Source organism: Mus musculus, chromosome 6, assembly GCF_000001635.26.
Source record: "Mus musculus strain C57BL/6J chromosome 6, GRCm38.p6 C57BL/6J".
In the NCBI taxonomy this organism is placed as follows: domain Eukaryota; kingdom Metazoa; phylum Chordata; class Mammalia; order Rodentia; family Muridae; genus Mus; species Mus musculus.
In genome coordinates, this window is record NC_000072.6 from 148981715 (window position 1) to 149125893 (window position 144179).

The 144179-nt window shown below is 40.1% G+C and overlaps 1 protein-coding gene, 2 non-coding genes and 3 pseudogenes across 8 annotated transcripts; 3 read left to right on the forward strand and 3 right to left on the reverse strand.

Annotated features, from left to right (window-relative positions):
• Positions 1-6354: 6354 nt before the first annotated feature.
• Dennd5b (DENN/MADD domain containing 5B) lies at positions 6355-119966 on the reverse strand. 6 transcript variants are annotated; one of them, XM_006507062.4, is made up of 23 exons: positions 119469-119618; positions 103157-103222; positions 101941-101958; positions 99092-99201; positions 86336-87002; positions 73186-73373; positions 62769-63305; positions 59802-60033; positions 54672-54822; positions 51552-51645; positions 47396-47527; positions 45569-45721; positions 38831-38909; positions 37627-37708; positions 35268-35396; positions 32402-32523; positions 28041-28186; positions 25012-25130; positions 23452-23639; positions 18885-18967; positions 18207-18333; positions 16543-16717; positions 6357-12175 (listed from the first exon to the last, which is right to left on the reverse strand). In XM_006507062.4, exons 1-23 carry the CDS (start codon positions 119593-119595, stop codon positions 11992-11994), a joined length of 3909 nt encoding a protein of 1302 aa, XP_006507125.1. In that variant the 5' UTR covers positions 119596-119618; the 3' UTR covers positions 6357-11991. The 6 variants fall into 6 exon arrangements, with proteins under 6 accessions (NP_796166.2, XP_006507125.1, XP_017177132.1 ...); XM_017321643.1 differs by lacking the exon at positions 119469-119618 and having other exon boundaries at positions 8637-12175; positions 101941-101983; XM_006507063.4 differs by lacking the exon at positions 101941-101958 and having other exon boundaries at positions 8817-12175; positions 119469-119846.
• Gm15779 lies at positions 22183-22648 on the forward strand (annotated as a pseudogene).
• Gm15781 lies at positions 59266-59636 on the forward strand (annotated as a pseudogene).
• LOC115489348 lies at positions 70803-70909 on the reverse strand. Its single transcript, XR_003956664.1, has one exon. It is a non-coding gene; the product is annotated as a U6 spliceosomal RNA (small nuclear RNA).
• On the forward strand, positions 90993-91923 carry Gm15780 (predicted gene 15780; annotated as a pseudogene).
• Gm23462 lies at positions 92289-92392 on the reverse strand. The gene has a single exon (XR_003956665.1). It is a non-coding gene; the product is annotated as a U6 spliceosomal RNA (small nuclear RNA).
• Positions 119967-144179: the final 24213 nt, after the last annotated feature.

Consider the following 144179-nt stretch of genomic DNA (forward strand, 5'->3'; position numbering starts at 1 on the left):
ACAAATCCAAAAACCAAATGCTAGTCATTATTTAACATTTTAGTTATGTGGCATGTATGATATAGGTGACTTATAGCATTTTCATTCCAAGTATGATGCTTTTTTTTTTTTTTTGGTTTGGTGTTTCGAGACAGGGTTTCTCTGTATAGCCTTGGCTGTCCTGGAACTCACTTTGTAGACCAGGCTGCCTCGAACTCAGAAATCCACCTGCCTCTGCCTCCCAAGTGCTGGGATTAAAGGCGTGTGCCACCATGCCCGGCTTAGTATGATGCTTTTATTGCTATCATTTTTTCTGTGTGTATGAAATGTTTATATCCATGTTCACATGTGTGGGGATGCATATGGAGGCCAGAGGCTGATAGGAGTCTTCCTCAATCACAATGTACCTTCTATACTGAGAGAGAACCTTGCTGGCCAGCTTGCTCAGGGATTCTCCTGTCTCTGCTGAGGAAGGCTACCATGCCTACCCAACATAAGCACTAGGGATCTGAATTCTCATCCATTGGCCTGTGCAGCAACTGCTTTATCCTCTGAACCATCGTCCCAGTCCATTTCCTTTTCTCCCCATGGGTAAACAACTATGAGTCTGGCTATATATCCTTGGATGGAATTCACTATGTAGTCCAGGTTAGCCTCGATATCCCAGCAATCCGCATGTGTGATGGAATTACAGGTCTGAACCACCATTTCCATGTTCCTGTTCCTTTTTACATTTATTAATGTGTATGGATGTAGATGTGCTTGAGTTCAGTGACGACAGAGGACACATGAGGGTGTTAGATTCTCTGGAGCTGGAGTTACAGGCCATTGTTAGCCACCAACTGTAGGTTCTTCTAAGAAGTGAACTCTGGACTCCAGGAGGAGCCACAAGTACTCTTAATTGTCATTGCCAGTCCCTTGTTTCTATTCTTCTAATGGCAAAACAAAAGCATGAGGCGTTCCAGGCTTTCAGGGGAGTGACAGCCGGTGGGAGCTCTTCACCACTGGCTGGTCTCTTCCCAAAGGCAACACAAAGGAGCACCCTGCTTACCCCTCTTCCCTACTGCATAGCAGGAAAGGAACAGCATCATTCTGGCAGCGGATTACCAGCTAGGAAGTGAGAAAAGTCAGTTCTCAGACAGTGGATTAGAAGGGTGTGTTTATATAAAGGAAACCCAAACTACTCCAGTTCTCTGCTTGCTTTTGAAAAGCAAAGAACTCCTGCGAGTCCCGGTCCTCCACAGTGCCTGGCTCCTGTGGGGGTGTGGGGTGGGCTCTATAAACAGAGTAATAATAACCCATATGCTCCCCTAGGCAGAAGTACAGTTTGCATCTCAGAAGAGCTCAGACTCCGGGGCTCAGTTTAGCAACCTTTTTTTGTTTTGTTTTGTTTTTCGAGACAGGGTTTCTCTATATAGTTGTCCTGGAACTCACTCTGTAGACCAGGCTGGCCTCGAACTCAGAAATCCGCCTGTGTCTGCCTCCTAAGTGCTGGGATTAAAGGCGTGCGCCACCACTGCCCGGCTTGGGGCTCAGTCTAGACTCAGAGCCTGGCAGTGAGAAGCTTCATGACCTGCTTGCTGTTTTTGCTACTCTGAAGCAATAGACTTTGAGGTTAGTGTTTTTCAAACTTCGGAATATAAAAGGGTCCTTGAGCCAGGTGCAGTGCACACGCTTGTAGCCCTAGCCATCAGGGAAGATGAAGCAGGGTGATTGCTTGTAATGTGGACTAGCTTGGGGCACAGAGCAAGACACGAATCTTGCTGTTATCAGTCTAAAATTCTTAAATTTCAAACCCAGGACAAGCAGCTGAGGTGCCTATTTAACATAGCAAAGTAGACCTGGCCTCCAGGTTCTCCCAGCATCCCTCAGTTCCCACCTGGTAAGGGGTATGGCAGGGATACTTCCAGCCCAAGAGCTGGGCTTCCCTTCCCCCAGAGTCTCTTCCTTACATAATCCAGCCATTTTAGTTACCAGGTCCTTTTTTTTTTACCTCTGGCCTCCTGTACCCTCTGGTCTGCTGTGCCCTCTCCTCTCTCCCTTCTCCTTCCCCTCCCCCTCTACCTGTTGGCATTTCTTCTAGGCTCTGCCCCATAGTTACCTAGCAACAGCTAAGTATGCCTGACTCAGTATAAAAGGGGCTGCTCACCCCTCCTCTCTCTCTTGCTCTTCTTCCTCTCTTCCCTTTCTGTCCCTTCTCTTCCCATTCCCTCCCCACTTTCTCCATGTGCTCATGGCTGGCCTCCTCTCTCTCTCTCTCTCTCTCTCTCTCTCTCTCTCTCTCTCTCTCTCTCCTCTCCCCCCTTTCTCTGTCTCTACTACTCCTCAACTCCCCTCCCCCATGCCCTAAGTAAACTCTATTCTATGCTATTTCTATACTATACCTTCCTATGGCTGGTACCTCAAGGAGCAGGGATGCCTCAGCATGGGCCTGCAGAAGCACTCCCTTCCCCCACACCTTACCACACACCCACCAAACATATCTCTGGCTTTGTTTTCTTTTTTTATAAAACACAACACTACCCACATGTCCCAGCTTAGTCCGATCATGTCCACTCTGGACTCCCTCAGATGTCTCTGCCTCTGGCTATGCTCTCCTTTTTATCTACAATAAACTTTCTCTTCCATCATACCAAGGAGCAGTCGTGTCATGTCCTTTCCTTTCCTTTTTATTTTTATTTTTCCATTCACAAACAAAGTATTAAGGGTCAACAAGAAGATTCTGAGTAAGACCAGGCATGGTAGCATATTCTTTAAGTTCCAGCATTCAGGAGGCAGAGGCAGCGGGATCTCTGTGCCAGCCTAGTTTTACACAATGAGTTCCAGGACAAAGCCAGAGCTACATAGTGAGACCTTGTCTCAAAACAAAAACAAAAAACAACACAGCACAACACAGACTTTGTGGTAAAAGACACTTGCTACCAAGTCTAATAACTTGAGTTTGATACTCAGAAACCACATGGTGGAAGGAGAGAACCAACTTCCCACAGCTGTACTCTATCCTACACAAGTGTGTGCATACACACATACACACACAAGATAAATAAATGTTAAAAAATTGTAAGATTAATTAATAGGGGGTGAGGAGGTAAATCCCTGTAGAATATGTGCCCAATATTCAGGGAGAACCTCAGCCCCAATCAGTCCACCAAGGTACTACTACTTTCTCCTCTTTTTTCTTCTTCTTTCTTTCTCCTTTCTTCTTCTTCCTCCTCCTCTTCTTCTTACTCTTCTTCTTCTTCTTCTTTTCTTCTCCTCCTCCTCCTCTTCCTCCTCGTCTTCTCTTTCTTCTCTTTCTTTGTCTCCTTCTTCCTTCCTTTCTTTCTTTCTTTTTTTTTTTTTTTTGGTTTTTTGAGACAGGGTTTCTCTGTGTAGCCCTGGCTGTCCTGGAACTCACTCTGTAGACCAGGTTGACCTTGAACTTGGAAATCCACCTGCCTCTGCCCACCCCGCCCCCCCCCCCCAAGTGAAAAGAAAATAAAACTTTTTAATTGGTGTGCATACAATAAGAAGACTGATTTCAGAGAGCGATAAATGATGGACTTTAGGTCCTTGGCTGATGTAAGTGGCAGAGTTTGAATCTCAGTCAGAACAGCTCTGGAAGTTAATCTTTCAGCCATGACAGATAAAGCAAAAGGATGCATAATGAATCTAAGCATCTGGGGGAAGGGAAGAAGACTGTACAGATGCTTCAAGGTTAGGAGCACTTGCTGCTTCTGCAGAAGAACTCAGTTTAGGTTCCCTGTACCCACATAGCAGCTCACATCCATCTGTACTGGGAACTCTGTGTCCAGGGGATCTAATGTCCTCTTTGACCTCTTCAGACACTAGGTATGTGCTTAGAACATACATGTACAGACAGGCAAAATACTCACACATATAAAATATAATAATGCACCGGGCAGTAGTGGCGCACACCTTTAATCCTAGCACTCGAGAGGCAGAGGCAGGTGGATTTCTGAGTTCGAGGCCAGCCTGGTCTACAGAGACAGCCAGGGCTACACAGAGAAACCCTGTCTCGATAAACCAATTTAAAAAAAGAAAAAGAAAGAAAGAAAGAAAGAAAGAAAGAAAGAAAGAAAGAAAGAAAGAAAGAAAGGGACTGAACTAGGTGTGATCTTTAATGCCAGAACTTGGAGGCAGAGGCTACCAGATGTTTGTGAATTCCAGACCAGTCTGGTTACATAGTGAGTTCCAGGCTAGCCAGGGCTACATAGAAGGAAGATCTTGTCTCAAAAAACTAAACAAAATAAACAACCCAAAAAACATATTTATGGGGGGGGGGGTGTGCATAGAGAAATGGCCGAGTAGGTAGAGCCATAACAAGTAGGACAAGCAGGATTTGAATCTCGAGAACCTATGTATATTAGAGTCAAGATTCTCTAGAGGAACCATGTGGGTGGAATGAATACACAGTAAAAGTGCTCAGTGAGCTAGGTCAGTTGGTACAGACATTTGCATACATATAGGGGAAGTGAAAGTCAATCTTGTGAAGGACAAAGTAGGATGGAGAGTGAGGTAGCATAGGCTCCTGCAACTCCTCAAAGAGTCCTGAGCTGCCATATGGGGCATTAAATCTAAGATGGCTTCTGAGAACACCTAAGGCCAGGGCAGAGGCTGCTCCCCCCAAACCCTCCGTCTAGCAGGACGATGCTCCTCCCACTCCTGAATAACCTCATCAGGCAGGGCTTTCTTTGGCGCACAGTGAAAGTATGTTGAGATATGACTGACCAAGGATTTAGGGGTTTAGAATTGGCACAAACACTGTATATAAGCTTATGCACTGTGTAATAAACTCAGATCTGCACTCAGATGTTGGTCTCTTGAGTCTGGTTTCCCCAGGATTTATCATGTGACTCTGTTGCCTTCCCCCACCCCACCTCCCAATCCTCTGTCCCAGTCCTATACATACAGGCCTGAAAACCTAAGGTCAATTCCAAGATCCCCAAGGTGGCAGGAGAGAACACTAATTGTACAAATGCACAGTTGTACCTGGTTTAGAGATTTTTTTTTTTTTTTTTTTTTGGTTTTTCGAGACAGGGTTTCTCTGTATAGCCCTGGCTGTCCTGGAACTCACTTTGTAGACCAGGCTGGCCTCGAACTCAGAAATCTGCTTGCCTCTGCCTCCCGAGTGCTGGGATTAAAGGTGTGTGCCACCACACCTGGCTTTAGAGATTTTTATTACTCAGAACATTCTCTATTATGTTTTCTTGTTTATAGTAGTTAATCTTATGCATCAACTTAAATGGGTCAGGCTGCCCAGATTTTGACTAAACATTATTCTAGATGTTTTGGAGAAAGTTTTTTTTTTTTTTTTTTTTTTTGAGACAGATTCTTGCTTCATAGTCCTGACTGGCCTAGAATTCACTATGTAGACTATGCTGGTCTCAAACTCAGATTTGATTCCCAAGTGTTGAGATTAAGGGTATACCACCATTCACCACCACCACCACCCCTTTAAAAATAAGGTGAGCATTTAATGAGTGAAGGTATAACTCAGTGGTAGGATGGCGACCTAGCATGTGCAAGACCTTGCATTTGATCTCCAGCATCCGGATGCCCCTCAAATTGGAATTCTGCTGAGCAGAGCAGAATGTCCCCACAACATGAATAGAACTCATTAAGTTGAGGCCCTTAATAGAGCAATTGTATAAAGAATTGGTTTTTCTACATAGGGTAAGGTTGAGCTCACTTCCCCCCCCACCCTTACTGGATAATCATGTTCAGCAGATTTTTCTTTCCTTCCTCTTCTGTAATGATTTTGGTTTATCTCTGTTTTTTTTTATTTTGGTTTTTCGAGACAGGGTTTCTCTGTATAGCCCTGGCTGTCCTGGAACTCACTCTGTAGACCAGTCTGGCCTTGAACTCAGAAATCTGCCTGCCTCTGCCTCCTAAGTGCTGGGACTAAAGGTGTGCGCCACCACCGCCCGGCTTGTTTGGTTTTTTGTATTTGTTAGATTTATGTATTTATTTTATGTATGTGAGTACGCTGTCACTGTCTTTAGACACTCCAGAAGAAGGTATCAAATCCCATTACACATGGTTGTGAGCCACCATGTGGTTGCTGGGAATTGAATTCAGGACCTCTGGATGAGCAGTCAGTGCTCTTAACCTCTGAGCCATCTCTCCAGGCCCCTTATCTCTGTTTTTTTTTTTTTTTTTTTTTTGAGACAGGGTTTCTCTGTATAGCCCTGGCTGTCCTGGAACTCACTTTGTAGACCAGGCTGGCCTTGAACTCAGAAATCCACCTGCCTCTGCCTCCCGAGTGCTGGGATTAAATGTGTGCGCCACCATGCCCCGGCTATCTCTGGTTTTTAAGTCTCTTGTTTTATGAAATTTTTAGTAAGAGCCACCAATAGTGAAACAAAACAACAAAGTATCAACCCCACAGTTTTATTGTAAAGAACAAAGCATGAAAAGTCATATTTAAATGTACTCCAAAACCTGAAAACCCATGTCAGTTTGTCTGATATGTTAAAGTGCTTGTCACAATACTTTTCAGATTTTATATTATGTTCAGATGGGGGAGGGGAGAAAACTCCAGTTCTGACATACATTGTTAATAATACAAAGGAAAACAGTGTATAATTTAAATGCAGAAATAGTAATTAAAAACAAAACCAACAACAACAACAACAAAACACAGGCTATCTTTATATGAGGCTCAAGTGTAGCATAAGATTTTTTTTTCTATGTTTTATATCCTCATTTGACTGACAACAGAAACTCCTTACTATCTATGCCAATATTTGTTTAAAATACATCTTGGATCCAACACACAAGTAATTGGACCAAGCAAGCATGGCTACTTCCTAAATCACTAAGGACATGACAGAACCCTTCCAAGAGGGGGAAGTTTATTTGATGAACTTTTCTTCAGTCTGATATAAATATGAACACCTCAATGTGTCTTTCTGAAATCAATTTTGATCTTATCCTTGAGAGAGGGAGAGAGACATCAGACTTGGGGGGGAGGGCGGCTATAATCATCCTTGAGTTTATTTTCTTTTGCTGGAGTGCTGCTCAGGGCCTTGTGTAAGTATGTTAAGCACATCTAACACTGAACTCACTCCAGCCCCTCCTTGGATGCCTTTTATCATACCGCAAAAGCAAACTTCTTTACAAAGCTCAACGGTCCATTGGATTGAGCAAAATTGTACATGTATTTTTTTAAAAAAGGGACATAAGTTAAAAGAGACAGAAAGTCTCCCAGTTATTCTAAATGATATTGAAAAAAAAATAGCTACATAAGAAACAAAGATTTCAGGCTGGAGAGATGGCTCAGCGGTTAAGAGCACTGACTGACTGCTCATCCAGAGGTCCTGAGTTCAATTCCCAGCAACCACATGGCGGCTCACAACCATCTGTAATGAGATATGTAATAACATCTCTAATAAGCTTCTGCTCTGCAGGCATACATGCAGCCAGAATGATGTACACATAAAAAATAAATAAATCTTTAAAAGAGGAGAGAGAAAGAAACAAAGATTTCTAAAGACACTGATGCTTGCCAGGTGTGGTGGTGTATGCCTTTGATTCCAGCACTTGGGAGGCAAAGGCAGGTGGATGTCTGTGAGTTCAAGGCCAGCATGGTTGGTCTATAGAGTGAATTCTAGGACAGCCAAGGCCTCTTTGAGGACTCTTAAAAAAAAAAAAAAAAAAAAAAGCAAAACTAAACCAAACAAAAGACACAGAGGCTTAGAGATACCATTTACTCTATCAAAGCAGTAGAGTACTCTGTTGTCAATCAATAAAGATGTGCTAATACTGAAATATATAAGTTTAGAACACCCTTTCAACACCATGAAAAGGGTAGACTAGCTTCTGTAAACTTCAGAGAAAAAACAATTTCCTAAATGAATACTCTATTGAAAAGCCATTATTCTTAGAAGATATTTCACATTGTAAAGAACTCTCTTCCCAATACTGTCAAATATTTCCCTGGCCTTGTCTACTACTTCCTATTTTAGAGATATTGACACATGTCAGACACAAAGTCCTATGTATAGCCTTAATCTGTTTTTCATTACACTTATACATGTGCTTACTGTCAGAAAAGGAAGTAGAAACAAATGTTTATTACTCATACAGTGCTATAGAAGTTCATTAAAATAAAAATTTTAAAAGTCATGTTAAATAAATCCTACAGAGCTAGAAAAGGTACAATAAATATGAACATTTAAAATGAATTTTAGATGAAATTCAACAGTTGCAAATTTTAGGTTTCCTCCATCAGATTTTCATTCCCAGGGGAAACAGGGTCAAGTCAGGGGTCTTCACTTGTTCCTGGCAGCCTGCTTTCTGACTCACAACCCTACCTCACATGGAGAAGCTCAGTCATTGTGAAGTACTAAAGTACTTCCTTCTTTTTTTTTTTTTTTTTTTTTTTTTTTTAAAGATTTATTTATTTATTATATGTAAGTACATTGTAGCTGTCTTCAGACATTCCAGAAGAGGGAGTCAGATCTCGTTACGGATGGTTGTGAGCCACCATGTGGTTGCTGGGATTTGAACTTTGGACCTTTGGAAGAGCAGTCGGGTGCTCTTACCCACTGAGCCATCTCACCAGCCCAAAGTACTTCCTTCTTAAAGCATTGAGAGCTTTTCACATATAATATGCAAGCCACTGTAAGGCCACCAGAAATGTGACATGAAGGTTAAGATTAGAGATTTTATTACTCAAAACAAAGACTTGGAGAACAAGCTTTTGAAGAAGTTAAAAATTTGGCAATTTTATTTGTGCTGAGGACAGAACCCAAGGTTTTGTATTTACTACACAGGCATTCTACCACTGAGCTACATCCCCAGCCACTGCACATTTAATAAGATATTTAAAAAAAGATTTGTTTTATTTCATGAGAGTTTTGCCTACACGAATGTATGTTCACTATGCTGGGTGCCCAAGGTGGTTAGAAGAGTTCATCCGATCCTCTGGAACTGTAGTAATAGGTGGGTGTGAGGTACCATGTGGGTGCTGGCAATGAACCTGGGTCTTCTGCAAGAGCAGCCAGTGCTCTTAACTGCTTAGCTACCTCTCCTTGCCAATTTAACTTTAGTTACTACGTAGGATATTAATCTTGGTCCCAGGTATTTGCTTTAAATTTATTTGCACACACGCAAATAAAGTTTTGATTTTCATTTTCTATGCGGTGATTCTAAAGCTTTGTACTAAGTTTTTTGTCTGTTTGTTTTTAAATAGCACAGCACGAAGGATGCCTGTTGTATGGTCCTTACAGAAGTCAGCTTGTACGATTATATGCATCTGTTTTGAGCAATGTTACCATTGTGATGCATTTCCCATATTGATTCAGTTTGTTATAGGTCACATAAGAAGCCTTACTTCTTTATCATTTGCAATGGGTAACCCCAAATTCAGTGGAAACATTTTTCTTTTTTATCACACCCTAAGGTCTTTACAGTGTTTCTACATATTAAATTTATCCTGTACGGCTAAGATCTATCGCCAGTGGGAAATTCAAAGGAATGGGCTATGGGTCAGTTAAGCAGCTCCCACGAGGCCCAGCTGTCTGAGCAAGGCATAAGGCTAGCCATTAGCTCATCCAAAGGACATCATGTGGAACAAAAAACTTTATAGGTAATTTTTTGTTTTTTTGGTACTACTTTAAGTAACAGTTTTAAACTTAAGCTGGAATGCAACTCTGCTCCCATTTTTTAACCACAGATGTAATGCCTAAGAGATTAAGAACAGTTTGGTAGGCAGGGCTCTCACATGAATCCCTCACTTAGGAGGTAGATCTCTCCAGGTGAGCCTGGTCTACAAATGAAGTTCCAGGGCCAGCCAGGGATATACAGTGAGATCCTGTTTCACAAACAACAACAAAACAATCTAACGCGGCAAGGCAAGCTTCAGTCCTTATTATTCTGCATCACAGAAACATAGCTTCCTATCTGTACAGTTGACTGAAGATTCAACAGAAGAAATGATCCTGAGTAAGAATGTCTCCGAGGTTGGTTTCATGCTCTCGGGTGTGGTAAAAAGCATAAATTCTAACCCTTGTGTTGTCAAGGGGGAGAGGGCAAGAATACAAAGTCTTTGATTTGAAGTGTCCTATTTTCACCTATAAAATGAAGAGGCTGTACTTGCTGTTGGGACTCAACTGTGGAACACTGACTTAAAAGTCCACCAAGCGCTCAGCATCAGGATGGCCCCATGGGAAAAGACAGCAATAAAACCCTGGGATGGACTGTATCTTAATTTGTGGATGTTTCCTATAGTAAGTAGATTGGTCTCTAGAATACTCTCATTCTACTATAAACACCCTTATTCTAAGTAAACAAACCACTGGGTTACACAGGTCATCTAGAGACATGTTCTAAGCCCTTTCTTTCCATGGGTGTGTAAATGTATCCTCAGCAACCCTTTTCTTCAGAGTTTCTGATAAAGGGCATGAGGTACTTGATCTATTAGTCCCTTCCTCCAGTAAACAGGAAAACAGCACTGCTGGCAAGAGCCCAGGGCCCTGAGATTGCACACGGATCCTGAGAGGCCATGGCTTGGGTTTTCAGCTACAACAGGGAATAAAACCTGGAGCTCTGCCGAGGCAATTTTGCTACTAACAAGGTATCGGTGCCTAATTAGAGTTCCGAAACTTACTCACCAAAAGATAAAGATTTATGTAGTTGCTAACATTTGCTTAACAAAAAAATAAATAAGCTATCAAACTAGAAAGGTTTCAGGAGTTCCTAAATTGTCTCTTGAGTCAAATTCACTCCTCAGTCTGCCACAGTGGCTTTTAACTTCTCTGGGACAATTGCTTTACATTTCCCTGAAACACCCAGAAAGGCTTCATTCTTTCTCTCAGCTTCTGTTATTTGCATTATCATGGTCAACAAATACCTTCACAAAAGCATTCCAAATCACACTGAGACCTCCTCCTTCTCCCACATTCCTTTTATTTCCTGAGAGGGGGGATGGGGCGGACAGAGGGAGTGGCTGGAACCTAACAAAGACTGGGCTGGTAGTTTAGCTCCACTTAAAGAGTTTAGATGGCCAAGTTAAAAGTCACACTGTTTCTTACAGTTATGGCTATATGATTGATACTAAAATTCATTATCTCAAAAGCCCTATCAAAGAACAGTAATAAAAATTCCAAGAACGAAGCCTCCAGGCTAATCTTTCAAAAGTAAAGAAGTTAAAGTCCCATGCTTCTCAGGGCTTCTTGTGTTTGCTTTCCAATTAGCCAAGCTCTTGGGATCTGGTATTTGCGCTCTCTCTCTCTCTCTCTCTCTCTCTCTCTCTCTCTCTCTCTCTCTCTGTTGAGATAGGGTCTTGCTATGTAGCTCTGTCTGGTCTGCAACTCAGATGCACCTGCCCCTGCCTCCCTAGTGCTGGGAGTGCGCCACTATGCCTTGCTGGGGTCTGATATTTAAAATACTTTAATTATCTTTTCCTTATGCCAATGAAAAACGTTCCCAAAAACTAAAAAAATTACTCATAATTCAAATGTATTAAATGGTTTATAACTTAAAAGGTACAATGAGGACTGCTGTACACTATGTAAAGCTGTATACATTCACCACACACAGGATGGGACTCCAGGAGGGATGGCTGCTTCAGGACAAAGCATTCTGGTTCCTTTGTGAGACCTGGAGGGAAAAAGAAGCCTTCCTGGGTTGCACTATGTACACATTTACTGGCTTCTTCCTGACTAGCACCGCTTTCCCCACCCCCAACATTTTTAAACTACTTATTTTAAGTCACAGGGATATTCAATCTAAGAAAAGTATCTTATTAGAGTAATATAATTTCTTAAAGATAGCATATTTACACACTTCTAACACATGAAAATACTCTATTTTATACTAAATTTCAGGTTCAAATGAACTACAATACAGCACTTTGCCTTGTCTGCAGAGTGGAGACTGTTCAAACTGGGGCTTCCAGTGCACTGCCCCGGCAGTGCTCACTATGGTCAGACCGGTCCAGATAGGTCCCCATAGTTACGGAAGCTTCAGGAGCCAGGGGTAGATGAAGAGTTTCTGCCGGCTGCTTTACACATCCACTCCTTTGATTAGTGATCCTTCCAAGACTATGGTGAAATCCTGAATGGTCTGAAGAATTCGGATAAGGGAGTTGACAGTCATGTGGTCTCGAAGCAGTGCATTCTCTTCATACATTCGGGTGATGGCAGGACATTCTGCTAGCAATGGAATCCACTGTGGAAGCAGGTGATCCCTACAGACCAAACAGACACAGGACTTGAGCTCTAACAGATACAGTGTAACTGGCTCCCCCTTGTGTCTTTCCCTTTAATTATCAGCCTGTTGAAACAATACAATTCAATCCTGTTCCTCAAAACCCTAGGATGATTGGGTGTATATATTTCTCTCTCTCTTCCCAATATGGGCACATGGAATAAATCTCTCTTCTGCTTCTCACTATGCATTTTATTTTTCTTAAAGATTTATTTTATTTATATGAGTACACTGTAGCTGTCTTCAGACATACCAGAAGAGGGAATCAGATCTCATTATAGATGGTTGTGAGCCACCATATGGTTGCAGGGAACTGAACTCAGGACCTTTGGAAGAGCAGTCAGTGCTCTTAACCACTGAGCCATCTCACCAGCCCCTCGTCATTATGCTTTTTAAACTTAAGAGCAGTGAATGCTCTTAACTGCTGAGCCATCTCTCCAGCTCTTGCTTTCACTATTAATTAGGCTCTTTTACTTGGCTTAACCAGGACAGGTAGCTGAACCTGGCTTGTTCTGGCACAAGGTATGATCCACAGGTTAGGCAAAAACAGTACACAGCGTACACACACTAGTATTTTCAATTGGGAGGGTAGGATGGTGCACAGTCCAGCCTCGTTCTGTGTTAATGTTAGCACAGTCAGTGAGTGTGTGTAAAAGGGAGCACTGACAACGTATTTGGTACTCCACCATCCTGCCTGCCTGGGAATCAGAGAGCCTAGCTGCAGGCTTGTGACGTACAAACTTCCTCATTCTCAGAAAGGTATAACAATAGGACACACTTGTATCATGTAGGGTCTGATTCTTCTCTTCAGAGACCCTGATGCAAGAGCCTGAACTCTCCTTGCCCACCCTTTCTCCATGTTGTTGCCTCTTTTGTCCACTAGGTAAGTTATGTCTCATTCAGGACCTGTGGCTCCTCCCAGTACTTCTAACCTTGCCCCGACCCTAACCCTCTCCCTCCCAGGGGTAGGCTTCCCTTCCCTTGGCCTGATTACTTATAACTCATCCATTTTGACTAGGCAGGTCTTTTGGCTCAGGCTGCCTCTCTTGGTCAGTGTCTCTGCTCTGTTCTTCTTCTCACTTCTCTCCTCTCCTGCACCATGTCCTTCCCTCTGCCTGCTTTCTTCCTTGTCTCTACAATAAGAATCATCTCCATACTTTAGGAGAGTGATGTCCGCCTCCTCTTATTTCTTTTTCTTTTTCTTTTTCTTTTTCTTTTTTCATTCAGTTAACTACTTGGCTAGTGAACTCAGTACCCATCAACTCCTCCTGATTAAGTGCTGGCTAGGCAAGCATTTTCTGTTGAGCAATTCATCCCTCTGCCTCTTCAGTTTGTTTAGGTTTTTTTGGTTTTTGAAATCAGGTCTCCTTATTTAGCTCATTCTGGCTTCAAGTTTGCCCAGAGTAATGAGGGTGGTGAGTGAATGAGTTAAAGGCAGACATTCATGACTTCAAAGTTAAATAGCAGTTTATTTCCTTTAATTTTTTTATATTACTATTATTATAATAAATATTTTTGGTGGTGCTAGGGGTAGAACCTCATGGTCTTTTGCACTCTGGGCAAGTACTCTACCACTGATTTACATTCCAAGTTTCTTAACTTAAAAACAAAACAAAGCAAACGAAGGCTGGCAAGATGGGTCAGTTGGGTAAAGGTGCTTGCTGTCAAGTCTGATGACTTGAATTTGAACCCTGGTTCCCACATAGATTCTTTTTGCTTTTTCTTTTTTTCTTTTTTTTTTAAGATTTATTTTTATTTTATGTATGTTAGTACACTATAGCTGTTGCTGTCTTCAGACACCAGAAGAGGGCATGGGATCCCTTTACAGATGGTTGTGAGCCACCATGTGGTTGCTGGAAATTGAACTCAGGACCTCTGGAAGAGCAGCCAGTGCTCTTAATCACTGAGCCATCTCTCCAGCCCCCCCCCCCCAACTCCCCCCCCCCGATTCTTAAAAAATCTCCTCTGCACTTGGGAGGCAGAGGCCGGTGGATTTCTAAGTTCGAGGCCAGCCTGGTCTACAGAGTGAGTTTTAGGACAGCCAGAGCTACACAGAGAAACCCTGTCTTGAAAAACAAAAACAAAACAAAAAAAGGTTTCCTCTGACAACCATATAGATGTCCTGGCATGCCACCAACCTCCTTTCCCCTAAACACACACTAAATCAATAAATGCAATTAATAACATTTGAAAAATCAGACATAGCCAAGTGGTAGTAGTAATACATACTTTTACTCCCAGCACTCAGGAGGCAGAGGCAGGAGGATCTCTGAGTTGGAGGCCAGCCTGATATATACAAAGGGAATTCTAGAACAGCCAAGGATAGACAGAGAAACCCTGTCTTGAAAAAACAAAAACAAAACAAAACAGACACTATGGTGGGCCACATCTTTAATACCAGCACCTGGAGGCAGAAATGTCCAAATTCAGCTTGGTCTATATAGCAAGTAACAGGATAGCAGGACTACATAGACACTGTTTCCAATTAACCAATTAACCAATCAGTCAATCAGACAGACAGCAAAACAAGGTGAAGAAGTGAGGCAGGATAGAAAGATAGTAAAAATTATAGGGACCTGAGAAGGGAGAAGAACCTGGCCACAGAGAAACAAGACAATTAACAACCAGTTAGAACCTTTCTCCTTTCCCAGATAAAAACCTACAACTTCCCCATACCTCCCTTCTCTCCCTGCTCTTTCTCCAGGTGCTGTGGACTGAGTCTAGGTCCTTGTGTGCACTGGTTAAGGGCTCTAGACTAAGCCATATCCCCAGTCCTTTTTTCAGTATTTTGAGACAATGTCTCACCAATTTCCCTAGTCTGGTCTTAAACTTGCTCTGTAGCCAAAGGAAGCCCTAACAGAACTTGTCTGTCTTTGCCTCCTAAAGAGCTGGGATTACAGACCATAAGGAATGGTTGTTTTCTTACTGTATGACTGTGGGATCGTTTGCTGATGATTTAGGACTCATCTATTTCCTATTTTCTCACTTATAAAATAGGTACATGAGGGCTGGAGAGATGGATCAGTGTTTAATAGCACTTGCTACTTTTGCAGATCTGGGTTCATTTTTCCAGGACCCACTCTCTTCTGGTCTCTGCAGGCACCAGGCACTTAGCACATACACACATCCATGGAAAAACATTTATTTATTTATTTATTTATTTACTCGTTCGTTCGTTTGTTTGTTCGTTTGTTTTTGGCTTTGAGAGACAGGTTTTTCTCTGTAGCCATGGCTGTCCTGGAACTCAATTTGAAGACCAGGTTAGCCTTGAACTGATGATCTGCATTTCTCTGCTTCCTTACTGCTGGGATTAATGGTGTGAGCCACCACTCCTGGCAAGGTGAAACATTATACACAAAATAAAAACACAGAAATCGCCAGGCAGTGATGGCACATGCCTTTAATCCCAGCACTTGGGAGGCAGAGGCAGGCAAATTTCTGAGTTTGAGATCAGTCTGGTCTACAGAGTGAGTTCCAAGACATCCAGGGCTACACAGAGAAACCCTGTCTAGAAAAACCAACCAACTGGGGGTTGGTGAGATGGTTCAGTGGGTAAGAGCACTGACTGTTCTCTGGAAGGTCCTGAATTCAAATCCCAGACAACCACATGTGGCTCACAACCACCTATAATGAGATCTGACGCCCTCTTCTGGTGCATCTGAAGACAGCTACAGTATAATTATGTATAATAATAAATCTTTTTTTAAAAAGATTTATTTTATATATGTGAATACACTGCAGCTGTCTTCAGACACACCAAAAGAGGGCATCAGACCCCATTACAGATGGTTGTGAGCCACCATGTGGTTGCTGGGAATTGAACTCAGGACCTCTGGAAGAGCAGTCAGTGCTCTTAACCACTGAGCCATCTCTCCAGCTCCTATAATCATAAATCTTTAGGAAAAAAAAAGAAAGAAAAACCAACCAACCAACCAAACAACCAAACAAAAAACACCACAGAAATCTATTTTAAACACGGGTAAATCAGGAAGGGGCTGGAGAGATGGCTCAGTGGTTAAGAGCATTGACTGTTTTTCCAGAGGTCCCGAGTTCAATTTTCCCAGCAACCACACCATGGCTCAAAACCATCTGTACTGGGGCCTGATATGAGTGAAGACAGTATGTGTGAAGACAGCTACAGTGTACTCATGTACATAAAATAAATCGTTTTTAAAAAATGGGTAAATCAGTTGCTATTGTAACAGAAAGGTACCAAGAAAACAGCAGTCTCATAATAAAAGTTGGAATGAAGAAAGCCAAGAGAAAAGGGCATAACCTGGTCTAACCTTTTCTAGACTCATGTTACCCATGTAACAAAATAAGGAAAACATAACTTTGACTCTGTACCTTGTTCCCAGGCAAACTAGAATCTGGAATTTGCCGTCCTTCCCAATGTTCCTGGGTGCAGTGTTAATAGCATTCACGTAGTGGCAGAAGGTTTTGCTTGATGGTTTCTGAATGAGCACATCACCTTCATTGTCTAAAATCTGGTCAGTGGTTTCAAAATAAGCCACTGCTTTCTCTGAGGAAGAAAAGCAGAATCACATTACAGTACAACAGTTATTTATAGAAATGTCAAAATTTGGTATGTAGTAAAAATCATCTAATTTATTCTGGAAACTCTACTGAGGCGTGGCATCATAGCCAGTCCTCTGACCCAAACCATTACTTTTTTACTTATTTCAGAATGAATTACCAAGATTTGAACAGTATGCTCCCTGGTGTGGTATAAGGACTAAAGGCAGGTGCCACCACAGCCTGGGAGGAATTTATATTCTAATCAAGACCATATCACAGAAGTTTGTTCTTTTCAAATACTTTCATGAAATAGACATTGACATGAAAAAGCAAAAGAATTAAAAAAAAAAAAAAAAAGAAAAGAAAAAAAAAAGAGGAATGAAAAGGAAGAAAGGAAGGAAAGGAGAATTATCTCCTAAGAGTCAATCCTCTTAGGGAATAAGAGGAATAAGAACACCATGGCCATCTGACAATTAAGGCTGCCTTAATTAAGATTATTAAATAAACATAAATGGACATTATGGAGTAAATCTGAGGAGAGACATAGTATGTAGACATCAGTGTCAGGAGCAGTAAAATTCTAAGGTCTTTAGAAAAGGGGCAAATCACTCTTAGGCACACTGGCAACTTTCCTTTCTTTGCTAGAAAACTCTGATCTGATTCATGTTGGCCTAATTTACAAACACAAAATGATGTACTGGACCTTTAAACAAACTGGGAGTTCTAGAATTCTATATACCTAAAGACAAACAAAACAAAACAACCCAATCAAACCAAAAACAAAAACAAAAAAAACAAAAAACCAAAACAACCAACAAAAATCACAACACTTAGCATGCTTTTAAAGACTTATTTTGACCAAAATAATATCTTTATTTTCTGTGTATGGCAGTTTTGCCGTCTTGCATGTCTGTCTGTGTACTACGGGAGTGTCGTGCCTTCAGATACAGCACAGCACATCAGATCCTCGAGGACTTAGAGAGCGGTAGCCATCATGTGGATGCTGGGAATTGAATGCAGGTCTTCTGGAAAAGACGCCTGTAGACACCTGTGCTCTTAACTAATGTGCCATCACTCCAAACTCCTATTTTATTTTATTAAATACTTATTTTGTGTGTGTATGTGTAGGGGTAACTTGTGGGAGTCAGTACTCTCCTTCCAACTTGTAGGTCCCTGGGATCAAACTCAGTATTTTTTGAGCCTTCAGCTGCCCAAAACATACTAGTTTATTATTAACTTTCTTTTCTTTTTTTCTTTTTAAAGATATGGTTTCTCTGTGTAGCTCTGGCTATCCTGGAACTCTGTAGACCAAGCTGGCTTCAAATTCAGAGATCCACCTGCTTCTGTCTCCTGAGTGCTGGGATTAAAGCTGTGTGCTACCACCACCACCTAGCTTATTATCATTTTTTCTTCATTTTTCAAAATTTTGGCTTCCTGAGTTTTTAAAGAAATAGTTCAGTGGCTTTACAGTAACATGCATCTACTTAATTTACCTACGAAGTCCCAGATGAAGACATTCTTGTGAAAGATGCGGGCAGATTTGAACCCATGATGGAAAACTTGTTCAAGTGCAGCAACCAGGCCATTTTCTCCGCACAGCAGCACTGTGAGGCTTCCTCTCTGTAAAGCATAATGTTAACACAGTGACAAGGGATTCTGTTGTTTCTATGCTTAAAAAAACACTAGATGGGCTGGAGAGATGACAGTGGTAAAGAGCATTGGCTGTTCCTACAGAGGATCTGTTTCTGTTCCCGGTACCCACACTATGGCTCACAAACCTTAGACGTAGTTCCAGGGGATCTAATGCCCTCTTCTACCTTTCCAGGCACCAGGCACAGATGTGGTACACAGACATACAAGCAAGGGAAACACTCAAACATATAAAATAAAGTAATCTTACCCCCCCACCCCCCACCAAATAACAACCACACTAGAGAATTAAAGAGCTGAGGGTAGCTGAACAGATGATATTTTTGTAGCCAATAGGAAGCTTACAAATGAGCCCAGTAGTGGTGGTGCACACCCTTAATCCCAGCACTCAGAGGCAGAGGCAGGTAGATCTCTTGAGTTTGAGGCTAGGCTGGTCAACACAGTAAGTTCCAGGTTACATAGAAATACCCTAATAAGGGGAAATAAAAAGTCCCACCATATAGTTTTATTGCCCAAAATACCTCTTTCTCAGGTTTGTGAAAATGCTTCACAATATTGTTCACAGCTTCTCCAATTCCTTCTTGGATCTGTCCAGCATTGGGTTCTGCAAAAATAATTAATAGTGTCTACATCCTGGTGAAACATAAATCAAAATACTATGGGATGTTCAACTGTAAGTCTGCAGGAAACACTTCAAGCAAGCTACCTTTTTCAGAGATTTCATGGAGTTTGCCACTGGACAAACTGGCCAAGCCCAAGGCTTGTGATACACTGGAAAAGAATTCAAGAGATCCTGAGACTCAACTCCCAGCGAACTACACTGCACTATCTGCAAACTACAACCCAAGCCAAGTGTCTAATTTTCTCTGTTTTTTCTCAACTGAAATAGAAAAACAAAACAAAACAAAACAAAACAAAAACAAAAACAAAGAAAAAAAACACTCTTCACTGGGACAACAGAACAAGTTATCTGGTGCAATGATATGGCAGGTTCCTATCATGAAGTGCCAGTACTCTGGATTTGAGGGGTGAAATGGGAAGACTCTCTTTATCATTATTTGGAGGTTCCCTGCAAGGAAAGAAGCCAGCCAGAAACCATATGGTGCCCTGGACAGAAGACAGGTTTCCTTCCCTTCCTGGCTGGTCACTCTCCTTGCTCCATTCCTGCAGTGACCACTTGTTCATCATTGCCTCTTTCTAGATAGCTTGGTGGGCTGCCTGAATGGGACCTGAACTACGGTGGTGATTTGATGAGAACCACCCCCTCACAGGCTCATAGACTTGAATGCTTGGTCCCAGTTGGTAGAACTGTTTGGGAAGGACTTGGAGGTGTAGCCTTGTTGAAGCAGGTATATCACTGGGAGGGACTTGAGGTATCAAAAGCCTACACCATTCCTAGTTACAGCCCCCACCACCTCTGCCTCAAGATTGTGGTTCAAGGTGTAAACTTTCATCTATTGCTTCAGTGTCATGCCTGCCCGCCTGCTGCCATGCTTCCTGCCAGATGGTCATGACCTTAACCACTCTGAAACTATCAATCCCAAATTAAATGCTTTTTTAAGAACTGCTCTTGGCCATGGTGTTTTAATTACAGCAACAGAAAAGCAACTTAAGACAAAGCCACCTTGTCTACCACATATTACGACTAGTAATTTATTTTTAGGGTCTTATGTAGTCTCAGTTGGCATCAAACTCACTATGAATTTGAGGATGGCTTTGTACTCTGATCCTATTTTGACACCTTAAACAGGAGAATTATGAACAGGAGCCACCATGCCTGGATTATATGGTGCTGACAGCTGAACTGAGAACTTCTGTTTTGCCAAACTACAACAGAGGTACTACTTCCATGTGATGGTTTGGATTAGGATGGCCTCCATAGGCTCATATACTGGAATGTCTTGTTCCCATAGGGGTAGACTGTTTATGAAGGACTAGGAGGTGCAGTGTTGGAGAAGGAAGGTATGCCACTGATGATGGGCTTTGAGGTTTCAAAGATGTATGTATGTATGTATGTATGTATGTATGTATGTATGTATGTATGTGTTTTGTCTGCATGTCCATCTGTAATCTGAAGAGGGCATCAGATCCCATGGGACTACAGTTATAGATGGTTGTGAGCCACCATGTAGGTGCAAGGAATTGAACTCAGGACCTCTAGTAGAATAGCCAGTGCTCTTAACTACTGAACCATCTATCCAGCCCCGTGGGTTTCAAAACCCCACGTGAGGCCCAGTTTCTTTCTTTCTTTGTGGATCAGATATGAACTCTCAGTTGCTACTCCAGTGCCATGTCTGTCACTATGATGATCATGAACTAACCCTCTCAAACTGTTAGCAAGGCCCCAATTAAATGCTTTTTCTTTTTTGTTTTTCCCATAGGGTTTCTCTGTGTAGTCTTAGCGGTCCTGGAACTTGCTCTGTAGACTAGGTTGTCTTCATGTTCAGAGACTCTCTTGCCTCTGCCTCCTGAGTGCTGGGATTAAATGTGTAAGCCACTACTGCCTGGCTTAAATGCTTTTTCTATAAATTGCTTAGGTCATGGTGTTTTGTCATGGTAATAGAGCAAGCAGTAACTAAGTCACCCTCTACCCCCAACCCCAAGATTAGTTTTAAAATAAGAAAGGTAAGCAAATTTTACCTAGAGTCAGAAGTAGAAATAGGTAATAAGAAAATGGAGGTGTGTGGGCTGGGTGTGGTAGTGCACAACTTGGAAGGCAGAGGCAAATGTAGACAGATCTTTGTGAGTTCAAGGACAGCCTGGTCCTTGAGCCTATGTATAGTGAGTACTAGGCCACTGGGGTACAGAATGAGACCCTGGCACAAAGCAAAGTGAAGCTGAGCAAAGCAAAGCAAAACACAACCAAAACAAAATGGCATGTGTATGTACACCTTGTAACTACCTGTGACTCCAGTTCCAGGGGATTCAATACTCTCTTCTGGCCTCCAAGGATAACCCCACATACATAGACATCAAATCAAATCAAACCAAATCAAATATTAAAAAGGAAAAGGAAATTGTTTAGTAGAATACAAGCTTAGCACATATAGCTTTCCTTTCACAGAGATTATCATAGTGATATGATAGGCCAGGCAAGGTAGCTCACATCTTTAATCCTAGTATTTCAGAGTCAGAAGCAGATGGATATCTGTAAGTTCAAGGCCAGCCTGGTCTACACAGTAAATGCCAGGCCAGCCAGCGATAGTGAGACACAGTCTCAAAAGGTGGAATGAGAGAATGTATGTGTGTGTGCGTGTGTGTGTGTGTGTGTGTGTGTGTGTGTGTGTGCTCTCACGTACATCATGCAGATGAGAAGGTATTGGTTTTTTTGAGACAGAGTCTCTTACTGATCTCAGAGCTCACCTATTGGCTAGGCTGGGTAGTGAACTTTAAGAAATCCTCTGACTGAAGGTAGGCTTGTACATAGGTGCTAGAGATCTAACCTTAAGTCCTTAGGTTTGTGTAGCAAGCACCTTACCTACTGAGTCATCTTCCTAATTTTATCTATCTTCTTTCTTTCTGTTTCTTTCTTATTGATCTTTCTTTCCAAACAACCCCTTGAATCTTGTTTTTTATTTTATTATTATTGTTAGTGTTATTATTATTGTAAAAGATGTATTTTTATGAGTACACTATAGTTGTCTTCAGACACACCCAAGAGGGCATCAGATTTCATAACAGATGGTTGTGAGCCACCATGTGGTTGCTGGGAATTGAATTCGGGACCTCTGGAAGAACAGTCAGTACTCTTAACTGCTGAGCCATCTCTACAGGCCGAATCTTTTTTTTTTTTTTTTTTAAAGCCTTTCTGCTGGGTGCCAGCTGCTTGCTGTAAAAATGGGCAAGTTCTTGAAACCCAGGAAAGTGGTGCTGGTCCTGGCCAGACGCTACTCCAGACGCAAAGCCATCATCGTGAAGAACACTGACAAATGGCACCTCAGACCGCCCTTACAGCTGTGCCCTGGTGGCTGGAATTGACCGCTATCCCCGAAAAGTGATAGCTGTCATGGGCAAGAAGAAAACTGCCAAGCGATCCAAGATCAAGTCCTTTGTGAAAGTTTATAACTACAACCACCTCATGCCCACAAGGTACTCTGTGGATATCCCCTTGGACAGGACTGTTGTCAACAAGGATATGTTCAGGGACCCAGCTTTGAAACGCAAGGCCAGGCGGAAGGTCAAGGTCAAGTTTGAGGAGAGATACAAGACAGGGAAGAACAAATGGTTTTTCCAGAAGCTTCGCTTTTAGGTATATTTTTGTTTTCGTCATTAAAAATTAAAAAAAGGGCTGGTGAGATGGCTCAGTGGGTAAGAGCATCCTACTGTTCTTCCTAAGGTCTAGAGTTTAAATCCCAGCAACCACATGGTGGCTCACAACCATCCATAACGAGATCTGACTCCCTCTTCTGGAGTATCTGAAGACAGCTACCGTGTACTTACATATAATAAATAAATAAATCTTAAAAAAAATTAAAAAAATATACACATACACACACATACATATACATACACACACATATATAAAAAGATATGTGTGTGTGCATATATGTGCGTGCGTGTGCATGTGTGTGTGTGTATGTGTGTGTGTGTGTGTGTGTGTGTATTTGGAAAGTCAGGTATTTACATATGAGTACATTTTGCCTGCAGAGGCCAGAGGTGTGATCTGTCTAGGCTGGAGTTACAGATGGTTATGAACTGCCTGATGTAGGTGCTAGAAATGAAATTCAGGTTCTCTGGAAGAGCAATATATGCTCTTTACTGCTGAGCCATCTCTCTAGCTTGGGCCTCTTACCGAACCTGGTGCTTGCTCTGTATTAATGTGGCTAGGCTGGCTGGTCCATGAGTTCTATACACTCCTGCCCCCTATTCCTCCCAGCACTGGCTTGCAGATGCGGTGCCTGAGCCTTTCCCATGGTTTCTGGGAATCAACCTCAGAGCCTTCTGCTTGGGAAGAAAAGCACTTTACCTCCTGAGTCACTTCTCCTGCCCCTTCTTTTTAATCTCTTCATCATAACTCATTAACCCAACTGTTTTCTGGAAAATGGGCCACGGAGCCTGCACATCTGAGGCACACTGCAAACAACTCACTGGCAGGCTTTCCCGTTAGTGAGGTAATACTCAGTCTCCTGGTTGTCGTGGGAGATTTCTGCTGTGGTGGAGTCCGACACTGCTTTCCCAGGTCTTCATCTGAAGCTGATGTCATCAATTCTCCAATAAGAATTCTCTCCAGGCTGCCGTCATCCACGCCTTTCCCCAGCCACCGCCCACAAGGGAATCTGGTAGGGTAGGAAGAAAATAATTTGATCTAAAAATCTTTCTAATCTACTTTTGTTATTATTGTGAACTTATCCTTTGGTCTCCAGAGATCCCATGAATCTATATTCCTTAAAAACTAAATTTTTGTTTTGTTTTCAGTTTGAGACAGGGTCTTACTCTATTGCTAAGGGTGTTCTAGAATTTATTATGTGGAGGGCGTCAGGCTGGTCTCTAACTCCAGGTAATCTTCTGCCTCAGTTTATGGAGTTATTGGGGTTACTGGTGTAAGTGCATTATGCCTGGCTTCCAATACTTTTAAGTAAAAGTTTAAAATTGGTATTATGGGTGAAGTCCATGGTGCCAATGCCTGAGGATTGTTTATTTAGTCACACAAAAAAATCTCAAAAATATAAAAAAGTAGAGAGCATCTAGGTGTGGCAATATGTGCCTTTAATTCTAGCCCTTGGGAGGCAGAGGAAGGTAGAACTCTGTGAATTCCAAGCCAGCTTGGTCTACACCAGTGCTACATAGACATCATACTTAGACATATTCTTAAACTAAACAATTTTTTTTTTGTTTTTGTTTTTCGAGACAGGGTTTCTCTGTGTAGCCCTGGCTGTCCTGGAACTCTGTAGTCCAGCCTGGCTTTGAACTCAGAAATCCGCCTGCCTCTGCCTCCCAAGTGTTGGGATTAAAGGCGTGCGCCACCACCGCCCAGCAAACTAAACAATTATTATCTTGTGTATATGAGTGTTTGTTTACATGAATGTCTGTGTGCCATGTGTATGCCTGTGCCTATAGAGAACACAGAATCTCTGGAACTTATGTACTGCTATATGGGTGCTGGGAACCAAAAACATCAAGTTCCCTTAGCCACTGAGCCATTTCTCCAGCTTCTACAATCTGTTTTTACCAAAGGTTAAGTATCTTTTCTTATTCGGACATGTGTGCATACGCATGCAGATATATGTGAGTACCCTTGGAGGTCATTAAAAGGCACTGCATCCTCTAGAGCTGGAGTCACAAGGAGTTTTGAGCTACCTGAGGTGGACACTGAGATTTGAACCTAGATCACCGAACATTTTTGCCAACATTATTATTATTATTCTGTCTGTGTAGCTCTGCTGTTCTGGTACTTGCCTTGTAGACCAGGCTGGCCTCAAAGTCACAGAGATCTGCCTCTCTCTGCCTCCTGAGTGCTGGGATTTAAGGTGTGTACCCAACCACACCTGGCTAACTTTATGTCCTATAAATAGAATAAAATACCCTCCCCCCCAAAAAAAAACCCCTCATTCAAGAGGCAGTGGGAAAAAAGACTTAGGAAGAAAGTTAAAATGTTCTGTTATCTAAAAAGCTTTGAAACAAAGAGTTCTGCTAAGTCCGTTTACTCACCTGTATGTATGTCCTGTGATTTCATTTCTGACCATGACACAATCCACTAGCCATTTAGCTAACAGTCCGGAGTTATCATGGCCAATCTGAACTGTAGTCAGCTTTCCCAGGTTCTGGCACTGTGTGAGACAGGACCACAAATTATTCTGTACTCAATTCTTTTCTATTCCCTTCTCACTTTAGTCGTGGACTTGGCTCCATCTAAAACTTACAGACCTTCCCTATATAATATGCTGAGTTTAATACCATAGACAATCTCCATGTAGTCTTTGCTCTCAGGGGACCTTCATACAATGAGACAGGAGACGGACACTGACTATCAAATGAGGTGGAGTGTATGAGAAATGTAAGCAAGTATTTGAAGAATTCTGGAGAACATTTACTTCTACTTGGGGAATCCAGTAACAGGAGCACTGACAGTATTGTGCTTTAGTTGAAGGGTGAAAAGGATTTCAGTAAGTATGAAAGGGTCTTATTTAGATGGATTTATAGCACATACGCAGATTTTAAAAAACCCACTAACTGATAGTTTTTATATTTTTTAGCAAGTGACTTAGGGTTACAGCTCAGTGGTACTGTGCTTGTTAAGCTTGCTCAAGGTCCTGAACTACTAAAGAAGTTAAAAAAGTTATTTGTAAAACTCATCTTGACTGCAAGGGATATATTCTAAGACTCCCAGTATGTGCATGAAACTACCCTAATACTAAACCTACACATACTGTCTTTTTCCTATATGCTTTGCAATGTTGCCACATGCCAGAATTCTGCCATGTTTTATGGTCTGGATCCTTCTCTGTAACACTACTCTTGTGCCGTGGGGTCACTCATAAGTAAAATAAAGATTACCTAAACATAAGCAACTGCTACACCTAAACAGTTAATCTGATAACCTAAATGTTTACTAAGTACCTAATGGGAGGGTAGCCCATACAGTGCAGACATGCTAGATGGAGACAGAATTCATGGCTGACCCAGGAACAACAGAGATTTCATCCTGCTATTCATAATGGTGCACAATTAAAAAACAAAACAAGCGTTTAAGTTGTGGACTGAGGGTGTAGCTCAATGACAGAATGCTTGCTGATCATGGGTAAGACCCTGGATTTGTTCCTTGGTATAACAAAAACTAAGACTGTGTAAACAACTCCCACCTTCAAATATTTTAATTTCTGTTTAGTTTTTGAGACAGTTTCATTATGTAGACCAGGATGGCTTTGAACTTGCAGCAATTCTTCAATTTCTATTTTAAGACTACAGGCATGTGCCTGGAAATTTGATTTTGTTGTTGTTGTTGTTTTTGAGACATGAACTCATGTAACCTTGGCTGGACTCTAACTTGTTATATAGCTGAGGGTGATTTTGAACTTCAAATCCTCCTGTCTTTGCTTCTCAAATGCTAAGGTTATAGGAATACACCACCATCCTTACCTTCTATGAATATTTTTTAAAAGAATTCTCCACTTAATACTTTTGGATCATAATTAACACCAGGTACTAAAACTGTAAAAAGTGAAATTATGAATAAACTACGGTTATCAGTGTCCTTGCTGGTTTGTGGAAAAGTACAAGACAAAGCAACGGTGATAGGAACTACAAAAATGGATGATAACTAAATCCTGACTTAAAAAATATCCGATTAGGGGCTGGTGAGATGGCTCAGTGGGTTAGAGCACCCGACTGCTCTTCCGAAGGTCCAGAGTTCAAATCCCAGCAACCACATGGTGGCTCACAACCATCCGTAACAAGATCTGACTCCCTCTTCTGGAGTGTCTGAAGACAGCTACAGTGTACTTACATATAATAAATAAATAAATCTTTAAAAAAAAAAAATATCCGATTAGATGATCAGACACACTATATGATGGACTGAAATATCAAAGTTGCAAGTTTTAAAAGCATTTGCCTTCTTTGTATATCAGTGAAAGGCATCATGTGACCTAGCTGAGGGAAGATGCCAGAGAGAGAGAGAGAGAGAGACAGACAGACAGACAGAGAGGAGGTGGGAGGGAGAAGATGGGATTAACAATGTAGTTTTTGTTCCATAACTGGTGGGCCAAGAAAAACCAAGGCTTTAACTTCTTTTTTTAAAATTTTTAAAAATCTATTTATTATTATATCTAAGTACACTGTAGCTGACTTCAGACACACCAGAAGAGGGCGTCAGATCTCATTACAGATGGTTGTGAGCCACCATGTGGTTACTGGGACTTGAACTCAGGACTTTCAGAAGAGCAGTTAGTGCTCTTAACCACTGTGCCATCTCTCCAGCCCGGCTTTAACTTTTATATACAGATAGATGTGAGTGTGCCACAAACAGAAAGCCAGATGGACCACTGTGGGAGCCCTGTGATTCCAAGTGAAATGACTGATCTTTGACCCTAGGGAATATAAATGGGAACAGAACACCCTACTACCGTTTCTCTCTTATCTGTTTTACTCCTGGCATGTCAGGACCAACCTGAATATGGGTTCAAACATATGGGATTACTCTACTAGATGAGACCCCAAAACTGACAATATAAAAAGCAGTATTTACAAGAGCCAGGCATGGTGGCACACACCTTTAATCCCAGCACTCGGGAGGCAGAAGTGGGCCGATCTCTGAGTTAAAGGCCAGCCTGGTCTATACAGTCCAGGAGAGCCAGGGCTACACAGAGAAACCCTGTCTTGAAAAACAAAAACATTCTATAATGCCACTATGTGCTTCAGGAGCCATATGCAAGGATGTCAGGTCTCTGGTCCTAAGGACCACGTTAGGGAAAAAGCATTTATTTAACATTTTCTGTTTGTCATGTTCTGTGTTAGGCACTGGGAATCAAGGAATAGGACCTGGTGAAGCCTACTACAAGTAGAAAAATAGGAAAATAGGGCTTAACAATAAAAATATAAAGCAACTCGTTTAACATGCTTTAGACACTGTAAGCATATGATAACAAAATGATCTTGTATGTTTGCATGTTCCTTTCATTTGTTTAAAGGGAAATGAAAAGGCAAAACCAGAGATCTTCTGTAGAGCTAAGAGATGTTACCTCAAAAGTCATCTCAAGCAAGTTCTTTGGAATCTGCATTACTCCGGTGTCTCCCAGCTCTCCTGAAACACAGATCCACGGGTTCGAGGTAATGATTGCATTGCTCAGCTTTTTAATTGGAATGATCACTGATCTATAAGGAATCACTGAAAGAAAACACAGAAGTGAATTAAAACATCACAGGATCTAGAACTCGATGCTTTTAAGATCTATGTTGCTTTTTATTTATTTATTTTTTTATGTGCATGAATGTTTTCCTGTATGTATGTATGTACACCATATCTGTTTCTAGTGACCTCAGAGGTCAAAGAGTAGAGTCAGATCCCCTGGAACTGGAATTATAGAACTGGAGTTATGAGCTACAATATGGGTACTGGGGACTGAACCCAGGTCCTCAGCAAGAACAAGTGTTCTTAGTTACTGAGCCATCTCTCTCTAGCCCCTAATATTTGGCTTTTTATGATCATTTTGCTTTTGTTTTTTTGTTTTTGTTTTTGTTTTTTTGGTGTTTTGGTTTTTTGAGACAGGGTTTCTCTGTATAGCCCTGGCTGCCTTGGAACTCACTTTGTAGACCAGGCTGGCCTCGAACTTAGAAATCTGCCTGCCTCTGCCTCTGCCTCTCAAGTGCTGGGATGCACCACCACCACCTGGCTTTTATGATCATTTAAAAAAAGATTTACTTATTTTATATATTTGAGTACACCATCGCTATATTCAGACACACCAGAAGAGGGCTTTGGATCCCATTACAGATGGTTGTAAGCCACCATGTGGTTGCTGGGAGTTGAACTTAGGACCTTTGGAAGAACAGTCAGTGCTCTTAACTGCTGAGCCATCTCTTCAGCCCCTTGTTTGACAAACAAGTCTTTAAGACAGGGTTTTCCTGTGTATCCCTGAGTGGCCTGAACTTGCTCTGTAGACCAGGCTGGTCTCGAACTCACAGAGATCTGCCTGCCTTTGCTGAAATTAAAGGCATGTGCCACCACCATGACTGCCTAGCCAGTTTTTAAGATATACTCATGAGGGCTAGTGAGGTGGCTCAGTGGTTAAAGGTACTTGTCACCATGGCTGACAACCAGATTCAATCCCCAGAACCCATGTGGTGGAAGGGGAGAGAACCAACAGAATGCTAGGATTAAGTTACTGAGGTAACTTATATGCATAAGGAATCAGGGACAGCCAGATGTGCAGAGGCCTATATAAAGCCTTTTCAAAAGACTCACCACTAGATGTCAGCATCCTGTCATGGATTTTGGCTCAAATGTGAAAGCACAAGAAAATTAGGAATTTACAGCAGAAACCATGTAAGAACACTGCTGATTGTTGGCTCACTCACAGGTTGTTACTTAGCTAGCTTTCTTGTACAGGCAGGACCACCTGTGTAGGGAATGGTGCTGCCAACAGTGGGCTGGACAGTCCTAAATCAATTAACAATCAAGAAAAAAAAATAAATTAAATAAATAAAGAGAGAAAGAAAGAGAGGGGGGAGGGGGAAGGGAGGGAGGGAGGGAAGGGAGGGAGGGAGAGAGGGAAGGAAGGAAGGAAGGAAGGAAGGAAGGAAGGAAGGAAGGACGAACGAACGAACGAACAAGATAGACCTTATAGACATGCCTACAGGCTTATATGATCTGGGTAATTCCTCAACTGAGACTCCCCTCTCTCTCTCTCTCTCTCTTTTTTTTTTTTTTTTTTTTTTTTGGTTTTTTGAGACAGGGTTTCTCTGTATAGCCCTGGCTGTTCTGGAACTCACTTTGTAGACCAGGCTGGCTCCGAACTCAGAAATCCACCTGCCTCTGCCTCCCAAGTACTGGGATTAAAGGCGTGTGCCACCACTGCCCAGCGAGACTCCCCTCTTAAGCTCTGTAAAGTTGCCAGTTAAAGTTAACTAGGGTACTCAGCTCTTGGTGACAAGCCCAGTTCAGCATTCCTCCAAGGTTTCTGCTTCAAGCATTTACTTGTGTGAGTTTCCACCCTGACCTCTAAGCTGGAACAAACCCTGTCCTCTAGCTGCTTTTGGTCACGGTGTCTGTCAGAGCAGCAGAGAGGAAACTAGGACACCAGGATATTTCGCTATACATTTCAATGGCTCAAATTGAAAGTTTCTCAGAAAAAAAGAAACCTAAAGGTACAAGAATATTTTTGGAGATTCTTAGGCATCTTAATTATTACTGTGTATGTGATTTGCCCTTTTATGCTGAGACATCTTGCTAGTCCTTTTTGGTCTGCGTTTGTTTTGAGACTTGATTCATATGTCCCATGCTGGCCTTGAAAATAGCTGAAGATGACCATGTTGTTAGCCATCTAAGTGACCTTTCTTTTCTTTTAAAACCTTTAAAAGACATTTATTTGTGTGTGCGTGTGTATGTGTGTACCCACGTATGTGTCTTGGTGCATATGTAGAGCTCAGAGGACAATCTTTGGGAATCTGTTCTTTTTCTACCTAGGGAGCTGAACTCTGTCAGGCTTTGGAACAAGTGCCCTTACTCATTGACCTATCATGCGTGACCTCCTATTCTTTCTTTTGAGATAGAACTTTCCTACATAGCGTATTCCAATCTTTTTTTTATTTTTGGCTTTCGAGACAGGGTTTCTCTGTCATGGAACTCACTCTGTAGACCAGGCTGGCCTCGAACTCAGAAATCTGCCTGCCTCTGCCTCCCAAGTGCTGGGATTAAAGGCGTGCACCACCATCGCCAGGCTGCCAGTCTTAACTTTTTGATCCTCTTGCCTCAACAGGGATTACAGGAGCTACATGCCCAGTCTTTAGATAATTAAAAACAAACAAACAAAACAAACAAACAAAAACAGTGCTGGGATTGAACCCACTGTTTCACACATGGTAAGCAAGTGCACTCCAAGTGAGCAATAGTTTTACTCTAACAACTTAGATTCTTATACATGTAGTAATTGAATGAACTAGAGATTATTAGGTTATTACTTGTAGATATCATTAGTATTTGATAAGATATCTAATAAACTCATTACACAATTATAGGTATCTAATAAGATATCTAATAATCTTATTAGATATTACCTAGTTAGATATTGATATTTTATTAGATATCTAATAATACCTTATTAGATGTTGGCCAATTTATGTTGGCCCTATTAATTCCAACTCTTTTTTCCTTATCTGTTTCTCCAGAGACCAGCAATCTGTGCCTTCACAGTTCTGGCCAGTGAAATGACAATGATGCTTACTGAGATTAGGAGAAAATTATGCTTAAAACAACAACAACAGGGGCTGGAGAGATGGCTCAGCAGTTAAGAGCACTGACTGCTCTTCCAGAGGTCTTGAGTTCAAATCCCTGCAACCACATGATGGCTCAAAACCATCTGTAATGAGATCTGATGCCCTCTTCTGGTGTGTCTGAAGATAGCTACAGTGTACTTACATATTAAATAAATAAATCTTAAAACAACAACAACAACAGCAACAACCCACTGACTGCAGCTCTGTGCATTTCACACTTGTCCTAGGTAACACTTTACATCACAGTCTGGGTTTTCTGGAAAGCAGATGCTGAGCCAGAAATGGGCACAGATGATGCTTGTTCCTAGGATCAACCTGTGAAGAGGAAATCAAGTCTGGGAGAGAAAATGTTGAGTGAAAGGCGCAACAAAGCCTTCCACTGGCACAGAGAGCAGTGGGACAGTCCTTTGATTAGTGCAGGCTGGTCCTGGCAGGAAGTATCAGCCTAGGGCAATTTTTTTTTAGTGAGGTACTTGCATAGTCTGGCAGCTGAGGGCTGTCTGTGTTCAGTAGTACTTCCAATAGTTAGGCAGTCTCCTACATTCATGAATGGATATCAGTGACCTCCATGTACTCTGAGATATCTCACTTTTGAAGATATGAATTCTTGGGCTGGAAAGATGGCTCAGTGGTTAAGAGCACTGACTGCTTTTCCAGAGGTCCTGAGTTCAAATCCCAGAAACCACATGGTGGCTCACAACCATTCATAATGAGATCTGACGCCCTCTTCTGGTGTGTCTGAAGACAGCTACAGTGTATTTACATACATAACAAATAAATCTTTGGGCTGGAGTGAACAGAGGTCCTGAGTTCAATTCCCTGCCATCTGTATAACTACAGTGTACTCATATACATAAAAGAATAAATAAAATCTTTTTTAAAAAGGAACATATGAATTCTTTTATTCCAAGAGTGAGGAGAATCCCCTGACTCCTAAGTCAGGTTTTTGTTGTCGTTGTTGTTTTTTGTTTTTTTGTTTTAAAAAAACCATTTGGTTTTGAACAGGCAATTTTCTTCTTTAGTCTTTGAGTGTTGAGATTAGAAGTATTTGCCACTGTGCCTGCTCATCTGAAAACTGTTTACTTAAAAGTCAGTTCTCCAGACTTACTGATAGTGGTGAACACACTGGTAAAGCAGAAGTAGTCCACAGCGTTGAGGGAAAGCAGATGGTAAAGAAACTGTTCTCTTTCTTCTTCACAACGGAGAAAAGCATAGCGCTTATAAAGCTTCCTGAAAAGGGTTAATGTAAGCACAAATATCAGTTACAATTTTCACTCTTTGATTTAAAAAAAATTTTTTTTTTTTTTTGGTTTGGAGTTGAGGACCAAACCCAGTGCCTTGTGTTTGCTAGTCAATCACTCTACCCTGAGCTAAATTCCCAACCTCATGATTTTCACTCTTGAAAATAATGATTAAGGAGCTGGAGAGATGGCTCAGTGGTTAAGAGCACTGACTGCTCTTCCAGAGGTCTTGAGTTCAATTCCCAGCAACCACATGGTGGCTCACAACGATCTGTAATGAGATCTGATGCCCTCTTCTGGTATCACTGAAGACAGCTATAGTGTACTCATATAAATAAAAGTAAATCTTTTTTTAAAAAGTGATTAAAAGTTAATACCTCTTGAACTAGTGAGTTGGTTCAGTGGATAACCCTCATTGAGCAAAATACACAACCAAAAACCAATCAATCATCAATCAATCAATCAAAACCCCTCGAACCTGGAGCTGGAGACGCACTGGCTACTTTTCTAGATGGATTTGATTCCTAGCACAAACATGGCAGTTCGTAACTGTAACTCCAGTCTCAGGATCTTGGGTACTCTCTCATGGCCTGTTGGGGCACTGCACACATGTGGTACACAGACATACACACAGGTAAAACATTGATTCACTTAGAATGATTGGTTATTGAGCTCCAGGGATCCATCTGTTGTGTACCATGCTCTCCACCCAAAGAGCAGCACACACTAAGGGGATTATAGGCTTATGCTACACATCTGGTTTTTGTCTCTGTAGGTTCATGGGGTCTGAACTTTGTCCTCATGCTTACCCAACAGACACGTTACTAACCAAGCCATCTCCTCAGCTTCCATTTTTATTTTAAGTTATGTAACCCAGGCTGGCCTCAAACTTGCTATATATATAGCTGTTGTTTTTAACAAAATCTCAATTGGTTGATTTCACCAATGAAGAGTCAGGAACCAGATACTGGGGCTGAAAGCCTGCTAGCTCAGAGAGGCAGAGAAAGCATCTAGCTAACCAGCCAGTATCCCTGAAGCAATCTTTCTTTTATGTTTTCTTAAAAAACCTCCTTCAAACTGAATGTCCCTCTCTTCTACTTCCTGTGAGTCTTTCTATCCGTCCTCCTGACTTTCTCTTACTCTCTGTTTTTTTCTTATGTTTACTTCTTGTCAACGGATTGCTTGCTCTGACTCTTGACCCTTGACCTACAGTTGACTTTATTTAATCCTGTTTACAATAAACAGAAAGCTCTTAGACTAAAAGTGTGTGCTAGGATTGAGCCATACCACAACTAAAAATAGGTTTTTCCAGTAAGTAACAAAATCTTGGGGTTCCCAGTGTGACCAAATATCCTGCAACACATAGCCAAGTTCATAACTTGAACTTTTGGTCCTCCTGTCTACAACTTTAGAGTGCTGGGGTTATAAGTATGTACCATTATACCCCATTTAATTGGTACTGGGGACCAAACAAATGACATCAAGTGTAGCAGGCAAGCCGTCTACCAGGTGCATTACAGCTTAAACCCTTACATTTTTTTAAATCAATCTACTCTTTGAAAATTAATACTCAATCTAAGCTTGGTGTGGTAGCACATGCCTTTAGTTCCAGCACTCAGGAGGCTGAGGTAGACAGATCTCTGTGAGTTTGAGGCCTGCCCAATCTAAGTGAGTTCCAAGGACAGCTAAGGGTACATAGCAAGACTCTTTATCTCAAACAACCCAAATCAAATTAAAAAAGAAGACTCATTCTACAATGCTCCAGGATGATCTATGCAAATGTAAGAGTACAGGCAGTGCTGGTTACCATGACAGGTCCAATAGAAAGCCATGTCTAAGGTTTAAATCAAGTTCTTTGCAAATCTTTGTTCTTGAAAACAACTTTTTAGCTTTCAAATAAATTCTACTATTCCTATCATTTTAAAGAATTTCTTGTGAGGCATGATGGCTCATGCCTTTAATCCCAGCACTCAGGAGGCAGAAGCAGGTAGATCTGTGAGTTCGAGGCCAGCCTGGTCTACACAGTAAGTTCCAGGACAGATAGAACTACACAGAGAAACTCTGTCTCAAAAGACAAAACAAAATGTTTGTTTGTTTGTTTATGGTTTTCTAGAGACAGAGTCTCGCATGCTTGTGTCACTGCTGCCCAGGGTTTTTTGGTTGGTATTTTGAGACAGGGTTTCTCTGTATACAGCCCTGGATGTTACATTACTTGTTCTGTAGACCAGGCTGGCCTTGAATTTATAGAGATCCAACTGCTTTTGCCTTCTGAGTGTTGGGATTAAAGGTGCTTGTGCCACCAATGACTGGCTGGATTTTTTATTTTTGATAAGGACAGAAACTATAAAGCTGGTTAACAGTTATCTGACTTGTAAGTGACTAGTTTCCTGAATCTAAAAGATTAAAAGTATCTATTAGACTCTCTTTTTCTATTCCATTTCTTACTATAAGTTTTATACCGTGAAGTTAATGTAAGTTCAACCTTCTAGATAGCATTTATTCTTCTGATTACGGCATAGTAATCGGGTCTTTGGCTGTTAAGTCTGGTGTGCCCTCCCAGAAATGATCAAATATTCTATAAAGGTATTTTCTGAAGCATATACCTGTATTACAACAGCAATGCAAGTGTTCATAAGTCAGAATTCATACTGAAAATGAGAGTTTGTCAGCTTACTCAATTTCCTTTGTATGCACAAGTCACAGAAACGCATGTCTTGAAAGGCAGGGTCTTACTTGGTCAGTGGCTGGTTAGAGAGCAGCTGCTTGAGGTGCTGCGACAAGAGCTTCTTTTCCAGGGACAACCTTATCCACGCCCGCGCCCGTCCAACGTCAGTCTTGATCTCAGTCATGTTCTGAATATGCCTAAAAAAATCACAGCCAACAAGCAAGACATTGTTTTTGCATTTAAATAATCTTGTTTTTATACAACTTATATGAAATACTTTTTCTTAAAACAATGCATCCACTTCAAATAAATCATAGTTAAAATAAAAACTCAAGATGACACGAGTCCCATGTGTCTTATGTCTTTCTGTTGCATGGATGACAAGCAGCATCCAGTTACATTGATGGGTGAAAGACCCAAAATAATTATACAATTTTAACATTTTCCCATTTTTAAACTGTCCTTAAAGAAAGTCATATGTAGAGAACTACACTATCTTTACAGTAGTCTAGGAGAGCAATCATGCCATCTGAGATAGACTCATGTTTTACAAAAAAAAAAAAAAAAAATCTGTTAATTACTGAAATTAGCAAGGATTTGCTTAACTTGCTCCATAGTCCCACATGACCCAGAAACAAGAATACACATGGACATACACAAACATGCATACACGAACATGAGTATACACATGAACACACATGCACACACACGTGCACACATACAAATTATACCAACAAAGTATAACTTTAAGAGAACTCAGTGACTTTTTGTTTGTTTTGAGACATGTTTAGCTCTGGCTCTTTTGAACATCATTATGTAGACTAGGCTGGTCATAATAAACTCAGAGATCTGCTTGCTTCTGCCTCCAAGAGTTGGGATTAAAGACATGTGTCACCATAAAAGGTACAAAAAGTCAGAAGTGTTACAATTATTTTCTAAATCACATATTTTTCAAGGCAGGGCTTCTCTGTGTTCTGGAATTTGCTCTGTAGACTAGGCTGGCCTTAAACTTGAGAGATCTACCTGCCCCTGCCTTCTAAGTGCTGGAACTAAAGGCATGGCCCTCCACTGCTGGTAGAAAATGCTAAATTTTAATACTTGTATTTTTTTAAGCTACAATTTGCCAGGCAGTGGTGGCTTGAGGCAGAAACAGGACAATCTTTTGAGCTCTGAGGCTAACTTGGTTTACAGAGTGAGTTCCAGGACAGACAGGGCTACACAGAGAAGCCCTTTCTTGAAAAACAAACAAACAAACAAACAATCATACATACATACAAAAATCTGTATCTTTCTGAGACCAATTTTCTGCTAAGTATCTGTTGCTATTTACAGGGTTTTTTGGTCTATATATGTATAGATAACAGGCATTTTAGAGACTTTTCAAAAATCCAAACAGGAGACATTGTAGTTTAGAAAACTCTTCTGCTCCACCTTCCCTTTTTATTTAATGTCAGAAAGAACAAAACAAAACAGCACAACAGTAAAACAGTAAGACTGGGGCTGGAGAGACTGGGGCTGGAGAGGTGGCTCCCTGGCTAAGGGTGTTTGCTGCTTTTGCAGAAGACTCAGTTGGTTCTCAGTGCCTACTAACAAGAGCTAACTACTAAGTCAGCTAACAACCATCTCTAGTTCTGGTTCTAGGAGATCCAGCTTCTGCGTCGTCTGAACTCTAGGGGTCACCAGGCGTGCATATGGTTTTGTTGCAGGATTTTCCTTGTCCAATTACATTAGGGCAGCAGGAGGCCTGTGATTGGACAGGGAAAAGGGAGGCGGAGCTAAGAGTTGCAGGGAAAGAGAGCATGGGGTGGGGGTGAGAGAAAGAGAGAGAAGGAAGGAAAAATGGAGGCAGATGTGAACCAGCGTGCCTTTAACCAGCCATAGGTAGTTATGAATATTAGAATATTTGGGATAAAGCTTTTATCGTTATCAATTGGTTCTGAAATTATTGTATTGGCATCTTGTAAACTGAGAATTTATTGATACATAAATCTGATTGGTTAATTATAAGGCTCAAGAATTTTGCTTTACTTGGTTACTGGAATGTGGTACCACCAAAAGTAGAGAGAACTAGTAGCTCCAGGGACAAGCGAGCCAGACGCTATGGGGGCTGGCTGGAGAGACGCTATGGGGGCTGGCTGGAGAGACGCTATGGGGGCTGGCTGGAGAGAGCTGCTCCCGGAGAGTTGGCGGGTTGAGAGAAGCAGGAGCAGGAGAGTTGGCGGGTTCATTTTTAATATTTCCCGCAACATGGTTTATGTATGTGTCCTTCCACAGGTCAACACTAATACTCATAAGATAAATATAAAATAAATAAATAAAAATATTATATTATGATGATACTTTCTTCAGAATATATAATCAAAAGGTATAGTTATTACTTGAGCAATATAGGTGAAAGCTACATTTATTACCATGTGTAACAAATACCTCATGTCTTGAATAAGAGAGACTCTGAGTGTTGGTAACATAACTCCTGAGTCAGATTTTCTTCTTTCTGGTCCAAGGGCAACTATGTAGAAAAATATTAGCAAAGTATTAGGACAATAACAGTAAGAATTTATACTTTAGTTGTTTTTTTTTTTCAAGACAGAATCCTTTTGTGTAACTCTGGCTGGCCTTGAACTCACATAGATCCACATGCTTCTGCCTCCCAAGTGCTGGTTCTGATGGGGTATAGCACCATGAGATTATAATATAAATACATCATGTCAGCCTTCCCTTTCCTCACTCTAAACCCTCCCATGTGCCTTCCACTCCCCACAATTTTGCTCTTTCAGAATCATGGACTCTTTTTTTTCATTAGATGTGTGTGTATTTTAAGATTTTATTTATTATTATATCTAAGTACACTGTAGCTATCTTCAGACACACCAGAAGAGGGCATTGGATCTCATTAAGGATGGTTGTGAGCCACTATGTGGTTGCTGGGATTTGAACTCATGACCTTCGGAAGAGCAGTCATTGCTTTTAACTGCTGAACCATCTCTTCAGTCCGTATATGTATTTCTAAATACATAAATACAACCTACTCAGTCTGTATGATGTTACTTGTTTGTGTATGTTTTCAGGGCTGACCATTTAGTATTGATACTTTATTAACACAGTAAACTAGCTGTGGCCACAGTTGGAAACAAGCTATGTGAAAGAATATGACTCTTAAAGAGTCTTGGAGATAAACACACATTTTTTTCCTGGAATTTAATTTAACAACACAATAGCATAATTGATCCTGACAAAATAAAAAAAGAAAGGTTATTGAGATAGAGCAGTGGATAAAGGTACCTGCCACCAAACCCAACAACCAAATTAAATTTCCAGGTCTCATGTGGTGGAAGAAGAGAATCGACTCCTCCAAGTTGTCACCTGACCTCCACATACAAATGCCCACATAAAAAATAATCAAATGAAGTGTAACAAGAGACATTAAGGTTATTAACGGCGGTCACGGAACTTTTCTTTAATAAATCAGTATCTACCATATCATACTCAAACACACCTTCACAATTGTTTTTTTCCTTTTATATCAACATGATCATTTGGAATTGGTACTATTTTCTCTGTCTTATAATGAGGAAGTAGAGCTCTAATTGATGAGACTTGAAGCAATCTACCTTATCCAACACCTTCTTACCTGGCGAGTCTGTGAGGTGCTCTTGTTTCTCTTCTCTATCCTGAAACTGGAGCAAATGTGACCACAAGGCAGACTTCCCCTGAAAGGATAACATTTTCACTTTTTAAAAGGCTCTCTTGAGTGAAGGTAGTATAATTTGGACTCCAAACTTAAATGATTTCAGGTTCTTTGACTACAAATTCTTAAAATAGTCTTACTTTATCCAGGAACTAAACCAAGTCAGCTTTGTGTCTCCACTGCTAAGTAGATTGCTTCCTGATCTTCCCTCTGTGGTCGAATCCTGCATGAAGTCTGCTTGTGAACCAGTTATCTTCAGGAGACCCTGGATTTTGTCTTCTCTCTTCACATATTTAAACATAATTCCCTAGTTTGTGTAAGCTCACAGCTCCTCTCTAACCCCCTTCCATGCCAACTGCTGAACCCACTCATATATTTATCCCTCTTTGTTTTGTTTTTTTCCTGGATCCTGAAGACTTCCATACTTTCAAGATTACGTGATAAAACGGGCGTGGGTGGCGCACGCCTTTAATCCCAGCACTCAGGAGGCAGAGGCAGGCGGATTTCTGAGTTTGAGGCCAACCTGGTCTACAAAGTGAGTTCCAGGAGAGCCAAAGCTATAAAGAGAAACCCTGTCTTGAAAAACCAAAAAAAAAAAAAAAAAAGAAACAATTCATCAAAAGATAATTTCTCATTTTATAGTAATACTGCAATACTGAGCCACATCCTCAATCTTGTGTACCATTTTGAGCATCTCATTTTGGGTATTATAAAAGTCTTTCTTTACTTTTCTGGGAATCCTGGTAAGAGCCAAAGGGAAGTAGCTAAGAAGGCCAGGGCAGTCTTAAAGAGTTCTGAACTTGGCTCATTTGTTGCTTAGTTATATATGATTAGGCCACAGTAATAACCTTGGAATTTAAAAAATAGCTGCATTTATATAATTGATATATAACATCTTTAGATTTATGGAACAGGAATGAGGAAAGAAAATTAGAAAGGAAAAGAGAAAGGGGGAGCCTTTTAGGAAGAGTAACCTGAAACAAAAGCAAAGAGGACCATTTGATTTTTTTTCTACCTTGAATTACTAAATAACTTAAAATAATAAAGAACTATTAATTTTGTCCAATACTGACAAAAAAAAAAGACTTTAACAACTTTTGCTAGGTCCTTTTTAAAGTATTAATAATAGCTACTAAAAAGATTTCCTTTGCTCAAGTTGGCTCCAGATAATAGATCTTTTGTATAAACTGAAAACGACTGTCAGCTTTTCTGACAAGACACAGTTAGACTTACAGATACCAAGCAAAATTTTGGTGTTTTACCCTCTGCCAGAAGAAACCACACCCCTAGGACTGGCCTAACACCAAGTGTTATAATTGTTTAACTAACCAGTTTAGCTACCTCTAACCAGATTAAACAATACCCAATGACCCAGGAAACAAAAAAGAAAACTGCAGTCATTTCACTTGGCTTGAGGAGACAGGCATCCTGGTGCCCTGTCAATCACTATGGAATATGCCTCACCTGCCTGTGAAGAAACCTGGGACCTCTGATTCTCATGAGTCTGATTCCTCTAGAGAAACTGGTGTACACTGTCTTGGACTTGAAAGGTGCACTCTTCAGCCTCCCATTGGAAGAAGTAAGTCAACCCATCTTTGCTTTTAAGTGGGCAGACCCAGTAGGAGGTTACAGTGGGCAACATATCTGGTTGCCCCAGAATTTTTTTTTTTTTTAAATTAGGTATTTTCCTCATTTACATTTCCAATGCTATCCCAAAAGTCCCCCAGCCCCAGAATTTAAAGACACAAAATGCAGACTTCTGGCCCTTCCATCAAAGGTTTTCTGGGAAAATAGATTACAGAAGGGCCATTGAAGGACTGCTGCAAGAGTCACAGACCTTGTGTTATAGAATGTCGGCTAAGAAAGCCCAAATTGTAGAAAGCTACTGATCTTGGCTACCAGCTGAAGGAAGGCAAAAGGAGCATGTAAGAAAGCAGGCTGAGCAAGCCATAGGAAGCAAGCCAGGAGGCAGCACCCCTCCATGGCCTCTGCATCAGCTCCTGCCTCTAGGTTCCTGCCCTGCTTGAGTTCCTGTCCTGATATCTTTTGGTGGTGTGTAGCAATGTAGAAATGTAAGCTGAATAAACCCTTTCCTCCTCAACTTGGTTTTTGGTCAAGGTGTTTTGCTGCACCAAAAGAAACACTAGCTAAGACAGAGTATGTCTCAGAGTAGGATTCTGCCATATTTCAATTACCAACTCCAAAGACTGAGACAGGTTCAAAAGTTCTCAGGTGCAGCTGAATGTTGCTGCCTCTGGATACAAGAGTTTGTGGAAATAGCAAGGTCTCCAGACACTAGGACAGGGGGAGGGGGCACTAAGCCCCTAATCTCGCCTAAGACTAAACAGAAGGCATTTGAGTCGTTTAAAAACAGTTCTGCCCTAGAATTTCCAGATGTTCCAAAATCTTTTCATCTGTTTGTCCAGGAAACAAAAGACAGAAGGGGTTTTTAATGCAAACTTTGGGACCATGGATATGCCCTATAACATACTCATCTAAACAACGGGGAACCTTTAGTCACAGGATGTGGCCTTAGACACCTGTCTTAAGAGCTGTGTCAGCTACTGCTAGTTTTTGTTTGTTTGTTTTTTGTTTTTTAAAAAGCAAACAAGTTGACAGGTGGTGGTGGCACACGCCTTTAATCCCAGCACTTGGGAGGCAGAGGTAGGCGGATTTCTGAGTTTGAGGCCAGCCTGGTCTACAAAGTGAGTTCCAGGACAGCCAAGGCTACACAGAGAAACCCTGTCTCAAAAACAAAACCAACCAACCAACCAAACAAACAAAAAACCTCCAAAAAGAAAAAGCAAACAAGTTAACTCTTGGGTCAAGGTTTTACACTGACAGCACCTCACAACATGGTTGTGGCTCACCTGTGAGGAGTGTCAGAATGCTGGCTGTCTAATGACTGTGACCCAGTACCAGACCCTACTCCTGGCCCACCACTGATACTCATTTGAGAAACCCACAGCTATCAATTCAGTCACCCTTTTGCCTGATAGCACAGGTGTTCATCCATGACTGTTAGATGACAGAAGAAAACAGGTACGTGGGAGCTGGAATAGTTACTTTATCCAAAACAATTTATACAAGTGACCTAAACAAGAACCACACACACACATTAAAAAAAAAAATGTTTAGCAGCAGCCCAAAAATTACCCCCAAAAAACAAAAAAACAAAAAACAAAAAACAAAACAAAGAAAACCAGGAAGGTAGTGGCAAATACCTGGACTATCCAAGAGACCAAGCCACTCTCTGAGTCCACTACCAGTTTTTCCCATTCCAGTCCAGTGGTACATCTGGGTTAGGCAGATAGGCAAAGGGACGCTGAAACCAAGGTGGACCGGACTCTGCATGGTGATTTTCTCCACTGCTATTGCAGTGAAGGTACTTGGTGTTATCCCATGGATCTACCAGATCCAGGTCAAGAAAATGGAAGCCATGGATGCTGTCAAATGAACAGTCTCTGGACTACAGGTCCACTGAAATTAAGGTTTCATCGAGTCTGCAGGCCCTTTCACTTCATGGCCCTCTGCTTCCTCCTGAGTCTTGTGTTTTACAAGGGGTATGAAATAGAGGGTCATGGTCCAGCCCTCACTGCCCTCAGGCCTGGACTGGAAACCGAGGAAGACAGATACAAGGAAGATGTTAGCTGGTTTGACTATAGACCAGCAACCAATATTCCATCCTGATCTTACTTGCCGATGCCTACTTTAAAGTGTCTGGTTGTATAGAGAAATGAAAAGAAAATTTATCATCTTTTGAGATAAAATATAGAGTTTAAAATTCTTTGCATGTCCTACAGCTAGGCTCCTAATTGCATGAAGCAAGGGAGTTCCCATTGCAAATATTAGAGTTATAAAACTGAGACTTCCTGAAAAATTCCTTTTAATAGATTCTACCCTTTGGAAAACAGAAAAAATCTGAGGAAACAGACTCTATTCCACAGGAAGGGACTCTGGGGCTAGTGTATCAGCCAGGATTGCTGGTTATGCTTAGACACCTAGCCCCTATACTGCATGGGGATAGGAACTAACCAGACTGTCAGTAACTGACTGACAAAACTCACTGACTTAGAGACAGCCCAAATTAATGTTAGAGGACTTATAAGGGGCTAAAACTTGTCTAATATCCAAAACTTTTAAATTAACCTATGCACTTTCCCTTATTCTGATTCCTGCTATTCTGCCTTATGGGTTAACTCATATGGAAACAACAATATTACTGGGGCATGGGCATGTACTAATGGTTTGACTAATGGGACTGTGGTTTTTTGTTTTTTTGTTTGTTTTTTGTTTTCTCTATGTAGTTTTGGCTGTCCTGGAACTCACTCTGTAGACTGGCTGGTTTTGGACTTAAAGAGAGCTGCCTGACTCTGCCTCTCAAGTGCTGGGGTTAAAGGTAGGTACCACCTCTGCCTGGAAAATGTGCCTCTTCTTAGGCCTTCTAACGAAGTAGACACGTTAATCTGGATGTAGAGGTACTGAAAGTTTATGTTTCTGAACGAAAACAAGAGTTAGAGTCCCTTGTAGAAATGGTCCTACAAAACTAGAGATGCTTGGACTTCTCATGAGATAAAACTATGTACAGCTTTGGAATAAACGTGTTATTTCTATAATTTATCAGGAGTTGTCAGAGAAAGTCTTTCAATGGTTAGGAAAATAATTGGTACCAGTCTCTTCAGTCTCTTTTCTTGGTCCCCCTGGCTAACTACTCTGCAATCAGCACTGGTTGGGCCTTTAATTCTCATTCTAAGTGGATTAACAGTGGGGATCTGCACCTTAAACTAAAACAGAATGAGTCCATGATTTGACTCATTCACTAAGATTAGGGGGAAACGTAATGTAATAGGCCCCAGACCTTAGCACAACCGACTCCATGATGAAAGTACCATTCAGGCTATAAAACTCAGGGTTAGTTTAGTTTTGACCTGCCAAAACGAAAACAAAGACCTAATCCATCAAAGTCTTTGAATGAACTAATACTGCTTTTTGTTTTCTGTAGTTCTGCTTTTGTCTAACTGCTCTTGTTAACTGAAATAATGTCATCCCAGGACATGGTTTTTGTGCTTAACAGCCTGCCCTGAAGCCAGGCGGGGATAATGTAAGCCTTTACTCCCATCACTCTGGAGGTAGAGGTAGGTGGATCTGAGTTCAAAGCCAGCCTGTTCTACAAAGTGAGTTCCAGGGCAGCCAGGCCTACACAGAGAAACCCTGTCTGACCTTCCTCCGCCACTGGAAAAAAGCTCACTGAGAAAGGCTCAGGCCTACACTGGGATCCTGATCACTCGCCGTAGTCACCAGCTGGCTAACAAAGACTTTCTGTTGGTTTAAACCATGTCCGAGCAGTCATATCTGAATATCTCACAATGGTGGACTAAAGACACCACACACACCCAGCTTGGTTAGCACATTTTTAAATCTGGACAAAAGAAGATATTTACTGTAATCAACAGAAGATACAGTTTTTGTAATTGCTGGTGTTCAGGGATCACCACTCAAACCAAATACTGATCTCAGTTAAATAAGAATAGTTTACTGAACACTCTCCATAATACTAGGCATCCAGGAATGCAAATAAGGACTGTGTAACGTGAACAAATTTATGCTTTTCTGTTTGTTAAGAAAGGTCCTCCTGATCACAAATTTTCTTTCTTTTTCTTCCTTCCCTTCTCTTCTCTTCCCTCTCTCCCTCCCTTCTTTTCTGTTTTTTTTTAAAGATTTATTTATTTATTATATGTAAGTACACTGTAGCTGTCCAGAAGAAGGAGTCAGATCTTGTTACAGATGATTGTGAGCTACCATGTGGTTGCTGGGATTTGAACTCTGGACCTTCGGAAGAGCAGTCGGGTGCTCTTACCCACTGAGCCATCTCACCAGCCCCTTCTTTTCTGTTTTGAAACAGAGTCTAACTGTGTAGGCTTAGTTGTCCTGGAACTTACTTTGTAGAACAGCCTACCCCTAACTGTCTCTGCCTCCCAAGTGCTGAGATTAAAGGCTCACACCACCGTGTCTGGCCTAGATTATGTATCTGTTGCTGGGACTGAATGGCCTATGACATATATCTAATCATCTTGTGGGATCTTTTTCATGTCACATTTCTCACTCATGTGTGGATATTAGAGGAAAGCTTTCAGGAGTCACTTTTCTCCTTCTACTGTGGGTTACAGGTGGCAAGCACCATTACTTGCTGAGCATCTTGCCAGTCTCATCCTTGTCTCCTTCCTTCCTTCCTTTTTTTTTGGGGGGGGGGTGTTTCGAGACAGGGTTTCTCTGTTTAGCTCTGGCTGTCCTGGAACTCACTCTGTACTCAGAAATCCACCTGCCTCTGCCTCTGCCTCTGCCTCCCAAGTGCTGGGACTTTTTTTTTTTTTTTTTTTTTAATTTGAGACAAGGTTTCTGTGTAACCTGGTTGTCCCGATAGACCAGGCTAACCTCAAACTCAGAGATCTGCCCGCCGCTGCCTCCCAGATTAAAACCATGCACCACCACTGCTTGGGCTTCTTTCCTTTTCTAGGACAGGGTCTCACTATGTAGACCAGGTTAGCCTCAAACTCACAGAGATCTACCTGCTTCTGCTTCCTCAGTGCTGGGATTAAAGGTGTGTTATTCCTTGAACAGCTCCCTGACATGAATAAGACCCTTAAAAGTGGCAATACCAGCAGCACCCCTAGAGTTAGTCACCTGCTTGACCAGTAAGCCGTGGCTCCATATCCTCTCCAGTAGGTCACACAGGCTGGCGATCAAGGTGTTTTCTTCCAAGCCAGTAATGTTTGCTTCTCCATGGCCCAGTTCTACTGCTTCATGTCCCATCTTCTCTACCAACATGCGTTTTGTCTAAAAACATTACATATGCTTATAAATTGCTATAGCACTGAAACTCAAAACCAAGATCTACTATCTTTCCCTCATTGCAATTCTAATTACAGATTTTCTAGTCACAACATCTTAATCTGGTGGTTGGTGGTCAGCTGGCTGGAGAAATTTTATATTTCACTATTCTATAGTTTACTATTATGTCAGAGAAATGGAAGGGCACTAATGAAACAATAAAATGATATTTGTAAGGCATTCTCATGTTGAAAAAAACACATATAATTTATTAACTTCTGCAACAGTACAGGTATCTTGAACTTCTCAAATTGCCTTGAAATTAGAAAATGTACTACCTGACACCAGAATCTCATTCTGTCACCATAGCTTGCCCTTTGCTGACTCTAGCATTTGACAAATTAAAACTATCTATACTTAAGCCAAAACTACAACAGAAGTGAGCGGTTCTACACTCTTTCCCACCCTCCCTCCCTCCCTCCCTCTCTCACTCCCTCCTCGCCTTCGTTTTTCTTTTTTGAGAACTTCTTAGTTTTTATGTCAACTAAGACCACTGCCTCCCCCTTTCTCTCTTTTTTTGCTCACGTACTAAAAACTGAAACAAGTTTCAGGTAGATGGTTTTCAACCTAAGCTTGTCACACACATAAAGTGAGAAAGCATATGGTTCCTCTAGGTGGGACCTTTTCTAATTTACTAGAATACCCTGATATTGAAAATATAATCACAAGCTACCCTGTATAAATGAAGTTTTGTGAGAAAATTATATGTAATATTCACTGACATATAACATAGTTAAGATCTTTTCCCTTAAGCACATACCACATGTATGAGCATAAGCAAGGCTTTATACGGGTATATACATAGGCACAAAGACATGTTGCTTTTCACATAAGAGTAACATTTTTCATATAACTTATGCTTAACATCATGCTGAAGAGGGAAGACAGTAGCTAAGGGCTGGAGAGATGGTTTGAGAGTAGAAGTGCTTGCTACACATGCCTGACCACCTGAGTTCAGATCCTGGGGACCCATGTAAAAGTTGGCACACACCTGCAATCTCCGTGCTCCTATGTAAAATTTGGGATGAAGCTCACAGCCTGCTATTTTGAAACAGTTAAAGCAGTGGCAAAAAACAAGAAAGAGGCTGCCTCAAAATGAGGTACAAACTGATTCCATTGTTGCCCTCTGATTTCCACATGTACACACACACACACACACACACACACACACACACACACACATCCCAAAGCTCCCATGTCACTTATGCTATGGGCCTTGGAAACTTCATGAAGGTTCACGACTTCAGTGAAGAGCATACTAAGTCTATGCCACAAAAAAGTTTTTTCGGGGGAGGGCTTAGAGACATGGCTCAGTGGTTAGGAGCACTGGCTGTCTTTGCAGAGGACCTGGATTTGATTCCCAGTACCACATAGTAGCTCACAAGCATCTGTAACTCCAGTCCTATAGGATATGCTGTCCTCTTTTGGTCTTTACTGGTACTGCCCATATGTAGTACACAGACATACATACAGGTAAAACACCCATACTCATACAAAAATAAAATATTGAACTTTTTTTTTTTAGAGAAGTTATAGGCACAAATGGGGTTGGCTCATCCCATCTTAGATCCACAGATAGTATAAATATGAATGTACACTGTCTGGCAGCAGTATACATACCTTCATTCTGCATTCTTTTAATAAACCTTCTACAAATTTCCAGTTGGTTTGTGCAATCACAGCAGGTGAAAGATCTGACAGTTTTGGTTGCCTCAGGTTTTTTCCTAAACTTCGTGCCTCTTGCATATATTTCTAAAAATCAGAAATATTTTAATGTGTTAACATCATATATTCTTTTCTACTTATAGCGTATACATACAAATACAACAAGCAAGATGTAAAAGAAAGCCATAAGTATATGTGTATAACAGCAACTAAGATTTTAGTGCTCTTGATAGAAGGCAGAGGACATTTGTACTCCTACTGAAACCAGTTAGCTCTTGTGAAAGGAGAGTGACAGAAACTTTATTAAGTTGAAATGCACTCAAAACAAGGAGTTTAGTCTTTTTAATGGGACTACAGAATTATGATTAGTTAGGATCAAGGTAAGAGTAAAAGATTTAGGTGTCTAGTCTAGTCTAGTCTAGTCTGATATTCCACAGAAATGGAGTGGTTCTCAGGTCACTGGCTTTGTCTGTTTCACTCCACTCAGCAGAGACTTTAAATTTCTCAGTCATCAAGAACATTGTTCTCCAGCCAAACCCTTAGCTCTAATTATCTTTTGATAGCACCAGGATTGTGTTGTAGCTAATTTTTATGATTTCAATCATATCTGCTAATGTCTAATGATGATGGATCTCATTGTATGGTGCATGCTATCTAGCTCACAGAAATGACTGAAAAGTATCATGTGCTTCTAACATGGGCTGGGATGAGGTGAATGGGAGGACTCTAAGATGTTTCCATAAAACCTTCCCTTGCTTTGTTCTATAATCCCTAGTATTATGTCCAGAGTCCTCTGTTGACTGTGGACACACACACACACACACACACACACACACACACACAAATTTCCAAGGTTCTTGAACTTTGTTTAGTGAATTTCCATAAAAGCCAAAAACAGGGAAAAGGGTATAGTTCAGTTGGTAGAGTTTTTTTATGCACAGGTCTTGGGATCACTCCTGAGCACGGTGTAAACCATGTTTGGTGGTGCATACCCACGGGCTGAGCACCTGGAAGGTGAATGCAGAAGGGTCAGCAGTTCAAGGTCATCTTTGTTTACATGGAAAGTTTGAGTATATGCTGGGATACTCAAGACCACATCTCAAATCCATAATAGTAAACAAGCAAGCAAACAAACAGACCACTGCCCTCCCTCCCCCAGCCCTACCCCTTGTTAGTGGAGAACTATGTTCTCTGTGTCTGCATGCTACCTGAAAAACCCCATCTAGACTTTTGCATCAAGATGACAGGGCATAATGTCTAAAAGAACCAAGTGTCTTAAGACTACATTTTTGAAGAACTGCTCTAAATCATATAGTAAAACTAGTATTTTTGTTGAGGGAGAGAGATTGTAAGCTAGCTAGCAGATACATCCACAGGCACAGATAGATGTAAATTCATCCTTATTATCTTAAGGGGAGAATCTGATACCGTAGAGAATGATGTGTAAAATACTTCACATTCTTTAAATGTATGAGAATTTGTCTCCCTTTTAGAGGAAAAATAACCTGTTAAAGCTGCTGAAAATCTTACTAATTAAGTGATCAATTTCTCTCAATATTTATGACAAAAGACAATACTAACAAAATAACATAGCCTTTTCCCAGTCTAATAAAGGATCACTGAAAAAGCAAATGAATTCTCCAAGTTATAGTTTCTTCAGCACCTATGTGTACTTATCTGTTTTAAACTTTATTCAAAGAAAAAAAAGTGTGTGTGTGTGTGTGGGGGGGGAGAATTGAGATTGAGACATTATCAATAGAGCATTTAAATGTAGTAGTGGGCATAGATACATACTGAAAGTTAATTTTCAAGTAAGTAAATGTAGGAAATAAAATCAGTTTCAGAAAAAAAAAAATCAATCTGAGCTACAAGGCAGCGTCCCTATATGAGAATTATAGTTCATTTGGGGACAGGATCAAAAGCTAGATACAAAGATTGGTAAAAATAAATTTTTAATGTTTAAAGAGTTTTCCCACTGGGAATGTAGCTCAATTAGAGTGCTTGGTTAGCTACAAAATCCTTATTTGAGCCCCAGCACCAAATAAAACCCAGGTGTGGTGGGGTTGGTGAGACAGCTCACTCAGAGGTGCTGAGTATACACTGATTTTACAGAGGACTTCAGTTGGTTCTCAGCACCCACTTTGGACAGTTCACAATGCCTGTAACTACAGCTGTAAGAGATTTCAAGCTCTCTTCTGGCCTCTGAGGGCACTGTATCCATGTGCCATACACAGACAGACAGACAGACACACACACACACACACACACACACACACACACACACACACACAGCACCCAAAACAGCTGGGTGAGGTGGTGTACACCTTTAATCTCAGATCATGAGGCATGCAGATCCTGTGAGTTTGAGGTCAGTCAGTAATATGATTGATATCCTGTCTTAAAACAATGACAACAACCCAGAAAAACCAACCAACCAAAGATGAAGCAATAAGCCATTAGGAAATATATATGAAATTGCAATCTTGTTCCATAAACACTGGACTAAGTGCTCTTTAAAGAACAGACTATTGTAAATACAAAGGACTAACATAATGAGGAAAAAGTTGTAAGCCAGAGTCTTAGAGTATGTGTATCCTCAGGTGAGCAGTGGTTCAAGCAGACTGGTGTGCATGACTAATGGGAAGAGAGTTGAGCCTGGGCACTAGGAGTCCTGTGCTACAGGCTCAGCCTTGTCTTTGTATGTCCATTTAACTGGGGGCAAATTTCTTACTTGACAGCTAAATTATATCAAGTTAGACAAGAAGACCTTAAAGGTTCCTCTTAGCACTAATACTCTATGACAATGAGTGAGTTTTCTGAAACACAAAATGTAGATCAGGAAGTTAAATTAAAACGTTACAGAGACAAACATCTAGCAAAAGAAAAGCTGATATCCAGCTACTTCTGCACTTGTGAAAAAAAAATGCTTAAAATAAGAAAGAATTATAATACATTCTTCTCCAACCTAAGAAAAGCAATTTGTTACCAAGGATATATATACACATAAATATACACATATATAAATATACATACACACAAATATATACATACATCCCCAAAGACTCAGGAGTTGAATGTCAGTTTTACTGTTAATATTATAGAATTACTTGTGTGAACACATTCCAGCAAAACTAGGCACAAACAGGCTAGAAGAAGCAGAGATCAACCATGCCACACGCACACTTATGTGTGGGCCACTCAAGCAATCTGTGACTCACTTTCAAGGCAAAGGACATACCAGGCAGCATTCAGAGAAGGACTTTTTAGGAAGCCGTGCAGGAGGAGTTGGGCCCTGATCCCACTCCCAGAATGCCATGGAGTTCTGACAGACCAAAAGTTCCCCGGAAGGCTAAAATGATGGCGACGTTTCAATGACAGAAAAGTAGAAAAAGGAAAAGAAAAGAAAAGAAAAGAAAAAAAAAAAGAAGAAAGCAAAGACAGAGAGAGAAGCAAAACCTGCATGCACATGGTATAATGACAAGGGGTGGGGCGGGGTGGCAAAGGAGAGGCAAAGAACAGGAAAGGCTTCAGCTCTTAAGAAAATGCTTAAATCACACATGTATGAACACAAGTACACAAAGTGAGGTTTGGAATGATGCTTTCTCTTGTATTTCTATATATCTGAGCTCATAAAACAGTTAACAGAATTTCTGAGTACACTTTCTTTTCATTACAAGAAATAAAATATTTAAACATAATTTGAATTTTATTTTCAATGAATACAAATAGAGCATATATAATCTAATAACAGCTCTAGTATATCTAAAAATGGGGTCAGCAAACCAAGGACAAAGAATATGTTAATGTATCTTTACTTACTCAGTCTAAATTATATTTGAAACTTAGATATAGGTGTATCTCAATATTTCTACCTTCAGGAGACCTAATGAACAAAAATTTACTCTAAACAAAGCTTCTGTATGATTTAACACAGAGATGAGTAAAAGAATAAAGCTGGAAAAGTGTTTTCTGCTATACTTCAGTACAAAAATAACATTTTATAATATAGATGAGCTGCTTTTAAAAGAACTTGAAAGATCATGTATAATGACACCTCCGGTGAGTTCTGTGACCTCTGCATCATGGTGTCCCAGGCAGCCAGACCACATACCTCCCGTAAGTCACTGTCCAGCCCAATGTGTTCAGAGCTCTGGCGAAGGCGCTCTTTCCTGCGCTGTGCTGTGGCACTTCGACTCACCCAGCGACTAGAAAGTGAATACACCCAAGATAATGCAGGTTTAGAAAAAAACAGCCAAATAAAAAGACATGCAATTTATTTTCTTAGAAAGAATGAACCATTCTGCACAAAAGTCTGGTAACAGCTATTTTTTTCTTCTCTGGTTCACTTGTTTTTTCCTTTGGACAGTCTTGCTGCCTAGTTTAGTCTGGACTTGAAATCATGATCCTCCTGTCTCTTGTGCCACTATACCTAGTCTTTCAATCAATTCTTTTCAAAATATGTTTAAAGTTATAATTTCAGATACCATTTAATCTTATAGGCAGGTTCTTTTACTTTTAACTATATGTACAATCTTAAAGTTACCCACTTTCACTAAGCTTGAGCATTACATTTCAGGCAAATTATTTCTAGAAGAAAAAACCCCCTCAGATCTAATTTCAGGACAGAAGAGGAATTTACAGAGAATCTTGGCTACAGTAGTTAGGGAAGGCAGAGAAGAGAGACTCTTGAAAGTGGAGGGGAACCCACCCAACAGAGGGTAAGGACAGTCTGGGATGACCATAAAAGAAAGGGATACCCAGCCCATCCCTAGGTCCACTGTTCTTCAGGTAGTCCATGAATATGTTTTGGTGCCAGTGGCTCCTTGGACCCAAGATTGTTTTGCTGGAGACTGACCCATCAGCTTGGAGGAGGACAGAGTGTTGGGCCCCAGTATCCACCAAGAATTGAGTGAGTTTCCCCTCCACTTTCAAGGTTACCCTGGGCTTGGGGAGGGGGTCTGAACCCTGTCCTCCCTAGTCACTGTCTTCCCCTAGGGTTGACACCTTCGACACCCTAACCCTAATTCTGATTTGGGAGCACTTTTCTCAAGCCTGGGATTTCCCATCCCACCCCCACCCCTGGCTTCTGTTTGTTGGGTTACTCTTGGGCACAGTGGCCCCTTTCCTTGTAGTAGGAGTTTTCTGTCTTTCTTTGGTTGGAGTCTCTCTTCTCTTAGTTGGTAGAATTCTTATCCAGCATGAACAAAGCCTTCACTTTTCATCTCCAGCACTATATAAAACATGTGTGGTACTGTACATCTGCAATCCCAGCACTCTGGAAACAGAGGCATTATGAAAATTGTGCTCAGCTCCCTGTCACTGAAAGGCTCAGCAATCATTGTAAAAGAAAGAATGAAAAAAAAAAAAGAATGTAAAAGAAAGAAAGGCTGGTGAGATGGCTCAGCAGGTAAGAGCACTGACTGCTCTTCCAAAGGTCTTAGTTCAAATCCCAGCATACACATGATGGCTCACAACCATCCGTAATGAGATCTGACACGTACTCTTCAGAGTTAGCTACAGTATACTTATGTATAATGATAAATAAATCTTTTTTTTAAAAGAGAGAGAGAGAGAGAGAGAATGAACCAGGCAGGAGTGGTTCACACTTTTAATCCCAGTGCTGGGAGGCAAAGGCAAGCAGACTCACAGAGGTGAGTTCAAAGCCAGCCTTGTCTACAAGAATGGATACAGAAAATGTGGTCCCTTTACACAATGGAATACTATTCAGCTATCAAGAACGAGGATATCCTGAGTTTTGCAGGCAAATGGATGGAATTAGAAAATATCATCCTGAGTGAGGTAACTCAGATCCAAAAGAACATGCATGGTATGCACTCACTAATAAGTGGATATTAGCCAATAATTATTTTTTAAAAAGTACAGAATACCCAAGATACAGTCCACAGAACTCAAAAAGGTCAACAAGCTGAAGTGCCCAAGTGAGGACACCTCGGTCCCACTTGGGAGAGAGAAGAAAGCAATCACAAGTTGGGAGGGAGGGAGCTGGGAAGGAAAGTGGTTGGGGGGGAAAGGGGAGGAGAGGGGAACCTGAGCTGGTATTGGGTGAGGGAAAAGGACTGAAGCCCTGAGGGCCAGCAGAAAGAATGGAAGCAGGCAACCTTGGGAGGTAAGAAGTTGTGGGGACCCACCAGAATGCACCTGGGAGGTGAGAGACTCTCAGGACTCAAAGGGAGGGACATTAGACGAAATGCCCAGCAGTAGGGAGAGGGAACTTATAGAGCCCACCTCCAGCAGGAAGACAGGGCATCAAATGAGGGAGGGGGCCATGCCACAGTCACAACTCTGACCCATAATTGTTCCTGTCTGAAAGAATTACAGGGATGGAAATGGAGAGGAGCCTGAGGAAAAGAAGGTCCAGCGACAGGCCCAAAGTGGGATCCAGCTCAAGGGGAGGCCCCAAGGCCTGACACTATTACTGAGGCTATGGAGCACTCACAAAAAGGGACCTAGTATGACTGTCCTCTGGAAGACCCAACAAGCAGCTGAAAGAATCAGATGCAGATAATTTGCACACAACCAATGGACAGAAGCAGCTGACCCCTGTTGTTGAATTAGGGAAGGCTGAAAGAAGCTGAGGAGAAGGGCAACCCTGTAGGAGGACCAGCGACTCAATTATCTGGACCCCCAAGATCTCTCAAACACAGGACCACCAAACAGGCACCATACATCAGCTGATATGAGGCCCCCAACACTCATACAACAGAGGATTGCCGGGACTGTGTTCATTCAGAGATGATGCACCTAACCCTCAAGAGACCAGAGGCCCCAGAGTTTAGAGGTCAGGTGGGGTGGGGGTTGGGGAAGAGGTATGGGATGTGGAACAGTCGGAGGATGGAGGGAGGGGGAATAAACTATGGAGTGAAAAAAATCAAATTTTTTAAAAATGAGAGGTTTTGAAGGTTTAAAAAAAAGAAAAAGAAAAAAGAGAGGGTGCTGAGGAAGGTTATATGTTTGAGGCAAGGTTTAGATTATATACTGAATTCCAGCTCAGTTGCAACAACAATAACAAAACACAATTAAAAACAAAACCAAATGTGTCTATTTACAGTTCTATAAAAAAAAAATCTGGTCTTTAGAGTCTTTTACCTAACAGAATTAAAAGTCAATTCAATTTAGATTAATATGGTCTTAAAAAGATGTAAACAGATAAGATATTTAACACTCACACTCTTCTTTCATTCCACTAATCACAAGTAAAATGCATGCTCACTTGTTATTGGCTGGTCCTGTTGCCAAGACATCGGACTGTAACTTTGGAAAGAACCCTTGCTCATATTTGCCTTGACCAATTTTCATATCAAGTAGATGTGGGTGGATTGCAGTGTGATCCATTTTCATCAATCTTTGTTCAATTGACTGGGCTATAAATTAAATTTATATTAAATTAGAGACATTTCAATCCTAAAAACATACTGCATCATATACCCATGCACCTACAGAAAACTCAAGTCATCTGGACACTCTGAAACAGTTTTTTCTTTTCTTTTAAATTTGAGACAAAGTCTCACTATGTAACTCTGGCTGCCCTGGAACTCACTGTGCAGACCAGGCTGGTCTGGAACTTACAGAGACCCACCTGCCTCTGCCTTCCGAGGGCTCGGATTAAAGGATAAACAATTGTTTTAAAATGGGAAATTCAATATCTTTAACCAAAACACAGTTCTAAGCACAGTATTAAAGAACAAGATAGCAAACAAAACTCTTGAGCTAAGACAGCGTAAGAGGGAGGAAAAGAAGCAAGCTTAGCCGCCACATACTTCACTTTGCGCAGACCTCTAGTAAACATTCATGGCTCATCATCTATAGAAACAAGGAACTATGGGAAGTCTACAATCTCATTTTAGGGAAGAAGTAAATAAGAAGCAGGCATTTAAAAAATGTTCAAATTTAAAAAGACCCCTGTACTTTTCAAGAATAATTTTAGGTCAAACATGAAGGAGGATTTCTCAACATGTCTATTCTAAAATACCTTAAATTTAGTGGGGTTGGAGGTTCTCTCAATGAAAGTGATTTACTTCAATAAAACAAAAGAATCATGATTTTTAAAGTGTTTTTTATCTACCAGAGAAAATGTATTATTTGAGATAAAAGACTAACCCTTCAATCTTTTGCCTGAGGATTATTAAAAAGGAATAACAAACAGAAATCAGAGTTATGTGATAAACAGATCTCTGCAGGAATAATGATCATGTTCCTTATGAGACAAGGGTAACTTTATACTGCCAGCAGACTGAGCCCTGGTCATGCTCCACACCTATGTTAAGCTCCACTGGAAGATTCTGCCCAAGACCTTTTCTGGTTTTGTCAAAACAATGCTTAATACTGTTTGACACCAGACCACAGAAAAGGTGAAAGAGTTGTAAGACAAAGAAAAACCAGAGTGTGACACCAGATCACTCCACCCAAGCACTCTCTGTAGAGATGAATGCTGTTTACCATGACCTAAAACTTTAAAATGCTGAGATGTATTTCTTTAGAGACAATATGTATCCCAGCCTTCTTTTATTGTACTTCCCTGTTGTTTTTTGAGACAGGGTTTCACTATGTAGCCCTTGTTGGCCTAGAACTCTATATAGACCAGGCTGGCCACAAACTCAGAGATCTACCTTGCCTCTGCCTCCCAAGTGCTGGGATTAAAGTCCTAGGTTTTTATTGGACTTTTAATTTGCAGCTTGTGATTTCTCTTAAAATACACTTTAAATGTTCTACTGTAGGCATAAAGAAACCCAGGGGGCTGGTTTGTGTGTGTGTGTTTTGTTTTTGTTTTTGTTTTTTTTTGGTTTTTTGAGCCCTGGTTGTCCTAGAACTCACTGTATAGACCAGGCTGTCCTTGAACTCAGAAATCCACCTGCCTTTGCCTCCCCAGTGCTGGGATTAAAGGCATGCGCCACCACGCCCGGCATTTTTTTTTTTTTTTTTGGTCTGTGATTTAAAATGAAATATCATTTACTCTTCAGTGATGTCCCTTCAGACTGTACAATTCTAGTTATAGTTCCCCATGTTTCATAATATTTAATCATAAATACTGTGAGGGAAATGTTTGCACAATGGACATTATAGCAAAACTGGCACATATGTTTTCTGATATTTGCAAACATAATTAGTTGCCATAACAATGTCTAGATTTACAGCATTAGAATATAAAAAGCCTTTCTCAATTTTATGTTACATGAAGGACAACAAAATCCCCTTTCTGCCACTGACAGCTTTTGTCCTCATAAAAGGAAAAGAATTTCAGTTTTTTCCACTTGGTTTTCAATGACAGAGAAATCTATGTGATATTGACTTTCTTTCTTTTATTTGGAAAGTTTTTTTTGCTTTGTTTTGTTTTCAAATAAGAACCATAATTCACAATGAGTTACTTAGACTTTATATGTAAAATGGCATAGGGAGCATACAGCAATGTAACTTTTTAGTAATGACATTGTCAGAGAATACTGAATATTTGGAAATTATCAAGTGCTTGCTTTGTGAGGTCAGAGGTCTACTGTTGAAGAATTTTAAGGTATGAGTTGATATTGGTTTGTGGTCATTGGTAAGGAAAAAGAAAATTATATTCCTATCCAGTTTTTGTTTTTCTACATAGAAATCATAAGGCTATGTAGCCACAATGCCGACAGCAGATAGTCTGTGCTTTATAAGTTCACCTGCAAATCAAAATTCTTTTTGGTTAGAGGTACAACAGCAGCAGAAGCACACAGACACATAAGCACAAAGCCAGCAAGAATCCAAAACAACACCCATCTCTATGTTTGTTTCTTGGGGGGGGGGCTAAGGGATGAAAGAGATAACTGAGCCGAGCCTGGTGATACAGGCCTGTAACTCCAGTTAGTCAGGAAGTCAAGGAAGGACAGTCGTGGGGCCAAGGCTTTACTGTGCAATTTATTGAGACCATCTCAAAATTTATAAGTATAAACAGTGGTAGCATGCTTCTCTCTCATGCCCAAAGCAAGCACTGAAAACACATACACACACACACACACACACACACACACACACACACACACACACACACAGAGAGAGAGAGTGAAGGAGATATAGTCTCCTCTTACTTTTTCAAAAGTCTTTACATTTCTAGGGAACTATAGTCTTAACCTAATCTTGTTTTCAGACATGCTAAGTCTCTTAGTGATATTTTCACGAAGTTTACACAATTTCTGTGATGAGAATGGGATTATCAAGCTCCAAGAGGCAAAAAGAAAATCAATTTTAATTGGTAAGATTTTCCAGAGGCACATTAAGCTAAGGAATTGGTACTTAATTCCATTTTAAAAATTCTGTTGGGAAGAGAGGAATGAAAAATTCCCAGTGAGGTACTCATATAACTATTAAAAGCTTCACTTACTCTATCACCTCAGGTTCTAGAAATACAGAGGCACGTGCCACTTCCTGAAGAGACTCCAGGGAGTTGCCCTCATACATGGAAATACAGAGTGATGTTTGAAGACTATAAGCACTGCATAAAAGTTATCATTTAATATTTCTTTCCTTGATAATACCAAAACAGCTGTATTATTTCCATAACTGAACTATTTAGATGTAGATGGAAAGGTGAGCAAGCCATAGAAGCAGAGCAAGAAGAGCTTCTTAGCTGTTGTGCCCTTTAATCTAGTACAAAATTTGGTCTAAAATTAAAAGTGCCACTTGGGAACTAGGCATAGATGTATAAAACTACACAAATTGGTACATTTTTACATATTTGTTAGTGAATAAAACCACTAAAAAGATTAAGGCTTAGCTATTAGAAATCAGTCAGCTACCAAAAACTAGCTATAAAACCACAACCAAGTTCTTTAATCTTTCAGTTTCCTAACCCGTAGAATGAGAAGATATCAATGCATATATCCTGCCATTAAGACTACATGTAAAAAGGCACGTCAAATCAAACACTAGCATAATGACTGACACACAGGAAGAATTTGAATGCTGGCTTTTAGTATGATTATTGTACTGCACTATCAGACAAGAGCAAGAAAATTCCTCATTCTTTGAGGGAAACCCATGTTAGGGTTGAGAGACTCTTTCATTTGAATGCAAACATCCAGAGGTTTAATTTCAAGAAATGAAACTATGTAATTAACTACCACAAAGCTCGTAAGAGCTGTTTTAGTTATGTAAACTAGACAGAGCCTCAGACTTCCGTCTTTGTTTTGGTTTTACTTTAGACAGACTCCTTGCTACATTGCCGAAGCTGGCCTTAAACTCCTGATCCTTCGTGCTTGGCCTCCCAAGTGCTAGGATTTAGGCATGTACTACTATGCCCAATTTCAGGTTTACCATTTTAAGTTAATAGCTAGAGACAAGAGGTGATGGGTAAAAAAGGCAACATCAGTAGCAAGAGAGAAGTTAACATTTTTTTCCCCAACACAAGAAAGTAACAAAAATCTACATCTTCTTGTCAATTCAATTTATTATTATTATTTTTCCTGTTTGGGGTAAAGGAAAAGGAATGTCCATAGGAACAGGAATTCACAGGAATCTAAAGAAAAGTACAAAAACTTCTTGCTAACACGGGGATTATTCATGATGTCCCAAAATGAAAGTTAACTTTGTATCTTAGCGGTGGTGGCCCATGCCTTTAAAATCCAGCATTCAAGGAACAGAGACAGGCAAATCTGAGTTAGAGGCCAGCCTGATTTACAGAGCAAGTTCCAGGATGGCCAGAGCTACACAAAGAAACTCTGTCTTAAGTCTCCCTTCATCCCCCAAAAAAAGAAAATTAACTTTGTGTTGAAAAAGTCAGAGAGAGCAGGACGTCTGTCTTTGAATGTTTGTGGTGTTGACCAGCCCAGAGTGAATTAAAAATGGGTGATGCTAAAATAGGCAAGAAGATATTTATTTGTTCAGAAGTGTGCCCAGTGCCACACTGTGGATAAGAAAGGCAAGCATAAGACTGGACCAAATCCCCATGGTCTGTCTGAGTGGAAGGCAAGTCAGGCTGCTGGATTCTCTTATACAGATGCCAACAAGAACAAAGGCATCACCTGGGGAGAGGACACCCTTCCTGATGGAGTACTTGGAGAATCCCAAAAAGAATATCCCTGGAACAAAAATGATCTTCGCTGAAATTAAGACGAAGGGAGAAAGGGCAAACCTAATAGCTTATCTTTAAAAGGCTACTAATGATAATTCCTCTGCCTTATTTATTACAAAACAAACATCTCATGGATTTTAATGTACACCATAATTTAATTCATACACCAAATTCAGATCATGAATGGCTAACAATGTTTTTGTTGGACAGTCCTAATTTAAGTAAAACTGACTTATCTTAAAAGAAAAAGTCAACAGTTTATAAAAAGAAATGATTGTGCACTTAAAACATGTACGGTAAATATACCTGCTTCTTTTAAACTGCTGCATTTCTGATATATAGATGTCCGCAGGGTGGGTGCCCTTACATTATACAATCTGATCTTCTCAATCCGAGAATCAAAGACCCGAAGCAGAGGGTCTTTCTCTTCCCATTGAGACATGATCTTATTATCAATAAAGGTGGCAAACATCTGTGTTTCAATGAAGCGTGAAAGAAATGGCAGGTAAGGCTCAGGCTGGTCAGAGAGAAAAGAAGCCTGTAATGAGATAATTAGCAAATTATTACCTTTATCTTAATATTATAAAGATGAAACAAGTTTGTTGTTAAGGTCATTACTTTTCAAACTTATTACACATAAAACTGATACTTGGCATTTAAAAAGTCTTGCAAATCTGTTTGTTTTTCTTTCTCTAAATTTATAGACTTTAGGCCAGTTAGAGCTTTGATATTGATCTTACCTTTCATAATGGATTTATATTAGTATCCTGATGACCGTTATGGAGAATAGAGGACACTAGTAAATGATGGTGGATATGTTGCTATACAATGGATGGTCAACCACCCACTTCTCTTACCATTACATTTTGGGTAATCTCTTCTGTTCTCTGATCCTAGCTTAGGAAATGAACCCCTCACAAAAGGCTGCTAGATGTGTAGCTGAGATACATATGTATATATCACAATAATTGCATGTTTATGTAAGAACTTAAAAATGACAATGTAGAGTTTGTGCCTATTGGTCAATTTCATTTTGTCAAGCAGATGTTTTTCTAGGCTCATTCTTCTTGTTAACTCAAGATCAAACTCCTTCTACACCTGTTTTGACACAATTGTCTGAGACTTAAAGAGAGAGAGAACACTGCCTAAAAAAACATCATAGAAGTGGACCTTCAAAAACATACAGGTTGTCTTTTTCTCCTACTAGCCTGTCTGATGTAATATCATTTATAATTGGATTTTAATCTGAAGTGTTCACTTTTTTTTTTTTTTTGTGCTCTGCAGGTTCATGTGAGATGTGCGTAGGAATTCTAATCTTGGTTAAGATTATCTCAAACTTGTAAGTGAATTCCTGTTTTAGTCACTGTGCTGGTTTGCTTTTCATTCTTTCACTCTTCAGAGTGGATACCGTGTATCAGAGCCAAAAGAGAGATGGGGCAGTTCTGACACAGATGGGGGGCAGTTCAAACATAAGATGCTTTGCTTAGTACTCACCAGTTACTTCCTGGCATATTTAATTTTTCCATTTCAGTACTTTAGGAGACTTTTAATAAAACCTTCTTTATAGAATCCACTTTTTAAATTTAGGTGCTTTCACTGTTTAAATGTACTTATGTAAGTCCAAATACCCAGACAGACTCATAGTAATCTCTAGAAATCAGTTCACCTTGTTAAGTGCTATTTCACAGATGAACATCAAATTTACTTTTTATAGGACAGATATAGCCTTGCCCTCATCTGGCCTTTGATTTTCAGCTTCTTGTATTCTGTAAAATTTAAAATCAACTAGAAGTGGGCTTGCAAGCCTACTATGCCTTGTATGTTTCCTTTGTGAAAAGATGATCACAACCTTCTGGAACCCAGCACGTACCTTTCATTTTCTTAGGGGTTATACAGAAAGAATTCCACTTCTAGTATGAAACTACTTAGAGAGTAAAAAAGAACTAGATACTAGGATATGAACTTAAATCGGATTTTGAACTGCTCCAAAGATAGATCATGAATGTATAAGTTTAGTTCTTAAGGTGGAGAAAAAAATATAATAAAATTAAGCAAAAATGAGGACAGGTTGTAGAGCAGAAATATATTTGAAAAATGGTTTCTTAATATTAAAGAAATTTAATCAAGCATTAAGTATACCAGTAAATCTTGATGTACATAGTATATTATCCTCCATAAGAAAAAAGATCTGGTGAAATCAGAAATAATCTTTGATACTACACAAACGTTTAGTAAAAACCTATTTGTCAGATGCTCCACAATTAAACATTTAGCATCTTGGAGTGTAATGACTCCTTTGGGAGTTCTTCTATGGCACGTTCCAACAGCAGACTTATGTTTGTTCAGTAACAGAGGCAGAGGACTCAACTGCATCCCCGTGGAAGACTTCCTGTGTATCTCTAGTGCTTGTGTCTGTTGGAGAAACCTGGGGCACACAAACAACACTGGGCAGAATGCAGCAAACCTTGAGAGACGCTTCCACAGGACAATAAAAGCTGCTACATTTTCTAATCTCCTTTTCTAATACTGGAACATAATCCTAGAGTAATAGTCACAAAACCCAATTTATTCTCTTTAAAGATACTAAAGATATAAAAATTAGGCTTATGAAACTGAACTTACATGAACAAACTGTGATCTATATCACTGGGTGAAAACTAAACCATTAGTGAGAATTTCTAAGAAAAGGAACAGGTTTAATTTTTTTTTTAGACTTAGTCATAAAACAAGACTTGTGAAAATCAAGTTCCTATAATTTAATAATTAATAATAATTATTAAATATAATATTATAAATTAATTCTGTTCAAGTACAGAAAATTAAGATGTAGCAATTTAACACACAATTTAAAGGCCAGTTCTAAGAGCGGTCAATTTGCTTTTTTGTTTTTGAGACAGGTCTCAGGTTTCCCAGACTGGTCTCAAACTTACTACATAGCAGAGGATGGCCTTGCACTTCTCCGCTTCTACCTCCCAAGAATGTGTTCTCTTGTGAAACTATTTTATCTCACATAAAGTACATAATGGAATAGAAAAAAAAAAAAAAAAAAAAAAAGGAAAAACCTGTGCTTAAAAAGCTAAAAAGAGGGGAGGAGGAATGGGGAGAGGAACTGTCGAAGGGTGGACTGGGAGGAAGATAACGACTGGACTGTAAAAAAACAAAGATAATTTAAAGAAAGAAAGATGGAAGGAAATGTTAAAAAAAAGTTTAAAAGATTAGTAATTTAGGCCATTAATAATCATAAAGAGGAAAACTATGTATGGTTCTTTTTACTTTGTCAAAGTTCTGCATCTGTTCCCGGTTGGTCAGCCAGGACTCCATGTCCTGGGCAGTCTGAATCACAAATGCTTCGTAATCGGCAAACATCTGTGTAAAGCGGTTGGCAAAGACCTCTCGCAGCTGTACATTGAGCTGGGAGTCCCTCAAGTCGGCCTCTTCACACTGCAATTTTAAATCCTTTTCTTTTTCACTCAGAGAAGCTGGAAGGTCAATTTTTTCCATGGTCACCCCAGTCCTCTTGGCAAGAGCCTGGAGGCGGGCTATGGTCTCACTGCCCTTCAGTAGCTCATACACGCTGACGCTGTTGTTGGGGACATTTCCATTCTTTTTGTCATTAGCCAAATCTTTCAGAACCATATTCTTCAGTTTGGTGGCACTCTCACTAGAATGTAGGCTGCCCTCAGGAGGAATCCCAAATTGGAGAAGAACTTCAGACAACTCTTGGATAAAATCCACTTTATTGGGGAACTGTGGAAATTCTTCAGGCAACTCAATAAAATGGTTGTCAATATCCACGAAGCACAAATTAGCCTGAAATAGAAAAAGAGAAAAACAGAAAGGTTTTTTGAACTTGTACAAGTCTGACTGATTAACATTTCAGTGATTTTAAGGGCTCCAATGTTGTAGATCCAGAGCCAAATGTGCTATTTTTTTGCCTCCTGAATAGCATTACTGCCCACCTGTGTGTGGCCTAACATCTTTATAAGTACCAATGAAGCGCTTTAGCTTCTACCAACCTAAAGACTAGGAATATCATCAAATAATATTTGAGGTCTATATCAGAGACATCCCTGCTTTGCTCTAACCTCTCTAGAAGCAGCAAAAACAAAAATTTAAGCCAGGCATGGTAACACACATCTTTAATCCCAGCACTATAGAGACAGTGGAAGGTAGGTCTCTGAGTTCAAAGCCAGCTTGGTCTACACAGTGAGTTTGAGGACAGCCAGGGCTACATAGTGAGACCATGAAGAAAAAAAAGTTTTTAAATATTAAAGAAAAAAATTAAAATATCATATGGAAGGAGGAAGTAGCAGCACAATTAATCGGGAGGTAGAGGCAGGTGGACCTCTGAGTTTGAGGCCAGCCTGGTCTACAGAGCAAGTTTTAGGACAGCCAGGGCCACACAGAGAAACCCTGTCTCGAAAAACAAACAAACAAAACAAAACAAAAACCAACCAACCAACCTAAAAAGATCTAAAATATAGGGGATAAAGAGATGGCTCAGCAGTTAAGAGTATTGTTCTTTCAAAGGACCTAGGTTTAGTTCTCAGCACCCACATGGCAGCTCACAATTATCTGTAATTCCAGCCCCACGAGATCCAATGCCTTCTTACTTTCATAGGCACCAGACATGCACATGGTGAGCATATACAGATATTCAGGCAAACAACACACAGTGCATATACACGCATGTAGACAAAACACTCTTACACATTAAAAAAAAATCTTAAAAAATTTAAAACTATTCAGAGGGAGAAAGGGAAGGTGGAAGTAGCAGTGCTTTTCTGAAACTCACTAAAGGAAAATTATTTCTTCCTGGTAAAGTATGGCTAATTTATAGAAACAATTATCTATTTTTCTTTAATTTTCTTGTTACATGATTTCTGGTCACAAGCATACTTTCTGAGTTCTATACTTCTGGCTCAAGGCAGAGACATGGTATTCTAAATTGCTCAAAGATGGATACACTCTTGTCCCTGCCTTTAAGTTCATCCACCTTGGCCTGAGAATCACTGTGATGGCTAGTCTTGGTTGTCAATTTGACTATATCTAGACTTAACCTAAAAACCCAAAATGGCTGGGCACACCCATGAAAGCTTTTTACTAAATTAAATCACTTGAAGTGGGAAGACCCAATTCTAATCTGGGTCTTTGAGGTGGGAAGATACATCTTTAACCTGGACTATACCTCTGGCTGGCTGGTAGCTTATACAAAGGCCATGGAAAAAGGAAGTTTGCTCCCTATCTCTGCCTGTTTGATCTCACTCTTGCTAGCAAGTCCATTCTGTCATTAGTTTTAGAGCCTACTTCTTCAGGATTCCAGTGTATACTGAAGACCAGCTAAGAAATCCAACCTAATAGACTAAGTAAGCAACTACTAGATTCTTAGATCTTCTGTTGGTAGACAGTCGTTTTAGACTAGGAGGATCAGAGCCTGTAAGGCATTCTAATTCTAATAAATACTTTCTCTTTCTCCATGTATATAATTTCCCCCTCCATTTTGAAATTCTGTTCCTTTAGAGAACCCTGATTAATGCAATCATGTAGACAGCAAACTGTCCCTCAGGAAAGCTGTCTGTTATACGTAAAGACTTGTCAAGAAGATGGGAGGAGTAACTATTCTTTTAATGAGATAGGCACTTATATGCCCCCAGAGGCCCTCCAAGAACGTAGTTGCTTACATCCTCAAGGCTAAGCCTTTGTGCTTTCTAGGAAAGTGTAATTTGTTCTCTTTTTTCCCCTCTTTTTTTAAATTTACCTTTTCAGATCCTGGCCAAAATTCTAAGTCAGTTACCTCTGAGCATCTTTACTGTCCTTCTGAAGTCCCTGTCTCCCATGCAGGTGGTAGAAAAATTTCACTGCTGAATCTGCCACTGTTTTGTAACTCAAAACACAACTTTGTTTGTTTTACTCTATGTGGACCTTCCCAGCAACTGTGAGATTTTTACCATGCCTACCATTGTTTTTCTCTCAAACACTAATTGTCTTATTTTACTTATGAGACTAAGAATTGGAAAAAGGGACTCACTATTCCCTGGTAATAATGTACTTTTAATTTTAATTTTTTTTAATGGCACAGGGTCTCAGGTAGCCCAGGCTGGCCTCAAACTACCTAGGCAACTGAGGTAACTTTGAACTTTGGGTCCTCCTTGCTACGTCTTTTGAAGTGCTCTTACAGATGTGTGCCACCATACCTAGCTTACTTTCCTGTCATAAATGTATAATACACACATTATCAAATCTAGATCCTATATGAGACTTTGTCTTACCCTCCGTTTCTCCATTTCCCCATTAGATCTTTTCCCTACACAGCCTCCTTTCTACTGTCATCTCACATATGTGTGTTTGTGTGTCTGTTTATGTGTGTGTGCATTAAAAAGGATCTAGATTCCATATAAAAGAAAAACAGACAATATTTGTCTTTGTGAGCAGGTTTTTTTTCATTTAACATGATCTCTAGATCATTCATTTTCTATCAAATGAAATAACTTCCTTTTGTGTCTGAATAAAATTCCATTGTGTATGCAAGCCACATTTTTCTTATTATTCTATCTGTGGATACTGATTCCCTATTGGCTATTATGAATTGTGCATCAATAAACAAGGATGTGCAGGGGTCTCTGTGGTATTCTGACAGATTCCTTTGGGTATATGTCCAGGAATGTTATAGCTAGATCATAAGGTATTTCTATTTTTCATTTTTTAAGGGACTTCCATAGTGACTTTCATATTGGCTTTATCAATTTACATTCCCACCAGCAGTATGTGATAGTTCTTCTTTCTCCACATTCCCACTAGTATTTGTTATTTCCTTTATTTTCTTTTTCTTTTTTGAGACAAGGTCATATAGACCAATCTGGCCCTACCTTGCTGTGTGGTTAATACAGGTGCTAATGCACTGCTTCCACTTCCCAGGTAACAGGACTACAGATGCACCATCTTCAGAAAATATTTTTTTTCTCTTTTCTTTCCTTCTCCCTTCCTCTCTGTGGGGGATTTGAATAGGAATGACACCCATAGACTCACATGTATGAAGGCTTAGCCTATAGGGAGTAGCACTGCTTGGAGGTGTGGCCTTGTTGGACAGTGTATCACTGTGGAGGTAGACTTTGTGGTCTCTTAAATGCTCAGGCTATGGTCAGTGTGGCATACAGTCTCCTGCAGCTGCCTGCAGATCAAGATGTAGAACTCTTGGCTCCTCCAGCACCATGTCTTCCTGCACACTGCCATGCTTTCCACCATAATAATAATGGACTAAATTTCTGAAACTGTAAGCCAGCCCAATTAAATCTTTCTGTATAAGAGTTGCGTTGGGGGCTGGTGAGATGGCTCAGCGGGTAAGGGCACTGACTGCTCTTCCAAAGGTCCTGAGTTCAAATCCCAGCAACCATATGGTGGCTCACAACCACCCATAATGAGATCTGATGCCCTCTTCTGGGGTGTCTGAAGACAGCTACAGTGAATTTATGTATAATAATAAATAAATCTTTAAAAAAAAAAAAGAGTTGCTTTGGTTGTGGTGTCTCTTCACAGCAACAAAATCCTAAGACACACTCTTTTTTTCTCTCCTTCATCTCCCCTACCCCAAATTTACTCTTCTACATCCCACCATGCTGGGAATAGGACCCAGGGATTTGTACATGTGCTAACTTGGGCTATATCCCCAGCATCAGAAGATGTTCTTGGTTTGATAAAAAGGTATGACAAATCAGAGGAAGTATTTTCTAAGCTTATTTATACCTTTAATTTGCCAGAAGTAAAGTCAAGTCTCAAGTTAAACTCAATAAAAAATTTCCAGGATTTATCCTTGTTCAAAAACAGGTAATCAACAATTATTCCTAGAATCTGATGTAATATTTAAGTCTAGATCTTTAATGGAGGTCCAACAAGTTAGGTGGTTTTCTGGAACCTGCTCTAATGTGTATCTCCACACACCTGTGACTCGGCTAGGTTTTGTGGACGTTTCCTTTTCCTCATTTTTGCTTATTATTTCCAACATCAGTAGTTTTCTCTAAATAAAGGGCTGAAACATGACATCTTGCTAACTTCCATGTGTGTCTGTCTTTAGCCTCTAGAAAGCAGGCTACACTTGAGAGCATAGCAGGGAGAAGGCAGGGCATCAAAATTCAAATAGCTGTTTAATATCTTTTAAAATGTATTCGCTTATTCATTTTTTTGAGATAAGGTCTCTCTAGGTGTTCCTGGCTGGTCTTGAACTCACAAGATCCGCCTACCTCAGCCTCCCAAGTGTTAGGATTAAAGGCCTGTGCTACCTGACCACTGTCAGCTGATCCTCACTGGTTTTGAGTCTGTTCATCAGAAACCTCTCAGCACTTTCATTGCAAACTTCTTCTGTATTGATACTTTCCTGCTTTCTTTCTGTTTTCATCCCTCTCCTTTCTAGTGAAAAGAGAGAAGGCACTTGATATCTTGCTTTTAATCATGAAATCACTGCTGTCCTGCAAATGTGTTGCCAGATGAGAATCTGGCACTTCAATTACTGCCTGTCTTCACATTCACATACAAGCCTCCCATAGCCTCCTATGCTTGCTCAGAAAGGCCCCGAAGGGCCTTACTACCAACAAAGCAGAAATGAATACAAACCCCTGATACTCTATTGAAGAAAAGCCAAAGGCCCTCTTCTTTGAAAATAAATAAATAAATAAATAAATAAATAAATAAGCTGGAGAGATGGTTCAGCAGTTAAGAGCACTGACTGCTCTTCCAAAAGTCCTGAGTTCAATTCCCAGCAACCACATGGTGGTTCACAGCCATCTGTAGTGGAATCTGATGCCCTCTTCTGCCATGTCTGAAGACAGCTACAGTGTATTCATATACATTGAATGAATGAATAAATAAATAAATATTTAAAAAAACAAGAATTTCACATAAAAGGAATTCTGGTAAATTGCCTTCTCTTTTTTTGAAGCTATTCATTTTTTAAAAATTCTGTCACAAAAGGCCATGAAGTACTGTATACATGATAAAACAAATACGCTTATATTTGTTTTTATATTTCTATATTTCTGATATTTCTAATTTCTATATTTCTGAGTAACAGTGCCTGAAAACTTTCATGATATTACCTCTAATTAAAAGCAATGCATGGCCAGGCATGGTGGCACATGCCTTTAATCCCAGCACTTGGGAGGCAGAGGCAGGCAGACTTCTGAGTTCAAGGCCAGCCTGGTCTACAGAGTGAGTTCCAGGACAGCCAGGGCTATACAAGAGAAACCCTGTCTCGAAAAAAACCAAAATAAATAAATAAAATAAAATAAAATAAAAGCAATGCATATGGGCTGGAGAGATAGCTTAGAGGTTGAGAACACTGACTGCTCTTCCAGAGGTCCTTAGTTCAATTGCCAGCAACCACATGGTGGCTCACAACCATCTTTAATGAGATCTAGCACCCTCTTCTTGTGTGCTTGCATGTATGTAGGCAGAATACTGTGTATATAATAAATAAATCTTTAAAACAAGCGCAATGCGTATGCCAGACCTGGTGTCAGACACCTTTAGTCTTAGCACTCAAGGCAATCAGATAGCTTCGAGTTTGTGATCAACCTGGTCTATGTATGGAGTTTAGGACAGCCAAAGTTACTTAGTGAGACTTTGTCTCTAAAGCAAAAATGAAATAAAATACATATTTCCTCAGAATCTCAAAGCAAGGTGCACTAAAAAATGTGATTCTCTTAACTTTTTTTTTATAGATTCATTTATTTTTTATTTATATGATACACTGCAGCTATCTTCAGGCACACACTGGAAGAGTGCATCGAATCCTATTACAGATGATTGGGAGCCACCATGTGGTTGCTGGGAATTGAACTCAGGACCTCTGGAAGAGCAGTCAGTGCTCTTAATCACTGAGTCATCTCTCCAGCCTGTCTCTTAACCCTTTTCTTTTTCTTTTTTAAATATATATTGCACATCCACATCCACAGGAAATAGCGAGAGTCATGAAGCCAGCACAGCTGCTTGGCACAGTTTCAGCAAAGCTGAGCAGAAGACTGCAGTGGCTGTCCTTCATTCTCTAAATTTTGGGTTTTGGTCTCTGCATGCTGCATTCCTGGATACATTCTGCATTGTGATTCATTTTATGTTTTTTCCTAAGGAAAATTACATCTGAGTCCTTTTAGTAAAATCCTAAAATTAATTTTATCTGGCCACTATGTGGAAGTTTTCCTTATGCCCTGGAGATCATTAAGCACAGATAAGCACATAACTAGATGAGGCTACTACTTAAGGAATCTTCTTGGGGTATCCGCCCCTGAGCAAACTCAAACAGTATAATTGGTGCAGGGTAAACAGAACTGACAGACTCTGACTGGCCAGGAGAACAGGTTACAGATTCAAGGTCTCGTTTTATTATAGCTTAGAACTCTCTGAAAATGTAGTTTAAAGATGGGGGAGTGTCATACAGGGTTATACTCTTGAGGAAATAAAACCCACTAAATAAGATAGATTGACTAAAATAAACTTTTCCTACTTTATATATAGATGATGAAACATACATATAGTAAAACATATAGTAATATAGAAACATAGTAAAAGAAGTTAGGTATTAGTATTTGCTATCATAAAAAGACCAGTTCAGATATTTTCTGTTTGTCTAGAGTGTTTTCAGGATGTCGGATAATAAGTGTGTTTGCTTTAAAGGATTTAGATTCTTTAAATTGGAGTTATAGGGCTCATAATAAAAATAAAATCTGTTCTGTCTATATATTTTTTTAATTGGGACCGAACTTGTAACCTTGGACATACAATAAACAAACCAAACACAATCTGTAATCATCAGTCTGTCTTTGACCTGTGAACCCTGTAAAAATAAAGAAGCACCTGGCTGCTGGTCAGTCAGAGCTGTGAGGCTCCCTGGCCCACTGACACCTGACTCCCGCACTCCCCTATTACAGTAAAGATGAGCAAGAACGGTTGGTTGAAGGTAAGGTTCCAGACTCCGTAATCAGAGCTGCGTTCTTCTACCCCCCCTCCCACTCCCCATGCTACTCCCTAAAAGACAATACAACAAAATGGCTACTAACATCTATCATTTTGGAATCATGAGAAAAGGGAGTAGGTGGTTAATTATAAGTCTAGACAGTTACATTAGACACCCAACAACTAAAATCATACCTTCCTAAAATAATCATTTTGTAAGCTTGCCATTTTCATAACTATTTTTAGAAACTTTCTTGCTAGATTTAGTCATTATTTTATTTCTGAGTTTTCAGGGGAAAGGGGAGGAAAGCATCACTGGAGTGCACATTTAAGTCTCGTTGTAGAAGACTTTTATTTTTAATATACATATAAAATTTGGAATTCTTTGTGAATTTGTGTGTCATCCTTGCACAGGGGCCATGGTAATCTTCTCTGTATTGTTCCAATTTTTGTACATGTGCTGCCGAAGTGAGTACACATTTTTGGTTTTTTGAGAGAGGGTCTCACTATATATGTAATCCTGGCTGTCTTGGAACTCTCTATGTAGGTCAGGCTGGCTTTGAACTCACTGAAATCCACTTGCCTCTGCCTCCCAAGTGCCAGGATTAAAGGTATGCAACACCACACTCAGCTTAAAAAGACTAATTTTTTTAAATGTGTACTTCCTCCTTAAAATTATGTGAGGCTGTTTTTTTCATTTCACTATAAAATGCTTCCAGAGTGTAGAGACATATTGTTAGCTTTTTCTTCTAAAATAATGGGGCTCTTAATGTATAGTTTCTACACAGAAACACTGCTTATTTTTATAGTTGATTCATGTTACTTCATATTAACCCATTATATGAATAGATGAGTTTGTGTACTGAGCTCAAGACTGGAAAAAAAAAAAAAACCTAGAAAATCACAGACATCATTCTGAGGCCTTTTAGAAAATTTAACTGGCTTATCTTTATTTAGAGTCAGATGATACAAACAGACAAAGATCTTCCAACTATGTGTATATTAAGTGGCATTAAAATGTTTAACTTTTATATATTTAAATAAAATTTCTTATATCATTTGATGATACACATACATATATAAAATCAATAAGAAACTAAAACCATTTTTAAACAAAAAAATCCATATGGTAGCCCATTTCTTTTCCTTTGAAAATGCAAAGAATTTAGTTCTTTAAAACAACAAGATACTGCATTAATATAATTAAGGAGAAAACAAGAAAATTCAGGGAATAGAGAAAGAAGTCAGGGAGGAGAGAGAAGACAGCACACTTCCTTTCCCCTGACAAAGGACAGGACAATATGCACCTGTTTCATATGGCCTCAATCAAGCTATTTCCCCTTAAATGACAAAGCTAATTTAGCCAAAGGCAACATGGTTTAGCCAAAGGCAACATGGATTACAGGATTATCTTCTCATTATAATGGCTGTGATATAGTGTTATTTTAAATTCACTTCTTAAAATGAGGATCTCTCTGAGAAATAAGAACAAGTAAGGTGAACGTGCTGACTGAATGCTATAATCTAATTACATCATTAGCTATTTCATGTTTTAAATAGATTATGCCACTCTTATCAATATTTTATTTCAAAGCTTTCCATTCCAATTTTGAATAGCATTAACAAAAGCTAAAAATTTAAAATTAAATTTAAATTTAAAATGCTTTCAGAACTCTTATTTTCTTCCTAAATATTTTAAAACTTAATGCACAGAGAGCACAGAAATATTAAAGTGCCAAGAAGCGAGGGATTAACATTTTTGTTAACTTGGCATTGTCTGTGAGAAATTAAGAATAGGCTAATACTGGCTTACATCTAAGATGGGAAGCGGTAAAGCATCGCTGCTTCCATTATCCCCATTTTGCTGAGAGATACTACTTTCCTTTCAGTGGAGGTCAAAAGTCAAATCTCGTTCAGTAAGAATGATTCTAAAGGAACATTAAATATGACTGTACTTACTTGTCAACCTCACAACTAAATTAACTAAAACCCTCCAGAATGGAGGTGTACACCTGTGAGGTGTTTTTGCTTAATTTAAAGAGGGAAGATCCACTTACAATCTAGATCTTTGAGGTAGGACAATACACCTTTAATCCAGATATTTTGAGGTGTGAAGACCACTTCTAATCTGGGCCATGTCTTCTGCTGGAAGTCTACTTCATAAGCACAGAAAGAAGTAAGTTTCTCTTTGCCTGGTTGTTCTCACTTGCTAGCAAGGCCATTCCTTCAAAAGCATTAGAGCCTACATCTTCAGGAGTCCAACGTCTATTGAAGTCCAGCTGAGATATCCAGCCTCCAGACTGAGCAACTAGTGCATTCCTGGACTTCTTGTGGCTGGACAGCCATTGCTGGACTAGTTGGACCACAGCTAATAAATCATACTAATCCCCTTTCTATATATATTCATCTATAAGTTCTATTCCTCTATAGAACCCTAATACATTGCTTAAAAACAAATTTTATAGCATGAGGCCGGAAAAGAAGATAACTGCTTTTAGAATAATAAAATGGTAATATCATACTATTATTGAACCACCTTCAGGAATGTATAGCTGTGGAAATTTGTTATTGTCTTCCTCTGACGTATTTTAACTAGTAGTTGTGTTCTAGCAAGTTTGCAGGCTAAGGCCTTAACCCCAAAGCACTTGGGAGATTCAGATGTCACTACTGCACAAAGACAATGCTACTTAATAAAAGAAGCCATGACCTAAGTCAACAAACAGCATGCTTCATCACTAATGACAAGTTTTACCTCTTGAGGAAGTTCTAATTTAGACCGGTCAGTTCCTTCTTTTGACTGAAGACCCATCAGATAAGGGACAGGGGCATCAAGAAAATGTAGCAGAGAGGCAGGGAGGATGGGTACATAAACATGCTGCCATTGAAAAGGGAACAAGAGTGTGGTAATGCCTTCTGCCACTGTCATCAGGCGCTGATAATCTGTACAGAACAAGAGAAATAAAAGGAAAGAATCCAAGTGAAAACAATTGCTTCAGTGGGCCTAAAAATATTAGAAAAAAAATCAGTGTTAAAATAAGTATTTCTGGACTGGAGAGATGGTTCAGTGGTTTAGAGCACTTACTGCCCTAGCAGAGGGCCTGGGTTTGATGCCCAGCACCCATAGGATGGCTCGTGAAGTTCAGTAACTCCAATGCCAGAGGATCTGACACTTTCTTCTGACCTCTGAGGGCACCAGACACATAGCGCACACATATGATGCAGCCTGTAAATAACATGCGTGTGTGTCTGCACTTATATGTATGCAAAGTCGTACACATAAATAAATAAATCTTTTAAAAATTGAGAAATATTTCTTCATGATCATGGAGAAAGGAGGTCAGTTCTGGTCCATCATAATTAAAGAGTTAAATTACTTCCCCCAATAGCTATAGAAAGTTGGAAACACCATCACCACTCTTTGGTTCTTGAAATCAGCAGTGCTTGAGAAATTTGCATTCTCTCCCTCTCCTCCTCACCCCCTGTCTTTCTGGGGTCTTACTGTATAGACCAGGCTGGTCGAGAACTCACAGAGCTCCACCTGCTTCTGCCTCCTGAGTGCTGGGATTAAAGGGTGAGCTGCCACACCCAGCTCTGGTTGTGCTTTCTTTACATGGACTAATTTATTTATCAAAACTAGCGACTGTCCACAATATTATGCTGCCCTCTTAAGCAGTCTGCTGTAGATGTTTTATACTTACGCATGTTCACAATCCCTACTTAAGCCCCCAGATGGATATGTTTTATAATTAAGTTTGAAAAGTAGATAATAATCTATGGGGGATGCAGCCTGTAGATAACACTAATATTTTCAGAGCAAGCCATATAGTTTTCTATAGGGCAGAGAGAGAGAGACAGAGACAGAGACAGAGACAGAGAGACAGAGAAATAAGTTTACTTTGGTTCTGATCTGGTTTTGATGATAAATCAGTTACAAAAAGAATCATTTTCAAAATTGTTTTACACTTGAGAATTGAAGATAAGAGATTATGGACTTGTAAGAATTTCACAAAATTCTGTGTACACAATGACAGTAGAACTGGGGGCTGACTTTATAACTTTAACTTTGCAAAAGGTTAAGGACAATAATCAGATGTTACTTGTCGCATTTGACCAAGCATAAAAAGGATGTTTTCCACTTAAAAATTTTGTGCCATTTCAACATTAAAAATTTTTTTAAGATTTTTTTTATTATTTTAAAATTATGTAAATATGGGGGGGGCAGACTGTGCACATGATTGCACAAGAGGGTGCTGGATCTCCCTGGAGCTGGGATTACAAGTACTTGTGAGCTGCCCTACATGGGTGCTGGGAGTTGAACTGGTCCTCTGTAAGAGCAGTACATGTTTTTTTTTTGTTTTTTGTTGCTTTTTGTTTTTTAAGAATTATTTATTTTATGGATGCAAGTACACTGTAGCTGTCCTCAAACACACCAGAAGAGGGCATCAGATCCTGTTACAGAAGGTTGTGAGCCATCATGTGGTTGCTGGGAATTGAACTCAGGACCTCTGGGAAAACAGTCAGTGCTCTTAACCGCTGAGCCATCTCTCCAGCCCGTAGCATATGTTCTTAACTGATGCTGGATAGACAGCCCAGAGGTGCTGGCAGGGGACCCAGACTTGATTCCTAGCACCTACATGGTGGCTTACAATCATTCATAATTCCAGGAGATTCAATGATCTTTTCCTTTTTCAACATAATATTTTTATTGATTATTTAGAATTTGTATATAATGTACCGGATTATATACTTTCCAGACTTCCCAGGTCCATCCCCCCCACCCCCCCCTCTCATGACCGCCTCCAAAACAAAAGCAGAAAAAGAAAAAAAAGAAAAGAAATAAGAAAAAATTCCAAGTCCAATTTAAGTTCCCTATATACTTACTAAAGCATGGTCAAACTTGCAGTGGCCAGCCCCTTAAAGAAAACTGAGTCCTCCCTTACGCCTACTTTCACCAGCAGCCAACTGCTGTGAAGAGCTGCACTTCAGTAGTGCCCCTAACACAATGGTTTCCTTCGACAACCTCTCCTTACATCCAAGGGCACCAGGCATGAATGTGGTACATAGATACACATGCAGGCAAAACATCCATTCACATAAAATAAATGTAAAATTAAGAAAAATTTACATTACATTTATTTATGTAATTAATTTATGGAACTGGGGAAGGGGTTAGAAGACAACATTACAGAGCTGGTACTCTTCTACCCCTATGTGGGTCCTGAGGACTGAATTTAGGCAAGCACCTTTACCTGCTGCGTTATCTCACCAACCCATTTTTCCACCTCTCCCTACTTGAGGCAAAGACCTTTAATAGATATTGTATTTTACAAATACTGGAGAATCATGCTCTACTGCCTGAACTGGACGCATGCTGGCACCACGATTCTGCAGACTCTTTTGCAATTCAACCTGTAATGAAGGAACCTTTCAACCTATCTTTACTGAACATAATTAATTTAAAGAGATTACCTTTATTAATCTACAATATTGTAGAAATGCAGGTTAGTAGTAGTGCATTTATTTGCCTAATATTCATGAGATGCTGGCTCTATCTCTCTGTCTCTCTGTGTGTGTATGTGTATATGTGTTATCTTGTACATCACACAATAACAGTGCTTGTTATTCTTTTGAAGCTAAGTCGTACAGAAAAGAATGGCTTAGATGTGAATACCAGATCAGTCTGTAGAAACATCAAGAGCTACCTGTGAGAGAAGATCAGCTCTAAGACATCAGTATCTGATTTTATATTTCTTTCTCCATCATATGCCAGATAATGTGAAAGGCTTCCAATTCATTCAGTTATTACAGTTGGTAACCACTTTGACAACGAATACAGACAATGAATTAACCTTTGCCAGCAGAGGGCAATGGAGACACACCACAGGGGAGCCGGGTAGGTTGTTTGTTTGTTTTGCTTTCTGGTCCCAGAGTGCAATCTGTCTTGCTATTGCTGTATGGGTATTTGAGGACATCTGGTGGCACACTGCTATGCCACATGCCAAGAATGAACAGTCAACTGATGATACCTCTTATGGTCCTAAAACAATGTATATTCAGACCTCACACCACAGTGATATTCAACAAATCCTGTGGGTCTGTTCACCAGCCACAGAAAACATGGGCCTTGGACTTTGCCTTCTGTTAGATCAGTGACGAAGGACCAGCTCTGGTCTCCAGGCAACATACTGACAAGTAACCTACTGGTCTTCTTCATATTTTATGAATGGAATTTCTTCAGTGAGGTATTCACTACAGCTCTGGGTATGGGCTCTCACTTAAATGTTTGTGCTTCATTGAGTATCCTTCAGAGTTTATTTCTTTACAGCCTATTTTCTAATACAGTTTAGTAATAATTCATATTACATTCCTCTGCCTAAATTACGTTATGGTTTCTGTTGCCTAGCTGAACCTCAACTGAAAGGTAAAGAGATTTGAGCAGTCAAACTAAATTCCTATCAAGTTGGCTTACAACAGTCTCCTGGAAAACACTTTCTCCAGGTAATGGTGGATTGTAATGTGGAATATTTTCTTGCTTTATTTATAGAAACACCATGGGAAGTAAAAAATAAATTACACATTTTTCTCTCCTCCCCTGGACTTTAAAAGACAGGGCTCATTTTCCTTCCACTCCTATTTCCTGCTTGTAAATGCTCTATGGCCAATCTTTTCAGTTTTGAGTTCTCTACAAGACTGGTTGATATATCATACTTTTTAGTAATGAAATCAATTGGCAGAAAGACCATTTCTTTTAACTGGATCAAGAAATAAGACGCAGGGGCCGGTAATCCAGTCATGGCAATGCTTGTCTAGCATGCACAAGGCCTCTGCATTCAATCATTAACAGAAAAAAATAAATGAAAAAAAAAGTTTTTCTTTAAGCACTCTTTGCATGTGATATGTGTAAAACATGTGCACGTCAGAGGTTGATATCAAGTGTCTTCCTCAGTTGCTTTCCATTTCATTTAAAAGATAGGGTCTCTCCTTGGTAATCACCACTTTGGCTACACTGGCTGACCATTGACCTCCAGAGACTTGTTTGCACTACTCCCTTCTTCATAGCTGAAGTTACAGGTGTGCACTGTTGCAACTGGCTTTTATGTAAGTGATAGGGGTTTCAATTCGATACTCATGCTTACCTGGCTGAGCTAACTTCCATTCAGCATTATCTTAGTCAGTGTTCTATTGCTGAAGAGTCACTATGATGACCACAGCAACTCATATAAAGAAAAACAATTGAGGCTAGTTTACAGTTTCAGGGGTTTAGTCTATTATCAGCATGGTGGGAAGCCTGGCAGCATACAGGCAGACACGGTGCTGGAGAAGGAGCTAAGAGGTCTATATATTTCCTCCAACAAGGTCACATCTATTCCAACAAAGCCAAACCTCCTAATCCTTTCAAATAATGCCACTCCCTAAACATTTAAGTATATGAATTGATAGGAGCCACTATTATTCAAACCACTGAAAGCATGCACGTCCATCCATCTATCATTTGTTTGGTTTTTCAAGATAGGGTTTCTCTGTGTAGCCCTGGCTGTCCTGTAACTCGTTCATGTTTTGTAGACCAGGCTGTCTCCAAACTCAAGATCTTGAGGGTTGGGATTAAAGGAGCATGCCATCATCCCTGTCCTCCATCCAGCATTTTAAGATAAAATATATATTTTTGTCCCCAATGATTCCAAGAGATGGATATGTGATAGCAGGTTTTTTTTCAAGAATTATCTATTTTATGTATATGAGTCATAAGTCCACTGTAGCTGTCTTCAGACACACCAGAAGAGGGCATCAGATCCCATTACAGATAGATGGTTGTGAGCCACCATGTAAGGTTGCTGGGATTTGAACTCAGCACCTTTGGAAGAGCAGTCGGTGCTCTTACCCACTGAGCCATCTCTCCAGCCCTGATGACAGTTATTTGAAGACTCAACAGGGCACATGCAGCTTTTCATGATTTAGCTCTTGTTTGCTTTAGTTCTCACCATTACCTTACAGGCAGCCAAACTCCTGTTGCAGGTCATTCTGTGACTAAGACATCTTCAAAGGTTTGTGAACCTCTGTATATCTTCCTCTTTGCAGAAATGTTCCTCCTTGTATGTGGCAAAACTTTTACCTTTAGAAAATCTCTAATACTAGAGACCTTTACACTGATCCTTTTCTTTATTTTCTTTTGAGACAGCCTTGGCCAGAATTCACTATATAGACCAGGCTGGTCTCAAACTCACAGAGATCTGCCTGCTTCTACCAGCCTGCCAATGCTGGAATTAAATGCTCACACTACCACACAAAATTGACAACTCTATTTCTAATCTCAGAATCTTCAGCATCGCATACGGGGTTTACTACATTGTAATTAGCTGATAAATGTATCTAAAGTATGTAAAATGAAATACAGCATGCTTGGCTGTTACAAATTAAAATATACTGTTATAATTTTGCCTAGAACATCCACGAGGCTCCAATGGATGTCCCTGCTTAAACTTGGCGAGTCACAACAAAACAAAAATACACGAACACATGTATAGTACCTGGTGTTCTCTTGCTAATCATATTATTCCCCCCCCCCCCAAAAAAAACTGTTTGCAGTGTCCTGAACACAGGCTAAAGGAGGCCTGCCCCCAGCTGGATTTGACTGGTAATAAAGAATTGCTGTACAGCCAATAGCTGGGCAAAGGGAGACGAGGCAGAACTCTTAAAGCTGCGTGGGCTAACATGCAGGAGGAGGAAAGGGAGAATCACCATGACTCAGGAGAGACAGATGAACAGATTTAGAGCTGTAAAGGGGGGGTCATCTGAAATGTAGGAGTAAAGTGGGAGTGGCCCCCGGAAGGGCTGCCCAGAAGTGTCCTGGGCAGCAAAGACCAATGGGCTTCACAGAAGGTAACAGGGCAGCAAAGTTAAAAGTAGATTTAAGAGATGTTGAGCCAGGAGTACCGGAGGGAAGGTTATGCTAGCCACATGAGGCTTAGAAATACACAGACACTGAGCTAGTAAGGCATGTTAAAAATAAGATAATGTATGTGTCTTGCATTCACGGATCCAAAAAATAGCTCCTAGGTGGGTGTGCATGTGTGACCCACCAGGAGCCAAAGCCAGTGTAGCAAAAACTTACCACTACAAATATGGGACAGGGACTTGTAGAGAGGAGGGGATTTGTTGGGGGTGGGAAGGGAGATAAGAGGATGGAAAAATGGGAGTAACCAGAATGTATTATAGAGTCAATCAGATGAGCTCAGTGGTGTAAAGTGTTTGCTGCACATGCCTGATTCCCAGGACCAGTGAAAAGAGAGAGCTGACTCCCAAAAACTGTCTTCTTACCTCTACCCCTATTCTGTGCCGTATATATTTCCTCCAACAATAAACAAAAGACCTTGAAATCTTAAAAAGAGTGTATTAGTACAAAATCATCAAAGAAAAAAGTTAACAAAATTCATATGCCTCAGCAGTGGAATGTCTCAGCAGTAGAATACAGTAGCACAATTATCTGCCATTCTTGAGGCTAAGACAGGAGAAGAGTGGACACTGGAGGCACAGCAGTGCAAAGATCCTGTCTCAGAGCTAACACCTCAAAGCTGTCTTCTGACCTCCACATGCATACCATGGCTCACATGGGCCTGCACCCACACCATACAACAAAAGAGCATTCACACACAGTCATACACTCTTCTCCCCCACCCCCATCACTCCTCAAAAGTCCTGAACACAACCTGAGCAGGTGAGATGTCCCAGTGGCTAAACATGAATGACATGCAAACTCAATGGCCTGAGTTTTATACTTGGAAAAAAAAAAAGCTGACTGTGGTGGCACTCACCTCGCCATATTTCTAGCACTGGGACATAGCTCAGTTGGTAGAATACCTGCCTAGCATGCATGAAGGCACAGGTTCAGTCCTTAACACCATATAAACTAGGCACAGATACACATCAGTAACCCTAGCACTTTCAAGGTGGGAGCAGAAAAATCATAAATTCAAAGTCATCCTTAATAACATAGAAAGCTCAAGGCTGGCATCTGCTAGTAAGACTGTCTTGTAAAGAATTTTTTTCTTCTTTTTTTACAATAGAAATTGAACCTAGGACCTCATATATGTTAGGCAAGTACTCTATCACTGAGCTATAGTTCTAGATCAGTTACCTGGCTGCTATTCTAGAGGACCTGAGTTCAATTCCAGCACCCACACGGCAGCTTAAAACTGTCTGTAACTCCAGTTCTAGAGGGTCTGATGCCTTCTTCTGGTCTCCATGGGCATTGGTGGTAAACAGACATACATGTAGGCGAAACAGTCATATACATAAACTAAAATAAACAAATCTTTAAAAAAAACCAAGATATATTATATAACATATGAAATTAGAAACAAAAAATTATAATAAAAAATAAATAATATAAAAAAGATGTTGATGAGTTTAAACAAGTGTCTTACACATAGCATTCTGGAAGGCAGATAAAGGATATTTTAGTTAATATAATTTATATAAGTTAATATGATTTTAGTTAAAATAATTTAGTTAAAAATAAAAGCACTTTATATTTTCCTACCATTAAGGGGTCCAATCAAGTTTTTTTGTTTGCTTATTTGTGTGTTTTGTTTTGTTGTCTCAGTTTGGAGAATTTTAAAATGCTAAAAGTCAAAGCTATCAATAAGAAACATGAATTATGGGGCTGGAGAGACAGTTCAGTGGTTAAGAGCACTGGCTAGTCTTCTCTGACACCTCTATTCCTAGCACCCACAAGGCAGCTTACATATAACTCCAGTTGCAAAGGATCTGATCCCCTCTTCTGGCTCTGTGAGTATTGTACACATGTGGGGCACATACAAACATGCAGAAAAAGCATACACATAAGATAAAAAATAAAAATTTAATAACATAAATTACAACCTGCTTGAGCCATAATTAAGATTATGACTAGACAAAGGACTAGTATCTCTTGGCAGAACCCATTATAAGAGGCCTAACTCCTAATTCAAAGGTGCATATAACATGGTCAGGGATAGAAAAAGATGTCTGTGCAACAACTTCACAGAGCTGTTTCATATACTATGGTACCAAAATCAGTTAACATAGGCTATAATTAGAATAATAGGATATTTAAGTGTTAGAGTTACACTGGATAGTGATGGTACATGTCTTTAATCCAGAGACAAAGGCAGGTGAATCTTTGAGTTTAAGGCTAGCCTGACCTCACAGCTAATTCTAAGACAGCCAGGGCTACACAGAGAAACCCTGTCTTGAAAAAAACAAACAAACTTAGGGTTGATGGAATTATGGTACAAGTCTGAAGTGAATTAGAATATTTAAACAAGGTTTCCAAGTATGTTTTATGGGAATGGTTCCTCTATGTAATATATACTATTATAGGACAGAAGTTATGTAAATTCACTTTTCAAGCCACACTAATTAGGCATGCTAAATGGGAATGAATGAGTCAGACTTCATAAGCAAATAGGATGACCTAGAAGCAGGAGTGCAAATTCTCAGTACAACAGCTTTGGAGACTATGTTAGATATCTGCACCTCCCTGGAACTACAGAATTTCCATTTGAGGAACAACTATGAGCTTGTAATTGGATATTAAGCCAAACAGATACCATGGTTGAAGTACATCAAGTAAACTTGAACCCTTAAATTCTCAGGTGTCTTGTAAGGTCAGAAAAACTCTGAAGGGAAAGTTGCATAATGAAATGGGGTAGTTTATACTTGATCTCATTAGTGCTGGAATGCAAAGAGATTTATAAACTGCAGAGCATTTCTTTTCCTTTAGGACTGGCTAAGACTGTGTGAGAATCTGTCAGGTTCTATTATCACTTCTCAACAGACTAAAAAAGGGCTGCTTCGTCTATGGATGGCAGCTTCAAAGCAAATGATAATATCCTATTTAGAAGGTCATTATGACAATGAAGAAGCTAAAAACAAATCAGCTCAGCTGCCTGACAAAAATCACATGGTGTTTCTCTAGTAGTGATAAAAGAGCAGGCACAATGGTAAACATTCTTACATCTGAATCTCTACTAACTCATGACTTGGTCATATGGTCAGATAGATTGGGCAGTGTAAAATTAGACTATTAAAGGCCTGCCTGCATAGGCATCCCATATATCTACCACAATTGGCCCAAATAAAAGTCTGCTTTACTGAATTAAAAAAAAATACCACCAATAGAGCTAGTCATGGTAACATATGCATGTAGTCCCAGCCCTTGGGAGGTAGAGAAACAAGAATTAGAGGTGTTCAAGGTTATTCTGAGATACATAGTGAACTCAAGGCCAGCCACAACTACACGAGACTCTATCTCAAAAGAAGAAAATTTTAACAACACTAATATTATGTTTATCATAAAATAAGTCTAATAGTAGGCATACTTATTAGTAGAGCACTTGCCTAGCATATTCAAGGCAACTCCCAACCCCTGCAAAAATCTAATAATAAAACAGTAGTCAAAACTGGTCATATTCTACTGCTTTTTGGTTCAAGGTCATAGAACTATAGTTGCTATAACCAGAGCATTAGGTTCATTTTTATAATTGATGAACCATGACCAACAAACTGTATCTACTTCAGCATGGCTAGCAATATGTAATAAAAAGACTTCCAATATTTTCAAGAAAACTCCAAGTAGCTTCTACATTAAAACAACTGGTAAAAAAGAATGCCAAAGGACCAGCAGAGGAGTCCTGTAGGGGCACACAGGAACAGGAACAAGGGTTGGTATAGGCAGCGGTAACTACTTATTTCCTATGTGAAAAGACAAAGGAGGTAAACAAGCAAGATCCAAAAGTGTTCTGGAGGCTTTAAATATTGGAGCCAAAGTTAGACAGTGGCATTTAAATTCCTGATCTTTTATATTTCCACTATTCTTTTGAAAAGAAGACCATACTTCCAGCTCATACTGTCTGGTTTCATGCAACCTTTGAACATTCTTTTGACTTAAGGTACTTAGAGTCTTGACTTCCTGGGTGCATTCTCTATTTAAAAATTTATAGCTCATTTTCATTGAAGAAAGACTGTGATGTAATTATTTTCTAGATAATAGACTGAATCTGTCTAAATAAATTTTGGACTAAATTACAAGTCAGCTAATGAACACTTTCATCATTGAAATCCATCTACTTACGTACCTCAAAAGAGACTGGAGGCCCCAGGGAATTTAGAGGTCTGGTAGGGTGGGAGGTGGAGGGGTGGGGACATCCTTGGGGAGACAGGGGTTTGGGGAGAAGGTATGGGATGAGGAGCAGTCTGAGGGTGGGCCAGGAGGGAAATAAAATCTGGAGTGTAAAAAAAAAAAAAAAAAGATTAAGTAAAATAAAATAAATTAAAGAAAAAAAGAAATCCATCTACTTAGATTCACTTTGGATTTTCTCAGTAATTTGGTTCTTGAAACATCTTTAAATTTTACTGCTTATATTTATCAAGCATAAGAAATTAAGTAGCGCTGGCGAGATAGCTCAGTGGTTAAGAGCACTGACTACTCTTCCAGAGGTCCCGAGTTCAAATCCTAGCAACATGGTGGCTCACAACCTTCTGTAACAGGATCTGATGCCCTCTTCTGGTGTGTCTGAAAACAGCTAGAGTGTACTCATATACATAAAATAAATAAATAAATCTTTAAAAAAAAAGAAAAAGAAATTAAGTAGCAAATATCCTTTGAACCCCTTGCACAGAATCACAAAGGGCAAAAGTGCCCCAGAGTACAAGTCAGCTCAGTGGCTCTTTGATCTGGTTCATTTAAATATCTTTCTCTGAGGGGAGAGACACCATCGATATAAAATCCACCACTGCATTTACACAAAGTTTTATCTCATACTCTACAAATATTTAGTATGATGCCTTTATCAAATAGTTAGATGAGCAAATAATTTAATAATCTAAGTATTGAGACAGGTAAGGAAAGATTATGTGTAGATCCTGTACAGTTGCCAGCATGGTTAAGTTATCTGGAGAAGAGAGACTGATATAAGCCCAAGTTTCAGAACTACCACATTACTTACTTGTGCTATGATTACTTAGCACACCTGTGCCTCAATTTCCCCATGGATAAAAAGAATATCAAAAGCAGTCTAAGAATCCTATACAGGTCTCTCATTTAACTTTGACAATTAATCATGGATGGGTGGCAAAGACATCCCTAGAGAGATGAGAGGCGACACTCCTGAAAATTAAGTATCTCACCTACAGAAGTTATAGTTAATAAGGGACAGAATAGAAATTTGAAACTAAGACTTTTATGACATCTAAAATCAATATTGGTTAAACATTTTTTTAAAAGATTGTTTTCTTTTTTAAAAAATTGTATATTTATTTAAATTGTTTTATTTATTTACATTCCAAATATTGCCCTCCTTCCTGGTCCACTCTCCAAGAGTTCTTCACCCTCTTCCCCCCTCCCCTTTGCCTCTGAGAGGGTGCTTCCCCCACTCCCCACCTCTTCCATCTCAGCCCCCAATCCCCCTTCCATGGGGCTAATTAGAAAAAAAAAGAAATGATTATTTTCTTCTACGTGTAAGAGGGTTTTGCTTGTATGTATATCTGTGCTTCATGCGTGTGCCTAGTGACCTTGGAGATCAAAAGAGGATCCCAGATCTCATGGAACTGGAGTTATGGGCAGTTGTGCCCTGCATTGTGCGTGCTGACAACCAAAACCAGGTCTTCTGCAAGAAGAGCAAGAACAAGTGCTCTTAACCACTGATGCATCTCTCCATCCTGTTTAAACATTTATAACCCTAAAATCTGGAATCTCTGACCCTGAGAGCTGGCATCATGCACTTCTCCAATCCTACCATCTCTCCAGGAAGAACAATAAAGCAGGACAGGGTTACTAAGTTTTTCAGCTACAAGCAGGCAGTGTACTTGCAGGCAATGATGAGCACTAAGAAAATGAGAACAAAATAATGAACTTAGGTAAGCCATTAGAGAACTCCCCCATAACAAAAAACAACATTGGAACATACTATCAAAAAACATTATGTAGGGTAAACTGAGAAACCTTAGGGAGGGCTGTCAACACACACACAAGATGGGGAAGTATAAATATAGCCTGCTTGGCTCAGTTTCACTTATAATTTAAAATAGAAAAATAAAAAAGAAAAGTGAGAAAAAAAAAAAAAGCTGACAGCAGCAGCAGAGACTGCCAGCCTAAATACAAGCTAGCAAAACGCTAATCCAAATGCCATTGTATTTTCCAAAGTTTAAACAATGCACATAGCCCACAATTCAGTACCTATTATAACACAACAGCTCTATTTTTTATGTAAATTCATATGCAGATGGAAATAGGTATTGTAGTCTAGACTCATTATCAAAAATACATTAGTGAAGCAAAATTTAACTTGTTAGTATCTTAAATAAATCAGTGTTGGGATAAGAAGATACAATAAAGATAGTGCCTCCTGGGATTGAAGGTTAAAAACACAACTACCCACAATATTAGCGGATCTATTGCTAGGTCTGGGGCAGTGCACATCTCCTCTTTCTACTCATGAAATGCTCCTACAAGCAGAGGTCCAAAGTTTTCTGCCAGAGTAAACATTTCATTTACTCCTTTCAAATGCCACTTGAATTTTCATGTGACACTTTACCAATTTATAAAGAACAGAAAGTCCATTAGTCACTTACAGAACAAGTCTCAAAGTACCTAATGATGATTGCATGTACTGGAAAAGGGTTATTTTCATTAAAAAATAGATATACTCACACTGGTCAACATAACCCGTTTTGATCCCTTGCTGTGTATGTCTGTAGCCACTGATACTTCAAAGGAAACAAACTACAACTTCCCATCTCATCCAAGCCCACTCTTTTAATGCAAAACTGAAGAGACTTCATATCATTATTTGATTCTATAATGAAACAAAGTAGTTCAGGGCAAAAGCACTTTTTTCAGAAGACAAAGTGCAAAGGACACCTACCTTGTGAGTAGAGAAGGGTCTGCATCTCTAAAAGAACACAGGTGAACACTTGCACTAGGTTCTCTAATCCCAGGAGCTCACAGGCCTCTCGAAGAGGGTAGTCAGAAAGAGGGAGTTCATTGGGCCCAGGCCTCTGGCAGATGACAGGTTCATAAACACCATAAAATTTCAGTGACCTCCCAGGAGGCGGAAGGGGCACCTCGTAGAGAATATTGTGGATATAGCTCTCAAGCGGCAAGGGTGGTGGCTGCTGTGAGGTAACTGCCTTGTGAAGTTGGAAGAGGAATTTCTTGCAGGCTTGCATGAAAGGCAGAGGTGTGATCAAGCAGATACTTTTTGAAACATACAAGGTGTCTCTGTTGATGTCATAAGAGTTGTATCGCTGGAGTTTCAAAAGAGAGGTTGCATCTCCCTCGTCAATACTACTTGCCAGTGAGTCCATACTGCAAGAGGATGAAGCGTACACACTGCTGTACTGCTCAGCATTATGCATCTGGTACAGTGTCTGCATGGCTGTACAGATTTGCTTACTTGTAACTTCTTCATAGAAAGTGAGAACAAAACCATAGGTGCGAGAACCATCTTCCCGGGTAATTATAAATGAGTGGAACTGAGGCTCTTTATTGTCAGCTTGTGTTCTGAAAGACAGCCCTTTGGGCATGCACAGCTGTGGAGAAATGGGGGGAAAGCATCAGAACGCAGTACAGGCATAACTAAGGAGGGGGTGCGGGGGGAATGATTTTCTTTTTAAGAGGATTCAAAGGACAAGTTTTATCCAGATTTAACTTTATGTATTTTATTTATATGAACACACAGTAGCTGTCTTCAGACACACCAGAAGAGGGCATCAGATACTGTTACAGATGGTCATGAGCCACCATGTGGTTGCTGGGAATTGAACTCAGGACCTCTGGAAGAGCAGTCAGTGCTCTTACCCACTGAGCCATCTCTCCAGCCCAACTACAGTCCTAAATTAGAAACGTAGTGTAAGCTCTTCCCTTACTTGTAGATAAAACATTCTCAAAAGAAGTATGTGTGGGGCCAATTTGGCTCAGCAGGTTAAGGTGCTTGCCTCCAATTGTAAGCCTCACAACTTTCGTTCAAGTCCTGGGACCCACATAATAAAAAGAGAACTGACTCCTACAAGCTGTGCTCTCACATTCACACCCATGCACACACACAAACAACAAATGTAATAAAGATTTAAAAATAGATGTATAGACATAAATGGAAAAACTGTTCACTGCATGGATATTATACAAAGGGTTTTATATAGAAGACAAGTGCCACGCACTCCGGTCGAGTCAGCTTGACAGGCTTTGAAGCCTAACAGCCACTCACGAGGCAGAGAGTTTCAAGGAAGCTCACTCACCTCCTGGAGTTTTGGCATTCTCATACTCATACTCTATTCCCGAGTTAGTCTGATGTATGGATCTACGAGCTCTCTTTTAATATTTTATTATAAATGCCCTTTAAGATTAAATTCTGTTATAGTTAGTTTCCCCAGTGTTCCAAGATCCCAGAAGCCTCAGAGCTTAGAATCCTGTGAGAAGGCAGTAAGGAAGTTAACCTATTCAGTAACTAATTAAGCATTACAATAGACAGAGCCAGTGGCTCAACCGGTCTGCAGAAAGAGCCAGGGAATCTCACTGAGATAGAAATCTTTAGTAAGGCTACATTGCATATTAAAAGCAAGTTGGTATATTCTCCTGACAAATGGAGATTCTCCAGATACTTATAAGTTACACTCATATAAGAATTTAGCAAGGCCTAGGAAATTAGGGGGGTTGTGATATTGCATTATTCTTGAGGCCTGCCAAGAGCAGAACCCCCTGGTGCTAGCCTTCACAAGGTTCAAAGGTATAGCACTAGAGTGTGAAATCCTTGCCTGTCACTAAGCTGATCCTAGGCAGAACTGCTTTATCTTTACTGTAAACATTTACCTGGTTCCTATAAATCCTTCTGAAGTGATTCCTTTGTTTTGTACCTGGTAACTTCAATGTACCTTGCCTGCTGTGACTTCCGACCCTTCTATTTTCTGAACTATAAAAAGTTTGATGCTCGACCTGACAAATACATATATTCAGATTCTACACAACCTCTCCTCTGTGCATTTGTCTGTCATCTCATCCAACGCTTTGCCCACCTGTGACTAGAGACCCGTTCCACGCAGACATAGGGACCCAGAGGGTCTGCAGCAGACAAAAGCCAGAGAGATAGCTCAGCAGGTAAATAAGGTTGCTGTCAAGCCTGAGTTCTGTCACCAGAACCCACTCTACTGCAGGCTGTTTTCTGATTTCCACACAGAGTGATATGCACATGACAGACAGATGCACACACTCAAAACCCCACACTAAACACATGTATTTTTTAAAAGAACGAGAGCTTTGCTGGGCGTGGTGGCGCATGCCTTTAATCCCAGCACTTGGGGGGCAGAGGCAGGTGGATTTCTGAGTTTGAGGCCAGCCTGGTCTATAAAGTGAGTTCCAGGACAGAGAAACCCTGTCTGGAAAAAAAAAAAAAAAAGCTCTGACCTTGAAAATGCATGAAGACAGAGTATGCTGAGACACTTACAGGTATTTCTTTGAGACAGGGTCTATATCTCTGGCTGGTATAGACTCCCTATGTAGAACAGATGGGCCTGGACTCAGAGATCCAACTACCTCTGCCTCTGGAGTACTGGGATAAATGATGTGTGCCGCCAGCAGATCTCTCCCGGTGGGTGTGGGTGTGCCTGAAGAAAGGTTCTAGGAGAGCTGGCCTCACCACTTGTCTGCCTTCAGATGACGTGGGTATGGAGGCAATGCCCTCCCCTCACCACCTGCAGCAGTTGGGATAGCTGGCCCTCTCCCTTGCCAGCTACAGGCCTAGCAGAACAGTCCTGGAGAGCTAGCCTGCTGGTGCAGATAAGGGAGAAGGGGTACACTGACTAGCTCAGCTACTATCAAGGCCCAGATCTAAGGCTCTGAGTTGGCCCACCCCAAAATCTATATTATCTGTGAACCGTTGGGATGCATGGAAGGGCCAGTCCTGCTGATCCAAAGCTGCAGGATCTCTGTGACATAACACCAGGATACCCAGGAATAGTCCCAGTGAGAATTCAGTATTAATGGTGTTACAGAAACCAAAGATCTTTAACTAGGCCAATAACTTGTTGGAATGAACATTTGCAAGCGAAGATGTGTGGACAGAGAGATATACTGTGGGCCACTCTGTGACACACTACAGCTTCCACAATGAGATGTTTTCTAGGCTTTTTCTTGGTTTTGTGTATTATTTGGGGGGATGGAGGCTGCAAGGGTGAAGGGTGGATATGAGGGAGATGAGTCAGACTGAGGTGCATAATGTGAAACTCACAAAGAATAAAAAGATGAAATAAGTGTATGCCACCATGCCAACCTTAAGTACTATTTTTATAGTGATTATGACAGTGTTTTAGGGGAAACAGGTAAAGGTTCTCTTGATTGGTAAAAAAGTTAACAAAAATAAAAACAACAGTTATCCTATGCAGGACAGAAAGACAGAAAATGTCAGAAGACATGAGAAGGTGCTGGAGGATGGCTCAGTGGTTAAGAGCACCGACTGCTCTTCCAGAGGTCCTGAGTTCAATTCCCAGCAACCACATGGTGGCTCACAGCCATCTATAATGGAGTTTGATGCCCTCTTCTGATGTGTCTGAAAACAGCTACACTGTACATAAAATAAATAAATCTTAAAAAAAAAAAAAAAAAAAGAAAGAAAACATGAGAAGAGAAAAAAGTTCTCACACTCCAGAGTCTGGTTGGAGTCTCTGTCCTGTGAAAATCAAGAATTCTAGCATATGGGGTTGGAGAGATGGCTCAGTATTTAGAAGCAATGGGTTGCTGGGTTGCTCTTCTAGAGTACCTGGATTAGATTTCCATTACCCACATGATAGCTCACAACCATCACTGGCTGGTTCCAGGTGATCCACTGGTACCAGGCATGAATGTGGTGCAGACATAAATGCAGGCAAAACACCCATATACATAAAATAATTTTAAAAATTACCTTCCTCTGCAGCACTTGTGATCTAGGGTGGTTTTGCTTTGTCAAGCTGCATTGCTACCCAATCCTGTCACAATCTCATTCTTAAGTTCCTTGGCAACCCTTTGAGATATTTCATGATACCAAACATATACATTTGGCTTTATTTATTTTATTTTATTTTTTTTTTAAGACAGAATCTCACTATGTAGCTCTCACTGCCCTAGAACTTACTATGTAGACCATGCTGACCTTAAACTGAGAGATCTACCTGGCTCTGCTTCTGAGTGCTCAAATTAAAGGGGTACACCACCACACCCAGCAATGTGTGTCTATTTTAAAGACACTTAGTGTAACTCTCCCTTGAAAAGTACATGGGTATACTTGGGTTTATTTTACTCTTTCCCTGAGCATTTCTATGTTAAAATTTTCTTAATATATACCAAATTCATACAAGTCAATCATGAATCTTTGCTAAGGACAAAGTCAAGGATTCTAGGTCTGTGTGAGTAAAAATCTCTTATCAAAAGTTGTTTTTTCTGCCGGACAGTGGTGGCGCACACCTTTAATCCCAGCACTTGGGAGGCAGAACATCAAGGTTTAACAAATACCCAGTGCCCTCAGGGAGGTGGTTCCCCTCTGCCTCAGGAAGGTCTGAGATAAAAGTTAAGGAGGAGACTGGCATTGTACTGCTAGTTGGAAGACACATAGTTGATCTGTATAACGTCTGACACGGGCTCATTCTGAATTTGGACAGGTTTGGGCTTCTTGTTCTTCTGGCTGCTACATGGAAAGAAATAGCAGGAAAATCAAATGATAAACTATGAGGACAGAGTCACTGGGTGAAGAGGACAACTCTAGCAGATATCAGAACATGCATTACTAACGTGACATTTGCTCCAAAGCATATGGGACTGTTGTAGCAACCTGCTCAGCAGATGGTAGAGTAAGAAAATGTGAGGCACCAGATGTTATGAATCTCAGCCAGTGGTCTCTGTAGAATGAGATCTCATGTTGTAAGTTGAGCCTGTAGCTATATTTCTTGGAACATTTCCAACTCCATGATAGCTATGAGGGGTGATAACAGTAGTCCAAATGCAACAGCCAAGGTTCAGAGTTCTATTACAATGAAACATGCAAAGCTGAAACTCTTATGACAGTCTTTGATCGTGTTCATGATAGTATACTTGCTCCAAATTCGGAAAGATCTTCCCACATTCTGGCAACAGCAAACCAACATATAAGAATTTTAAGATTAAAACTTGTGAGGAGAGAACTTACTTCCTTCTGGTGGTCCAACAAAATTTGAAATTCATACTGTGGCTCAGTTTGATAACCATACTTCTCAGGTCTAGCAGGTAAGTCGGAGCTTAACAGAAACAATGCTAGCATCTTCAGCTGTGTAAGGTTGTGGGAAGGTAATTACATGGCCAATTAGAAGTGTACTGGTATTCTGAAAGGTGACAGGAGTGCAGCAAATGGGAGTTCTCAGCTGGGAAACTCATATCCTTCACTAAGCTCAAATATTCATCAAAGCTTCAAAACTCATTAAACAGATCTTCTGCTGGCTCAAGGCACAGCTGAGTACAAGCTGGGGTAACTGATGTTTTACTGCTCGTGGCATGGATACAGGAGTGGAAAGCAGACTCTGTCCCTGCATCCCCAGCACCACTTATCTCTCCCAAGATACATCAGCAGCCTGCTCACTAATAAAAATACAGCGTATGTAATTTTTTTGCACCAGTTGATTGACACTATAAAACGGAGAGGCTTTTTGTTGAGACAACATCACCAAAACAATTGTTTGTAAATGTTCTTGAATCCTGGGTTAAAAACTAAAAAGATTGTAAATATTGTCATAAATATTTGGGAGGATTTTGCCATGGAATGAGTGAGTTTATTACGCATGTAGCAAGCAAAAAGAAGAGATGACAAGTGCAGCCGGATAAAAAATATGGAATGCTTTACAAATCTGCATATCATCCTTGCGCAGGAGCCATGCTAATCTCTGTACTGTTCCAATTTTAGTATATGTGCTGCTGAAGCGAGCACAAGGGAGAATATTTTATTCCTTTAGAAAATGTAGGCATATGTCTTCCATTTTCTAAAACAATAAGCCAAAATGATAGGTTTTTATAATTTTAATCTGAAATTGAATAAATGTTTTTCATAGATTTAAAAAAAAAAAACTAGCTGACTTGAAGCTGTCATGTTGCATGGAAGACCAAATGAAGAGAAAGCACAGTGTCAGCAGTCCTAGCCACAATCCTAGCCTAGGAGACAGACCCATGAGCACTAGTCTTCCTAGTCATATGCCTAGCCTAGGAGACAGAACTGTGACCAGTCTATGAACCACTCTAATGCTAAATACAGTAGAACATGCCAAACTTGCCCAAATTGCAGATTCCTATACTATCTTGCTTGCTTACTTACTATTTTTTTTTTTTGGTTTTTCGAGACAGGGTTTCTCTGTGTAGCCCTGGCTGTCCTGGAACTCACTCTGTAGGCCAGGTTGGCCTCGAATTCAGAAATCCGCCTGCCTCTGCCTCCCGAGTGCTGGGACTAAAGGCGTGCGCCACCACGCCCAGCACTTTTTTTTTTTTATTATTTATTTTTAAGACACATTCATATATAGCCAGGCTTTGGACATGTATCCAAAGATGGTCTTGATTTACTAATACTCCTGTTTATGCCTCCCCAAATGCTGCAATTAAAGGCCCGTGCTACTGTGCTGTTGCGTGAAATATTTAAAAAGCAATCCATGCTACGCCAGCATGGCACTGGTGGACAGGCCAGCCTGTTCTCAGCCCAGCAGACAGGCACTATGCCTGGCTCTTTTTGTATTAAAGGATTTGTTTTTATTTGATGTGCAAGAGTGTTTTGCTGTATATATGTACGTGTACACCATGTACCTGCCTGGTGCCCAAGAGAGTCTAAAGAGTACCAAATCCCCTGAAACAGGAGTTAACGGTTGTTAGCTGCCATGTGAGCGCTGGGAACTGAGCCTGGATCTTTTATGAGAGCAGTAAGTGCTCTTAATTGCTGAGTCATGTCTTCAGCTCCCCAAATCTTCTCTTTTTATATCAAGTAGGCACTATGAAAATAGAGTAAAATACAAAGGCACTATTTTTAAAAAGTTAAATTTAACTTAATTTTTTTGTTTTCATGTTTTTTATTGTTGTTACTGTTGGTTTTGGTTTTTGGTTTGTTGATAGGGTCTCATGTGTTCCTGTCTGGCCATGAGCTCTGCATAGCCAGCCAAGGATGAACTTGAATTTCTGATCCTCCTGCCTCTATGTTACAAGTGCTAAGATTATGTCACTATGTAGGCTGAAGACTCAATTTTATTGACAGGATTTCCTAATATCTAAGCTAGAAAATCAAAGCTCATAGTGTTTTTGAAAAGTGGCCACATATACAGTTAAGGGTTTGTAGCTTTCTTAAGAACACATTCAAACATTTACAGGAAAAGCTTGCCAGAAGTTATATTCAAAGGAAGAAAGACTTTCTATGCCACAGATAACAGATGTAAGAATTTTTCTTACATGCTTTTCTACAAAAAATCAAAAGGACAAGATATGTATTTATAATCTAGGAGTTGTGAATGAGAAAACAAGATGAGGCTTTTAAAAGCCAGAATTATATAAATTACTAGGAAACAAGACATCTCTCTCAGAAAAACTGAGACATAAATCGTAATTTGCTTACCATGGCTCAAGTATCTTGTTAACCCACAATATTGTACTTTCTAACAATATACTCTTCAACTCACAATAAAATAACTAAAAAATAAAATGTGTCTTGTAACCAAATATTGGACAGTGCTGTCCACAGCCCTCCTCTAGCATGATCAGCCAGTGTCCTTAGTTACCTCCCCTTCCAGGCACTTTGGCTACAATTTCATCAGATTTATTTATTATTTATTTAGCGGGCTGGTTTCTTGAGTTTCATGTAGCCCAGGCCAGACTTTAATTTATGATGTGGATGATAATGAACCCTACTGCCTGCATTTGTTAAGTACTGGGATTATAATTTTGGCTTGAGTTTTAGCAAGTTCCTCTTCTATATTCTATAATTCTAATACTCTTTTCCTCATTAGCCTATGAAAGAAAAATTATTCAGAAAACCCAATGGAGCTGGGCATGGTGGCGCACGCCTTTAATCCCAGCACTCAGGAGGCAGAGGCAGGCGGATTTCTGAGTTTGAGGCCAGCCTGGTCTACAGAGTGAGTTCCAGGACAGCCAAGGCTACACAGAGAAACCCTGTCTCAAAAAAACAAAACAAAACAAATAAATAAATTCCTTAAAAAAAAAAAAGAAAAGAAAACCCAATGGAATAGCTCACTTTGCCCTCCTACCTTCTTTCTGCCTTCCTTTCTTTAGTACACTATTATTTTATCTTGTGTATTGCATCAGACTTAGAAGAAAAATATGAGAATAATTCTTTTTTTTTTTTTAAAGATTTATTTATTTATTATATGTAAGTACACTGTAGCTGTCTTCAGATGCACCAGAAGAGGGCATCAGATCTCATTAAGGGGGGTTGTGAGCCACCATGTGGTTGCTGGGATTTGAACTTCGGACCTTCGGAAGAGCAGTCGGGTGCTCTTACCCACTGAGCCATCTCACCAGCCCGAGAATAATTCTTTACTTAAGTGATTTCATAGTCTAGTAGGAAAGACAGACATAAACTAAGCTGCTATGGGAGATGATCAAGGTGCTCCAGGAGCAAGAAGAGATCACTCAATTATGTAGCTTCAGATATGGTTTTGTACTCAGTAGCACCTGACAACAAGGACAGGGAAGAGAAGCAAACAGGGCCACCTTATTACTTAGTCAGGCTTTGAGTATCTAAACTATGTGCTAAGTTAGGGTTCTAGCAAGGAATAAGAGAAATTATTTTTTTTAACTTTTTATTGATTCTTTGTGCATTTCACATCATGTACCTCAATTCCGCTCATCTCCTTGTCCCTTCATATCTATCCTCTACCCTTGCAATCTCCCCTATAAAAGAAAACAAAAAATAAAATAAGAAAATAATTAAAAGAATAAAACCTCAGTGTGTCACAGAGTATATACTCTTTTACCCATACAACTTTACTTGCAAGTGTTCATTGCAATGAGTCATTGGTCTGGTTCCAGGCCTCTGGATTCTGCTACACTATCAATACTGGATCCTCACCAGAACTCCTCTTGGATATCCTGTTGTTGAACTGTGCCATGGAGATCCTGTAGCTTTGGATGTGAAGGGCCAGCCTTTTCACACACTCCAGAGGTTCATGGATGAGGTAGATGTTGGGGTGGGCCAACCAAAGCCCTGGATCTGGGCCTGGCTGGTAGCTGAGCTGGTCAGCCTGCCAGATCTCTTGTGCTTGTGCCACCAGAGCCAGCTCTCCTGCCTGTGGCAGCCAGAAAAGAGCAGACTGGTTCTTCTATGCTCACACCACTGGGGCCAACTCTTTTATACCCACACCACTGAGGCCAGCTCTCCCTTACCTACCACCAGGGCCAGCTCTCTAGCACTGTCCCAGTGAGGGGTGGGGCCAGCTCTCTGCAGCATTTAGACATCAACAGTATCCCAGGTGGCAGCCTAGACCAGGGACTTCCACAGGGCCAGGGACTTCAACACAGGCTCTTGCTGCTGAAGGGCAGTGGACCCAGATGTGGCCCTCAGAGGCAGCATGGGTGGGACATCACGATGGCCTCAGGTGGCAGTGCAGGCTACTCCCATCAGGCTGTTCCTCACCACTCTCTCATTTCCAGTTCCACCTCTCTTCACAAAGCACAAACCATTCCACTTCTCCCATTTCTCCCACAGACTTGATCATTGTGGTGGCATTGCAGGCTGTGCCATGTGGCAGTGGGTAAGCCTCTAAGTGAAACTATTTTGTCCCTTGTGATGTCAACATTATAACAAGAGATATAGATTTGAATGCTAATTATGTAATTAATAACTGCAACTGAAACAGGGATTATAAAAAGATATAGGATTGTAAGGAACCTGTTAAAGGGACACCTTCTCTAAGAATATCCAATTTAAAATAAAATCTTAACAATCAAGAATTTACCATAGGTGCTGGAGAAATGGCTTAGTCATTAAGTCATTAATAGTGTTTTTGCAGAGGATCAGAGTTTGGTTTTCAGTACCCATGTCAAGAAGCTCACGGTTGCTTGTAACCAAGGGATCTGATTTCTCTGGATGTTACTGGTACTCACTCTCACAGATATACACATTAATAAATAAATATTTTAAAAACATGTACGTATGTACATACATACATAGGGCACACATGCCATTGTATATGTGTATAGGTCAAAGGGTAATTTTTGGAAATTGATTCTATCCTTGTACAACTCGGGTTCTGGGGACTGTTTGGTGTTGAATTGTTCGGTGGCAAGTGCTTTTACCTGTTGAACTATCTCACTGGGCTTATTATAAAATAAGCCTTTCATAAATAATAATAATAATAATAATAAATAATTTACTTTGGAAAAGAGAGTCGAATGAAGAGAAGTATTAGCAGAAGCAGAAGTCAATTAGACAGTGATTAATAAATCCAAGTAAGAGATTGGGTTTCTTTGTGTAGCCCTGGCTGTCCTTGAACTTAATCTGTAGACCAAACTGGTTTGTCTCATAGGTTATTCTAAATCCAGGTAAGATGACAATGAAAGATTAACCATCATAATGCATATGGTGGTCTGAATAGATATGGCCCCCACAGACTCATGTGTTTGAATGCTTGGCTCATAGGGAGTGGCACTATTAGGAGGTGTGGCCTTGTTGGAGAAAGTGTGTCACTGTGGGAGCAGGTTTTGAGGTCTCCTAAGCTCAAGTTACACCCAGTGTGGAACACAGTCTCTCCTTGCTGCCTGAGAATCAAGATGGAAAACTATCAGCTCCCTCTCCAGCACCATGCTGGCCTGGATGTGCCATGCTTCCTGCCATGACTGAACCTCTGAACCTGTAAGCCAGCTCCAATAAAATGTTTTCCTTCCTAAGAATTGCCATGGTCACTGTGTCTCTTCACAGCAGTAATATCCTAAGACAATGCATATCTAAAAACAACATACCTGAAGTACCTAGCAGGCATCTACCAAATAACTTCCTTTCCTTACAGTCAGGCCATAATGGAAACCTTTATGTTTTTTGGCTCTACTTTTGAAATTCTCAAGAACTACATCTATACCAGATCTCAACCTGCCATTAGTAGTTTCTGTGTCCATCTTGTCTGATCTCTTATTTGCTTATGTTGGGTCTCTTTAATTATGTTTGTTATAGAGGTGATAAAGGTCTAAAGTACTACCAAGCAGAATACTTCATAGAACACTGAAAAAAAACCAAACAAACAAACAACTAAACAACCAACCAACCAACCAAACAAACAAACCTATTGCCTTCCTCCCTCCCATGAATCTCAAAGGAGACATTTATTTAAAGATTATATTTATTGTTACTGTTTATGTGCATACACATATGGTGTGTGGGGTATTGGCTATGTAGGTGTATGAGCTTTGACGTCAGAGGACAACTTTCAGGAGTTGGTTTTCTCCTTCTACATTAGGATTTGAGGATCAAACTCATGTCATCAGTTACCTACTGAGCCAACCTGCTTGCTGCCCAGAGAAATTTTAATCACTACTGAGTAACATACTGTAATGATTCAAATGCTTTAATCAATAAATTTCTAGCAATGTTTAAATAATGAATGTAGGCTCCTCTCCTTTCCACCTCAGTTATGGTGATTATAACAACTGAGAGACTGAGTTTCATCTACTGCTACAAGATAGAAAGAAATCAAGTCTTACAAGTTGTCCTCTGATCTCCACATAACTGAGCCCAAATATATATATATATATATATATACACAAACAAACAAACAAGCAAGCAAACAAACAATCAAAGAGTTTTAAAGTTCCTTTCCATCTTCCATGATGTCTGTGAAAATGATAAAATATAAGCCCAGGATACGTTATTCCTTGGTATACAGAAACGTATTATTCTCCTTCCCTTGATCAAAGTGGTTATCACTGTTTAAAGTATCAAACCCAAACACAGATTAATAATAGAAAATAAAATGGACTTGAGGTTCTGCTGTATATAACTAACAAGTAAGATACTGTGATAACATAACGGCTGTGGGAAATCTGACTATCTTCTTGGAGACTCAATTTCTCCATCTGTAAGTTAGACAGTATTATATTTCTAGGGTTCTGTGGAGAGATGGCTTTGTATTTAAGAGCACTTGATGTTTTTCCAAGGATCTGAATTTTGTTCCCAACACCCACACTAAGTGGATATCAACCCACTCTAGCTCCAGCTCCAGGGGATCTGATGCCCTCTTCTGGTCTCTGTGTGCACTAATACATATGTAGCATACAAAAACCAGACACCCATGCACACACTAAAAAACAAAATCTTTTTTTTTTTTAAAGATTTACTTATTTATTTATTATATGTAAGTACACTGTAGCTGTCTTCAGACACACCAGAAGAGGGCGTCAGATCTCATTATGGATGGTTGGGAGCCACCATGTGGTTGCTGGGATTTGAACTCGGGACCTTTAGAAGAGCAGTCGGTGCTCTTAACCGCTGAGCCATCTTTCCAGCCCCAAAAAAACCAAAATCTTAAAAATACTATTTCTCATATAACTTAAAGGATTAATTGAATTAAATAATATAGACATTTATCATTTATATTTTAATAAACTAATAGCAATGCTAAACAATGGAAAGAAAAAGGAAAATATATACCATGTTCACTGCATCTTGATCAAAAGGGTTCCATTCTATGTTTTGAGGATAGTGGGCCAGAACTTTGGATTTGAATGTTCTTCTCAGAGGACTCTGATCAAAATTTTCACCTATAACAAATAATTGATAATCAATTAATAAGTGGAACTTAAAAAGACATAATTTTAAAATTATTATTGTTATTAAAGATAGGGTTTCTCTGTGCAGCCCTCGCTAATCTGGAACTTGCTCTATAAACCAAGCTGGCCTCAAACTCAGAAATCCACCTGCCTCTGCCTCCTGAGTGCTGGGATTAAAGGTACATACTATCATGCGTGGTGCATATGTATTTATATATGTGTGTATATATGTCTATTTACTAATTATATTTAACAACCTTAGATGAATAATATTTGTCTCCAATATTTGGAGAACTATCAATTAAAAAAAAAAGTCTGGACTCAGGAGGCAGAGACAGGTGGATCTCTGTCAATTCTATAAAGTGAGTCCCATTTCAATCTAGTCAAGGTTATACAGTAAGACCTTGTCTCAAAAACAAACTAGCAAACAAACTAAAAATAAATAAAATGTAAAAAAAAAAAAAAAGTCAAAGAAAAAGAAACCTGCGGTTAGAAACTTAAAAAAAAAAAACAACACTAATATCATTGGTGTCATGTAATTACTATACCCACATCAACATATGGTGATTAAAAAGTTATATAAAAACATTTCACTGAAGTAATTTAAACTAAAGGTTACGAGACTGAAATTTTACACACAAATCCAATGCTATAGTGCAGAGCACTATATTTACATTATTTACATTGCCACAAAACTGGCATACAGATATAGGTTTCCAGTGACTGAATCAGCAATATCAGAAACACCATTGTTGGGCTGTCTAATGGTAAAATCCACTAAACGCATTAACTTTTTAAAGAAATGAGTAATTCTATGCCCAAGTTATCACCTGTCAAATCTCTAGATAGTTTATATTATATATGTATATTTACATATACATATGTACACACATACATACATATATCTACATATAGATATATAAAATTCATGATGGGTGGTGGTAGCACAAACCTTTAATCCCAGTACTTGGGAGGCAGAGGCAGGTGAATCTCTGAGTTCAAGGCCAGCCTGGTCTACAGAGTGAGTTCCAGGAAGGCCAGGGATACACAGAGAAACCCTGTCTCAAAACCACCACCTGCAACAAAAATTCTGTGAGATGTAGTCAAATCTGTTTTTCATTTCCTTGACCAAATTAATTTTCATAAGACTTATTACTCTCAAATACCTAAGTTTTATAAATTAGCTTGATTCTGAAGGATCTGTTTTAAAACATCCAGTGTCAAATAGTTGGTATCAAAGGGTTAGAAGAACTCAAATAAATTCCATAATTTTCTGTGTTTTTCTTTTTTCTCTTTGTTTCATTTTTGTTTTTTCTTTCTGCCTCTTTCTTTCCTTCTTCCTTTCCTTTTCCTTTTTTCCCTTTTTCCCTTCTTTCCCTTTCTCCTCCCTCCCTCCCTTTCTTTCTTTCTTTCTTTCTTTCTTTCTTTCTTTCTTTCTTTCTTTCTTTCTTTCTTTCTTTGTTGAAACTATGCTATTATACAGCTTTGGCTCTGGAACTTACTTTTTAAGTTCTACTTTAAATTCTAATTAAGTACTACAGTTATAAAGAGATATCAGTGTAATTTACCAGTATTTGCACAATTTAAAGTATCACAATGCAATCAGACTTAGAAGTGACACTGCCATTTTGCTAGACATGACTCAATTTACACTTGGGGTAAAAATATGAATAGACATATACTAACTTTACTTTGAATTGAGTAAAAAAAAATTTTAAACCACAGAAGGGAAATATTACACACTAAAATCTTGCTAGAAACTACAATATTAGATATTTAGGAACTTAATTTAAATATATTTGGGGAAAGCAACTAAACTATGGCTTTCAATTGGTGTCCTTGACAAATGATCTTTTTCCTTTGGAGTCTCCTGATTTGGTTAGCTAGGTACCATAGCTCTGTATCTTTCTAGTCTGTAGCTCCATATTCTAAGAGTTGAGAGCTTTCACTTCAGGAGAGAAACTGTTCAAGATATCCTAAAACTAGGTGTAGTTTCTCATGTCTGTAAAAGCCGTTGAGAGGCATAGGCATGAGGATCACTGAGGCCAGCCTGAGCTACAGAGTTGAGCTCTTTCTCAATAAATAAACTGACAAATGCTCCCTTAACAAATTTATCAATTTTTATACATTGCTACTAGAGTACCTATGACCAAAAGTCACGTAGATAAATATTAAACTGTCCATGAGTCAGTGTGACAGAGGGTCACAAGATTCAGGATTCAAAACTGTTCACTTCTGGATAAATGGTTCTCTTAAGCTGATACTTGAGTTTGTGTGAACACTAAAATAATTTATATTTCTTGCTTAAAAAGAGATTAGATTTTACTTTACTCTAAGTCCATAAATAAATAAATACACAAGAAAAAGTTCCTGTAGTTCTAAAAATCTGTGCTACTCGGCTGGGCGTGGTAGTGTACACCTTTAATCACAGCACTTGTTAAGTAGAGGCAGGAGGACCTCTGTGAGTTTAAGGGCAGCCTGGTCTACATAGTGAGTTCCAGGACACACAGGACTAAATAGAGAAACTTTGTCTCAAAAAAACAAAACAAACAAAAAGCCCTATGCTACTGGCTTAGCTATTGCCATAGCAAAACTCTAAGAAACCCTCTCTTTGGCCCACAATCTAAGAGACAGAAATTACTACTTTTATCTATAATAAGTAAAATGCAAAATACCACAGGAACAGAAAAACAGCATATAACCCAGGATAAATCTATTTGTAATACTTACCTTTTAGTGAATTCCTGCCTGTGCATGGTTAAAATAGCAACATCTTCATTCAGATATCAAGTTATAAATGGGATAGAAGATAAATCAGAGAAGTCATTACAATGCCATTTTTAATATAATTGTTCTGTTGCCTGTGGAAGTCCAACCTTCTTCAGGTACAACCTATTTACCTCCACACACAATTTCACAAAACCACAAAACATACACAGCAAGTGTATCCTCTACCACCACTACCACCACCACCACTACCACCACCACCACTACCACCACCACCACCATCACCACCACCACCACCACCACCACCACCACTGTTATTACTTATGCCACTATTAACACTTCTACCTTGGTAACACCACCACCATCACTGTTAACTCTATCACCACCCCAGATACTAATAACACCATCACCAGTTCTCTTATACTGTTTAAAAAAAAAAAAGAGCAACAAGAAAGATCACTGCTGTATTACAGATGTCTTGGCAAATATTATTTTGAAATAAATTAGGAAAAGAATCTGATGCCACTGGTAAGAATTTAGAAATGAATGAATGTAGCTATTCTATTCTTACTAACATCTGTGGGAGAGGGGAAAAAAAAGTTCCAGGATTACCTTAGGGACCTAGAAACCAGGAGACCAACCTACTCTTTTCATTTTGAATGCACATTTTTATATGTCATTAACTCAGAATTTATTGCTAGGACTAATCAGGAAAAATGCCTGGGTTTGGGATTTTGGATTTGCATGAAATAGAAATTGTATATAAACACCCTTAAATTAAAATTCACTTTTTAAATACAGTCCTCAAACAAATAAGGACTGCAAATTTCTTCAAGTATTTATTTACTTGTAAGGCCCTATATTAAATTTTTACCACTGCCAAAAGACAGTTACAATGTTAATATCTTTGCTATAATTATATACAGCCCTAATTTGAAACAATATTGCCATGTAATCTACTAAATTTAAGCTGTAATCAAATCTCTCCTCCAAGAAAATATAAAATACATGCCAAGACACCTTAGACTGGTAAATACAATTTTTTTCAAGGCTTGAAGCAAATGAGGTCTTTATGAAAATTAAGATGCAGATGAGAGAACAAAATACAAGTATCATCTATAATTTTATCTAAACAAATTTAAGAAACATTTATATTAGGATGTGGGGTGAATTAAAATTATGATTCTAATACCCCAATTCATTTTTAAACTATTTTTACCTGAAGTTGTATTTGCAGTATCTTGGCTCTTGCCATGACGATCTGCTTCTAGCCATTGGTACAAAACTACATAATGTAATAGAAACAAAAATCTTTATGAACAAAGCAAAAACAAACAAAAATGATATTGAAGAATGGAAAATGAGAATTAAAAAAATTAAACAAAAGCAATTAAATTAGAGACAATCAGGTCAAGCACACAGCTTAACATCAATAATATGTAGCTTACAAGCAAAGAACATGAGTAATTTTAACACAATAAATACTAGTTATCTGTTTCAGTTATCTATATGGAAGAAACGCACATACTGTTCAAGGTTAATTTCAGAGAAACATCAAGAGAAAGTTAACAAAGTATGATGATAAAACTAAGTTAACAAAGTATGATGATAAAACTTGTATAAATTATATTGTGAGCACTGCTATCTACTACAATGGATGTGGCCCAAAAATTACTCTTCCAAAATGCTAACAACAATTTTGAATGACAAGAGCTCTCAGTCACTGCCAGTGTGAGAGATGGTTTGATACTTCCTAATAAGATCAAATAATGCTCTGGACATATAACTCCATAAATCTAGTCTCATGAGTAAAACATCACATTTCAAGAGGAGTAGTTTATACCTGGTAAGTACTCACCAAAACTATCAAAGAAACCAGAAACAACAAAGCCTGAGAAACTGTCACAGCCAAGAGGAGCTTCAGAAGATTTGACAACTAAATGCAAAATAGCAGGATGATTCTCTAAGAGAAAAGGAACACTAGGTAAAAACTAAGAAATCCAAATAGGGCTTCCATCCCTCAACTCCACCTTGTATTGTAGGAGTTAGAAGTCTAGGTTACCAGAGGTTAGAGACTCCACAGGAGACCAACAGAGTCAAATAACCTGGACCCTAGTGGGGCTCCCAGAGACTGAACCACCAACCAAAGAGACAGCATGGACTAGACCTAGCTCCCCTTCCCCACCAGATATACATAGCAGATGTACAGCTTGGTCTTCATGTGGGTCCCCAACAACTGAAGTGGAGGCTATCCCTGACTCTGTTGTCTGTCTCTGGATCCTGTTCCCTTAACTGGGATGCCTTATCATGCCTCAGTAAGAGAGGATGTGTCTAGTCCTGCAGGGACTTGATGTGCCAGGGTGGAGTGATACCCAGAGGAGCCTTCCCCTTTCCACAGAAGAAGGGGAAGATAGAGTCGGGAAAGGAGCTGTGTGTGCGAGGGAACTAGGAGGAGGGTGTGCTAATATTGGAATGTAAAGTGAATAAATAAATGAAAAAACATTCTGGGTTGTAGCTACAAGCTTTTCCACCCTCCTCTTTGCTCCCAGGCTAACTAACGATTCTGAGACTAATAATTTATTAGTAAATGCTTAGGCCATTTATTAATAAGCTTCAGCTTATTCCCCAACTAGCCCATTACTTATGTAACCCGTTGAAACTACTCTACGTCTTCTACATGGTTAGTCTACTTCAGTTTCATGCGACTGTCTCCAGAGTTTCAGAGAGAACCTTTTCCACCTGACTCCCAGAATTCCTCTCTCTTTCTCTACCGGATGTCCCACCTTCTAATCCTACCTCAGCTCTTTATTGGCCATGGGCTTTTTTATTAACAGGTGATGCTTCTATTCTGCATATAAAAGACTCTAAACTGGTTCTTCAAATGTGGCTTGAAGTCTCCAGAAACCCAAAGACAGAGTTCTATTCCATTAAATGTCCCTCTTATGCCGTTATATCAGGCCCATTCTCAAAACATAACAGGTCAAGAAGAATATCTAAAATGTCATCTCTGAGTGTTGAAGTATTATTCAAATGTCTCATTTTTCTAGGATTATTAGCAAACATCTTCCATATGACTTTTAGTTATGCCTTCAGGATAATATTATCTTCTCACTCCAAAGTGACATAAGATCACCTGAATAAAGTATTCGCTCAACCTTTCAATCCCATTAGATTCAGATACATTATTTAATAACTCTACTTCATCATAATTGACTGATACAGCCTGCCCTCTACCTCCCTTCCCCCTTTCTTTTCTCCTGTTCATGCTATGCTAATTTAACCTCATCTTGGTAAAAAAAAATATATGATCTTTCATGTGCGAAAGCTTCAACAACTGTGGCTGGACTGTGTACAAACCAGTTTTGTTTATTCTTTATTGCCCTAGTATTGCTTGGGGGCTAATCAGCATTAAACTCGTGCCAGAAACCTTAGAGCAAGGCTCAGTAACAGAGCTGTTCAGAAAACAGATTAAAACAAAGTTGTGTAAAAATCTATGTGAAGAGTTTTTGCTTATGACACTTGGATGAAAATAACTTGTAAGTAGGTATTAGGAGAAAATAGATACATTGTACATCTTTCTGAATATAGGGGACTAGTAAGGATGTGTTACTAACTTCAGAAGGTAGCAAATGGGAAAGTTATTATTAAATCTATATGCATAGCTACTGAGCTACTATTTTAAGTTAAAGCACTGCATGGCTTTTCCTGATTTATCCAATATCCAAGTTCAAATAGCACAAATTTTCTGTAGGATGACTCTGAAGTACCAGAAACAGAGAACATGCTTAACAATATCCAGAGTAGATAAATATAAGCAGCTGTGTCTACAAAGTATGTTTATAGAACCTATGCATGGTATTATTATACTCTTAGAATCTTGGTAGCTAGGAAGCTAAGGGGTGATGAATCTGAGGCCAGCCTGGGATCCACAGCAAGACACTATCTCAAAAAAACAAACAAAAAAGTTCTCTAACTCTCTGTAAAAGACAAAATTCTTTAAAAATCAAACGTTTTGTGTGTTTTCCCCCTTACTCACCTGCTGGGCTCAGCCTACACCTTCCAGGATATCACAATCACTTTGTGATATATCATGAATGAGAATAAAATACTCAGTCAATCTTTCAGTGCTATTACCTTAATGTACGTCATTTAGCAACTTCTAGGCCATCAAGATCCCCTAAAATACAGCCAGACCTAGGACCTCTCTGTTGACTTGTGTATGTTTGCTCACCCAATTTCCCATTAAATGACTGGAAAGTCAGTAACTGCAACAGATATACATGTACAAATTGACAGGTTTTTAATAATTAGTTTTATTAAGATATACCTCACATACTTTAATATTTACCCTTTAAAAAATATATGATTCAATGATCTTTAGTTTTTTCACTGAGCTACACCAGCAACTTAATTTTGAAAACATTTTATCACCCCCTCAAAAAAAAAAAAAAAAACATTACATGATGTACCACACAAATATCCTTGTTTGCTAAATGCTTTTCCTACCTGATTCTTGGCTTTTTTCAGCTAAATATGGAAAAATTAGTGTCTAAACGATATATAAAAAGACTCAAAACACTTTGGGAGGAGGGACAGTGTAAGGCTCTTGCTCCAAACCTGATGCCCTAGATCCTATCCCTGGGGACCACATGGCAGAAGAGAACAGACTTGCACAGGCTGTCCTCTGATCTCCACTTACACACCACATACTAAATAAAGTATAAAAATAAGGAAATAAATTTAAAAATTAAGGTATTCTTTTTGTGTGGTTTTAGAGCTTTATTGTAGAAAGGCAGAGAAAAGGGAGAGAAGGTAGAAAGAGAGAGAGACTGGCCATGGCCATGTGGAGAGAGGGGGTAAGGGAAAGAGAGAGAAGGAAGGCTAGAGAGTAAGAAAGGTGAGGGCTAAAAAAGCTAAGGTTTTCAAATGAACTTTTTTTTTTCCTGTCCAATTATTATTCATATACTAACTTGGGAATTTATAGAAATAATTTATTTGTAAGAAAATCAGCATCCAACTTATGGATTTCAAAATTAATTATGGCATTGCCTTCAAAAACCAATTTCATGCAAATATTCTGTGGCAAGGCTATGTGTGTGTCATATGCACATATGTACATGTGTGGTGTGGCTGTGTATGTGTCATATGCACATATGTGCATGTGTGGTGTGGCTGTATGTATGTTGATTCACGGATGTGCATGTGTGGCATGGCTATGTGTGTGTCGATGCATGTATGTATGTATGTGTGTGTGTGAAGACCAGATGCAACCTCAAGTTTCTTCCTCTACTGATCTGTTTCACTTTGAGTTTCAATATTTTATTCAAGTTTTATTTTAAGTGATGTTGATTATGAATTTAAAGGAAAAGATATAATTCCATAAAAAATGGAAACTCTAAAATGTACTCATTAATGTACTAAAAAATAAACTGAGTGGTAAGAACACACAGAAGTCCAATTTACAACCCCAGTGTTGTCAGCATGTGATTACAATCACAAAACCTCTGCCCAGCCCATAGCTGAGGCTCCAGAAAGCTATGTCATACTCCGGTGCAATGAGAAAACAACAAACCCACACACAACAAGAAGAGGACTAAGTCCTGAATTACTGTCTACCCCAAAATAACATAGTAACATAAAAGAAGTAACTACCACACCCTGTAGGGTACTTCTGGGGTAAACAGTAAAGATGGCTAGAGTAGGAACAGAGCATGAAGAGTTGAAGAGTTATTTTAAAATGCTCTTTACAGATGGGTCTGTCTGTATCATCCAGCCACAAGTTTTTCAGCAATTAGAGTTAAGAAACTAAGGTTCAATGCCAAGGAAGTCATAATTTTATCTGTTAATACAGATTTGCAAAGTGACAATTACTAGTCCCCACCTGCAGCTACACCTAGATTTTAAAAAATAAAAAAACAAAAACTGGCATCTATACCAGGGCCAAGTTTCTCTCAATTGAAAAAGTTAGTTTTAGAACTGAGTTTCTTCTGTTCTTCTGAAACGTTAACACCTTAAAGGTGAATCTTTTTTTTTTTTTTCCCGAGACAGGATTTCTGTGTATAGCAGCCCTGGCTGTCCTGGATGTGCTTTGTAAACCAGATTAGCCTCGAACTCAAAGAGATCTGCCTGCTCCTGCCTCCGGAGTGCTGGGATTAAAATTATGTGCCACCACACCTGACTTGAATCTTTTTATTTAATTTATTCATTTTATGTGCTTTGCCTGCACATAAATATGTGAATCATAGGCATGTGCATCACATGGTGCCTATGGATGTCAGAAAAGAGCATCCAATCCATCTGCAAGGATGGTTGTGAACCCTTGTGGTTCTGTGTGGTCTAATCTTGGTGCTAGGAGTTTAACCAGGGTCTTCTGTAAAGGCAACCGAGTGCTCTTAACTGCTGAACTATCTCCCCAGTCCCAAAGCTGAATCACTTTAAATCTGGAGGTCTAACATGATACTCAGAAATATCATTTTCCTTGTTTGTTTGATACAAGGTCTCATATAGCCCAGGCTGGCCTTAAAATTCTTATGTAGCTGAAGATGACCTTCTGTAACCCCTGGTACAGGGGTTCTGTGCTCAATTCTGGCTTCTGCAGGCATCAGGCACATAAATGATGCACAGGTATACCTACAGGCAAAATACCCACCACATTAAAATTTCATTAATTAATTCAACATTTTAGAATACAAAATTTGCAATGGCAGAACTAAAATCTGATCTCAGGTATTCCATCTCCAGAATCCATATTTACAATCATTATACTAAACTATTTATTTTAAATGGCCTCAGGGTTAGACAGTAAAAAAACAGAGAGCTAGAGAGAGGGCTCAGTGGCTAAGGTCCTATATTATTCTTCTAGAGGGTTGGAATTTGGCTCACAACTACCTATGATGTCAGCTCCAGGGATCTGACAACCCATTTCTGGTCTCCATGAACACTTGCACCCATGTACATATACACACATAGAGACACTTAAATAAAAACATTTAAAAAGTAATTGGAAGTAAATGAATACACCTGGACAGCCCTACTTCCTTATTCTCCAGAAGTCTAAGTGACAAATATGAATGGCTAATTGTTCACAGATAAAAGAATAGTATGTATGTTTTGAATTACATATGTACTCCTTGAGGACCGGATGTAACATTATTTATTCATTTATTTAGTTAGTTAGTTATTCTTTTCTTGTAGTGCTAGAGATCATCTTGTATACAGCAGGCAAAGTAAAGAGGGATGTTATTTAATGATCAGAAGAGATTCATTCAGAGATGTTTAAGTATTCTATGTATCTTAAAGCATAATAAACTATGATGATTATTTTGGTCATTGTTCCCCATTCTGAAAAACTATGTCATTTAGTTTGTTCCACAGCTTAGTTTGCCAAGAGAAATTAGACAGCCAAACTTTTCCTCGAGTGTCTACTTCCTATCGATTATATTGGAAGCAGCATGAAAACAAAGCAAAACAACCCACCGAGAATCCTTAGCAGCCCTGGAACATGAGAGCACGTAAGAATCTAATGGAAACAAAGCAGAGACTGTGGGAGCCCATGAATATTTCAGAATAATGAAAAAGTATGCCAGATAGGTTTACCTGAAGCTGACTAAAAACTAAAATTCTGACCAAAGCCAAATGTTTTCCTTACATAATTATCAAGCACTTTCCAGTTTTTTCCCCATTAATACCCTATTCTTTCTCTTTCTCCTTTTCATTTTTAAAGACAAATACTATCATCACTTTTATTTCAAGTAAAATCATTATAAACTAAAAACTAAACAAAACAAATCATACATGCCTAATTGCTTTTCAAAACCCGAGTCCAAGTACTTATACAAAAGCAACAACAGACATAAGAATCGCTAGGCACCGGGCATGGTGGCGCATGCCTTTAATCCCTGCACTAGGGAGGCAGAGGCAGGCAGATTTCTGAGTTCGAGGCCAGCCTGGTCTACAAAGTGAGCTCCAGGACAGTCAGGGCTATACAGAGAAACCCTGTCTCGAAAAACCAAAAAAAAAAAAAAAAAAAAAAAAAAAAATGCTAGGCATTCTCCCTGTGGGAGAGGGCGGTGTCTACTTTGCCTGCTCTTGGGACCCTTTCTCTCCTACTGGGTTGCCTCTTCAGCTTTGATTACCAGGATTTGTGCCTAGTCTTACTGGCACACATGTTATGCCATGTTCAGTTGATTTCCCTGGGAGGCCTGTTTTTATTTTGAGGTGAAATGGAGGAGGAGGGGGGGTGGGGCTGGGAAAGGTATGAGAGAAGAATCAAGAAAGAAAGAGAGAAAGGAAGAGAGAGAGAGAGAGAGAGAGAGAGAGAGCAAGCTAGCTTAATTAAAGCTTACATGCCTTTAATCCAAGTCAAGGAGGCAGAGGCAGGTGAATCTCTGAGTTTGAGACCCACCTGCGTGAGTTCCAGGACAGTTAGGGATACACAGAGAAACCCTGTCTCGAAAAACCTAAATAAATAAATAAATAAAGTCCAACAACTACAAAGTAGTTTGAAATAAACATTACTTGCCAAGAACAGCAGCTGTATATATACAAATCAACTCTACTTAGCCATCAGAAGCCAAAGCTACTCTTCCCCATAAAACATTGGTTCCTACCTACCTTTTCAGCCTCCTCCTATACTCTATCCTGCATTCCAGATGCAAAAGCAACTGAATTCACCAGGGCTTGACTTCTACAACCAAATTCTAGGCCTATCACTTGCTTTCATATATATGTACGTGAACACAGATAACCAATACTATCAAGACTATGTGAAGAAAATCATTCTAATTCTCCTCGCTATAAAGGAAGAAAAAGTATTAAAAGAGGAAAGAAATTAGAGTGTCTGTGTATTAGTACTATCGCAAAACAAAAAGGACCTCAATATGCACCATCTCAAACTTCCTCTCTGATACGTACCACCACGTCTACAATGCCCAAACCTAAAACCTGTCGCATAGAGTTAATTTCGGAAAAAATGCAAATACAACCTCTCTAAATAGAAGCTAACCACTCTGTGTTCATTTTCTCTTTGCTTCCTTCCACCCTCTCTAGTTTACTTCTTTTGAGACAGTGTCTCACATTTATAGTATGGCTTCAAAATCATTCTGTAGGAGGCTGGTCTTGAGCCTCCTACCTCAAGCCCTCCAAGGACTGAAACTATTCATGTCCAGTTCTCTTTGTTACGGTATTTTTTTCTTCTAGGAGTTTTGTTTCATTTATTCAAAATAAATAAGTAAACAACAGACCTTAGAAGGCACTACTTTACTAACACAAGCCATATTCTATGTTAGGTGTGACAGTACACATACTTAATCCTAGTGCTCTAGGAGTTTGAGAATAATCTGGTTTACAAAATGAGTTCCATGCTCTAGGACTACTAAGTGAGACCTGCCTTCAAAAAAATCTCCAGCGCTAGAGTGGCTCAGTAGTTGTGGGCACTGGCTATTCTTCCAAAAAGACCCAAATTCCACTCCCAGCACCCACATGGCATGTCACAATTATCTGTAACTCCAGTTGCAGGGGATCAGGCATGTGAGTGGTGTACAGACATACATGCAGACAAAATACCTATGCACATTAAATAGATAAAATATTTTTTAAAAATCTATTAATTCTCAGTAAACTGAGAAGTTAATTGAAAATTATAAACATTTATCTTTGCCTAAGTTTATTGTGACAAATGAACTTTTTAAAAATTTTAGTTACTTTTGAATGTCTTTAAGTTACATTTCTAGACTAGCATACAAAGTTGTAGGGTTTTGTTTGTTTGTTTGTTTTCTGGTGATGTTGTTTCATTTGAAACTCATATTGTGTTTTAGGAAAGTCGTTCTCAGAAGGGATCAGAAATCCTGAGAATTCTGAAAGCACTAACAACCAAAAAAAAAAAAAAAGAGCAAATCAAAACATTGTCTCTGTTCTTATTACTCCTGCTACATGTAAAGGGAAGCGGCAGACATTCCAGAGTCAGTGCCCAGGGGTGACCATGGAATGTTTACATAACCTTATCTTGAGACTTAGGAAGGAAACTGCTGCTGCTGTTGGGCGGTCCAGCCTCCTCAAATATTGTCTAAAGCAACATGTAAGGAAGACAGCTACGTTTTCTTCACAAGTTTCTTGTAACCTCTGAACATCATGATTTTGCTGAGTGATACAGAGAAGTCTCACAGGCCAGCAGGACAGAGATCCAGAGTTTATCTTGTCACCGAGTTGCCTCTTCAGCTCACTAAGCTTTGCTGTCTTCCCACTTAATTTATTGTTAGTTTTTTCCTTTCTCCTTTCCATTAGAGGAAAAAAAATATAGAACAACTAAAGAGTAGATTATTTTAATGTTATGTTCTCAAGATTCAAAGTTATTCTTTCTTTTCCTATTGTACTTTTATTACTGATGGTATGGAGGGATTCTGAAAGGAAATAAAATGTATTGCAAGTACCAGGGTTTTGATTTCTCTGACAGTGTTTACTGAAAGGGAACTTCATTATATAGCTACTTATTCTTTGAACCAATGACTATATGTTGAGATCTTTACAAATATCACATGCCAGATTAAATAGTAACAATTTGGATAAAATATTTTGCTGATGCAACTAGAAATTATTATAATTAAGTAAATTATGCCAATTTCAGAAAGACAAACATTGTGTGTTTTCTCTCATTTGTCATTCCTAGGTTTTCATGTGGATGCTTAAAGCAGCTTCTTTATCTCACATGAAGATAGAAGTATCAGGCCAGGTGTGGTGTACATGACTTTAGCTCCTGCACTCAGAGACACAGTAGGTGGATCTGGGAGTCCCAGGTCTATATAGGAAGTTTCAGAACAGCCAAGGCTACATAGAAAGACAATATCTCAGAAAACAAAACAAAATGAAAGAAAGAAAGAACATAGAAGTTAACTGAGGAACAAAGGTGACTAATAATGAGGGATAGGACAAAAAAGTTCAGAGGGTAGAAGAAGGATTTGAGCAGGATATGCTTCATATATAATATGCACAGGCATAAAATCTTTAAAAATAAATTTTAAAATATTACTCAGGTTTTTTTTTAATTAATGTTCAGTTCATTTAGCAGCAATCATGTGGTCACTCTGGCTTCCAGTTAAAATCCGGAAATGAGAAGTTCTATTTTTATTTTACATTCTGTCTCTGTGGAATAACAGGTGGTGGTTATTTCCTTAAAGCAGTCTGATATACACTCCAGTTTTAGATCTGAGTGCATATTACTGTTCAAATAGACAACTCACAATTCTTTAAAAATAACAAAGCACTTACTGCCCATTGTCATTTCAAACCAACTACTGTATTTATCTTTACTCTTGGTAAAATAAGAAAGTGCCATGAGAACTAAAGTCTATAAGCTTCATTTTATAAATCTTTCAGACAGTATTTAAAACAGAGAGTCCTCAGGAATTTCTATTAAAAGTACTGAGATATACTGGGTACAGTGGTGGCATACTCTTAGAGTCCCAGCACTTGAAAGGCAAGAGGATCAGGACTTAAAAGTCATCTCCTTATCTATTCAGTGAGTTCTGAGGTCAGCATTGGATACATGAGACCCTTTAAACAAACAAACACACAAACAAACAAACAAATGGAACAAAAAGATGCTCCGTTTTCTAGATAAATCTGAGGTAGAATGCAAAATAAAAAAACACAGAGTATCTTCAAACTCTTGTTTTTTAAATTTCTACACTGATTGACCTGAAAGAACATCAAAGCCAAGGCATTTGTGGAAGTCAGAGGACGGCTTTCCAGATTTGGTTCGGGTTTTCTCCTTCTATAATGTGGTCTCAGGTCATCAGTCTTGGAAGCAGGTGCTTTTCCTGCTGTACAGATGGTTGTGAGCCTTCATGTGGTTGCTGGGAATTGAATTTTAAGACCTCTGCTTGCTCCGGTCGGCCCCGCTCATTCAGTCCCTGCTGGCTCTGGCCCAAAGACTCATTCACTATTATAAATAAGTACACTGTCTTCAGACACACCAGAAGAGGGCGTCAGATCTCATTATTGCTGGTTGTGAGCCACCATGTGGTTACTGGGATTTGAGCTCAGGACCTTTGAAAGAGCTGTCAGTGCTCTTACCCGATGAGCCACCTGGCCAGCCCTAAGCAATTTTATTCTATGAAACTTTCCAATAACATTTTATTCACAAAGGGGGAAGGCATACTAAGTCATACACAGATAAAAAAATTAAAGGTTCTATTAAAAATATAATTAAATACATACTTTGGACATTAAGAAAGAAAAAACTTTTTAAAGAACAATTAATTGGGGGCTGGTGAGATGGCTCAGCGGTTAAGAGCACCGACTGCTCTTCTAAAGGTCCTGAGTTCAAATCCCAGCAACCACTTGGTGGCTCACAACCACCCGTAACAAAAATCTGATGCCCTCTTCTAGAGTTTCTGAAGACAGTGTACACACATATAATAAACAAATAAATCTATAAAAAAAAAGAACAATTAATTGTTTATAAAACTCATATCTGGCCAGGCGGTGGTGGCGCACGCCTTTAATCCCAGCACTTGGGAGGCAGAGGCAGGCAGATTTCTGAGTTCGAGGCCAACATGGTCTACAGAGTGAGTTCCAGGACAGCCAGGGCTATACAGAGAAACCCTGTTTCGAAAAACAAACAAACAAAAAAAATCATATCCACACTTAAATCTGAGTTGTTTCTTCATTTCTAAAAACAGCTTTTTAAGGAAGCCTAAAGTTTTATGTTGTGCAAGGAGATCTGAGCAGGCTGGAGAGAAACTCAAAGGCTCATAATCTCATTATATAGCAGCAGGGTTAAAGAACAAAGGTCAGGGAACAGGGGAATGGAGTGCAAAGTAGTTTTCACACTAGAAAGTAGACTATTTCTTTATTTTAGAGGCGTTAAAGGCTAGTCAGTTGGATTTACAAAAGCAAGAAATCACTCATGCAACCTTTTAATATTAATACTTTATTATTAAGAGCAAGAAAATTAAAATTACTTTACCCATACTTGAGTAATCTCTCAAGCATACACTAGTGCTTCAGGTGTCCCTTCAAAGACTTTCAGGAAGTTGTCACCTGACCTTTTCTAATGAGTTCCATAAGGCACAGAAATAAATACTGCTTGTATTATGTATTATTGTAATGTGTGTATACATGTCAACAGACATTGCATTCTAAGGTCTCTATCCCCTAATGATTCAATAAGATATGTCTATTTAATGGCCTTATGTCCACATTCAGAAAACACTAAACTTTTACTGCTGCTTAAATGAGATTTAACTTCAAAAGCAAACATCATTTTGTTACACTTTCATTAAACAGGCTTCATAATTCTAAAGGAGACTCTACAATTGACTCTGAGTCTCCCTTGGCAGGCAGTTATACCTTTGGTTACTCTAGGGAGCTCTGCTACCTAAATTTTAAGTCATAACCCTATCAACAGTCACATAAAATGTGAAGGGGGGGTCACAAAAATGGAGTAAACACTAAAAGGATTATGAGCATGCAACAACTAGAAATTAATTTAAAAATCAAATGCATAAAGAATTGAAGTGTTTCTGGCTCTACTGTATAATATCACTGAAGTCTTGGTTTTGAACACGATCACATTTTTGCCAGGCACAAGATGTCTTGCCACCAGACACTAATGAATGCTGTCTCAAACAACTTGGATCATAGTCATGCCTACTATACACAGATATGAATTATAGGTTTTATTGTGCATTTGAAGTTTTCTGGGCCTGGTGGTACATGTCTGTAATCCAGCTACTCAGGAGGCTGAGGCAGGAGGATCACAAATTCAAGACCTAGCTGGGTTACCAAGTGAGTACCAGCCCAGCCTGGTCAATTTATGAAACCCTGACTCAAAACTGAAAATAAACAAAGGAGCTAGGGCTAGTTATGGTGGTGAACACCTGTGATCCCAGCAGAGGCAGAACTCTCTGAGTTTGAGGCCAGCCTGATTTTCATAGTGAGTTTCAGGATAGTCGGGCTATGTAGTATCTATATCATAAGACTCTGACTTAAAACAAACAAAAAACATGTGAAAGGAATTTTTTATTAAAATTAAGACAAAATTTACCGTTTCTGAAATGGTTCTTAATATACTTTTGTCATGCAGAGTAGTAGTAGCACCGACAATTACAAAATCAAAATAGCAGTCAACTCGGAAAATGCCACCCATCTCCTGCAATATCAAATATTCTGCCAAAATTTAATTCTTTACAAAAAAAAAATAAGGCCATATATTTGTCTCATTCATATGCAAATATATTTTCATTCCCCGCAGATGGGAAAACTGTATGTATATCAAAGAACTATTTTTTTGTTTGTTTTTTTGTTTTGTTTTGTTTTTCGAGACAGGGTTTCTCTGTGTAGCCCTGGCTGTCCTGGAACTCACTTTGTAGACCAGGCTGGCCTCGAACTCAGAAATCTGCCTGCCTCTGCCTCCCGAGTGCTGGGATTAAAGGCGTGCGCCACCACTGCACAGCTTAAAGAACTATTTTTGAAATAAAATTTCTTATGATTTTTTTCAGTAAATGTTTGGTTTGTATACCTATATTCTCAGAGTTGTGTAAATTTATCTGGCTAAAAGTAGTCATGAATGGGGGCTGGTGAGATGGCTCAGTGGTTAAGAGCACCGACTGCTCTTCCAAAGGTCCGGAGTTCAAATCCCAGCAACCACATGGTGGCTCACAACCATCCGTAACGAAATCTGATGCCCTCTTCTGGAGTGTCTGAAGACAGCTACAGTGTACTTACATATAATAAATAAATGAATCTTTAAAAAAAAAAAAAGTAGTCATGATTGGAGAGATGGCTTAGCAGTTAGGAGCACCTTTTACTCTTCTGGAAGACACTAGTTTAGTTCATTCACACTGGGCATCTCATAACTGCCTGTAATTCTAGCTCCAAGGAATCCAATACCTTCTGGTCTCTGTGGATACCCATGCATATACATACACACTGGTGAGAAATTTAATTTAACATCTTAGTAAACGAACAAAAAAAAATAGAAGGGAATCACAAGAAATCTTAGGTCTACAGAACTTGTCTGGGTAATTCTGCACCATTTGTCTTCCTCTAACTGTAAATGTGTTCCGAGCTAAAAAGAGAAGAATTGTCAATATCAGCAAAAGAGATCCGTGGAATGAAGAGTGGGTCTTACGATTTGTTTTCTACCAATTTTTATCCATATGTCCCTCTTTCACTGTCTCCCATTCATCCCTTCCACCAGGGACAAGATGGTTTATAAATGATTCACAATAAATAAGACCTGTTGGTGTTTCCACTAAAAAGATGTTTCTTTCTGGCACACAAACTTTCAAGGCTTGGAGGTATGGCTGTCAATGAACCAATGAAGAAATAAGTACTGACAGGAGTGGGAAGACCCAAACAAAATAACACTGACATAATCACCTCAGGGTTACCAATGTCTATGTTTTTAAAAACTGTGAGATCACAGGCATTGTTTTTGTGAACAATTGCATGAAAAAGTAAAGCCAAGTATGAAAGCACATAGATAAGTTTATTTATTCAAAAAAAGGATACACTTAAGACAGGAGATAGGAAACTTTTTTTAAAAAAAAATCTTATCTTGTTATCCCAGCCACTTAAACTTCCTTAAAGGTTAAGTTAAACTGGAAAGAAATTAGCTTAGAAAATAAAACACCTGCCAAATAGCTGTATGATTCCTAAACCTTAAATCTGTAAATTCCTAGTATGCAGGGGTCACAACCACCCCTAATTCTAGTTCCAGACAATCCAACACCCTCCACTCTCTTCTAAATGCTGAAGGCACCAGACATGCACATAAACATTCATACACATAAGATAAATCTAAAAAAAAAATTAAAAACAATTCCTTCATTATATTACTAGCACAGAATATATTTTTTCAGATTTTTATACTGTTTAAGTGTGTGTGTGTGTGTGTGTGTGTGTGTGTGTATTAGAGAAAATGCCCTCAGAGGCCAAGTGTGTCAGCTCCTTTAGAACTAGAACTAGAAGTGCTTATAAGCCTCCTAATCTGGGTGCTAAGAATCAAACTTGGGTCCTCCTTCAGCAAGAGTAGTGCATGTTTTCACTGAGCCGAGTATTCCGCTGGCCCAAGAATCTTTCTCTTCTAAGTAGTAATACAATAAGAACAATCAAAAGAACAATAGGAGATACTGCTTTATGAAGACTGAGGTGAATGGAAAGGGCAAATACAGGCTTTTTTATTTCATCATTCACCTGTCATAGAAGGCCCAAGAAATCCTAGTTGTTTAGAGGAGTCCTAGAAAAATATATTTTTTACTAGCCCAAAAAAACTCTTTCTCCAAAATCACTATTGCAGACACCCCCCCCCCCTGCAACTTCATGTCCCTTAACTATACTATTCTTAACATGTACATGAAATCTTAGCTGAAGAAACAGTAGGATTATATAATTATACATACAGGGAAAACTTGGTATTTCATTATTCCTCTAAAACTATACTTAGTTTTTGTTAACATTTTACTGTGAAGCTGACTTAATAATATGCTCAATTAAGACGTGAGACTGTATTAGTAAAGGCTGACCCGTTTTGTTTACTATCATTTATTATTTAATACATTCTTCCCAGCCCTTTCCTCAAAGGAAGAGAGAAAAAAATCTATACTAGTGCAATCAACCTGGGATGGTATATTCCAAAAAAGCTGCTGTGAAAGGCTATGACCTAAGTGTTTAGCACTGACACAAATAAAGTTCTGGTGGTAGGCGTTATGTGTCTCACCCTTACCAAAAAAAAAAAAAAAAAAAAAAATCACAATTCAGATTCCAAGGAGGAAAGCGGAATGAAAAATTCAGTCAGTCATTTCTCCCCGGCCTGCTTTCTACATTTCGCATTCCCCGGTCCCTACCATCCTTCAACTGCCCGGGTTCCCAGGGTACGTTCCCCAGCTCAGTCCCGCACTGCGTCACCAAACCCGTCAAATGGGGGCCATGCTCCTCCAGTGACACCTCGGCAGTGATTCACGGCGCGCCCCTCTTGGGGAGGATTGTCCAACTACATCAACTCAGGAACCAGGCAGGGGTATCAACAAAGCATCAGGCCGCAACCCAAGCGTCCAAAGGTCCTCGCTAGCTCGCGGCACTGGCACTGCCAAATCCACAGGATTCCAAAGGGTGACTCGCTCGTCATCGCAGAACCAGGGGGAGGGGTGGCGCCGACCCAGAGCGGTCGGGGTCGATCCCGCTGGGCCTCCTGCCCGAGCGGACCTCACCGTAGCCCCGCGGTCCCGACTCCTTCATGGAGCTGCCGACCACCGCATCCGCCGCCAGGGCCAAACTTCACGAACCACTGCACAGCCCGGTCCCGCGCACCATGAGCCACCCGCGAGCAGCGGAGGGTCGGGCCCTCTGGGGACCCGCGCCGGTTACAAGGACCCAACACCCAGGGGCTTAGCCAGAGCGCGGAATTAACAACAATGTCATTATGTCGCCCACGAGTGCCCATCTAGCCGGAGCGCGGCTATAGCCGCCGACTTTTTGTCTGGAGCCCGCACCTCGCCTCCCTAGCGCCTCCAAAGCCAGCCCGGCCTTACCCGCCAGCTCGTCGGGCTCCAGCCCGCTGTCCGCATCGATCCCGCACAGCACGAAGTAGTGCGCGAAGCGACAGGCGGCCGGGGAGGACCCCGAGCCCGGGCCCGGCGCCGCGCTGCTACCGCTCATCCCGCCGCGCTGCCGGTGCGACCGTCGCTGGGGTTCGCGGAGGAGGCTCTCCGGCGTGAACCGATGAGAAGCCTCGCTGAGAAGCGTCGCAGGCTTCCCTCGCGGAGGAGGCCACCGCGGCGCTCCGACTGCGGTCTCCGCCGCGACCCTAGGACGAGCCCGGCGCGCCCATGGCCGCGCAATCGCCGCGGCCGGGATCCTTCTAGACGCTGGTACCGAGGAAGCGGCCTCGGGCTCGCGCGCGGACCGGAGGGCGGGCGGGATTCCGCCGCGGCGGGGGAGGGGCGCGCAGGGGGAGTGTCAGCTAGGGAGGCCCGCGCCGCCGCGGCTGCGCCCGCTGGAGCGCAGCGTCTGGCGCCCGCGGGTCAACTGAACCGCGCTGCGCGACGGGAGCGCCCGCAGAGCTCGGTGGCGCGCGGTTCGGGGCGCGCACCAGTGAGCTCGGAGGATCGGGGGCGCGTCTGGGTGCGTGCCCACCCGCGGTAATATTGAGGAAACCTCTCTTGCACGGTGCAGCCCCCAACAGTCGGTTGAGCACGAGCCGCAGAGCAGGATCGTATCTTCCAGAGAGGATGTCGCCCAACCCAACCTAAACAATAACGTAGCTTTGGAAAAGGGAGACAGCACGCTGAGGTCATTTCCCACAACGTCTGTACCGTATTTTTAAACTGTCATGCAGATGCTTAAACCATTTTAAGATCCTAGTCCCCGGCAGGACGTGGTGACTCACATCTATAATTCCAGCACTCCTGTGACTGAGGCAGGAGGATCCGGAGTTGGAGATGAGCCTCTCTACCTAGTGAGACTCCATCTCAACACACACAAAAATGAGGAGGGTAAATAACAACCTGGGTAATTGACTCTTAGCTTCTATCGTACCTTCCAATAATCTTCCGGAACCCTTGAAATGACTTCTCTTACCATTTTAGCTGGATTGTACTTGGGATGGGGAGTATTTATGCTTCCTGGTTCATTCTTTCCAGTATCTATAGAACCTTGGGTCCCACTTGACCTGCCATTTATATTTTAGTGAAGGAAAGAATGATGATAATCTAGGTAGTATCAGGATGGTGCTACTGGGAAAATAACCAACTTTGAAATCTGTAATGTATATGGACATTTAATGTTATGCAATTATTGCTTCTATTATACAGAGTACACATAAAAATATTTTACTGAGTATTTCTATTTTTGTTGGTGGCTTCTTGCAGGATGTTAGATTCTAAGCTAGTCAAATATAGCAGAAAACTGATTTATTGTTTGTGCTAATCAAGAAACATGCTTTCTGTTCATTTGAGCAGTAACTGATTTATAAAATTGTAAACAGTAATGATTTAGTTTTGTTTTATTAACATATATAGAATACTGTATTTAATCATGACATTTCCATACATGTACTTTCTTGTTTTGTTTTTTGAGACAGGGTTTCTTTGTGTGACAGCTCTCGCTGTCCTAGAACTCTATTTGTAGACCAGGCTGGCCTCAAACACACAGAGATCCTCCTGCCTCTGCCTTCTCAGTGCTGGGATTAAAGGCATGTGCCACCACAACCCAGCTTCATGTACATATTTTGATCATATCTTTTTATAACCTTCTTGTACCCCCTGTCCCACCCCATTCCCTCTGATCTCCTTCCTTTTCACACCAACTCCTTCTGCTTTCATTTCTTTAACCTTTTTGGTGATCAAATAAGTTCACCAAACTTATTTTAATTTTAAAGACTTTTTAAAATGACATTGTGTGTGTGTGTATGTGTGTGTGTATGTATGTGTGTGTGTGTGGGGGGGGGGGTTCTGTGCTTATGTACAGGTCAGGGAATGAGTTTCAGAAGTCAGTTTTCTCCTTCCATGATGTAGGTCCTGGAGATCAAAACCCCGATAGTCAGTCTTGGTGGGGAGTCTTTATCTGCTAAGGCAATTTTCTGATCTATGGGTTTCATTAGAGTTGATTATGGAGAATAGGTGAGCTTTTATTATAGGAGAATGGGCACTTTGTTAGTAATTACATCACTAAAGAAAATTTCTCCCTTAAGGGCCAGGCGCGTGCGCACGTGTGTGTGTGTGTGTGTGTGTGTGTGTGTGTGTGTGTGTGTGTGTGTGTGTGTGTTGGTGGGGGGGGTCAACACCTTTAATCCCAACACTCAGAAGACAAAGGCAGGTAACTCTCCATGATTTGGAGACCAGGCTGGTCCACAAAATGAGTTCCAGAACAGCCAGGGCTATGTTAGAATACTGCCTTCCATTCTGTTGGGGGTCCCTAACACAATTGCTGCCTGAATGGAAAACCTTCAGTGGAGTCAGTAATCTCAGCTTTAACCTCTAATTAGCATAAAACATGCCAAGCTGTCACAATTCCAATTTCTACAAGAAAATCTGGAGTGATATTTTCTTATGCCAAGATTTTGGCTTTCTAGGAAAATCTTATCATAACAAAGGCTACTTGGAAAACCGTATCCCTTATTATTTAGCTTTTTATGTTTTATTACATTTTATTTGTTTTGTGAGGTGTGTATGTGTGTAGGCATGCTTGTGGAGGTCAGAGGACAATTTGTAGGACCCAGTTCCCTCCTTCCATCATCCTAGGTCCTAGGAAATGAACTCAACTTGTCAGACGTGGCAGCAGGTGTCTTCCCCTGATGAACTATGTTGCCAAACCCCTTATAGTTTTAGAAAAGGGGTCAGTTCATGCCAAAAAAAGTTTGGTAGTATAGCAGCTGATTTAAATTTTTGTTTAAATTCTTTTCTATCTTATGTATGTCTACTACTATTAAGTATTCTCAGCTGGAGAGATGTTAAAATGTTTCATATACGTACTTATAAACACAAACACACACACATAACCTTACAAGACTGTTATTAAAGAACTCATACAACTCAATAATATTTAAAAAAAACATTTTCAAGAGTCTGTTCTATATATACTATGTGGTTTCTGGGAATTGAACTTGGGTCTTCAAGTTTGACAACAAGTGCTCCTGTGCACTGTGCTATCTTGTCTGCCAACCAATACAATTAAATTTTTGTTTTTATTTGTTCATATGTAAGTATATGTGCCTGTTGGTCTCTATGTATCCCATGTGCACGCAGTGCCCAGAAGAAGGCATCAGATCCCTTGGACTGGAGCTATAGGCAGTTGTGAACTGCCTGATGTGGATGCTAAAAATCAAGCCAGGTCCTCTGCAAGAGCAACATGTGCATATAAACACTGGGCTATCTCTCTAGCCTTACAATACAATTTTTCTTTTGAGGCAGGAGGGTGTCTATATTCCTGGCTGCCTTGGAACTTGCTATGGTATACTAGGCTGGCCTTGTGCACAGAGATATGCCTTGCAAGGTTGTTACCTGCCGGAGGTTTGGGAAAAAAACTCCATGTAGTGCCTCCATCCTGGCTTCTGGTTTCTGCCAGCATCACTGTATATTTGGTGGCTGTCTTAGTAAATGCTCTATTGCTGTGAAGAAACAGCATGCCCACAGCAGCTCTTATAAAAGACAGCTTTTAATTGGGGCTGGTTTACAGTTTCAGAGGTTTAGTCCATTATCATCATGGTGAGAAGCATGGCAGACATGGTTGATGGAGAGGTGGCTGAAAGTTCTGCAATTAGATCAGCAGGTAGTAGAAAGAGAAAAATTGGACCTGGCTTGAGGATTTGAAACCTCAAAGCCCATCCCTAGTGATATATTTCCTCAAACAAGGCCACACCTCTTAACAGTGCCACTCCCAAATGACCAAGCATTCAAATCTAGGAGCCTTTGGGAGCCACTCTTATTCAAACCACCACTTTCCACTTAGCTTTATCACAATACAGAAATGCATTCAATTCAACTTCAAAAGTCTTCTTAGTGTATAACAGTCTCAACACTGTTTAAAAGTCCAGAGTCTCTTCAGAGAGTCATGGCAATCTCTTAACTGTGACCCCTGTAAAATAAAAATAAAAAAACAGATCACATAATAACAATACACAGAATATATATTCCCATCCCAAGAAGGAGGAAAGGGAGCATAATGAGGAAATACTTGATCAAAGCAAACCCAAAAAACAGCTGGGCAAACTCCAGTCTGCATCTCCATGTCTAGTGAATCTCTTAAGATCTTCATCTACTTTCAGCTTTGTTGACTGCAACACACTTCTCTCTCTTGTGGGCTGGTTCCACTCCCTGTTAGCAGCTCTCCTGGACAGGTGTCCTACAATTCTGAAATCTCTAACATCTTGGGGGCTCCAAGGCAATCCAGGCTTCACTTTCACAGCGTCACTCAATGGCCTCACTGGGCCTCCATGCAGGGGCATCCCTCATACATTCCTGACTTCTGCAGTTTTCCTTTGCTGGAGAGGGAGATGCTCTCCTTAGCTGGGGAGGGAGATCCTACATCTGCTTTCTTGTATCTTTGACTCTAAAGTTAGAACTACATGGCTAAAGCTGCCAAGTCCTACTGCTTGCTGGGCCTGAAACATGGCTGCCTTGTCCAAATACATTTTTTACTAGCTTTCTTTTTCTGATGTTTTGTTTTTCTTTTTTTGTTTTTTTGTTTTTTTTATTTGTTTGTTTGTGTTTTGTTTTGTTTTGTTTTGTTTTTTGAGACAGGGTTTCTCTGTATAGCCCTGGCTGTCCTGGAACTCACTTTATAGACCAGGCTGGCCTCTAACTCAGAAATCCACCTGCCTCTGCCTCCCAAGTGCTAGGATCAAAGGCATGTGCCACCACACCCAGCTTTTTTTTTTTTTTTTCCTTCTGATGTTTTCCTTCACTGCCTAAGTGTGGCTTTGTCTGGAACTTGCTCTGTAGACTAGGCTGGCCTTGAACTCAGAGATCTACCTGCCTCTGTCTCCTGACTTCTGAGATTAAAGTCATGCACCACCAAACCAGGCCCTAAATTTTTCTTTAATTCCTTTTTACAAATTAGAAGCTTAGCTGGGTGAGATCTTACCCTGAGGTCACCACTTCCTTTATTCTGTTTAGCATCAGGCTTTTTTTTTTTTTTAAATCTTCTTGAGCACAAGACTAAGTTCCATAATACCCCTGTTGCCTCCTTTCTCCTCAAACTGTATGCTTTGTATTTTACCTTGCTCATCTTGCTCCTTTTCATTATAGATCTACATAAGCTTAGCCCCTAAAAGCCAAGTAATACAGTCAAGACTAGGCTGTTGTGAAATCTCTTCTCCCAACACTGTTAATCTAAAACTCTTTACTTTAGCCTCAGACAGATTTTTTTTTTTTTTTTGACAAGGACAGAAAACAGCCACATTCTTCACCAAACTATCACAAGACTCTTTAGGCCACTTACTAATATTCTCCTCTGAAACCTTCTTGAGCTGCCCCAACCCCAACCCCCACCCCCAGGTCAAATCACTCTCAGCACCACTGATGGTTATACTCTACTTACATGGCCCATTAAGACCTACTTAAAACATTCAACTTCTTTCCTAATACAAAGTTTCAAAGTCTACATTCCTCCAAAGAAAAGCATGCTAAGGCCTATCACAGCAATACCCCCACTTCTGGTACCAACTTCTATATTAGTCAGTGTTCTATGGCAACTCTTTTTTTTTTTTTTTTTTTGGTTTTTGGAGACAGGGTTTCTCTGTGTAGTCCTGGCTGTCCTGGAACTTGTTCTGTAGACCATGCTGGCCTCGAACTCAGAAATCCGACTGCCTGTGCCTCCCAAGTGCTGGGATTAAAGGCGTGCACCACCACGCCTGGCTCTTATGGCAACTCTTATAAAGAAAAACATTTACTTGGGACTGGCTTACAGTTCAGAGGTTTAGTCCATTATTGTCATGGCCAGGAAGCCTGGAAGTAAGCAGACAGTCATGATGATGGAGAGGTAGATGAGAGTTCTGTATCCAGATCTACAGGTAACAAACAGGAAGAGAGAGGACACTAGACCTGGCTTGAGGCAGGTCTTTCCAAGCCTACAGCAGGTAACAGCCTTGCAACCATCTTGATATTGACATTTTAAAATGTGTTTCACTATGTTGCACAGGAAACCAGCCTTGAAACCTGTGCTTAAGCCATACCCCTTCTGGACTCACATGGGACAACAGGTTTGCATTATCACCTATTGTTGAAACAATAGTATCTTACTGTATAGTCCAGGAAGCAATCTTCCTGCTTCTGGCTTCCAAGTGCTAGGATTATAGATATGAGTCACAATGCCTTGCTAACATCCAGGTTTTAATAATTCTTTAAAAATCACAGAAAGTTCACTGTCTATTGTCTCATACTCTGAATTCAGAGGCATCTGTAATTAATCACTCTGTTAGTATTATTATTTCAAGTATCTTAACTGTGTCAATCTGATTCAGCTACTCTTCACAAAGTATTATAAACTGTATGGCTTATAAACGACAGAATTTATTTCTCAAAGTCTGGAGGTAGGTAGTCGGAAATGTAGGCACTGAGAGACTCTGTCTGGTAAGAGCTGTTTCCAACTCCTATGCCATGTGTTTTTAGTGTGTTCTCACACGGGGTAAGAGATAGCTGTTCTCTGTTGTGAGAGCACTCATCCCATTTAGAAGGAGTAGGCATGGTGTCATGCTTCATAGGGCATGGTGTCATGCTTCTGTAATTATGTTTGGGAAGTGGGAGGAGGGGGGCCAGGTGTTCAAGACCATCCTTGGCTACACAGCAAGTTTGAGAACAGCCCAGGTTACATATCCTCCCTCCAAAAAGAGAGAGTCCATTCTCTTGACCTAATTACTTCCCAACAGCTTCTCTTCCTCAATATCATCACCTTGAAGGGTGGGTTTCAACATAAGAACTTAAAGAGGCCGTAAATCATTCAGTCCATAACATTTAAGTTTTCCTTCCAAGAGGTGGGAATATTGCTCAGTTGGTAGAGTGTTTGCCTAGAATGTACAAAGCCCCCAGTTTGATTACCAGCACTACATAAATCGGGATTTTATGTGCCCCACCAATAATCCCAGAGTTTGGAAAGCAGAGACAATGAGCACATGTTCAAGGCCAGCCTGACCTATATATTGATTCACAGGTTAGACAGTACTACATAGTGAGATCATGTCTAAAACAAAAAACAAAACCAAGCAATCAAAAGACCTCAAAATCATCCTCAGCTGCACAGCAAGTTCCAGCCTGGAATACATAAGACCATGGCACAAAAACAAGTTCCAGCCTGAACACATAAGACCCTGCCACAAAAACACAGCACAGTTTTTCTTCCCAACTTGTGCAGCCAAGATTTTCAGAGGCTAACAACTGTTTTCTTTCCTCATAACCACACACCACAATTATTCTTTCAGATAATCGATTCACTAAATTCATTCCTCAGCTTCCTCAGTGAAGAGCATATATCTAGACTAAATATAAAGCACAGGCATTTATGCTCTTCAGTTATAATCAATTCAATATGACTACTATTCATGAGGCAATTATTTTAAGCTTAGCAACTCAGCTACAGCTCCTTTATTGAATTAGGCTTGATATCCTAGAGCTTCCAGGGTGTTTATTTGCCTTAGCTTACTTCTAAGCAGTCTTTAACCTCTATGTTAATAGACCCCATCCTCTGGTTCCATCTCTAGGGAGCGATTTTAGTTTAATGAGAGTTCATGGAAAACGTTTTAGAAAAGGTCTCATTTAAAAAAAAAAAAAAAACTTGTAATTGATTCTTTGTGAATTTCACATCATGTACCCAGTCATTTCCCTATCCCTTCATATCTGCCCCAAAAGAAAACAAACAAACAAACAAACACCCATTTCACTGTGGAAGCTGCTGTGTATCATGATGAGTCACATAGTACATCCTTTTGCCGAAACAACTTTACTTGCAAAAGTTCTTTGCAATGAGTCATTGGTCTGGTTTTTGAGCCCTCTGCCTTCTGCTACACTATCAATACTGGATCCTCACGGGGACTCCTCTTGGTTATCCTATTGTTGTCCTGTGTCACAGAAATCCTGTAGTTTTGGAGCTGTAGGACCAGCACTTTCACTCACATCAGAGGTTCATGGATGAGATAGATATTGAAGTGGGCCAACTCAAAGCCCTGGATCTTGGCTTGGGTAGTAGCTGAGTTGGTCAGTCTGCTAACTCTCATGTGCCTGTACCTCCAGAGCCAGCTCTCTGGCTTTGTCCAGGTGAAAGAGGTGGGACCAGCTCTCCTGTACTTCTGCTTTTGAGGCCCCTGACTCTACTATGCTGACCAGGGGGCCCACTCGCCTGAATGCTATAGCCAGTGAGGGGCAGGGCCAGTTCTTCCTCACTCAGTTTATTGGGGACAGCTCTCTGGCACCAACATCAGCAGAACCAGCTCTTCCATGTTGCTCAGGCAAGGGATGGGGATCTAGACATGATCTCACTGTGTAGTACTGTCCAGCCTGTAAATCAATATATAAGTCAGGCTGGCCTCGAACATGTGCTCATTGTCTCTGCTTTCCAAACTCTGGGATTATTGGTGGGGCATATAACATCCCTGATTTCTGTAGTGCTGGCAATCAAACTGAGGACTTTGTGCATGCTAGACAAACACTCTACCATACCAAACACTGTGCTGGGGATAGCTCAGCACAGTGCTGGAATATCTACTCGGCCTTAGGCACCAGCCCAAACCAGGGGCATTCCTATGGCTTTTGATGGTAACTTGGGTCATGGTCTTGACACAGACCCAAATTCAGCAGGACCAAAGACCCAGATATAGCCCTCACTGGCAGCCTGTGCTAGGATGTCACCATGGCTTCAGGTGGTAACACCAGCCACTTAGATCAGTTTGCCCCATCCCTGTTGAGCCCCCAGTGTCAGTATGGTCTCAGGAATTCAAAATGGTCTCAGGTAGCAGTCCAGACCACAGATATATGGATGATCGTTGTTGCCAACACATGCTACAGCTATCAGCATAGACAGCTATAGGCCCATGGACCCAGACATCACCATGACCACAGGTAGTTATGCAGGCACCTCAAGTCCACCCACTGTAGTGTCTCTAGTTCTATATCATAATAGTACACAAACTGCTTGACTTTGCTTTCCCATGTCTACACCTTGTACTCCCTCCATCATATATTTCCTCGTTGTAGTGTACCCTTGACAGGGTGAGGGATGTAAACTGTCATCTCTATATTTTCTTAGCCAGGCACCATGGCTTATACCTGTAATGATACTTGGGAGGCCAAGACAGGAAGATTGTAGTGAGATCCAAACCATTCTAGGCCACAATAAGAGATTCTGTTTCTTGCATTTTGTTTTTAAAAGGATGTGTGTATAGAAGTATTGGAGGAATGGCTCCGTGGTCAAGAGCTCAGGTTGTGTTTTCAAGGACCCAAGTTCAGTTCCCAGACCCACACAGTAGTTCACAATCTTCTGTAATTGTCGCAAGGAATCCTATCCCCTCCTCTGGCCACTGTGGACTGTTATGGGACATTTGATTACACTCTGCACCTCAAGATTGTGTTATTTACTGGAAAACCCTGTTTCTAGTTGTGCTGTAGCTCAATCCTAGCACACACATTTAATTTAAAAGCTTTCTGTTTTTAGCCGGGGCGTGGTGGCACACGCCTTTAATTCCAGCACTTGGGAGGCAGAGGCAGGTGGATTTCTGAGTTCGAGGCCAGTCTGGTCTACAGAGTGAGTTCCAGGACAGCTGGGGCTACACAGTGAAACCCTGTCTCAAACAAACAAACAAACAAACAAACAAACAAAAGCTTTGTTTATTATAAACAGGATTAAATAAAGTCAATCAAAGGTCAAGAAGAAGAGCAAACAACCAGTTGACAGGGAGTGAACATAGGTAAAAACCATAGAGTAAGAGGAAGCCAGGGGGTTAGAGAGATGGCTCAGAGGTTAAAAGCACTGGCTCTTCTTCCAGAGGTCCTGAGTTCAATTCCCAGCCACTACAAGGTAGCTCAGAGCCATCTATAATGAGATCTGGTACCCTCTTCTGGCCTGCAGGCATACATTCAAGCAGAACACTGTATACATATACTTAAAATAAATAAATAAATAATTTTTAAAAAGAAGTCAGGAAGACTGATAAAGAGATGCACAGGAAGTAGAAGGGAAGACATTCAGTTTGGGGTTTTTGAGAGAATGTGAAAGACAGCCTACTTTCTTTTTGGGATGTCGCTGAAAAGGAAGGTCAGGTGGGTGCTTCCTCTGCTTCTGTGAACTAGCAGGCTTTCACCCCAGCATCTTGCTCCTGAGTCCTTATTGGTAAAATTGAATGTTTGAGATCTTGTTAAAAACAACAGTGGACACTGCACAGTGTGCTGTACAGACACACCTGGAGTCAAAACACCCATAGTTATAAAATTTTAATTTAAATTAATTGACTAATTAAAATGGTGTGGGATTTTTGTTATTGTTTTTTATATTTTTGAGACTAGATCTCACTATGTAGCCTTGGCTATGCTGTAACTCACTATATATATAGACCAGGTTGGCCTTGAACTCACAGAGATTTGCCTGACTCTCCCTTGTGATTCAAGTTATGTGCCTCTATGCTCAGCCAACTAAATTTTTTAAAAAACCTGGATCTACGCTGGGTGGTGGTGGCGCATGCCTTTAATCCCAGCACTTGGGAGGCAGAGGCAGGTAGATTTCTGAGTTCAAGGCCAGCCTGGTCTATAGAGTGAGTTCCAGGACAGCCAGGGCTACACAGAGAAACCCTGTCTCAAAAAACAAAAACAAAAACAAAAACAAAAAAAAACCAACAACAACAACAAAAAAAACCCTGGATCTACAGAGGTGGCTTATAAAAGAAGAGTCCTTGATGCCCTTACAAGGGACCAGAGTATAGTCTCTAGCACTCACACCAAGTGTCTCATGATCACTCCAGGTTCAGGGGTTCAGGAGATCTAACTACCTCTTTTGGCCTTCAAGGGTACATGCAATACACATTAAAAAAAAGACGACAACAACAAAAATATATCTCCATGATTATTCCCTTTTACTTCCTTCTCAAACAGTAATTAAAAGCAGCCAGAAAAGCGCCCTGCTTCCTAGACAGGTATGAGATGTGTTTAGCTAGTTTCTTGCTCCAGCCACTATGCCGTGCCTTCTGAAGCCACTGATGATGAGTTCTATCCCTTTGGAAAACAAACCCTTTCTTTCTTAAGGAGAAAAAAACCCAGCAGACAGAAAGATGCTGGGAGAAAAGCCAAGTTAGTTGTGCTATCCTCGGTAGCTGTCCCTTACTTCTAGCTTACTCACTGTAATTTTGTTAAGGAAAAAAAAAAATTAGTATTAGATTCTATCAGTCTTCAGACAAGTGAAAATTATAATCTGATAAGTAGCTATTTAAAGTAATAGAATTTAAGGCAACGTAAAAGTCTTAATTTTGAAGACCCATGTTATTAACTAAGGGTGGGAAAGAACAGAATCTAGTTGGTAAGGTCAGGAGCATGTATCAACTATTTCAGATACACCCTCCTATTTCTTCAAGGTTCACCTTCCTGTAATTAGCTTTCCTATCTTTCAATTATAAGCAAACTTGTATTTTAGTTTTTGGGACAGGATTTCTCAGTGAAGCCCTGACTGTGACTGTCCTGGAACTCATTCTGGAGACCAGAGATCCAGCTACCTCTACCTCTGAAGTGCTAGATTAAAGATTAAAGGTGTCACCACACCTGGCTTTGCTGTTTTTGAGGCTGACCCCTAATTTGCTCTCTAGTACTGAGATTATAGACCTAGGTAAAAACACCTGGCTGTAAGCAAACTTATTGTTGACTTTGTAAATTCGTTTAAAATAATAATAATCAAAGGGCTGGAGAGATGTCTTAGAGGTTAAGAGCACTGGCTGCTCTTCCAGAGGTCCTGAGTTCAATTCCCAGCAACCATATGATGTGGCTCATAACCACCTATAATCAGATCTGGTGCCCTCTTCTGCCTTGCAATACACATAGTAAATCAATCAATCAATCAATCAATCAACCAATCAATCAATCAATCAATGGCCGGGTAGTGATGGCACACACCTTTAATCCTAGCACTTGGGAGGCAGAATCAGGCAAATCTCTGTGAGTTCAAGGCCAGCCTGGTCTACAGAGTGAGTTCTAGGACAGCCATGGCTACACAGAGAAACCCTGTCTCGAAAAACCAAAAATAAACAAATAAATAAATAAATAAATCTTTTTTTTAAAAAATCAAAGAAATTACTTTTTAAACAAAGCACCTTACACAAAAATAGATTTTCTCCTTTAAAAAGAATGAAGCAGACTTGGAGTTTATTAAATGTATTAAAATAAATTTTAGAGTTGAGAGAAAATGTTCAGAAAAATCCCCAGAAGTATAATTTCAATTAAAATTGGTATGCTGAGCCTTGAAACTGGGGCCATTAAATTTTTTAAAAAATGAAATTGTGCCGGGCGTGGTGGCGCACGCCTTTAATCCCAGCACTCGGGAGGCAGAGGCAGGCAGATTTCTGAGTTCAAGGCCAGCATGGTCTACAGAGTGAGTTCTAGGACAGCCAGGGCTACACAGAGAAACCCTGTCTTGAAAAACCAAAAAAAAAAGAAAAAAAAATTTTTTTTAAGGTAGACTCTTACTGTGTATCCCAGTCTTAACTAGAACTTGATATGTAGACCATGCCAGCCTAATGCCAAAGATTATCACCTTAACTCTACCTCCAGAGTGCTGGAGTTACAGGTCACCACACCCATGATGAATTCCTATTTATTTATTTATTTTGGTTTTTCGAGACAGGGTTTCTCTGTGTAGCCATGGCTGTCCTGGAACTCACTCTGTAGACCAGGCTGGCCTCGAACTCAGAAATCTACCTGCCTCTGCCTCTGCCTCCCAAGTGCTGGGATTAAAGGCATGCGCCACCACTGCCTGGTGAAATCCTATTTATTTAATTTGTTGTTCTTTTGAGATGGAGTCAGATATAGCCCAAAAAGACCTCAAATGTGATTTGTACCTGAGAATGACCTAGAACTTCTAATCTCCCTGCCTCTATCTACTGAATACTGGGATTACAAGCATTCCCTGAGTGTAGAAAGAACGTCTTGTGTATTTTATGGGTGCATCACATGTCAATTAAAAAGCCTATGACCTGTGGCTTAGACAGGAAATAGAGATGGGACATCTGGGAGGAGAAAAGATTCTGGGATAGAGCCAGGTATAGGGGATAAGCCCAGGAAGATATGAGGACACAGACCGTTGATACCTGAGCACAGGTAACTAGCAATGTGACAGAATGTAGGTTAAAATAAATAGGATATATTAAGTTATGATTCTAGTCTTATTTCTGAGAGCCTGGTACTGGGGGTGGAGAATGGGGCCTAAATTCAACACCTAAGAATTGAAAAAAATGAGACATTCTTTAACACATGTTTGCCTGATCTTCTTAGCTTTAAAAATAAAATCATTAAATGTCTGGATTTTGCTCAGAAATTCTTTGCTTGTTTTGCTGAAGGCCCTGGGTTCAATCTGTAGCATCACACTGGGAAAAAAAAAAATGCTTTAAACCAAGTGTCATGGTGCCTTCTTATAATCCCAACACTTGAAAAAATGTAAGAGGATCAGGAATTCAAGGGCGCCCTGGGATATGCAGCTAGTCTGAGGATAGTCTGGGCTACATGAGACTGTTTCAAGAATCAAACAAAAAATTAAAAATAAAAATAAAACAAGCAGCTGGCCATGGTGGTGGTGCACACCTTTAATCCAAGCACTCAGGAGGTAGAGGCAGGTAGATCTCTATGAGTTTAAGGCTAACCTGGTCCTCATAAGGAGTTCCAGACCAGCCAGAATTAAATGGTAAAATACAGTCTCAAAAAAATAAAATAAATAAAGTAAGGGTTAGGGAGATGTCTCAATGGTTAAGAGCATTTGCTGCTCTTACATAGGACCTGGGTTTGATTCCCAGAACCTATGAGATGGTTCACAACCCTCTGTAACTCCAGTTCCAGGGAATCTGAGGCCCTCTTCTAAACTATGAGGACACTGGATGCATATGCACACTTAAATGCATGCAGGCAAAACACACACACATAAATAAAATAAATATAAACAATTTTATTTTAAAAACAACAACAACAAAATAAGCAAAGGTGCCAAGTATAGCCGGGCATGATGGCGCACGCCTTTAGTCCCAGCTCTCGGGAGGCAGAGGCAGGCGGATTTCTGAGTTCGAGGCCAATCTAGTCTACAAAGTGAGTGCCAGGACAGCCAGGACTACACAGAGAAACCCTGTCTCGAAAAACAAACAAACAAACAAAAAAAACAAAAACAAAACAAAAAAAAGGTGCCAAGTATTATTGTATTTACCTATAATCCCGGCACTCAAGAGGCAGAGGCAGGTGGATCTCTGTGAGTTCAAGACCAGTCTGGTTTACAGAGCTAGTTCCAGGACAGCCAGGGTTACACAAAGAAACCCTGTGTCAAAAAACAAAAACCCAAACCTAAAATTACAACTTTAATATACAACAAAACAGGAGGAGGTTAACAGTCCTGGGATGTGGCTCACAGACAGAGAGCTTTCCTAGAACACACGAAGCCCTGGATTGAATCCCAGATACAGTGGGGGGAATAGTATTTAAACTTACATTCTTTTTCTTTTTTTTTCTTTGTTGTTGTTTGTTGTTGTTGTTGTTTCCTCTGTGTAGCCCTGGCTGTCCTGGAACTCACTCTGTAGGCCAGGCTGGCCTCAAACTCAGAAATCCGCTTGCCTCTTGTCTCCCGAGTGCTGGGATTAAAGGCGTGTGCCACCACTGCCCAGCATTTGTTTTGTTTTGTTTTGATTTGATTTTTCTTAAATTTTATCTTATTAAGACCATAAGGACTGGAGAGATGACTCTGGTTAAGAGCACCTGTTCCTCTTGGAGAGAACCCTGACTCAGTTCCCAGCACCTGTTCGATGGCTTATAACCATCAGTAAACTCCAGTTCTAGAAGGTCCAACACCACCTTCTGATCTTCCTGGCACCAGGCACACAGGTCATCATATACATACATATATGCAGGTGAACACTCATACTCACAAAATAAAATAGATAAATCTAATTTTTAAAAAAGCATATAATTCATGCTTAGAACTATTTACTTTTTTATTTTACAAATTTTTGAGTTTTATGAAGTTTTAAAGATTTTCAATTTTATTAGTGTGTGTGTGTGTGTGTGTGTGTGTGTGTGTGTGTAAAAGCATCCTAGGAGACCAGAGAAGAGTGTTGAATCCCCTAGACCTAGATTTACAGGTGGTTGTGAACTACCCACTGTGGGTACTGGAAACTAGAGCAGTAGCATTCTTTTTTTTTTTGTTTTTTGTTTGTTTGTTTGTTTTTCTGAGACAGGGTTTCTCTGTGTAGCCCTGGCTGTCCTGGAACTCACTCTGTAGACCACGCTGACCTCGAACTCAGAAATTCACCTGTCTCTGCCTCCCACGTACTGGGATTAAAGGCATGCGCCACCTCTGCCCGGCAGCAGTAAGCATTCTTAACCACTGACCCATGTCTCTAGCTCCACATTTATTACTTAGTGTGTGTCTATGTGTTTGAATGAACATATGTGAAACAATGTATATTCGGAAGTCAGAGGAAAATCATGGGAGTTTTCTCTTTCCACCGTGTGGCGTATGGGCTCAAACTCTTGGCAGCAACTGCATCTATCTGCTGAGGCATCATGCTGGCCCACTAGAGCTATTTATAAAGTGAATCCATTTTGTAGCTATAATTACTACCAGTAGAAATAATCAGTATTATCTTAAGGATACATACTATATAATTTATAGCTAGAGATTTAAAAATATGCACAACCACCTTATCAATGCAGTTGGGTCAAAGTGACTTTGGACACTTCTCTAAAGCAACATATGACTTGCCTGAATTAAAGGACCAAGTCAATATTAAAAATTTTGGCTAAAAATATGGAAATGTACATGTGAATTTAACACATTAATAAAATATTGTCTTGTAATGTCTTACTCATTGGCTCCATGCCAGCAGCAGCCACACACAGAGTAGTAATTAAAGTGGCAACACTTGTCTTGAGGCCAAATTAGGGGAAATTATTTACTCTCCTTGCTATGGTTGGGAGCATTACAAATCCCAGAATCTAGATAAATGAGGTTATGGTTATATACATACTACTTTTTATATTCATCTTTAAATGTACAATTTGATAATTTTTTCCAAGAAAAACTGCTCCAAAGCAACTGAAATAAGAAGCAGATTGCAATCTTTTATCTTGAGTATCTGTTTTGAGCACCATCCTCATACCCCAAACCCTGACAAAATATTGAACACTTTCTTGCTTTTTGTAATAGAAATTCCCAAACACACACAAGATAGACTAATGAGCCCTCCAGTGTCTGTTGTGATATATCTACATATCTTAACTTTTGGCTGATCTATTTTATGTCTACCTTCCATTTTGGCTTATTTGAACTCAACGATCAGAGACTAATGTTATAGCTTAGTGATAGATCTCTTGCTGTGGTGGCTTAAATGAGAATGGCTCCCATAAGTTAATTTATTTGAATGCATTATTATCAAAGTGTGGCAGTATTTAGAAAAAATGAAGAGGTATGGCCTTGTTGGAAGAGATGTATCGATGGGAGTGGGCTTTAAGGCTTCAAAAGCCCAAGCCAGGCCCAGGGTCTGTCTGTCTGTCTGTCTGTCTGTCTATCTCTCTCTCTCTCTCCCCCCACGCCCCTTTTTCTTGCTGCCTACAGATCTGGATGTAGAACTCTCAGCTACCTCTCCAGCACCATGTCTGCTTGTATGCTGCCTTGCCTCCATTATGAAGATAAAGGACTAAACCTCTGAAACTGTAAGCCAGCCCTAATTAAATGCTTTCTTTTATGAGTTTCTGTGGTCATGGATCTCTTCACAGCAATAGAACACTGAACAAGAACCTGCCTAATAAATCAAGGACCCTGGGATCTAGTTCCCAATACTATATAAAATATAAAATAAAATCAACGACCTTGTTTGGTTCATTGGCCTTTTAAAAATTTAATTTTGGAGATTGGATGATGGCTCAGTGGTTAAAAGGGCTATCTGCTCTTCCAGAGGACCTGGGTTTGTTTCAACTAAACTGAAGTGTCAGCATTTGTGTCCGTGTTGCTCATTTTAAGCTGTTTGGGGCTGGAGTTAGCCCAGCCTGTTGAGTGCTTTTTTAGCAAACACAAACACTTGGACTTATTTCCAGCACTTTGTAAACCAGGTGTGGTAGTGCACTGCTATGGTCAGCACTGGGGAGAATGGAGGTAGGATTATAAATTCAAGGCCTTCCTTGGTTTGGTAAGTTTGAGAACAGCACAGATAAGGCACAGATAAGGTCCTGTCTCAAAAACAAACCAAACTAACAAAACAAAAAGAAAACAAATAAAAACCCACCACCAACAACAAAACACAAGTTTTATTTACCATTGATCTAATTTTGGATCAAAAAGGGACACTAAGAACCTGCTGCCAAGCAAGTTTGTTCCAAACAAGACAAGTTTGCCAGGGAAGCATGAATGAGCTCTTGACAGACTTGTATCCAAGAGTCTCTAGGTCCAGTGAACACCTGCATTTCATCCTTTATCTAAAATACAACATGTGAAACAGGAAATATAAAATTTGGTAGTGTCAGTGTTCAAGTTTTACTTAGTCCCTGTTACTCTAAAAAAACAGTTTTGTTTTTTTTTTTTAAATCCTCCACAATCCATTTTCTGGAAAACAGCTTACTTCAAAGACCCGCCCTTCCTGTAGGACTTTAGTACGCCTTTCAGGTACTCCTCTTTGTTTGCCTAGGACAAGAACAGACAGGAGGCTTCACAATTCTTTGATAAATGATAAATGATTAGCTGAGTTGTTTGTTCCACTGATCACCAGGAGCAAAGTGCTTGTTAGTCAAACTTTGATTAAGCCCTTTTTCTTCCCAGGCCCCTGAACCTTGGCCCACACTCAGTCTGAGTCAACAAGTGTCCCTAGAGGACAACTGGCCTCAGGGTTATTCTCAGATCAGCACACACCCTTTCCATAGTCTCTTGTTGAAATAGCGCTCTTCTACTGCAGAGGCTCCCTGACCCTCTAAATGTTACTTTTAGATAAAAGTCTCTCTTTACTAAGTCTGGATTTTTAAGTTTAAAGATGCAGAAGTACAAGACAATCTCTCAGCTCCTTTGAGCTTTAGCTAGTGCACACGTTGTTAATACTCTTCAGCCCTGCTGGTGAATTTCTAGTGATTCCAGTGGCTTGCTCTGACAAATGATGGTAAAGGCAGATAGTTAAGATGATGGAAAGATTGTTTGCATTGTCTTATATATACCATTGCATTTAATCCCTCTAACTTCTATAAAAAGTACTATCTTTCAGCTGTTTCACAGGTAGGGAAAATGAGGCCTGGAAGAGTTCAAAACATTCTCAGACAGCCCGTGAGTTGTAAAATTGGGTGCAAATCTGGATCAATCTGAGGTCACAATTGGTTCAGTGTTGGAAAACATCTTTACTCCCTCTGCACAGATCCTGACAGTACAGATAACCACAGTGAAGACTGACTGAGCCTCTCTCTTGGCAACAGCATTTGAGGGAAGGAGTTTTTGTAACAGTAGCCAAACTACAAAATTAATCATCCTGTTTCATACCTATTCCACACCCAGACCCTTCATTTTGATCTGAGGGACCTTGAGTGTTTACTTGATAATGGTATGGCTACGGATGAGAAGCACATGAAAAAGCTACTACTGTTCTGCTAGGATCTAGGTTGGTAACAACAGGGAGGACACATGTCCACCTGCTGAACACAGCCCATCTCATGGAACCGTTGCAGCTGCAGAGGCTGAGGTCTGTGGTAAAAATAAACACTTTTTAAAAGGAGTCAGAGTGTGTGAATTACATAAATGAATAAATACCCCCCTCTCCTGGCTATTGTGAGCATTGCAACAGCTTTATTAATGAGCTCCTCCACTAGGCATTTTAGAGTCCCAGCATCTTAAGGTCACAGCATTGGTGCTGGCCTACAATACCAATACCAGGAGGCTGTAGCAAGAGGATCAGAAGTTCAAGATCATTCTTGACTACAAAGCAAGTTGGAGGCACAGTAGGAAAACGTGCTTACCACCAAACCTTGTCTCCTTAGCTGATGCCACCACCTCCTCTTTTTCTTCCTCCTCCTCCTTTTTTTTTTTTTTAAGATTTATTTAATATTATATGTAAGTACACTGTAGCTGTCTTCAGACACACTAGAAGAGGGAGTTAGATCTCGTTACAGATGGTTGTGAGCCACCATGTGGTTGCTGGGATTTGAACTCTGGACCTTCGGAAGAGCAGTCGGGTGCTCTTACCCACTGAGCCATCTCACCAGCCCTCCTCCTCCTTCTTTAACTGAATCTTGTTATATGACTACCCGGGCTACCCTGGTATTCCTGATCTTCTTGCCTCAGCTTTCTGCTGAGATTACAAGTGTTACCTTCAAAATAAATTTACTCCAGATACCCATAATAAATAAATAGGAAGAATTTTTGAAGTATTTCAAAATGAGTTTATGGGTTCTCTTGAATGGCTGAGAATTTTGGGGAATTCTGATTTCTCAATCTGAATCATAATGACTGACAACTTATCCAAGAGGCTGAGGCAGAAAGACCGATGAACACTCAAAGATAGTGGGCTACACAGTGAAATCCTCTCTCAACAAAGATAATAAAGAACTGATATCTTCCAGTAATTTGAGAATACCACCCTAGTTTAATACTCTCTGTGACCTATGGAAGATTAAAGTTTCACAATCTCAGAAAAGTACAACTTACAAATAGTTGTAGGTCCTAATTTTGACATAATCTGAAGTCTAAAGATAGGGAGAAAGAGTCAGTGTTCTTCCATTTATGGAGAGAGTTCTACAATTAAAACATTCTTCAAAATTAAGGGATATTTCAGGAAGCTCAACTTCCTGACCCTCTTCTTTCTTTAGACAGGTTCTCACTACGTAGTTTTGCTTGAGCTGAAACTTACTATGTAGAATAGACCAACCTGACTCTAGGAAATCTGTGTACAAGGATGTTAATGTGTAAGTCTGTGTAAGACTGTGTTGCTAGGAATCAAACCCAGTGTCTGTGTACGTGTGCATGCTAGGCAAGCATTCTACCACTAAGCTATATTCCCTGACAGGAAACTTTTTATAGATTAAAGTGCTCATTACGTTAAAATGTTTTTTGATGATCTCACAAGGAGATAAAATGTTTTATTTTTCCCTGCTAGTAAAATTTTATACAATCTAAGAAAGTGGCCAGGCGAGATGGCTCTCTGGGATAGTGTTTCCTTTGTAAAACCCGAGTTTAATTCCAGGTTGTACACACACAAAATATATAAAGGTAATCTTTTACAAATGCCCCTGAAGCTCAACACTATATATGATGAGAAGGAAAGGTAGGGAGAGAAGAAGGAAGGAGGATGCAAAACAACTCTGAGGTCAGATTGCTAGATTTGGTATTCCAGATTTCAAAGGGGTAAATCATCTGTTCCAGCAGATAAAAGCCACCAGGGCTGCATTGACTGGAATAAATCTATAGGCTCTTGAAAGAATGAAGTTAGTCAATTAACCCCAAGACTACATTTGAAAGTATTTGAAAAGTTACATTAGAGAGGCAACAAAAATCAGATTATATTCTGAATGTCTAATAGTCCAAAGGTCACATGGTAATTTGCATTGAACTAAATACATTAAGTAGCAGGTTGTCTTCTTTTCCTCCTCTCCCTCCTTCTTTCTCTTTCTTTTGTCTAGGGTCATACTTAGTGTTCTAGACTAGCATCAAACCCAAAGTGATCCTTTACAGTCTGCTGTCTGTCTGTCTTTCTGTCTGTCTGTCTATCACTCTGTCTCACTATGTAGCTAAGGAGCTAGTGAGATTTCTATATATAGACCAGGCCAGCCTCAAATTCATAAGAGATTAGCCTGCCTTTACCTCTGGAATACTATGATCAAAGGCATGCACCATCCCCACTGGCTGTTATTTATCTTAAAGGTTTTTAAATTATGTATGAGTAAGGGCACATGAGTGCAGGTGTCCTTATAGGCCAGAAGAACATGCCAAATCCCCTGAAGTTGGAGTTACAGGTGGTTGTGAGCTGCTTAAACAGGGAGGTTGTGGCTCTCCCTGTTTACATGTCACTTGGCAGGCAGATATTAGCAATGGCTTCCTGGTGATCAACTGAGGCTTCTCTCTTCTTTCTTTTACTTAAAAAACAAAGCAAGGGCTGGCGAGATGGCTCAGTGGTTAAGAGCGCCGACTGCTCTTCCGTAGGTCCCGAGTTCAAATCCCAGCAACCACATGGTGGCTCACAACCATCCGTAACGAAATCTGATGCCCTCTTCTGGAATGTCTGAAGACAGCTACAGTGTACTTACATATAATAAATAATTCTTTAAAAACAAAAAACAACAAACAAACAAACAAAAAAGCAAAATACTAGTTTCTCTGACTAGCCTGGAACTTGCAGTGACCCTCTGCTTCTGCCACCACACTCGCCTAACATTTTTTAAGAGAACATCCAGTCAAGATCTAGTTGTACTGCTTTGAGGACCTTTTGTATTCTGTATACAGAATTTGTCCTTTTGTGTGTGGGGTGGTGCTGTGGACCTTTTGTATTCTGTATACACAATGTGTGCTTTGTGTGTGTGGCGGGCGGGGGTGGGGTGGGGTGGGGGAGTGTTGTAGACTGAACTCAAGCAAGCAAGGTAAATGTTTTGCCAATGAACTACAGTCTTGTCCCTTTTTTATTTAAATTTTTTAAAATTTATTTTGTTTATTGTTATTGTACATGATCAGTGTGTGTGTGTGTGTGTGTGTGTGTGTGTGTGTGTGTGTGTGTGTGTGTGTGTGCGTGTGTGTGCTGGAGGTGCACATGTAGAGAACAGAGGAACAATTTTGAGCAGTTGATTTTCTCCTCCTACCAGAGGTTCTGGAGAAAGAATTCAGGCCATTAGGTTTGTGCAACAAGCTCTTTTGCCTGTTGAACCATCTCTCTGGCTTTTACTGTTTTGTTTTGTGCTGAGTCACACCGGGTTGCACTGACTGGCCTTCCTTACTCGTTAGCCCAGGCTACCCTTGAACTTGTCTTCTCCTGCTTCAGAAGCTGACTAGGCAAAATAAAGGCAACACCAGGGTTGGTTTACATGTTGCTTTTACTTGTAAATTTGTTTCTTGTTTTCACAAGTTCTATTTGTTCACTTAATTTCCAGTGCTGGGCTTGAAATCAGGACCTGGAGCTTGCTAAATAGGTTCACCACTACTGAGGCACAAACCTAACCCTTCTCATTTTGTTAGTTAAAATAAAGGAAAATGAAGTGTTAACTTACTTGGAGAAACAGCATTACATAAAGTCTTCAAAGAGTACTGTTGACACTAGCAAAAATGTCTGCATTCAAGCCCATCACTTGCTAGGTTCCAAGGTTTATCATCATGCAGATGTGATAGAGGCAAAGGCTAGATGTAGAGAGTCCAGAACTGCCTAGGATATTTCATAGTTTCCTTTGGAGACTACATCTGCTTATTTTTTTCAGTGTTAGGAACATATCCCAGGGCCTTATGCATGGTAGATTCAGTTCATGTATGCTCTCATCTAACTCATTCATTCATACATGCATACATACATTCACACATGTATGAGTACTTACGTGGTGGAGTAAGACTCTGTCTCTCTCTGTGGCCCCAGCAGGCCTTGGAATTCACTCTGTAACCTAGGCTGGACTTGAACTCAAGGTAGTTCTCGTACTTCAGTCATCCTAATAGCTGGAATTATGCTGTGCCACCATGTCCCACTAATCCTTATGCCACAAATCTTCATTAATTCCAATCTAGATGGTTGTTTCTTTTACATGTGTATACATTAAATTTTTTATTTTGCTGTTGTATTAATCACTTTTCTGGGTAATGCACCATGACCAAAACAACTTATAGAAGAGTTTATTTTTGGCTTATGGTTCTCAAAGGTTAGAATCCACGGCAACAGAGTGAAGATGTGGTGGGGTGGCAGGAGCAGGAAGCTGAGGGCTCACATCTGGAACTGCAAGCACCTAGCAGAGAGAGCCAAATAGGAATGAAGCCCTCGCTCAGTGGCACACTTCCTCCAGCAAGGCTACACTTCATCAATCTAATCAAAAAGCACCGCCAACTAAAAACCAACTCTTCAAACATCTGAGCCTAAGGGAGCATTCAGACTGCTACAGCTACCTACAGCTACGCTGGGGATTGGGTATAGCTAAGACGTGCTATACCATTGACTTACATTCCCCAGCCCTATACATCCTTTTAAATAAAATGTGTCCTCATTTTGTCTCCTTCTCCTTCTCCTTCTTCTCCTTCTTCTTTTCTCTCTCTCTCTCTCTCTCTCTCTCTCTCTCTCTCTCTCTCTCTCTCCCTGGCCCGTCCAGCAGGTCCAGTTATTCGAGGATCTCGAGGGGACCTCCTCCTAATAACCAAATGCGGGGTAGAGAGAGACGAGGGTCTTGTACGAATAATGACACGGAAACCGTTCTGAAGTTGTATCAAGACCCCCAAATGTATTTGCCAGGCCTGAGGTTTAAATGTACAAGCAAAAGGGGAAGTGCCTTTCAGCAGGAAGGATGGGGCAGTAGAATTGCACAAGGAAACGGGGAAGTACAGATACTTATCAGCGGGAGGGATGGGGCAATACAAGCAAAAGGTGAAGTATTTATCAGTGGGAGGGGGGGCAATAGAATTGCACATTCTTAGGCAGTTACACGGGGAAGCAGGAACTTGGCGGTATCAGGGTATCTTGTGGTCAGGACATCCGGTGCTGACTTAGGGCTGGAACATCCCATGGTTCTCAGAATCCATGTGTTGGTGGCCCGCTTTTGACCCCCTTTTCTTCTCAGGGGGAGAGGCCCAATTCAGAGATCAAGAGTTGTCTTAATAGCTCCCAACATCTCCCCTCTCTCAAGATTTATGTATGAGTGCTCTATCTGCATGTACACCTGCATGCCAGAAGAAGACATCAGACTGCATTATAGATGTCTGTGAGCCACTATGTGATTGCTGGGAATTGAACTCAGGACGTCTGGAAGAGCTGCCAGTGCTTTTAACCCCTGAGCCATCTCTCCACCACAGCCTCTTTTTAAAAGTAATTCTTTAATTTTTATTTATATGCTTTGGTGCTTTGTGTGAGGGTGTCAGATCTTGACGTTACAGACAGTTGTGAGCTGTCGTGTGGGTGCTAGGAATTGAACCTGTTCCTCTCAGAAGAAGCAGTCTTAACTACTGAGCCATCTCTTCAGCCTCCTTCTGTTTCTCTTATATTTCATGCAGAGATGCAAAACCATTTCTTCTTTCCTTCTTTTCTCTTCTCTTTCTTTTAAAGATTTATTTGTTTTATGTGAGTGCACTGTCACTGTCTTCAGACACACCAGAAGAGGGCATCAGATTCCATTCTAGATGATTGTGAGCCACCATGTTGCTGGGAATTGAACTCGGGACCTCTAGAAGGCCAGTCAGTGCTCCTAACCGCTGGGCCTGCAAAACCATTTCTAATAATGTCGGGAGGACGAAAAAGTCACACAAGATGTTGAATGAAATAGGATTTTATAAAACCCAATGAAGTCGGGCATGGTGGCGCACGCCTTTAATGCCAGCACTTGGGAGGCAGAGGCAGGTGGATTTCTGAGTTTGAGGCTAGCTAATGGCCTCTAATAATTAAATCTACAGAGCAT

Excerpts from the sequence above, each read along its gene's own strand:
- Dennd5b (XM_006507062.4), bottom strand. The coding sequence starts at position 119,595 with ATGAGCGGTAGCAGCGCGGCGCCGGGCCCGGGCTCGGGGTCCTCCCCG. Across the intron at positions 35,397-37,626 it reads TCTCTTATTCAAGACATGAG|GCATATTCAGAACATGACTG; the intron begins GTATTTGTTACA and ends TGATTTTTTTAG. Across the intron at positions 18,334-18,884 it reads TTCACAAACCTGAGAAAGAG|AGAGGAAGCCTCACAGTGCT; the intron begins GTATTTTGGGCA and ends TATGCTTTACAG.